The following is a 144179-nucleotide window of genomic DNA, read 5'->3' on the forward strand; positions in this document are numbered from 1 at the left end:
AAAGAGACTCAGCAGACTTGTTTGTAAAGTAACTGAGGACCCACCCTCAGGGACATCGAGGCAGCATTGATCCCTCCAAGTTGCTGTCTGGTGCTGAAAATATTATCTGTCAGCTGACCCCATGACAAAATAATGATAACTGTGGTAGTAACTAAGCGCTATGTGCCGAACACTTTCCTAACCACTGGGGTAGATACAAGATAACCCTGTCCCACAAGGGGCTCACAGTCTAACAGGGAGGGAGAGCAGGTATTGAAGCCCCATTTTGCAGATGAGGGAACTATGACACTGAGAAGTTATGTGCCTTGCCCAAAGTCACCCAGCAGGCAAATAGTAAAAATCAGATCTCTAGTAGAGACGGGAATAATGTCACTCTCCAGAGCTGCAGATTTCAAGTGGTAGATTTGCATTTGCATCAGAAAAATAGTTTAGACAGCCAGGCACTGGGATGGAGTGAATGAGGCAGCAGAAACTGGCCAAGCTCCAGTGTCCTTTGACATACTTTTCCCTCAGATTAAAGGGTTCAGATTTCTGTGACACACACAGGAAGGACCCCATATCCCGGTCTCCCTGGCTGTCTCTGATGCTGCCCCTTTAAGAGACTCCATCCTTGGCTCCCTCCCTCCCTTCCTCTCTCCCTCCTCAGGGAGGGCAGAGCTCTGGGTAGCTTGGCTGGGCTCCACGGGTCAGGCCCAGGACTCTTCTCAACAGCTGCCAGGGCTTCTCAGCTGGCCTCACTGAATCTCTCTGCATGGGAATTTCCCCCAAAATTCTTATGAGTCACGAGTGGGTGGGTTTTTTCCCTTTCCACATGTAAAGGAGGTCTCTTTCCCTAATGGGGCCTGGTCGGGGTTTCAGAGTCACTGAAACTCCCTGTAGAGGATTCAAAAAGGTGGGCAGCTCCCTTCCCTTTCTCCTCCTTCCTTCCGGTCCTTCTTTCCCCTCCCTTCCTCTCCCCTTCCCTTCTCTCCATCTCCCCTCTCATGTCCCCAGGCACCCCCACCCACAAACGGTTTTATTTTACACCTCTTTATTTTCCTGGCTAGGATTCTCTTCTCCCTCCTGGAGGCCTTTCATTTGCGCTCTCGGAGTTCCCTAATAAAAATAATAATAATAATAATGGCATTTGTTAAGCGCTTACTGTGTTCAGAGCACTGTTCTAAGCACTGGGGGAGTTACAAGGTGATCAAGCTGTCCCATGTGGGGCTCACAGTCTTAACCCCCATTTTACAGATGAGGTAATTGAGGCTCAGAGAAGTTAAATGACTTGCCCAAGGTCACACAGCAGACGTGGGGGGAGTCGGCATTCGAACCCATGACATCTGACTCCAAAGCCCGGGCTCTTTCCACTGAGCCACGCTGCTCCTGGATCCTCCTGCTGGCTTACAGTTGCGGGAACAAACGTCCCAGAGAGAAGTTTGTTCTGCAGGCCTCTGCCAGGAGTAAGAATCTGCACAGGAAACTGCTCTATCAATGTGTTCAACTCGTTTTTCCTGAGGTGGACAGGCCTCACAGTAAAGCTAGCGTTGGAAATACTCCAGCTGCTCAGTGACTTCTTAGCTCTTCCGGCGGGGCCAACACCCTGGGCCCAGGACCGCCCGGTATGGTCCAACCGAGGATCACATAGGCCCCTCCAAGTCGCCTGGGACAGCTTCATCCCCCCAGCTCCTTCAGGGTCACATGAGAGCTTCATCTACAAACCCTCCTCACCCCTGCCTGCTCCTTCTGGGCTCCCATTCTAAACAAAGGGCAGGGAGTGGGCCTTAAGCTGGTTATTTAGCTAGCAGAGTCTGAATGGGACAACCTACAGAATCTGGGCTGTCGCCTCCTTCTCCTCCTCTACTTACCCATCTGTGTGTCCTCCTCCTGATCCCCATGTTGCCAGGCCAAGAGAACCCAAGCATCCTCTAAAGCAGAGGTGCCAAGTTACCACTATGAGGGTGGGGAAGGAAAGCAGACAGATGTTTTTGGCTTTTTTTTTTGCAGGGGGATGTTGGAGTCTGGAGGGTAAGGGCTTTGAATAATTCACAGGGAGGAGAAGCATCATTTTGGGTCTTTCCAGCCCTGACTGAACACTCAGATTTTGTCAGAGCCCTGGAGTGAGCCGGACTGGGAGTCTGGCTGAAATACCCAAATGACCCCTCAGACAGGCAGTTGACATTTTAGAAGTGTTCCCTATACAGTCAGATTTGCATGAAAAACAAACCAATGGAAAATGGCAGGTACAAATGGGGGATCAATCAATTAATCAGTCAATGGTCACTTGGTGGGGAACACTGTATTATGTACTTGGGAGAAGGGAAAGCAGTGTGACTTAGTGGCTACAGCATGGGCCTGAGAGTCAAAAGGACCTGGGTTCTAATGCTGGCTCCACCACTTGTCTGCTCTGCGACCTTGGGCAAGTCACTTCACTTCTCTACACTTCAGTTTCCTCATCTGTAAAATGGGAATTAAGATTGTGAGCCCTGTGTGAGACAGGGACCGTGTCCAACCTGATTATCTCGTATCTATCCTAGAGCTTAGAACATCACTAAAATCCGTCCTTTCCTCTCCATCCAAACTGCTACCATGTTAACACAATCACTCATCCTATCCCGCCTAGATGACTGCATCAGCCTCCTTCCTGACCTCCCAACCTCCTGTCTCTCCCCACTCCAGTCCATACTTCACTCCACTGCCCAGATCATCTTTCTACAAAAACGTTCAGGCCATGTCACCCGCCCCTCCTCAAAAAGTCTCCAGTGGTAGCCCATCCACCTCCATATCAAACAAAAACTCCTTCCCATTGGTTTTAAAGCACTCCATCACCTTGCCCCCTCCCACCTCACCTTGCTTCTCTCCTTCTACAACCCAGCCCAATCCATATCAAACAAAAACTCCTCACCATTGGCTTTAAAGCACTCCATCACCTTGTTCCCTCTTACCTCACCTCCTCTCCTTCTACAACCCAGCCCTCATACTTCATTCCTCTAGTGCTAACCTTCTCACTGTGCCTCAATCTCACCTGTCTCACTGCCAGCCCTACACCACATCCTGCCTCTGGTCTGGAATTCCCTCCCTCCTCAAATCTGACAGACAATTACTTTCCCCTCACTTCAGAGCCTCCTTGAAGGCACACCTCCTCCAAGAGGCCTTCCCAGACTAAGCCCCACTTTTCCTCATCTCCCACTCCCTTCTACATTGCCCTTACATGCTCCTTTTGCTCTCCCTCTCCTCCAGCCCACAGCACTTATGAATATATCTGTAATTTTATTTATTTGCATGACTGACGTGCTCCTTTTGCTCTCCCTCTCCTCCAGCCCCACAGCACTTATGAATATATCTGTAATTTTATTTATTTGTATTGATGTCTGCCTCCCCAGCTCTAGTCTGTTAGCTCACTGTGACAATAATCATTGTCACTATTATTGTTGTATTGTACTTTCCCAAGAGCCTAGTACAGTGCTCTGCACACAGTAAGTGCTAAATAAATGCAACTGAATGAATAAATGAATGAACAGTGCCTGGCACATAGTAGGCACTTAACAAATACCAATTATTATTATTATTACAATACAGTTGGCAGGCATGATTTCTGGTCTCAAGGAGGAATGTGGCATTTCTCTAGGACCTTCTCACTTGATTTTCATTGGGTCCACCCTGATTTCTTTTCAACTTGGGATTCATTTCTCAGCAAATAGGTATGCTATGTCCTATGCAAAATACAGTTGGTAAAGACAGACAATTCACCATTCCATAAAACCCACGAAAGTCAGCGATAGCTACATTTACATATCTATGAGCCACATACAATCTGCTGTACCACTGAGTCCCTTTAGTTACATAAAGTTCGATGTTCGTGTGCTTTAATATATTCATTAGCACCTGACAATCTGTGACTATCTTAAACCATCATGGTTTCACACTGCAAATTTAGAGAGCAGTGCGGTTTGTCACAGACAAAGGAGATAATGATGGCATTTCTACTGTTTTCTTTAAAACTGGACTTACCAGCCCAATCTTCTAGGACATCTGGGATTATCTGAAAAAGGAAAATGAAAATGGATTTCAGGATTGTTGTTCTTTTTCTTAGTTGACTGGGGTTGCTTTTTTAACTCTTACTTATTGATCAAGCAGTGGTATTTGTTGAGTGCCCGGGTGTGAAACACTTCTAAGTGCTTAGGAGAGTGAAATAGTAGCAAGACACACTTTTTAGCCTGTGTTCAGGGAGCTTATGATTTAATCGATCAATCAAACGTATTCATTGAGCACTTACTATGTGCAGAGCACTGTACTAAGCACTTGGAAGAGTACACTATAACAGAGTTGGTAGACAGTCTAGAGGGCAAGAGAGACATTAAAATAAATTAAGGATTTGTTCACATGTGCTATGGGGCTGAGGGTGGAGTGAATAAAGGATACAAATCCAAGTGCAAGGATGATGCAGAAGGGAGTGAGAAGGGGAGGGCAAATCATTTAACTTCTCTGTGCCTCAGTTACCTCACCAGTAAAATGGGGATTAAGATTGTGAGCCCTGTGTGGGACAGGGATTGTGTCCAACCTGATTACTTTGTATCTACCTCAGTGCTTAGTACAGTGCCTGACACATAGTAGTGCTTAACAAATACCATTAAAAAAATCTGTCCCCCATGAGATTGTATGCTCCTTGAGGGCAGGGATCATAACTACTAATTCTTGTACTCTCCCAAGCATTGTGTTCAGCACTCTGCCCACAGAAGGTCCTCTGAAAATACCTTTGATTTGATCTGGCTTCAGGTTAATCAGGGCTGTATTAGCCTGAAAAGAAACCCAAAACCCAACCTGCATCTTACTCCGGAGAAGGTGTTCAGCACTCTGCCCACAGAAGGCCCTCTGAAAATACCTTTGATTTGATCTGGCTTCAGGTTAATCAGGCCTGTATTAGCCTGAAAAGAAACCCAAAACCCAACTTGCATCTTACTCCGGAGAAGGTGTTCAGCACTCTGCCCACAGAAGGCCCTCTGAAAATACCTTTGATTTGATCTGGCTTCAGGTTAATCAGGCCTGTGTTAGCCTGAAAAGAAACCCAAAACCCAACCTGCATCTTACTCCGGAGAAGCTGTTCAGCACTCTACCTAAAGAATGTCCTCTGAAAATACCTTTGATTTGATCTGGCTTCAGGTTAATCAGGCCTGTATTAGCCTGAAGAGAAACCCAACTTGCACCTTACTCCACGGAAGGGTAGATCAATTCCACTCTGACTCCGACAGGTCCTTCCCCTAAGACCGTCGAAATGCCTGTTTATATGAGCAGGGAGAAGAAGGAAGGGGCTCTATAAATACCATTGCTTGATTGACTGATTGATTGATAGGGATCCCAGAATGTTTTCCGACCTAGTGGAAAGAACATGGGCTGGGAGTCAGCCTCAGCTCTCCCACTGGCCCGCTGTACGACCTTGGGCACGTCATCTCACCTCTGTGGGTCTGATACAGAGAGGTGAGTCCATCTAGAAATAGGGGAGAAGATGCCTGCTTTTCGCTTAGCTGGTGAGCCCCTTGTGAGACACAGTCTGTGCCTGATCTATCTGGTATCTACCTCGGAGTTTAACACAGTGCTTGGCACTAGTAAGCATTTACTAAATACCATCGTTATCATTTTTCATGGAATTTGCAAGCTCCTCAAACAGCTCTGGGGGCTTCGAAAGATTCACAGCTCACCAAAGGGAGACTCAGGCAACCACAACTTTGCCGAGGCCTGCCTTTAGGAATTGTGGCTAAAGTGAGAGTGGATCCGATTTCTGGCCCCTCCCTTGATCCTGAGCAAGGCAGCTGCTTGGCATGAGCTTGATAGGAAGGGACTGGGAATGGGGGTGGGGGGAAAATAGTCCTTAAAACCCTCCAAGTCCCACCTACCCCAGATTCATTCATTCATTCAATCGTATTTATTGAGCGCTTACTGTGTGCAGAGCACTGTACTAAGCGCTTGGGAAGTAGAAGTTGGCAACATATAGAGACAGTCCCTACCCAACAGTGGGCTCACAGTCTAGAAGGGGGAGACAGAGAACAAAGCAAAACATATTAACAGAATAAAATAAATAGAATAAATATGCACAAATAAAATAGAGTAATAAATACATACATAATTGACATAATAATAATAATGGCATTTATTCATTCAATCATATTTATTGAGCACTTACTATGTGCAGAGCACTGTACTAAGCACTTGGGAAGTACAAGCGACTTGCCCAAAGTCACACAGTCACAGTCACACAGTCACAAAGTCACACAGCTGACAGCAAGCCAGATCTTGCCTCCATTCATTCATTCAATCGTATTTATTGAGTGCTTACTGTGTGCAGAGCACTGTACTAAGCGCCTGGGAAGTACAAGTTGGAAACATATAGAGACGGTCCTTACCCAACAACGGGCTCACAGTCTAGAAGACTGTTTCATTGACTCTTCCACATTCCGATCAAAAATTATTATTGTCCCCCCCAAAACATCTTCTATTTGATCATATTTCTATTCAATTGTATTTATTGAATGCTTCCTGTTTGCAAAGTACTGTACTAAGTGCTTGGGAGAGTACAATATAACAAGAAACAGACAAATTCCCTACTCACAATGCACAGTCTAGAGGGAAAGACATTAATAGAAATAATTACATTTACATAATATAAATATTTTAGTCTACCTCTAGACTGCAAGCTCATTGTGGGCAGGGAATGTGTCTGTTTATTGTTGCATTGTACTTTCCCAAGCACCTAGTACAGTGTTCTGCACACCGAAAGCATGAGAAGGGAAGCTTGGTCTAGTGTCAAGAGCCCAGACCTGGAAGTCTGAGGTTGTGGGTTCTAATCCCGGCTCCCCCACTCGTCTGCTGCATGACCTTGGGCAAGTCACTTCATTTCTCTGTGTCTCAGTTACCCCACCTGTAAAATGGGAATTAAGAATGTGAGCCCCAAGTGTCACAGGGACTGCGTACAAGCTTGAATCTACCAAAGCGTTCAATACAGTGCCTGGCACATAGTAAGTGCTTAATGCAAACACTCAAAAATAAAAGGTTGTTGGACTGGAAAGAAAAAACAGAAAAACTCTAACAGAGGTTTGATGCTAATCCCCAAATCAAATTTGTTGACATTAACTGTGGGCACGGCATCGGATTAAGCCCTTGGGAGAGTAAAATACAGTAGAGCTGGTAGAACAGATCCCTGCCATCAAGGAGTTTACAGACTAGTGGAGAGTTACCATCTCACCCTTTCTTTCACTAGTTAACATATATAAAATAGGGTTTGGACTTTGTTCACCCTATAGGCCCTAGTTTGCCAATTTCCCAGTCTGGGGAGACAGGGCCAGACCGAGTGGCACCATGCATCCTCTCAGGATGCCCTGCTACTCCGATAGTCCAGGGAGTGCTGCGGGGCTTAGGGACCAGAGCGCCCAATGCCCAGGGGCTGGTTGCCGGGTGACCAGTTGCCTGGTGACAGGCCCGGGTGATGGGGCCAGGTCCCCGGCTGACCTGCTGAGGGCCAGGCTTTCAGGGCAGTCTGAGCTTCTTCCTGGAACAGAGGGGTTTTTCCTGCCCTCCAGTTCCCGGCCAATGGCGTTCCCACCCCGCGTAAACAGCGGCAGCCTAAGTAAACTTGTATTTTCCAGAAAGAAACCTTTTAACTTTATCTTTTTGCTAGGAACAGAGGAAGCCTAGCAGGCCTCAGCGTTGTTCTTTCTTTCCCCCCGGCCCCACCCAGCACATTCTTCGGGAGCAGGGGCTGCGGGAGGTGACGTCTGTTTACTGAGGGCTGCTTTGAACCGCTGACCCCAGGAACTGCCCGTCACCTGGGGGTTGCTGGACCGCTCCAGGCCGCCTTGGCGTGGACAGCCCTTCTCAATGTGGACATTATCCTCTTCCGCACATTCCATTCCCTCTACGGAGGACTGGTGGAAGGTAGGGGCACTGCCCAAACCCAACGATGCCGGTTCTACCTTCCCCAGATCGAACACCTGTCCCGTCACAAGGATTTTAAAAATAGTCGATCAATCATACTTTTTGAGCGGCTTACTGGGTACCGAACACTGTACTAAGTGCTTGTGAGAGTACAATATAACAGACATATTCCCTGCCCTCAACGACCTTACAGTCTAGACTTAAAATTAGATATAAATACTGGCCATCGGCAGCCTTTCCTGATTGAAGAGGGAAGCAGACATAGTTCTAATATTTACTGAGCGCCCAGGATGCCATATGAGAAGCAGCGCGGCTCAGTGGAAAGAGCCCGGGCTTTGGAGTCAGAGGTCATGGGTTCAAATCGCAGCTCCGCCACTTGTCAGCTGTGCGACTTTGGGCAAATCACTTTACTTCCCTGTGCCTCAGTTCATTCATTCATTCATTCATTCAATCGTATTTATTGAGCGCTTACTGTGTGCACAGCACTGTACTAAGCGCTTGGGAAGTACAAGTTGGCAACATATAGAGACGGTCCCTACCCACCAGTGGGCTCACAGTCTAGGAGGGGGAGACAGAGAACAAAACAAAACATATTAACAAAATAAAATAAATAGAATAAACATGTACAAATAAAATAAATAAATTAATAGAGTAATAAATACGTACAAACATATATACATATATACAGGTGCTGTGGGGAGGGGAAGGAGGTAAGGCGGGGGCGATGGGGAGGGGGAGGAGGGAGAGAGGGAGGAGGGGGTCTGTAAAATGGGGATGAAGACTGTGAGCCCCATGTGGGACAACCTGATCACACGGTAACCTCCCCAGCGCTCAGAACAGTGCTTTACACATAGTAAGTGCTTAATAGGTGCCATTATTATTCTTATTATTATATACTGTATTAAGCACTCAGGAAAATACAACAGAAGCAAGAATGGTGCTTTCTGCGCACAGAGAGCTGACACTCTAACAAGGACTGCCTGGCCCTGGAATAACTGCCTTTGACTATTCATTGTAACACAGTAAGCGCTCAATAAATACAATTGAATGAATGAATGAATGTAACCTCCCCAGCGCTTAGAACGGTGCTTTGCACATAGTAAGTGCTTAACAAATACCATCATTATTATTATTATTATTGTTATTACTACCTCAGCCCTAGCATCTGCTGGGTGCTCGCCTAGGCTTGGGAGCTCACCTGGGTGTCGGAGCACTCTCTGGGTATAGAGAGTTACATGCCCACGGGCTGGGCACTGGGCAGCCCAGGAGGCCACGACGTAGAAGGCCAGAGCCCTCACACTACCTAGCAGCATGGCCTAGTGGATAAAGTACAGGCCTGCGAGTCAGAGGGACCTGGGTTCTAATCCCGGCTCTGCCTCTTCTCTGCTGTGTGACCTTGGGCAAGTCACTTTGCTTCTCTGTGCCTCAGTTACCTCATCTCTAAAATGGGGATGAAGACTGTGAGCCCCATGTGGGACAGGGACTATGCCAAACTGATGGTCTTGTATAAGCCCCAGCGCTTAGAACAGTGCTCGACACATAGTAAGTGTGTAATAAATACCATTATTATTATTATTATTATTATTGTTACTACCAGGGCTGCAGGGAGCCTCCTGATGCCTTTACCCCCATCCCCCCAAACTGCTGATCACCCGGAGAGTGAAGCTTGCCTTCTTGATGTCTCAAATGGGGGATAAGTGGTGGTCTCGAATAATCAAGGACCGACTGCCGGCAGCAATGGGGTCACCAAGGACTCCCCTCCCAGGGGTGTTCAGTCGATATGTTCATTTCCATCGATATATTCACTGCTTTATGTCGACCTGCCTTCCTTCCATTTAGATGTTGTCTTCCCCTACTTAGATTTGGGACCAAAGCCCCTTCCTTCCTCTCCCCCTCGTCCCCCTCTCCATCCCCCCATCTTACCTCCTTCCCTTCCCCACAGCACCTGTATATATGTATATATGTTTGTACATATTTATTACTCTATTTATTTTAGCTGTACATATCTATTCTATTTATTTTATTTTGCTAGTATGTTTGGTTTTGTTTTCTGGTCTCCCCCTTTTAGACTGTGAGCCAACTGTTGGGTAGGGACTGTATTTCCCAAGCCCTTAGTACAGTGCTCTGCACACAGTAAGTGCTCAATAAATACGATTGATTGATTGATTGATTGATTGACCAAAGGTCAACTCGCTCTTTCTGCATTTACCCTGATGCCCACAACATTTACCAAATGCAGTAAATTTTCCTTTCCAGAGGGGGTGAGGTTCCCGATCAACCTCATGTGAAGGAAAATGGATGCTAGGGTTCACGCGCTCTGTCTGACATTGTGTTTATGTGTACAACCACTTCTGAGATCGCATCACGTTCTGTCCGGAGAGATGCGCACTGTTGGAGAAACGTTCCCCAGTACTCAAACAGCTTTCTGTCGGAAACAGGTAAGGAAAACATATTTGTGGAAGAACTGATGTAATGATGACAATTAAGCAGATACTCTGTCTGGTCTATAATAATAATAATAATAATAATAATAATAGCATTTATTAAGTGCTTACTATGTACAAAGCACTGTTCTAAGCACTGGGGAGGTTACAATCAATCAATCAACCAATCATTCATATTTATTGAGCACTTACTGTGTGCAGAGCACTGTACTAAGCGCTTGGGAAGTACAAGTTGGCAACATATAGAGACGGTCCCTACCCAACAGTGGAAACAGGTAAGGAAAACATATATATGGAAGAACTGATGTAATGATGACAATTAAGCAGATACTCTGGTCTATAATAATAATGATAATGGCACTTATTAAGTGCTTACTATGTGCAAAGCACTGTTCTAAGCACTGGGGAGGTTACAATCAATCAATCAACCAATCAATCATATTTATTGAGCACTTACTGTGTGTAGAGCACTGTACTACTACTACTACTAATAATAATGATGGCATTTATTAAGCACTTACTACATGCAAAGCACTGTTCTAAGCACTGGGGAGGTTACAATCAATCAATCAACCAATCAATCGTATTTATTGAGCACTTACTGTGTGCAGAGCACTGTACTGAGCGCTTGGGAAGTCCAAGTTGGCAACATGTAGAGACGGTCCCTACCTAACAGTGGGCTCACAGTCTAGAAGGGGGAGACAGAGAACAAAACAAAACATATTAACAAAATAAAATAAATAGAATAGATATGTACAAGTAAAATAAATAAATAAATAGAGTAATAAATATGTACAAACATATATACAGGGGCCGTGGGGAAGGGAAGGAGGTAAGGTGTGGGGGGATGGAGAGGGGGAGGGTTGTCCCATGGGGGGCTCACAGTCTTAATCCCCATTTTACAGATGAGGGAACTGAAGCACAGAGAAGTGAAGTGACTTGCCCAGAGTCACACAGTTGACAATTGGAGGAGCCGGGATTTGAACCCATGACCTCTGACTCCATAGCCCGGGCTCTTTCCACTGAGCCATGCTGCTTCTCTGCTTCTATAGAAATTATTACCTAAGACACAAAAATGGGAATCATCACACAGACAATTGTGCTGAAGCTAGCAAATAAAAATTGGTTTTAAACTTCCATCACTCAATCAGTGGTATTTATTGGGTGCTTACTGGGTCCCTAAGCTCTTGGGAGAGTACAACCCAATTGGTAGACATGTTCCTTCCTCACAACAAGCTACTCTTAATATTCCACAGAAAGTCTTCTCTGTTTGCACCCCTCCACACAAAACACATGCACACATACCTTGTTTTCTCCCTTTAATTTTCCCCCCTTTTCCTTCCCTAATTTGCCCCCTACCCCACAATCAACCATTTGTCTCTCACAAGTGTGAGAGGTGGAAGGGAAAAGTCATAGCGTTGATGTGTTCCTGGATAGAGCATGGGCCTCCAAATCGGAAGGACCTGGGTTCTAATCCTGGCTCCGCCACGAGTCTCTTTACAGGGGAGTCCCTTCACTTTTCTGTGCCTCAGTTATCTCATCTATAAAATGGGGATTAAGTCTGTGAGCCCCACGTAGGACAGGGACTGTGTCCAGTTTGATTGGCTTATATCTACCCCAGCACTTAGTACAGTGCCTGGCACATAGTGAGCGCTTAACAAATGCCACCACCAACAAGAACACCATTACCCCCATCGTCATCACCATCTTCATTATCATAATGGCATTTACTACGTGCTTACTAGAGGCCAAGCACTGCATTAGATACAATAGTAATCATCATCAATATCATCATCATGGTATTTGTTAAGCGCTTACTGTGTGCCAGGCACTGTACTAAACGCTTGGGTGGATATAAGCTAATTGGGTTGGACACAGTCCCTATCCCACATGAGACTCACCGTATCGATCCCCATTTTATAGATGAGGTAACTGAGGTTCAGAGAAGTGAAGTGACTTGCCCAAAGTCACACAGGACACAAGCGAGAAGCATCGTGGCTCAGTGAAAAGAGCCCGGGCTTTGGAGTCAGAGGTCATGGGTTTGAATCCCGACTCCGCCACATGTCTGCTGTGTGACCTTGGGCAAGTCACTTAACTGCTCTGAGCCTCAGTTACCTCATCTGTAAAATGGGGATTAAGACTGTGAGCCCCACATGGGACAACTTGATCACCTTGTATCTCCCCAGCGCTTAGAACAGTGCTCTGCATATAGAAAGCGCTTAACAAATGCCATTATTATTATTATTGTTGTTAAGCGGCAGCGGTGGGATTAGAACCCATGACCTTCTGACTCCCAGGTTCCTGCTCTATCCACTAGGCCATGCTGCTTTTTCAGATCAGACACAGTCCCTGTCTCACACAGAGTTCACTGTCAAAGCAAGGAGGGAGAACACGTGTTAAATTCTCATTTTACAGATGAGGTAACTGAGACCCGCAAAGTTAAGTGACTCGACTAAGCTCACACTTAGGTCTTCTGACATCCAGGTCCTTGCTCTTTCCTCTAGGTTAGCTGCTTCCCAATTCCAATCCCAAACCTTGAGGGGAGAAGTCACGGAAGATTTCACGGGCTTGATAAATTACACAAACCCTGTGCCTAGAGAAGGAGATAGAAGCAAGTCCCTTTGATTGTCAGGGACCCAAGTGTTCATTTCCTTTGTTTCCAGTCAAAATGTTTCCAATTCCAATCCCAAACCTTGAGGGGAGGGGTCCTGGAAAATTTCTCAGACTCGTAAAAATACACAAACCTAGTGCCTAGAGAAGGAGATAGAAGCAAGTCCCTTTGATTGTCAGGGACCCAAATGTTCATTTCCCTTGTCTCCAGTTAAAATGGAAATTAGAGTCTCCTCTGGGCTAGATAGTAAGCTCCCTGAGAGCACAGATCATGTCTGCTCATTCCACTGTATTCTCCCAAATGCAGAGTAGTAGTGCACAGGGTTGCTGCACAATAAATACTGTTGATTAATCCTGAAAACACCGGCAGACCCAGTTAGAGATTATTCCTATGACAGACTCAGAGAGCCCACGCTACCAGGGTGCCCATTCCTGGTTCTGCCTGCATTCAGACAGGAAGATAATTATCTGGAATACTGCAAGGAGGGGGAGATTTGAATGGACTTTCAATGGACTCCATCAGGGCATATTAATTTAATACTCCACAGAGTTCCAGGATATCCCTAATAAAATAAATACAGACAGGCTTAGGGCTGGGTCCTGAAGGCTCTTCTCTGGAAAGCATTGACGGATTGTGAGAAAATAGGCTTCCATCTGACTAATCCAGATCCCTCGTCTCCTGCCCTGACACGCTGCTCCCTTCACTTCCTGGACTCTCCCATGTCTTTTGGTTATTATCTTATGGTATTTGTTAAGCGCTTACAATGTGCCAGACACTGTCCTGAGTGCTGGGGTAGATGCAAGGTAATGAGATTGGACACAATCCAGGTCCCACAGGGGCCTCCCAATCTTAATCCCCATTTTACAGGTGAGGTAACTGAGGCCCCGAGAAGGGTAGTGACTTGCCCAAGGTCACACGGCAGACACGTGGTGGAACAGGGATTAGAACTCAGGTCCTGACTTCCAGGAGGTGCTCTAACCACTAGGCAATGCTGCTTCACGTGCAATGGCCTCTAAGAGCTGCATCTCCACCCAGTGCTGTTTTGGAATTTTAAGTTTCAGCTCAATGTCACCTGACCCAGGCAGTATCCCCCAAACTCCTGACTTTCCTGCCCTCTTCACTTTCAAGGGAAATGAGGTGGACTCCAGTCCTGATTTATTCCGTGGCCATGGACAAGGTTTAGGGTACCTCTGGACCTCGGTTTCCTCATCTACAAAATGGGGACGATTCCACCTGCCTCACCATATCCTACAAGCCTTCATGGAGGCCTAGACAGGTTAGGGGCATTGGTTTATCCTCCCTCCTCCTCTGGAAGGAAAATGCTCATTCATTCATTCAGTCGGATTTATTGAGCACTTACTGTGTGCAGAACACTGTACTAAGCACTTAGGAAAGTACAGCACAACAATAAACAAACACATTCCCTGCACACAGTGAGCTTACAGTCTGAAGCGGGGAGACAGAATCAATACAAATAAATAAATTACAGATATGTACATAAGTGCTTCAAGTCAGTGGATTCTCTGCTGGTCCCAGAGACCCCAACGGGTATCCTAAAAGGCAGTCAGACTTGGGGGAACCCACCCAACTCTTCAGGCAATACATAATGCCACAAACTCAAAAGGGTCTTTATCCTAAGCAACTTTTCACTCTATGTTTTCAGATGGAACGGCTTCCTTCCTACTCCTCCCCAACCCTCCTCCAATCTGCCATCACCAATTCTTCACGACTTCCCTATGTAAAAGCAGTGTGGCTCAGTGGAAAGAGCCCAGGCCTTGGAGTCAGACGTTATGGGTTCAAATCCCGGCTCTGCCAATTGTCAGCTGTGTGATTTTGGGCAAGTCACTTCACTTCTCTGGGCCTCAGTTCCCTCATCTGTAAAATGGGGATTAAGACTGTGAGCCCCCTGTGGGACAACCTGATCACCTTGTAACCTCCCCAGTGCTTAGAACAGTGCTTTGCACATAGTAAGTGCTTAATACATACCATTATTATTATTATTATTATTATTATTATTATTAAAAGGGGAAGGCCCACTGGGGCTGAGCCACCAGAGATGAATATTTCTAATAGCAATAAAAATAATAATTTTGTTATGTGCTAAGTGCTTAGTACGTGCCAAACAATGTACTAAGGGGAGACAAGATAATCAGGTTGGACCCAGTCCCCATCTCACATGGGGTTCACAGTCTAAGGGGGAGGGAGAACAGTATTAAATCCCTATTTTACAGATGAGGAACTTGAGGCCCAAAGCAGTTCAGTGACTTGCCCAAAGCCACGTAGCTAAGAGAAGCAGCGTGCCCTAGTGGATAATAATAACAATAATCGTATTTGTTAAGCACTTACTATGTGCCAAGCACTATTCTAAGCACTGGGGGGATACAAGGTAAACAGGTTGTCCCACGTGGGGCTCACAGTCTCAATCCCCATTTTACAGATGAGGTAACTAAGGCCCAGAGAAGTGAAGTGACTTGCCCAAAGTCACACAGCTGACAAGTGCAGGAGTCAGGATTAGAACCCATGACCTCTGACTCCCAAGCCTGTGTTCTTTCCACTGAGCCTAAGCTCTTTCCAAAACGCCACTCTGCTTAGCTTTCTAACCGAGGAACCACCTAGTGTGCCCCATAAGCGCTTAGTACAGTGTTTTGCACACAGTAAGTGCTCAATAAATACGCCTGAATGAATGAGGTGGAAAGATACTGCAGGAATCCTGAAAAATAGCAAGCTAACATGGCCGCAGCAGTTTCCAAGGATAATGTGCTACAGCAACGCATTGGCTCTGTCTATTCGGTGGTCACTTTGGCCATGAATGGGCTCTCCCTATAAAATCTTTGCAACCAATCGATCAATCAATCATTAGCAATTATCGGGCACTTATTGTGTCCCAAGCCCTGTACTGAGCGCTTACAACAACAGAGTTGGTAGACACTATCCATGTCCACACGAGCTTCCCATTTAGAAGAGGAGCATTTAGTCTCTGCGGGTACTTCGGAGCGCTCTGCACTCCTGCTCACCGTCTCAACTTCCGTGCTCCAGGTACCATCGGGAAGGCAGCTGGCAGGGATGAGAAAGGGCAAACCGCTAGAACGATTAGCAGCGTGGCCTAGTCGATAGAGCATGGGCTCGGGAGTCAGAAGGACCTGGGTTCCAATCCCAGCTCCGCCCACTGCCTCCTGTTTGACCTTGGGTAAGTCACTTCACTTCTCTGTACCTCAGTGACCTCATCTGTAAAACGGGGATTAAGACTGTGAGCCCCATGTGGGACAGGGACTCTGTCCAACTTTATTAGCTTGTCTCTACCCCAGAGCAGAGAATATTGCTCGACACATTGTAAGCACTTAACAAATACCATTATTCTTATTATTATCACCATCGTCGATATTTCTGCCTGGGTCCTCAATCAATTAATCAACAGGAGTTAGCGAGGGCCTACTCTGTAGTAAGCACTTGGGAGAGTACAATAGAGTCAGATGACGGATTCCTGCCCTCAAGGAGCCAAAAGACTGCCGAGTGAGACGGGGAAGCAAAATCAGCACAGGTACGAGGAGGAAGAGAATGAGAAAGTGCTTTAAAGAGTAGAGTACGTAAGTTGGTATGTACAATTGTGCTATGGGATGAGGTCATCCATAGTTCCCGATGGGAGATTCCAACATCCACATCATCATCACCATCGTCAAATAATAAAGGTTTTCAAAGCCTCCCTGGAAGCCTGGACCTACCCCCGACCCTGGATGACTGGACATCGTGACGGCTGCTTCCCCTCCCCTCCATCTCCAGAGGACTCCTTGCATGGAGTCAAAATGATGCCATCTGTTCCCCTCGGGCTGAGGGGCGCCTGCCAATCCATCAGTCAGCAGCATCTACCGCTACCCTGGGCAAAGCATTGTGCTACAGTTTCGGGAGAGGACAGTAGAAGCAGCAGGAGGTCAGCGGCGTCTGAGCCTCACCGTGCATCCGGGGAGTTGCTAGCCGCCTGCCTCGAGGCAGCGGTGCAGATCTGATTCTCAGGAATTCCTTTTGGGGTCCCCCCTCCCCCTCCCTTTAGCATTATGTTTAAGAGAAAACGAGATGTCTATCTGCTGTTTCCTTATTTTTTTTCAGGAAAGCAAAGGGTTGTTGACTTCCTCTCCCCTCCCTTCCTTCCTTCTTCCCGAAGGTACTCATCTGAGAAAAAGAGAACGAAGTAATTGTTCCTGTTCTCTTTCTTAAGTCATTCGAAACACTGTCCCTGCTAGATCTTTAAGTTCACTGCAATCTGTACCCAGGAGAGAGAGAGAGAGGGAGAGGGAGAGAGAGAAAGAAAAAGAGAGAGAGGGAAAGAGAGAATTGGATGAGAAAGCAGGTAAAGAGCGGGAGGCTACTGCAGCCATTCAGATCTCAGCACTTGGTAAGTTTCTCGTACAATCCATTTTTCTTCTATTTGTTATCGAACTAGAATGTCCCCTGAACTTCTTTACGGAGAGATGCTCTGACCGATGACACCCCTTAGTCAGAAAGTTCAAATAAGAATTTGAACTTATTTTTAATTTTGAAAAGAAACTGGTGTGGAGAAGCAGCGGGTTGGTAGCGATGGAAAGTGATCTTGTTCTGTGAAAAGGCGGTGGGCAGTATTAAATCTCCTGGAGTTTTGCATTGAGAAGTGGATGGGCTAGCTGGCCTGTCACTGGGAACTGTCACTTGGCTTCTTACCTCTCTCGGTGCTAAGGATTGAGAGAAGGGTCTGATCGCCAACTGGGTGCCACAGTTTGCCCGATGGGACCGGATGGCATTTGTCTGGTGCCTTCCCTCCTCCCGTGTCCAGCCCCCTCCCAGAAATGAGGAATAAGAGAAATGAGGGGAGGGAGTGGTACTTCTGGGGACTGAGAGAAGCTAGAACGGGATGGGGTGGGTGCGGGTTGAGAGTGTGTAATTGTCCCCTAGCATGTGGACGCTTGAGGCTGCACTACCAGCCAAGGGGCACTGTTTGTACAGATGACCTGGTTAACGGGATCCGAGTAGCGTGATCAAGAAGAAACATGCTGCTTACTCACTTAAAGCCATTCTCCTCCGTGACTTGGAGTTTCCAAGCACCAGATATAACCTAGCCGACCAGCCCAGTTTAAAAGTCCAGGCGGAAGACTGAAGGTCCGGGGGTTGTTCAGAGTTTGAGTCCTGTTCGGGAAGATGTCGTCAAGAGATCTTGATGGGATGTAGAGAAGAGGTGGTCCTCACTAAAGTTACCTGACATGATTATATGCTCTCGTGTACACTTATCAACTCAATGAAAAGCGAGCAAAGGGGCCTAGATCTCTATCTTGTCTATGTTAGTTTGGGGGGAAGTTATTGACTGGCAAAATCAATCAATTGATCAATGGTATTTACTGAGGGCTTACTATGTGCAGAACACTATATTAAGCACTCAGGAGAGTACAGTACAAAAGAATTAGCAGACACATTCCCTGTCCATGATCAGTTTACAGTCTAGAGGACTGTAAAAGTCACTTTGATGCCAGTGAAAAAGAAATTCTACAGTCCTTTGAGTTCACGAAGGCAGTCTAGGTCTGAAACAAAGTCTTCTAAGTACTGATGAAATTTTAAAATAGGGCTGTGGGATTTCTGGTCTGCATCTATCCGAGAATTTATTTGGTTTCTCTTCCTTTTTTCTTCATTCCCTTCTGTGGAGACTTTTTCTTAAGGGCTCAGTACAGTAAGCAATTGAAAGCGTCCTTAAGTTTGTGAACTCACCGATGCAAGGTATTAACACTTTTTTCTCAACCTAACCTTGGGATGGAACAAAAATTCGTGAAGATGGACTCCCCTTGGAATCTAGGCTTCAACGACACTTGTAAACAAAAGCCATGGGTGCGATCCTAGCTTCGCTCCTTTCGGTTTCATTTCTCTGATTAAATAATGCTGCTATTTGCCAGATAAAATTAAGCTAAATCATGAAAATCCCCAAATGCAGAGACTTGGAAGATAAAAAGCGTCAGTGTCAAACTTCTAGGGGTGATGAGTGAGGTCGCAGGGGCCATAACAGTATCAGTGACTCCACAGGATGGTAGGGTTACACAGAAGAGGATCCCGATCAAACCAATAGTCCTGAATCTCAGCTTTGTCATCATTCTCACTCCGTGGTCCCTAATTAATGTGCCAAGCATGACCATTTAAGGTTTTTTTTTGGTTTTTAAAATGGTATTTGTTAAGCACTTACTACGTGCCAGGCACTGTACTAAGTGCAGGGCTAGATGCAAGCTAATCTCTTAATCAATCAATCAATCAATCGTATTTATTGAGTGCTTACTGTGTGCAGACCACTGTACTAAGCGCTTGGGAAGTACAAGTACAAGTCTTAACCCACATGGGGCTCACGGTCTTAAAACCCATTTTACAGATGAGGTAACTGAGGCACAGAGATGTAAAGTGACTTGCCCAAGGTCACACAGCAGACAAGTGGAGGAACTGGGATTAGAACCTAGGTCCTTCTGACTCCCAAGCCTGTGCTCTATCCACCAGGCCATGTTGCCTCTCTCTAAAGTTTCCCTATGTTAAATATTTTCATTTGATGCATGACACTCCTCAGGTGAGAGTATCTGTCTTTGGAGTAAAAATTCCCTAAAAATCTATGGAGAAAACATAGCCAGAATTTGGATGTAGCCTGGCGCCTGGTCCTCACATCTCTGTCCTACAATCTGAATGTCTCCAACTCTAAGGAACGGGAGAATTGGATGGCAGGTTGGAAGCTCTGGAAATGGAGAGGATTTCTCTCTGATTCCAGACACTCTGTCCCGGAGTCGGGGCTGGAACTTTAGTCTGGAATCACCCATGGTTGGACACAAGCTAGGAAGGATTAATTAACCTCTGTCAAATGGATCCTGAGGCAGCCTGGGCACTGTTATCCACATGTAAAATGTAGGCCGACAGTACGAATGTGAAAACATCTGGGGCTTCTACCTAATACCAACGAAAGCTGGGATATATATGAGATCTGAGACATTTAATGCTTTTCATCGTGCATACTTTACTGCACTTTTTGAAATGCACATACATACTTTCAAACTCAATTTAGAGTCCACAATTATCAACTGGTCTGTTGGTGCGCAAATGTACTACACATTATATATTGAACACAAATGGGGGAGAGACTTTTGGTACTGCAAATCTTTGTGATTGAGCGGGCGGCAGGTCACATTTCAAATACTGATGCTCGAGGGCCATTTATATTTAGAAAAACTAAACGTTCTCTCAGAAATGAACTGTACTGTGGTGTGGGGTGGAGATTAGCCATGGAGTAAAGGTTGCCTGAAAATGAAATCTTTCAAGTTTGGAGAATGTGGTGAGAAACTGTTAAATTCTATTTCAGGATCTTGAGTCTCTCCCCTTAGTTCTCCCCTCATCGCCCCGCACAGTTCACTTCCCCATCCTCCCCAGCTCTGAGTTTTTGGCAACCTTTCCTCTGGCGAAAGGGGGCTCAAATGCAGTTTTCTCTGAAGCCCTTCCACTCTGTTCTGACTCAGCCAGAAAGAATAGTTGAAGAGGGATTTGGCCTCTCCCCTGAGGCCCCGAACATTCACCGACTAACCCTCAGCCTCCAGCCACCTCGTTAAGGGGGAGAAGAGATAGAGGGAGAAAGACAGAGACAAAGAGAGAGAGAGATTACAGACTTGAACTCTGACCTCACCACATTCTGATAGGGGGAGGAAGGGAAAGGGGGTGTCCAGCTTCCGTTTCTCTTGCCACCACTGTCAGTCATGTTGATTCATTTGTCAGGTTCGGTAAAAACCTCAACCTGGGCCTGATTCTCACCTGACCAGAGCCACTTTCATTGTCCTGGAAACCTTCGGCTGCCCTTTGGTTTGGACAGATCTCCCTCTCTCAGTGCTTGTGCTTATCTGTCTATTCGTGGGAACCCTCAGTTTAATGCCTTCTGATTCCACTGATGTCCTGTGGGGAGTCAGGCCCATTGCTTTGCAGGTGTAATGCTGTGTTCTTTGCGTGTGCTAGATCCTGGGAAATCTAAAGAAGGGAGTCTCTTTTTCTTTCAGCAAAACATGTGTGAGGCACAGATTGAACTTTCACTGGATTTACACCACCTCCATTGAAACTTTAGGTGGGTTGGGGGAAGACCCCCAAGTGGAAAGGCCGGCAGGAGGGGTGTGGGGCTAGAAAGAGGGGGACTGAGGGAGAGGAAGAAAAGGCCTTCCCAGATTGAGCCCCCTTTTTCCTCTCCCCGTCCCCATCCCCCCCACCTCCTTACCCTCCCCACAGCACCTGAATATGTTTGTACAGATTTATTACTCTATTTATTTTACTTGTACATATTTACTATTCTACTTACTTTGTTAATGATGTGCATCTAGCTTTACTTCTATTTATTCTGATGCCTTGACACCTGTCCACATGTTTTGTTTTGTTGTCTGTCTCCCCCTTCTAGACTGTGAGCCCGTTGTTGGGTAGGGACCATCTCTATATGTTGCCAACTTGTATTTCCCAAGCACAGTAAGTGCTCAATAAATATGACTGAATGAATGAATGAATGAAGATGGAGAAAGGAGAAAGAAGACAGGGAGGGGATGGGGTAAAAGGAGAGAAAACAGGAAAAAGAGTAGGGAGAGAGGTGATGAGGGAGGGAGGGAGAGAGAGAGAGAGAGAGAGAGAGAAATAGGCAGCTGAACAGGTTATTTTGAGGAGAGGTAGCAACAGCAGCAGCAGGGTCCAGAGAGGACACAATTAGCTGGGGCCCTTGCCAACCTCACCACCACTGCCCAACTCTATGCAGAGATGAGGACTGCCCAGGCAGTTGTTCTGGATCAACAGAGCCTCCCTGGACCGGTTTATGACTGGGAGCCCCTTCCAGCTGTCAATCGACCCATAGTTCTTATGAAGCATCGACTTTGGGTGCAGAGCACTGTACAAAGCACTTTGAAGAGTTCAAAGGCTAGTAGGCATAATTCCTGCCCTGAAAGAACCGACACTCTAGGGCCAGAAATTCCCATGCCTGGCCCCAGGATGGGCTAAAATGGCTGCACTGCCCCTGGGCCAAGGAGGAGGTGGAGCTAGCTAGTTGTCCGCTCTTTCTCCTCCTCGCCCTCCTCCTCCTCACCAGTATGGTGCTGGTTGTTGCGCCTCTGGACCCAGAGCTGGGGTCTGGGCCCTGCTTCCCTCGTCTAAAGTGGAATCCTACTGGGCCCTGGCCTGGGCCTTCCAGGCGGCAGGCCAGAACCCTTCAGGACATCCTGTCACATTAGCCCCCGCCTGTTGACAGGAGCGCTTGAGGAAACACACCCGGGTTACCCTGGCCAGCGTGGTCTCTGCCAGGGGGACACAAATTCCCTCCCCCCACTCCTCAGCCAGCTAAGAAAAAAGGGCTGCATTTCACAACGCCGCCTTCCCAAGCCCTTGTTAAGGTTTTCTGCTGAGAAACGATCATGAGCTCTTCCTAAGGGATTTCATTTAGAAAAAGAGGACTTGTTCATCTGTTTCCAGCCCCCCGTTGGCCCAGTCGTTCTTGATGTCTCCTTGCATGCTTTATAAGCACGCATTGGAACGTAAATATATCACTGATCTGAAAGGAAGAAGCAAAGGGCTCTAAGGCATTTCCTTGCCAGCATTGTAGGAAAGGTAAATCCATTCTGTTCACTCACGGCAAAATAGCCAGTTACCAAACCTTCTTGATACACTACCTTCTGTGCCACTCTTGCACTTGAATTTACACCCTCTATTGACCCCTCCGTCAGCCCCACAGCACTCATATCCCTAACCAAAATTTATTTATTTATTTATATTAATGTCTTTCTCCCCCTCTAGACTGTAACCTTGTCGTGGGCAGGGAACACGTCTATCAACTCTGTTACAGTGTACTCTCCGAAGCGCTTAGTAGAGAAGCAGCATGGCTCAGTGGAAAGCGCATGGGCTCTGGAGTCAGAGGTCATGGCTTCAAATCCCGGCTCCGCCAGTTGTCAGCTGTGTGACTTTGGGCAAGTCACTTAACTTCTCTGGGCCTCAGTTCCCTCATCTGTAAAATGGGGATTAAGACCGTGAGCCCCACGTGGGACAACCTGATCACCTTGTATCTCCCCAGTGCTTAGAACAGAGCTTGGCACATAGTAAGCGCTTAACAAATACCATCATCATTATTATTATTACAGTGCTTGGCACACAGTAAGCACTCAATAAATGTGATTGATACGAACTCATTAACGGCCCATGCACTAAAGCAATGCAGACAGAATTGACTAAACTCCTAAGAGCAACCATTGCACAAGGAGATTCTGAACAAATGGGCAGATGATAAAAAAGGATTAAGACTGTTTGAAAGAGGAGGCCAATAAGGAGCCTTCCTCCAGCTCACCTCTGGAGAACAGCAATATCTAGCAGGCAAGTGGGAAAGAAGGGTGATCTCTAGTCCGCGAGCTCACTGTGGGCAAGGAATGGGTCTACCAAGTCTGTTATACTGTACTCTCCCAAGCGCTTAGTACAGTGCTTTGCATGCATCAAGGGAGCAGTAAATACGAATGATTGATTGATTGACTGATTGACTGACTGACTGATTCCACAGTGGGCTGGAAATACCTTTTCTTATTTGCCAGGCTGATTTAGGGGAAGTTTCAAGGTGCACCCAAGGGCGCAGGGAACAAATCTGAAGGGGAAGGGATGTTGCTTGGGGATGAATTTACACATGCTGTGGGATGAATTTGTTAGGGAAGCCCGATTCCTTGCTTTTTGTTTTTTAATAGTATTTGTTAAGCACTTGTTAGGTACCATACTAAGCGCTCGGATAGATACCAGCTAATCAGTTTGGACACGGTGCACGTCCACGTGAGCCTCAGTTACAGATAGAGTAACTGAGGCACAGAGAAGTGAAGTAACATCCCCAGTGTCACACAGCAGAGAAGTGGAGAAGCCGGGATTAGAACCCAGGTCCTTCTGACTCTCAGACCCCTGCTCTATCCACTAGGCCACCCTGCTTCTCCAATGAAATTTGCCTCTTGAAAATTGTGCTGTGCCTAATCCCCCTCCTTTTGTTCCGTGAGACAAGCAAGACAGAGCTGAAATCTAAAATGAGCTAGAAAAGTCTCACAGCAACCTAACAACATTCCTGGCGAGTCTGAAGAGCTAAATATAAAAGTTAAGTACCGGAGCTGGGATCTGAGATGATAATTATGCAGGACGATAAACACTGAAATCAGAGTGAATTCAGTCAGTGTGGAGATTCATATTGTTTGTGCAAACCTGACTTTCCAGAGTCTTCCCTTCCTCACACGAGCGGGGGCCCCTCGCTCTGTCAGTCGCCGTTGACGTGCAAAGGCAATTAGAACCACCAACGTCCTTCGGCAGCAATTTGGGACTCCCAGTAATACTCTCTGCTTCCTGTGTCTGCTTCCTCTGCCCTTTGTCCTTTTCCTAGGCCAATTAGCGCTCGCCCCCATCCCGAGCCAGGAGCACTCTCCAGGATGGTGCTTCCAACGGGACACATCGGGTGATTGCCTCCCAGTAAGGATTTCTGGACAGTAAATATAGGAGAGACAAGCTAGTACTGCCAGCTCTTTTAAGGCCAGGTTTATTTAGGAGTCAGACTACAATAATAAAAGATAATGGCATTTGTTAAGGGCTTACTATTGGTCAAGCACTGTACTAAGCTCTGGGGAAGATAGAGGATAATCAGGTCGTACACAGTCTGTCCCACGTGAGGCTCTCAGTCCAGGGGAGGGAGAACAGGTATTTTATCCCCATTCTACAGAGGAGGAAACTGAGGCACAGGGAAGTTAAGTGACTTGCATAAGGTCACATGGCAGACAAGTGGTGGAGCTCCCAGGCCTGCGCTCCTTCCGCTAGGTCACACTGCTTCCCAAGTGTCCTCCGCTATATCTTTACTTGAAAAAAAAAATGAAGCCAGGGAGGAATCAAGGAGCTACGATCTTCCTTACCTTTGCCAGTTAAAGAGGAGAATGTTCTCTTGTGGCGTTATCTAACCGATGTTTTAAACATTCCTAAGTGCTGAAATTACACCTATTGGGAAAACATAAAGTCACTTACTGGGGTCCTGAATTACTCCCTCTCCTTTCCACAGGACTCACGAAGGGACTACTTCTACCCTAAGCCTCGAGTGTTAGGTTTCACTGATGCATAGATGTCCCTAGCATCTTCTGATGGACAGCCTAGACTGTTAGTTCATCATGGCCAGGGACTGTACCTACCACCTCTGGTGGACTTTACTCTCCCAAGCACTTAGTACAGTGCTCTTCACACAGCAAGCGCTGAAAAAATACCATTGATGACGAACTTAACTAACTTGACTCAAGCTCTCCATATTTTTTTTTTTACTAATCTCCCATCTTCTCAACGTATTTCACTCCTTACTTCATCCCCTGTTCACTTGAGGCCTCACCACCTTGAGTCCTCCCTTCCCCCAACCCCAGCACAGACGTACAAATTTTTAAGCTCTTTTGCATCCCCCCCAACCTGTAACATTTTAGCATCTGCCATCCCCCTACCCGTTAGATATTAAGCTCCTTGAGGGTAGGGATCACACCTATCATTTCTAATGCAAGCATTGTTCTGCACAGAGTAAGTGTTCAAGAAATACCACTGATCGGTTAAACTCACATAATAATAATAATAATAATTGTGGTATTTGTCAAGTGCTTACTATGTGCCAGGCACCATAATAAGTGCTGGGGTGGAAACAAGCAAATCAGGTTGGACACAGTCCCTGCCCCATGTGGGGCTCACAATCTCAATCCACATTTTACAGCTGAGGAAACTGAGGCACAAAGAAGTAAAGTGACTTGCCCAAGGCCACACAGCAGACAAGTGGCAGAGCTGGGATTAGAACCCATGACCTTCTGATTCCCAGGCCCGTGATCTATCCACTATTCATTCATTCATTCAATCGTATTTATTGAACGCTTACTGTGTGCAGAGCACTGTACTAAGCGCTTGGGAAGTACAAGTTGGACTATGCCATGCTGCTGCTCTGTCTGTGTAGAAGAGAGAAGGAAGAGGAGAATGGGGCTGGCAGACAGGGAGACAAAAAACAACCGCGAATTCATTAGCTCTTCCTTCTGTGAGCAGGACAGTGGCTCCTCGATAGTGGGGCAGAGGGATCTTCTCCTCTGCTCTTTTAGACTGTGAGCCCACTGTTGGGTAGGGACTGTCTCTATATGTTGCCAAGTTGTACTTCCCAAGCGCTTAGTACAGTGCTCTGCACACAGTACGCGCTCAATAAATACGATTGATTGATTGATTGCTCTGGCTCCGGCAGGGATGACGAAGGTGTTGGGGAGGGGAGGGAGGAAGGGAGGAGGGGGTTCCTGCTACATATTATGTGGGAGGTGGTCAGAGCTGGTTCCACCACCCAGGAGAGTGACTTCCCCACGTGTTCCCCCTGGAGCCGAGACCACCTCTCAGAGTGCCAACTTGACAGTCACTGACTGAGTTCTCACAGGGTACAGGGGTCAAGCACCGGACACACTGCACGGAGATCTTTTCAACACCCTCCAGCCTGAGTTACTGGAGCCCCTTGCTCCAGGGAGGGAGAGAGGAGAGGCTTATGGACTCTCAAGAGAGAGCTAAAATCACCCTTATAGGGACACAGAAATCTCTAAGAAGAATTAACCCCATTAAAGTAAACAGCTAACTAGACCAAACAAACAACAGGCTCCTTTAGAAAAGCCAAAACTACATTAGTGACTTCAGTAGCTTAGGCTGAGTATCACCAAGCGTTCTAAAGGGCCATAAGAAGTACCACGTACTCAGCTGGCATTCTCTGAATGGAACCAAGTGGACCCAAGTACCAACTACGGTTCTGTGAAATTACCACTAGTGGCATCAACAGTAATAATAATGATGATAATTGTTCAGCGCTTACTATGTGCCAAGCACTAGGGGAGAAACAAGATAATCAGGTCAGACACAGTCCCTGTCCCACGTGGAGCTCACACTCTAAGTAGGAGGGATTCGGATTAAATCCCTATTTTACAGATGAGGAAACTGAGGCACAGGGAACTTAAGGCACAAGCGGGCTAGCCTGCACAATGTCACTAAAATCTGTCCTTTTCGCTCCATCCAAACTGCTACTATGTTAACTGCTCCCATGTTAATCCAAGCACTTATCCTAACCCGCCTTGACTACTGTATCAGCCTCCTTGTTGGCCTCCCCGCCTCTCCCCACTCCAGACCATACTTCACTCTGCTGGCCAGATCTTTTTTCTACAAAAACGTTCAGCCTGTATTTTCCTACTCCTCAAGAACCTCCAATGGTTGCCCATTCACCTCCACATCAAACAGAAACTCCTTACCATTGACTTTAAAGCAGTCAATCACCTTGCCCCCGCCTTTCTCACTTCGCTACGCTACTATTACGACCCAGCCCGCACACTTCGCTCCTCTAATGCCAATCTACTCTCTCTACCCCGATATCGTCTACCTCACTACCAGTCTCTCGCCCACTTCATGCCTCTGGCCTGGAACATTTACCCTTTTCAATCCTTCTGACAATTCCTCTCCCCTCCTTCAGAGCTTTATTGAAGGCACATCTCCATGAGACCTTCCCTAAGCCCTCAATTCCTCTCTTCCCACTCTCTTCTTCATCATGCTGACTTATTCCCTACTTCCCAAGTGCTTAGTACAGTGCTCTGCACACAGTAAGTGCTCAATAAATACGATTGATTGATTGGCCACCGCCCGCTCCTTCCCCCGGCCCACCCAGCACTTGCGTACATATCTGTAATTTATTTATTTATACTACTGTCTCCCCCTCAAGACTGTAAGCTCATTGTGTGCAGGGAATGTGCTGGGCTATTGTTGTACTGTACTCTCCCAAGTGCTTCAAACAGTGCTCCACACACAGTAAGCACTCAATAAATACAACTGATTGATTAATTGATATTACCATAGAAGCCTGGGTTGGATGGCACACAAGCAGGGCACTGGAGAGGGCGGTGGCATGGACAGTAGGCCAGTTAATCGATACTACTGACTGAGAATCTAGTGTGTGCAGAGCGCTGTACTAGGTGCTTGGCAGAGGACAAGAGAATCGGTCAACACAATCCCTGACCCCAAGGAGCTGACAATCTAGTGGGAGAGATGGACAGTAAAGTAAATTACAGCTAAGAGGAAGTAACAGAGTACAAAAGCCATGAACCCGAGTGCTCTTGACTCCCCTGATCCCATCAGTGGGAGTGTTTCCTAGTGGCTAGAGCACGGGACTGGGCATCAGAAGGACCTGGGTTTTAATCCTGGCTCTGCCACCTGTCTGCTGTGTGACCTTGGGCAAGTCACTTCACTTCTCTGTGTCTGGGTTACCTCATCTGTAAAATGGGGATCAATCAATAATTCATTCATTCAATTGAATTGACCGAGCACTTACTGTGTGCGGAGCACGGTACTAAGTGCTTGGGAAAGTACAATACAGCAATAAAGAGAGACAATCCCTGCCCACAACGAGCTCACAGTCTAGATGTGGGGAGATTAAGACTGTGCACCCCATGTGGGAAGGGGACTGTGTCCAACCTGATTAGCTTGTATCTACCCCGGAGCCTGGAACAGGGCTTGACATATAGTAAGCGATTAACAAATCCTATCATTATTGTCATTATTATTTTGAGGTGGGGAGATGAAGGACTGTTCAGGAAAGGCCTTCTGGAGAAGGTGGGATTTCAGGAGGGCTCTGAAAATGCAGACAACAGCGTGGAGGCAATCAATCAATCAGGCAACCAATGGTATTTACTGAGTGCTTACTGTGTGCAGAGTATTGTACTAAATGTTTGGGAGACTCATACAATGAGATCCTGGCCCACGAGGTGCTTACAGTCTACAGGAGCACGCTAGGTGGGGGGGGTTCGAGTGGACATCTGTATGACGCCAATATGCTGTGCCCCACGTTGGCCCCCAAGGAACGTAATGATGCCGGGTGGTCGGGAGGAAGCGGCATGTCTTCCCCGCACTGGAGCGGCTTAGAGGTCTGAAGCCGGAGCCGGTAAACATTCCAGCTTCAGAAGGGTTGGTTGTTGGGCCTTGTGTTGGAGAGTCACCACCCAGGAGGATCAGAAGCCGGTGAACGTGGGCACCACTTCTGGGCTGTCCATGGCAGAGGGATGCTGGGTGCTTTAAAAATGAGGCACCGGTGTCATATCCACATTAGACGGGGAGCAGACCAGCTGGAAACCAGACCGTCTGATGCAGAACTGGACAACTGGCCACACTAGCTGCACAGCACATTCTCTTCTTCCTCCTAATGGTAATTTATTTTGTGTCTGCTCCCCTCTTGGATCGGAACTCCTTGGGGGCAGGGAACATATTCTTTTCTTCTGTTGTACTCTTCCAGGTGCTTAGTAAAGTGCTTTGCCTTGAGTAAGTACTCAATAAATATGATTGATTGATTCATTCAATCGTATTTATTGAGCGCTTACTGTGTGCAGAGCACTGTACTAAGCGCTTGGGAAGTACAAGTTGGCAACATATAGAGACAGTCCCTACCCAACAACAGGCTCACAGTCTAGAAGGGGATTGATTGACTGTCACTGATAATAATAATAATGGTACTTAAGGGCTCACTATGTGCCAGGCAATGTACTAAGTGCTAAGATAGATACAAGACAATCAGTTTGGACACAATCCATGTCCCAAATGGGGCTCACCTTCTAGTCCCCATTTTTTAGATGAGGGAACTGAGGCTCAGAGAAGTGAAGTGACCCGCCCGAGGCACACAGCGGACATGTGGCAGTTCCGGGATTAGAACCCTGGTCCTTCTCACTCCCACACCCATGCTCTATCCACTATCCACAGTCAATGCTGAGATCTCCCTGCAGAGGATTTGTGACTCAACCTGGCCTCTTGTCGCTCATTCACTGGGGGCAGCTGAATCCGGTGACAGGGCTGTGGCCACGAAAGGCAGGAGCAGGCCCAAATCATTTCTTCTGGACCTAGTGGGGCTGAGGGAAATGCCTTTCCCTACTCCCTGGGCCGAGGGGGAGATTCGGAGCTGAAAATATGAAAAACGCAGGCTGTAAAGCAGAGAAATGATCCTGCCACTCAGTGCGTTTGAGCCAGTTAAGTTCAACAATGTGGTTTAATCTGCATGATAAATGGGCCTTAAATTATTCCTGGATCCAAATATTATGAAATATTAAAATTAGGAATGTTGCCTCTGGGCTATCTGCCACTGATTTCAAGCCTGCTGTCCGGGATGGAAGAGTGAGGTCCGTTCCTGGCTAAGAGGTGGCTCCGACATGCCCTGTTCTCAGCCCCCCCAATCCTCCCCAGTCAGGGCGGGCAGGTGACCCTTACTCTAAATCCAGAAAAACTCCAGCTTGCAGGCAGGGCAAACAGGCCCTGAGGGCCAAATTTGTAGCTCTTGCCTCCATCCTCAGGAGAGAGGCTGCAGTTCCAACTCCCTTGGGGGGCCAGTGCTCTGATCTGGACCAATCCATCAGTCAGTCCCTCGGGCCATCCATCAGTCATTCGGTCAGTCCTCCCCCCCAGTGTCAATCGACAAGTATTCGCCCTGCTTCCCAGGGTGAGGAGCGCACGCTTGGTCTCTGGGTTCAGGCGGAGAGCCAGAACCACTGCTCTGACTCGAGACGGAGAGGCTGGTGCCTACACTACAAATCTAAGAAGAAGAAAGAGCTAAGCGGGGACCGTCACTGTTGCGGGGGAGTTTTAGGGCTCACTGGCTCTTCTGTTCCAGGATTCTGCTCTCAGACCTTCACTGTTAGCTGCTTAAATAAGGCAGTAGATCTGGGAATAACTGCATATTTTTAGGCCTCGTTCTATTTTGTGTTACTTTTCCAAAGTCTGCTTCTATGTTCAAAAAAGCCTAACTCCAAGGATGAAACAAACGAAATAAGCACACGTTCCTTGGCTGGATTTAAATCCAGAATTCAGTGTTCTTCTGGGGGAGAGGGAGGGATCACTAATGGTCTCACGGGTAGTAGGTCGGCTTCCCCAGGCTGTACAGTGCACTGTACTATGTGCTTGGGAGAGGACAATATAACAGAGTTGACAGAAACGTTCCTTGCCCACAGTAAGCTTACAGTCTAGTGGTCTGCTCAGTTGATTAATGGAGAACAGTGCTTTGCACATAGTAAGAGCTTAATAAATGCCATTTAAAAAATAACGACAACACGGTGTACAGAAAATGGAGGTTGTTACTTGGACCCTCTTGAGGCTGTAACTCTTAAAGAGGGATGGGGGTTCCAAAAGAAGAATTAAAAGTCCCTTCAGGTGACCTTCCTTGCTTGGGAGATGCCAAAGAGCCCTCAAGGAGAGGTCACTGGTCTGAGTTCTGCTCCTGCTTTTACCATTGACTTGTTCTATGCTTCTGTTTAAATCAGCTCCAGACGCCAGTAGTAGTTGTTAATGATATTTGTTAAGTACTTACTATGTGCCAGGCAACATACTAAGTCCTAAGGAACATACAAGATAATCAAGTTGGACACAATCCATGTCCCAAATGGGGCCTACCTTCTTAATCCCCATTTTACAGATGAGGTAACTGAAGCCCAGAGAAGTGAAGTGACTTGTCCTAGGTCACACAGCAGACAAATGGTGGAGCTGGGATTGGAACCCAGGTCCCAGGGCCTTCTGACTTCCAGCACCATTCTGTATGCACCAGACCACGCTGTTTCTCTGTTAGTAGTACCAATAATAATGTTTATTAAGTGCTAACTGTGTGCACAGCACCATACTGAGCAATGGGAAAGAATACACAGGTGAGGATTAGCTAGGATCCCTAGCCCTGAAGAGGCTCATATTCTAAGAGGGGTGTTTAGTGTTTTCACCTGTAAAATGGGGATTTCAGATTGATCTGAAATCAAGGCTACTTTGGCTCATCCATATGGAAAAGTATTGGCTGGGAGTGTAAGGGACGGGATTCTCAGGCCTAAAATCCAAACACAATTCCGTGGACTGATCTAGCCCCTTCCCTCTGCAAACTTTGAGCTGTCTACCTTAGGCCTAATACATGGGTGCCCTTCCTTGCTCCAGGTTAACGTTCAATTAAGGCTTGAAGTTCTTATCTCCCTATTAGACCATAAACTCCTTAAGAGCAGGGATTGGGTCTACCAACTGCACTGTAATCTCCCAAGGGCTTAGTATTGTGAAGTAAGCACTCAACAAATACCACTGATTGAGCAGTTGATTTCTTAGTGATAGATCTGGATTAATGTGATCAGGTATCCCACCCTGGATGGTCCTGACTTTCCCGTAGTCTGAAAGCAATTAGTCAATCAGTACTATTTTTCAATCAGGGGAAGTGAGTATTTCGCCAAGCCAAGCAGGGCTTTTATGGGACAGAAACTGCCAGGAACTTTACATGAGCTTGAAACGGTTACTCTCTGGGGAGTGTGAAAGGTGGAGGCAGAGGTAACAGAGAAGATTACGCTCACGTTAACAGGTACACATTTATGTCCCCCTGGCTTTCTGAGGCAGTTTCAAGGGGGTGGTCCTGCTCAGACATATGCAGTTTAAATACAAAGATCTCAGTTCCCCTTCACCCCACCTGGTTACTGGTTTACACAATTTGGGGCAGCTTCAGTAGCACCTCAAAAATCCCCTCAATGCATTCATCTGTTGGGGCAGCTTCGCTAGCACCTCGAAGTCCTCTCAAAGCATTTTCAAAATTCATCTGTTGATCAATCAAGGCCTCCTATTCTAGCCCAATTTTCCTGTGCTCATCATCTAAAAAGCAGCTCTTTGAAAGCCCTGAGTGGGGACGTTTCTTCTTCCCAAAGTGAAGCTTTTGGAAGGTGACCGATTGATGGAAGTTGCTGAACCAGAGGAGCTGGATGGGGAGGGGGACATGGAAAGGGGGTGGCAGTGAGGAGGGGGAGGCAGAACTAGAAGGTGAGGGAGAGGAGGAAGGAGGCTGCATCCTAGAATCCAATCCAAGGCAGGTAATGGAAAAAAATCGGAGTGATTTCACTCTTCAACCCAGTTGTTAAGCAACCATATTTTTCTATGGTGCCTTTTTCACTCATTTTTCTGCAGGGAGCACAGTCTCAGACAAAATATCTGAGCTTGCCAAGAGTCAGCTCCAAAATATGAACTGTGCTGTCAGTTTCCCTAAGGGGATGGGGAGGTTTGGGAAATACTCAGAAGGCAGAGAGTAACCTAAGCCCTGAGACTGATGAAATGAAACAGCTGTTGAAAATTAAGCTAAGTAAGCCCTCTATAGACGTTTGTCAACATTTGGTGGAGCTGTGGAAATACTGTGAAAAAAGAAATCTCTCAGCCTGACCTGAGCCTACAATGGTGAAAGGAAACAGCAGGTAGTAGCAGAGAAAGGTTCTTAATGAAGAAAACATATACCCTTAGGTAGAGAAGAGGTGAAAATTCTACATTATGTCAGTTCCTTGGAGAAAAAAATGGTCTCCAAATCTTTTCTCTCAGGTATGAAGTCTGGCTCTATCAGATGGCCACTGTTTCTAGACTGTGAGCCCACTGTTGGGTAGGGACTGTCTCTATATGTTGCCAACTTGTACTTCCCAAGCACTTAATATAGTGCTCTGCACACAGTTAGTGCTCAATAAATACGATTGATTGATTGATTGGATGGAGCACGGGCCTCGGAGCTCTGCCACTTGTCTGCTGTGTGGTCTTGGGCAAACTGCTTGATGTCTCTGTGCCTCAGTTACCTAGGAGGCAAGGACGGTGGTGAATCTAACACGCTAAGAAAGCCTGACCCATTTCTTTGCACGTGGTACTGAATGCCAGTCCCCTAAAAGACTGATTTGGGTCCTCTTCAGATAGGGCCTGGGGGCTTCCACAAAGAATTTGAAGGCAAACCATGGGAGTGAAGGTCTAAATTATTTCATTGCCTTTATCGCCTTTCCTTATCTCCAGAACAACCTGCAAAACTAATCAGATGATAGCCAAAAGAGAAACAACTCAATATGCTCAGTAACAATGAGAATGGATTACATCTGTTAGATCCATGAGAGAGAGAAGAAGAAAGATGGATTTAAAACTCCCTTATGAAACTCCCTCCCCCGTGCTTGTTGAAACAGATGGGAAAGCCTGCTTTAATCCAGAGAGGTGTGTGGTTAGCACTGCGATGGCATCTAACCCCACACATCAAAACTCACCCCAATTTAGTTGTCTCTAGTGACATGAGATGGGTCGGGTCTTTCCCTCCTGCCGCCCGTGGACATGGGGTTAAAGGTCAAGAAGAAAAAGAGCAGACTGTACCAAAGTTCCTGTGGAAATCCAGTAAGCACGTGGAATTGGCTTCCCCAGGAAGCTGTGCCTGTGGAGTCTTGCAGTAAATTCAACATGTAAGAGAGAAGCAGCACGGCCTACTGGAAAGAGCACAGGCATGGGAGCCAGAGGACTTGGCTTCCAATCCCAGCTCCACTTTTTGACTGCTGTGTGACCTTGGGCAAGTCGCTTAACTCCTCTGGGCCTCAGTTACCCCATTTGTAAAATGGGAATTAAGACTGTGAGCCCTATGTGCGGCAGGGACGATGTCCAATCTGGCTATCTTGTATCTACTCTTGCGCTTAGTATAGTATCTGGCACACAGTAACGAATACCATAAAAACAAACAAAAAAACCCCAAAACGTGGGTTTGAATACATTTTTGCCCGAGGGAGTCACGACAGATTATTAGAAGGAAAAGTTCGGGATTTTAGAAGGTACATCCCATACTATAGGTTGGTTGCCCAGGTACGACTGAGAGGCAGGAGGCTGAGGTTTTGATCCCACCTTGGCCACTGGCCTCTTGTGTAAACTTGGGCAAGTCATTTAACCTCAATGTGCCTCCATTTCCTGATCTGTAAAATGGGGAAAAAATACCTGCCTTTCCCTTCTTGCTAGATTGTGAGGCCCGTGTGGTACAGAGCCTGTGTCTGACCTGATTATCTGGTACTCGTCCAACGCTTGGGAACGTAGTAAGCACTTAGAAAATGGCATCATTAGTCAGTGCGTACTAAACACCATCGTTATCATCTCATAAAGAGTTCAATAACCACAATTCCTTCCTGAACTGCAACGGAAGTCTATTTGCTAATGACCACAGAGAAGAGCTTAACTTTTTCAAATACATTTTTTGGTATATTTACTTGTGGAGAGAAAAAAGAATATTTAACTTTTGACACCAACAAATGGCAGGACTTTTTGCATTTTATGGAAAACTTGGCACCCAGAATATATTAAATTGAGTTTCTTTTCCCATACGCGCTGCTTAGCTATAAAAGTGTAAATTTAAGGCTGGGTTTGTTTAAATGTCAGCCATTTTCTGAAATGATTTTTCTAAATATAAAGATTGGTGAAAAATAAATGAAAATACCGAGAAAAATCGAACCAGAAACCTCCACGCTTCTGAAAAACGGGAGGATACAGGCCGGGGGTCATAATGGACCCCAGACCGAGCAGTAATGGAGTGCTTTCTTTCAGAGCTGTGTAAAAATGGGGATAATTCTCAGGGACCACAGAACCCCATCATTTGGGGAGTGTAAGAGATGAGAAAGTTAAGAGGACATCTCGTCCAGCCTGCTGTCTTCAAGTAGAGCCTTGTCTAAACCTAGGCAGATGAGAATTATCCCTATATTTCAAGGCCCCCAGAAACGATCACCCCATTTCCCTTGCCAGCTCATTCCACTGTTTAAAGACCCTAATTGTCCGGAGATTTCTTCCTTCTATCAATCAGAGACAGAATGTTACGTGGTGAGCTGGTGGGCGGATGAAGCGGAGGGCTAGGATTGGAAGAAAAGAAGACCTAACAGTGAGGGCCCTCGGGAAGTTGGAATTTCCTGCTAGATTGGAAGATCCTTCTTACAGTCAGTCGACCAACCAATCAGTCAGTCATTCATTCATTCAATCGTATTTATTGAGCGCTTACTATGTGCAGAGCACTGTACTAAGCGCTTGGGAAGTACAAGTTGGCAACATCTAGAGACGGTCCCTACCCAACATTCATTCATTCATTCAATCGTATTTAGTGAGCGCTTACTCTGTGCAGAGCACTGTACTAAGTGCTTGGGAAGTACAAATTGGCAACATCTAGTACGGTCCCTACCCAACATTCATTGATTCATTCAATAGTATTTATTGAGCACTTACTGTGTGCAGAGCACTGGATTAAGCACTTGGAAAGTACAAGTTGGCAACATCGTATTTATTAAAAGCTTACTGTTTGCAGAGCACTATACTAAGCGCTTGGGAGAGTTTGAAACAACAGAGTTAGCAGGACACATTCTCTGGAAACAATGAGCTTACAGTCATGTCTTCCTCACTCTGTGTACTCTCCCAAGTGCTTAGGACAAAGCTTTGCAGTAGCAGTAGCAGCAGCGGTAATAATAACTGTGGTATTTGTAAAGCACTCACTGTGTGCCAGTCACTGTACTAAGCGCTGGGGCGGATACAAGCAAATGGGGTTGGACACAGTCCCTGTCCCATGTGAGGCTCAAAGTCTCAATCTTCATTTTACAAATGAGGTAACTGAAGCCCGGTGAAGTGAAGTGACTTACCCAAGGTCACACAGCAGACAAGAGCCGGGATTAGAACCTATGACCTTCTAACTCCCAGGCCCATGCTCTATCCACTATGTCATGCTGCTACAGTGCTTTGCACATAGTAAGCGCTTAATAAATGCCATTATTATTATTATTGAGAACCCACTTGATATAATGTGCTGTACTAGGTGGTAGGGAAGTACTGAATTACAAAGTGACAAGTTCCCTGCCCACACGGAGCTTACACTCTAATGGGGAAAGAAAATTTAGAAAATATATACAACCATAGTGGTCAAAATAAATAAATGGAGTGCTCAGGAAACACTATTAATTGATTGACTGGAGATGGACTCAGCTCCTTTCCTGATGGCTCCGGGCGAAGGGCTGGGGCAAAAGGATAGGGAGCTTCCAGGACCCAAACTGTGGGGACCCCAACATCTGAGCTCCCCTCTCCCTCTAGGTTTTGGGGTGCCTTGGTACTTACCTGCTTCATTAACTCCTCAAAGCTTCTCCTACAACTCTTCTAGACTGTGAACCCGCTGTTGGGTAGGGCCCGTCTCTATATGTTGCCAACTTGTTCTTCCCAAGCGCTTAGTACAGTGCTCTGCACACAGTAAGCGCTCAATAAATACGATTGAATGAGTGAATGAATGAATTTACAATGATAATAATAATGATGATGGGTATTTGTTAAGCGTTTACTATGTCCCAAGCCCTGTTCTAAGTGCTGGGGTAGATACAAGGTAATCAGGTTGTCCCACGTGGGGCTCACAGTCTTAATCCCCATTTTACAGATGAGGTAACTTAGGCCCAGAGAAGTTAAGCAGCTTGCCCAAGGTCACACGCAGATAAGTGGCGGATTTATTATTATTATTATAATGGCATTTATTAAGCGCTTACTATGTGCAAAGCATTGTTCTAAGCGCTGGGGAGGTTACAAGGAGATCAGGTTGTCCCACGGGGGGCTCACAGTCTTAATCCCCATTTGACAGATGAGGGACCTGAGGCACAGAGAAGTTAAGTGACCTGCCCAAAGTCATACAGCTGATAATTGACAGTGCTGGGATTTGAACCCCTGACCCCTGACTCCAAAGCCCGGGCTCTTTCCACTGAGCCACGCATTTATTGAGCGCTTACTGCCTGTGGATCACTGTTCTAAGTGCTTGGGAAGTACAATACAACAATAAACAGTGACATTCCTTGCCCATAACGAGCTCAGCCCCTAGAGTTGGGGAGATCAACATCAGTACAAATAAATAAAATTACAGATATGTACATAAGTGCTTTAGGAGCTGGGAGGGGGGAAGAGCAAAGAGAGCAAATCAGGGTGACGCAAAAGAGAGTGGGAGATGAGGAAAATTGGGGCTTAGTCTGGGAACATTGGAGGAGATGAGTCTTCAGTAAGGCTTTGAAGTGGGGGAGAGTGGTTATTTTCCATAGAGAGTAGGCTCATTATGGGCAGGGACCATATTGTAGCACGGTCCCAAGCACTTAGTACAGTGCTCTGAACATAGCAAGCACTCAATACATATCACTGATTGATTGATTGATCCCAACCCACTTTGCCTGATCTTAATGACTTGAAACCCACTTTGCCCTTCCAACATTTAAGAAATGCAAAGCACCAGCCCTAGCCACTAAGAGCAGGGAGCAATTCAGAACTCCCCCTTCTATCAATCAATCGTATTTATTGAGCACTTACTGTGTGCAGAGCACTGTACTAAGCGCTTGGGAAGTACAAGTTGGCAACATATAGAGACAGTCCCTACCCAACAGTAGGCTCACAGTCTAAACTTCTTCTAGACTGTAAGCTCACAGTGGGCAGGGAATGTATCTGTTTATTGTTGTATTGTACTCGCCCAAGCACTTAGAGCAGTGCTCTGCACACAGTAAGCACTCAGTAATTATGAAAGGATGAATACGATTGAACGAATTGCTTTGGGGGAGTGGGGAAAACCACATTCCAACTGCCGGTTCCATGTGAAGACTCTCTTTCAGCCGGAATCTTGATTTCTGTTCATTTCCCTACCGACTGTGCTGGGGTTGGCTTTGCTTTACAATCTCTCATTGTACCAGAATAGCAGCCGGAGTGTTAAGACATTTACCCATCTCAGGGGATTTACAGATGGCATTCCTTCCCTGAATATTCCATATGGTCATGCCTCCCCCAAAAATCTTTAACGAAGATATTCATAAGCTGGTTGATCATGTCTTCTTGAAAATGCATAACAAGGGGGAGCCTCAAGCCCATGTTCTTACTTTTTCTACTAATCAATAGTATTTATTGAGTGCTTACTGTGTGCAGAGCACTATCTTAAGTGCTTAAGAGAGGAAAATTGAATTAGTAATCATGATCCCTACCCACAGGGACCATCCAATCTAGTCATTATTTCCTAATAAGAAACTCTAGGGCAGGAGGATTTTCTGAATTTTGTATTTACTCTCTCAAGATGCTTACAGTCTACAGGGGGGGCTTACAGTCTAGACTCCTTCATGCCCACTCCCAGCACTTTTGTATACATCTGTATTCAACTGAGCATTCCTTTTTATTTATACTGACTTGCTTAGGAATATTTTTCTGTTTCCCTCACTGGAGTGTAAGCTCCTTGCTAGTCCAGAGTATGTTTTGTGCTTCTGTTGTCCTACCCCAGTGCTCAGTAAAATAATGAAGGCATTTATTAAGCGCTTACTACGTGCAAAGCACTGTTCTAAGCACTGGGGAGGTTACAAGGTGATCAGGTGTCCCTCGTGGGGCTCACAGTCTTAATCCCCATTTTACAGATGAGGTAACTGAGGCACAGAGAAGTTAAGTGACTTGCCCAAAGTCACACAGCTGACAGTTGGAAGCAGCGTGGCTCAGTGGAAGCAGAGAAGCAGTGTGGCTCAGTGGAAAGAGCCTGGGCTTTGGAGTCAGAGGTCATGGGTTCGAATCCCGACTCCACCACATGTCTGCTGTGAGATCTTGGGCAAGTCACTTAGCTTCTCTGGGCCTCAGTTACCTCATCTGTAAAACGGGGATTAAGACTGTAAGCCCCATGTGGGAAAACCTGATCACCTTGTAACCTCCCCAGCGCTTAGAACAGTGCTTTGCATATAGTAAGCACTTAACAAATGCCAATTATGATTATTATTAATTGGCAGAACCAGTATAGCACGTCACCTTCTCTAGGTGACCAGTAAATTCCATTACTACCTCTAGTTTGCATCCTTTTGTCTTCTTCATGGGCTAAAATTATTTTCCTGTAATTTAAGCTCTGTGAAAGCAGGGATTGTGTCTACCAACTCAATTGTACTGTACTCACTCAGGAGCTCTGTGCACAGTATGATGCTCAATAAATACCACTGATTGATTGATGGAAATAATCAATACATAGGCCCCAAAGTCCCTCTCAGGGTTGCACCTGGAGAGTCTCCAGTACTCTCCCTGTCTCAGCTATGGAAGGGAGAGTCAAGCAGAGGCCTACAAATAAATAAAATTACAGATATATACATAAGTGCTTTAGGAGCTGGGAGGGGGGAAGAGCAAAGACAGCAAGTCAGGGTGATGCAAAAGAGAGTGGGAAATGAGGAAAATTGTGGCTTAGTCTGGGAACATTGGAGGAGATGTGCCTTCAGTAAGGCTTTGACGTGGGGGAGAGTGGTTATTTTCCATAGAGAGTAGGCTCATTATGGGCAGGGACCATATTGTAGCACGGTCCCAAGCATGTAGTACAGTGCTCTGAACATAGCAAGCACTCAATACATATCACTGATTGATTGATTGATCCACTCTTAGTTTGGGCAGTGGCTAGAGAGTGGAAGGCAATCTGCTACAAGTCAAAACTAGCCCACGTTGGGCAGCAGAGGCATGGAAAAGGGTTGAGGGCAGTGACTCGAGTTTACTGCGCAGAAGGCAGCAATGGTAAACCACTTCCGTATTTTTACCAAGAAAACTCTACGGATACACTACCAGAACGATTGAAGAGGGAGAGAAGGGAGTTTGGGAGAGCTGTGTCCGTGGTGTTGCTCTCGGTCAGAAACGACTCGATGGCATCGGACAAGATAAGCCCCAAAGGAGGCTGAAGTGTTGAACTCCAAACACATCTATGTACAAGTTCATGTAGGAGGCCCAGGCATACAACTGGGGTTCTAAGGAAGTAATTTCAATTCCCCTAACCAATGGGATCAATAAAAAATCAGTCCCCTTCCCTTACAGAAAGCCAAGTGCCAAGACATTTGTTTCAGGACAAAGCCCATTGTGAGGCCTTGGCCCTTTCCTCTAGTGAAAGTCTCGAGGTATCTCCGGCATTATGTTGCTTTGCCATCAGTGGCTTTCGAATCTGTTCAGACAACATTTCCTTATATTTCAGAGAAATTTAAACAGAAGGGAAAGGCACAGAGGTGGGAGGGATGTAATTAGTAAGCAAAATCTCCCTCAGATATTCTTATCTTTTAGTATTCCAGGGGTGGGATGCTGTGAACCAGAGGAGAAATAAAGAAGATAAACAGATTACATTCATTCATTCATTCAATCGTATTTATTGAGCGCTTACTGTGTGCAGAGCACTGTACTAAGCGCTTGGGAAGTACAAGTTGGCAACAAAGTCAAGCCTGGAGTAGTAAAAGGCCTTAGTGGGAAGCCCTCACTTTCGCAGGCGACTTTTGAACAAAACCACAGTACTTGATGACCCGGGCTCACGTCAAACTAGTAAACAGTGAGGGGGATTTGCATTCAGTCAGGATGCCAAGTTGAAGTTAGGGTCAATCTAGTTGAAGGGAAAGAAATAGCAAATTAAATATTCATCCATTCATTCAATCATATTTATTGAGCATTTACTGTGTGCAGGGCACTGTACTAAGCGCTTGGGAAGTACAAGTTCATTTATTCATTCATTACTCTACTTATTTATTTATTTTATTTGTGCATATCTATTGTATTTATTTTATTTTGTTAGTATGTTTGGTTTTGTTCTCTGTCTCCCCCTTTTAGACTGTAAGCCCACTGTTGGGTAGGGACTGTCTCTATATGTTGCCAACTTGTACTTCCCAAGCACTTAGTACAGTGCCCTGCACACAGTAAGCGCACAATAAATATGATTGATTGATTGATTGAGCGCTTACTGTGTGCAGGGCACTGTACTAAGTGCTTGGGAAGTACAAGTTCATTCATTCATTCATTCAATTGCATTTATTGAGTGCTTACTGTGTGCAGGGCACTGTACTAAGCGCTTGGGAAGTACAAGGTGGCAACATATAGAGATACACCCCACTCTCCTGCAAAATCCTACGTGTATATTTGCCAGATCAATGTGGGGAACAGTGAATCAGTGAAGAATATTCACTAAGCACCGACTGCATGCAGAGCACTGCACTAAGTGTTCTGTACTAGGAGAGTACAGTGACCGTAGAAGAGCCGAAGGAATTGGGGCAGGAGCCTCTTTGGGAGACCCTAAGTCTATGCAGGGCTACTTTTTTCTTTTCAAAGGCAGGATTAAGGGCTAGTGCTTGCCCTTTCCCCCATCGGGCCACCTCTGATGCCGCTTCTTGCCCCCTCCTACCTCACCTCACTAGTCTTCCACTACAACTGAGCCCACACACTTGGGTCCTCTAATGCGAACCTTCGCACTGTCTCTATATGTTGCCAACTTGGACTTCCCAAGCGCTTAGTATAGTGTTCTTCACACAGTAAGTGCTCAATAAATACAATTGATTGATTCCCCACAGCACCTGTATATATGTATATATTTTTGTACATATTTATTACTCTATTTATTTATTTATTTATTTTACTTGTACATATCTATTCTATTTATTTTATTTTGTTAGTATGTTTGGTTTTGTTCTCTGTCTCCCCCTTCTAGACTGTGAGCCCACTGTTGGGTAGGGACTGTATATGTTGCCAACTTGTACTTCCCAAGTGCTTAGTACAGTGCTCTGCACACAGTAAGCGCTCAATAAATACGATTGATTGATTGATTGATTGATTGATCGATCTCCATCTCATCTAGCTCGCCGCCGACCTCTCGCCCCCGTCCTGCCGCTGACCTGGGGCTCCCTTGCTCTTCATATCTGACAGACCATTACTCTCTCCCTCTTCAAAGCCTTATCGAAGGTACACCTCCTCTAAGAGGCCTTCCCTGACTCAGCCCTCTTTGCCGCCCCGACATTATACAGGACGATCATGATGATGATGATGATGATGATGATGATGATGGCATTTATTAAGCGCTTACTATGTGCAAAGCACTGTTCTAAGCGCTGAGGAGGTTACAAGGTGGTCAGGTTGTCCCACGGGGGGCTCACAGTCTTAATCCCCATTCTACAGATGAGGTAACTGAGGCCCAGAGAAGTGAAGTCCCCCAGTTCCAGCCCCACAGCAATAATGTACATACCTGTAACTTATTTATTTATAATTAATGCCTGTCTCCCCCTCTAGACTGTAAGCTCGTTGTGGGCAGGGAATGTATCTGGTTACTGTTATGCTGTACTCTCCCAAGCGCTTAGTACAGTGCTCTGCACCCAGTAAGTGCTCAAAAAATATGACTGACTGACTGACTTTGTGTTTATTATTCCTGTTTGATTGTTCTGGGATCCCAAACTCAAGCTGCTGCTAAATCTCTCACTAAAACCCGGATCAGTTGAGAGTCAGCACAGCTTAGCGGAAAGAGCACAGTCCTGGGAGTCGGAGGATCTGGGTTCTAATCCCAACTCTGTAAATTGTTTCCAGTGTGACCCTGGGCATGTCACTTAATAATAATAATAATAATGGCATTTATTAAGTGCTTACTATGTGTTCTAAGTGCTGGGGAGGTTACAAGGTGATCAGGTTGTGTGATCAGGTTGTCCCACGGGGGGCTCACAGTCTTCATCCCCATTTTACAGATGAGGTAACTGAGGCCCAGAGAAGTGAAGTGACTTGCCCAAAGTCACACAGCTGACAATTGGCAGAGCCGGATTTGAACCCGTGACCTCTGACTCCAAAGCCCGTGCCCTTTACACTGAGCCACGCTGCTTCTAACTTAACTTCTCTGTGCCTCAGTTTCCTCAACTGTAAAATGGGATTCAATACCTGTTCTTGCTCCTATTTAGACTGTGAGCCCCATATCAATCAATCAATCGTATTTATTGAGCACTTACTGTGTGCAGAGCACTGGACTAAGCGCTTGGGAATTACAAGTTGGCAACACATAGAGATGGTCCCTACCCAACAGTGGGCTCACAGTCTAGAAGGGGGTGACAGAGAACAAAACAAAACATATTAACAAAATAAAATAAATATAATAGATATGTACAAGTAAAATAGAGTAATAAATACGCACAAACATATATACATATATACAGGTGCTGCGGGGAAGGGAAGGAGGTAAGGCAGGAGGGATGGAGAGGGGGAGGAGGGGGCTCAGCCTGGGAAGGCCTCCTGGAGGAGGTGAGCTCTCAGTAGGGCCTTGAAGGGAGGAAGAGAGCTAGCTTGGCGGATGTGGGGAGGGAGGGCATTCCGGGCCAGGGGGTGTACGGCGGGTGTGTAGCGGGCCAAAAGCGAGTCAAATTGAGGAGCTGGATGTTCCCAAATACTGCAGGTGCGAGGTCCAATTTTTCTTCATCAAACCGAGTAACTAAGCAGAATAATAATAATAATAATGATGGCATTTGTTAAGCGCTTACTATGTGCGAAGCACTGTTCTAAGCGCTGGAGCACTGTTCTAAGCACTGGGAGCCACCATGAGGCCAAAATGAAAGGGTTCTGCTGCAGCGGTAGCAAGCCGAGACTAGACGGCTCTACCTTCACGCCTCCAAAAGACGATTTCTTCCTTTGTCATCGGCAGGCATCGACTTCAAACGTTCGTCCGTGGGGTGTGACGAAACCCATCCAATAATCTGTTTTGAACGCCCAACTCCTCCTCTAAACTCCTTGTGGGCAGGGGTCCCATCGACCGACTCCGTTGGAGTGTACCCTCCCGAGCGTTTCGTACGGGGCTCTCCACAAAGCGAGCGAGCGCTCAGTACATAGCAGAGGTCAATCGATAACCATCGACAGAGAAGCAGTACGGCATGGGGTTAGGGCCTGGGAGTCACGAGGTTTGCTGCCATTCGTCTGCTGAATGGGGTCAGGGTACGGGCCTGGGAGTCACAAGGTTTGCTGCCATTTGTCTGCTGCATAGGGTTAGGACACGGGCCTGGGAGTCACGAGGTTTGATGCCATTTGTCTGCTGCATCGGGTTAGGACACGGGCCTGGGAGTCACTAGGTTTGCTGCCATTTGTCTGCTGCATGGGGTCAGGGTACGGGCCTGGGAGTCACAAGGTTTGCTGCCATTTGTCTGCTACATGGGGACAGGGCACGGGTCTGGGAGTCATGAGGTTTGCTGCCATTTGTCTGCTACATGCGGACAGGGCACGGGTCTGGGAGTCATGAGGTTTGCTGCCATTTGTCTGCTGCATGGGGTCAGGGCACGGGCCTGGGAGTCACAAGGTTTGCTGCCATTTGTCTGCTGCATAGGGTTAGGGCATGGGCCTGGGAATCACAAGGTTTGCTGCCATTCATCTGCTGCATGGGGCCAGGGTACGGGCCTGGGAGTCACAAGGTTTGCTGCCATTTGTCTGCTGCATGGGGACAGAGCACGGGCCTGGGAGTCACAAGGTTTGCTGCCATTTGCCTGCTGCATGGGGACAGGGCACGGGCCTGGGAGTCACAGGGTTTGCTGCCATTTGTCTGCTGCATGGGGTCAGGGTACGGGCCTGGGAGTCACGAGGTTTGCCGCCATTTGTCTGCTGCATGGGGTCAGGGTACAGGCCTGGGAGTCACAAGGTTTGCTGCCATTTGTCTGCTGCATGGGGTCAGGGTACGGGCCTGGGAGTCACAAGGTTTGCTGCCATTTGTCTGCTGCATAGGGTTAGGGCACAGGCCTGGAAGTCACAAGGTTTGCTGCCATTTGTCGGCTACATGGGGACAGGGCACGGGTCTGGGAGTCATGAGGTTTGCTGCCATTTGTCTGCTGCATGGGGTCAGGGTACGGGCCAGGGAGTCACAAGGTTTGCTGCCATTTGTCTGCTGCATGGGGTCAGGGTACGGGCCTGGGAGTCACAAGGTTTACTGCCATTTGTCTGCTGCATGGGGACAGGGCACGGGCCTGGGAGTCACAAGGTTTGCTGCCATTTGTCTGCTGCATGGGGACAAGGCACGGGCCTGGGAGTCACAAGGTTTGCTGCCATTTGTCTGCTGCATAGGGTTAGGGCATGGGCCTGGGAGTCACGAGGTTTGCCGCCATTTGTCTGCTGCATGGGGTCAGGGTACGGGCCAGGGAGTCACAAGGTTTGCTGCCATTTGTCTGCTGCATGGGGTCAGGGTACGGGCCTGGGAGTCACAAGGTTTACTGCCATTTGTCTGCTGCATGGGGACAGGGCACGGGCCTGGGAGTCACAAGGTTTGCTGCCATTTGTCTGCTACATGGGGACAGGGCACGGGTCTGGGAGTCACGAGGTTTGCTGCCATTTGTCTGCTGCATGGGGTCAGGGTACGGGCCTGGGAGTCACAAGGTTTGCTGCCATTTGTCTGCTGCATGGGGACAGGGCACGGGTCTGGGAGTCACGAGGTTTGCTGCCATTTGTCTGCTGCATGGGGTCAGGGTATGGGCCTGGGAGTCACAAGGTTTGCTGCCATTTGTCTGCTGCATGGGGTCAGGGTACGGGCCTGGGAGTCACAAGGTTTGCTGCCATTTGTCTGCTGCACAGGGTTAGGGCATGGGCCTGGGAGTCACAAGGTTTGCTGCCATTCATCTGCTGCATGGGGCCAGGGTACGGGCCTGGGAGTCACAAGGTTTGCTGCCATTTGTCTGCTGCATGGGGACAAAGCACGGGCCTGGGAGTCACAAGGTTTGCTGCCATTTGCCTGCTGCATGGGGACAGGGCACGGGCCTGGGAGTCACAGGGTTTGCTGCCATTTGTCTGCTGCATGGGGTCAGGGTACGGGCCTGGGAGTCACAAGGTTTGCTGCCATTTGTCTGCTGCATGGGGTCAGGGTAAGGGCCTGGGAGTCACAAGGTTTGCTGCCATTTGTCTGCTGCATGGGGACAGGGCACGGGCCTGGGAGTCACAAGGTTTGCTGCCATTTGTCTGCTGCATGGGGACAAGGCACGGGCCTGGGAGTCACAAGGTTTGCTGCCATTTGTCTGCTGCATAGGGTTACGGAACAGGCCTGGAAGTCACAAGGTTTGCTGCCATTTGTCTGCTACATGGGGACAGGGCACGGGTCTGGGAGTCACGAGGTTTGCTGCCATTTGTCTGCTGCATGGGGTCAGGGTACGGGCCTGGGAGTCACAAGGTTTGCTGCCATTTGTCTGCTGCATAGGGTTAGGGCATGGGCCTGGGAGTCACAAGGTTTGCTGCCATTCATCTGCTGCATGGGGCCAGGGTATGGGCCTGGGAGTCACAAGGTTTGCTGCCATTTGTCTGCTGCATGGGGACAGGGCACAGGTCTGGGAGTCACAAGGTTTGCTGCCATTTGTCTGCTGCATGGGGTCAGGGCACGGGCCTGGGAGTCACAAGGTTTGCTGCCATTTGTCTGCTGCATTGGGTCAGGGTACGGACCTGGGAGTCACAAGGTTTACTGCCATTTGTCTGCTGCATGGGGACAGGGCACGGGCCTGGGAGTCACAAGGTTTGCTGCCATTTGTCTGCTGCATGGGGTCAGGGTACGGGCCTGGGAGTCACAAGGTTTGCTGCCATTTGTCTGCTGCATGGGGACAGGGCACAGGCCTGGGAGTCACAAGGTTTGCTGCCATTTGTCTGCTGCATAGGGTTAGGACACGGGCCTGGGAGTCACGAGGTTTGATGCCATTTGTCTGCTGCATGGGGTTAGGACACGGGCCTGGGAGTCACAAGGTTTGCTGCCATTTGTCTGCTGCATGGGGTCAGGGTACGGGCCTGGGAGTCACAAGGTTTGCTGCCATTTGTCTGCTGCATAGGGTTAGGGCATGGGCCTGGGAGTCACAAGGTTTGCTGCCATTCATCTGCTGCATGGGGCCAGGGTATGGGCCTGGGAGTCACAAGGTTTGCTGCCATTTGTCTGCTGCATGGGGACAGGGCACGGGCCTGGGAGCCACAAGGTTTGCTGCCATTTGTCTGCTGCATGGGGTCAGGGCACGGGCCTGGGAGTCACAAGGTTTGCTGCCATTTGTCTGCTGCATGGGGACAGGGCACAGGTCTGGGAGTCACAAGGTTTGCTGCCATTTGTCTGCTGCATGGGGTCAGGGCACGGGCCTGGGAGTCACAAGGTTTGCTGCCATTTGTCTGCTGCATTGGGTCAGGGTACGGACCTGGGAGTCACAAGGTTTACTGCCATTTGTCTGCTGCATGGGGACAGGGCACGGGCCTGGGAGTCACAAGGTTTGCTGCCATTTGTCTGCTGCATGGGGTCAGGGTACGGGCCTGGGAGTCACAAGGTTTGCTGCCATTTGTCTGCTGCATGGGGACAGGGCACAGGCCTGGGAGTCACAAGGTTTGCTGCCATTTGTCTGCTGCATAGGGTTAGGACACGGGCCTGGGAGTCACGAGGTTTGATGCCATTTGTCTGCTGCATGGGGTTAGGACACGGGCCTGGGAGTCACAAGGTTTGCTGCCATTTGTCTGCTGCATGGGGTCAGGGTACGGGCCTGGGAGTCACAAGGTTTGCTGCCATTTGTCTGCTACATGGGGACAGGGCACGGGTCTGGGAGTCATGAGGTTTGCTGCCATTTGTCTGCTACATGCGGACAGGGCACGGGTCTGGGAGTCATGAGGTTTGCTGCCATTTGTCTGCTGCATGGGGTCAGGGCACGGGCCTGGGAGTCACAAGGTTTGCTGCCATTTGTCTGCTGCATTGGGTCAGGGTACGGACCTGGGAGTCACAAGGTTTACTGCCATTTGTCTGCTGCATGGGGACAGGGCACGGGCCTGGGAGTCACAAGGTTTGCTGCCATTTGTCTGCTGCATGGGGTCAGGGTACGGGCCTGGGAGTCACAAGGTTTGCTGCCATTTGTCTGCTGCATGGGGACAGGGCACGGGCCTGGGAGTCACAAGGTTTGCTGCCATTTGTCTGCTGCATAGGGTTAGGGCACGGGCCTGGGAGTCACGAGGTTTGATGCCATTTGTCTGCTGCATGGGGTTAGGACACGGGCCTGGGAGTCACAAGGTTTGCTGCCATTTGTCTGCTGCATGGGGTCAGGGTACGGGCCTGGGAGTCACAAGGTTTGCTGCCATTTGTCTGCTACATGGGGACAGGGCACGGGTCTGGGAGTCATGAGGTTTGCTGCCATTTGTCTGCTACATGCGGACAGGGCACGGGTCTGGGAGTCATGAGGTTTGCTGCCATTTGTCTGCTGCATGGGGTCAGGGCACGGGCCTGGGAGTCACAAGGTTTGCTGCCATTTGTCTGCTGCATAGGGTTAGGGCATGGGCCTGGGAATCACAAGGTTTGCTGCCATTCATCTGCTGCATGGGGCCAGGGTACGGGCCTGGGAGTCACAAGGTTTGCTGCCATTTGTCTGCTGCATGGGGACAGAGCACGGGCCTGGGAGTCACAAGGTTTGCTGCTATTTGCCTGCTGCATGGGGACAGGGCACGGGCCTGGGAGTCACAGGGTTTGCTGCCATTTGTCTGCTGCATGGGGTCAGGGTACGGGCCTGGGAGTCACGAGGTTTGCCGCCATTTGTCTGCTGCATGGGGTCAGGGTACGGGCCTGGGAGTCACAAGGTTTGCTGCCATTTGTCTGCTGCATGGGGTCAGGGTACGGGCCTGGGAGTCACAAGGTTTGCTGCCATTTGTCTGCTGCATAGGGTTAGGGCACAGGCCTGGAAGTCACAAGGTTTGCTGCCATTTGTCGGCTACATGGGGACAGGGCACGGGTCTGGGAGTCATGAGGTTTGCTGCCATTTGTCTGCTGCATGGGGTCAGGGTACGGGCCTGGGAGTCACAAGGTTTGCTGCCATTTGTCTGCTGCATAGGGTTAGGGCACGGGCCTGGGAGTCACAAGGTTTGCTGCCATTTGTCTGCTGCATGGGGACAGGGCACGGGCCTGGGAGTCACAAGGTTTGCTGCCATTTGTCTGCTGCATGGGGACAAGGCACGGGCCTGGGAGTCACAAGGTTTGCTGCCACTTGTCTGCTGCATAGAGTTAGGGCATGGGCCTGGGAGTCACAAGGTTTGCTGCCATTCATCTGCTGCATGGGGCCAGGGTACGGGCCTGGGAGTCACAAGGTTTGCTGCCATTTGTCTGCTGCATGGGGACAGAGCACGGGCCTGGGAGTCACAAGGTTTGCTGCCATTTGCCTGCTGCATGGGCACAGGGCACGGGCCTGGGAGTCACGAGGTTTGCCGCCATTTGTCTGCTGCATGGGGTCAGGGTACGGGCCTGGGAGTCACAAGGTTTGCTGCCATTTGTCTGCTGCATGGGGTCAGGGTACGGGCCTGGGAGTCACAAGGTTTACTGCCATTTGTCTGCTGCATGGGGACAGGGCACGGGCCTGGGAGTCACAAGGTTTGCTGCCATTTGTCTGCTACATGGGGACAGGGCACGGGTCTGGGAGTCACGAGGTTTGCTGCCATTTGTCTGCTGCATGGGGTCAGGGTATGGGCCTGGGAGTCACAAGGTTTGCTGCCATTTGTCTGCTGCATGGGGTCAGGGTACGGGCCTGGGAGTCACAAGGTTTGCTGCCATTTGTCTGCTGCATAGGGTTAGGGCATGGGCCTGGGAGTCACAAGGTTTGCTGCCATTCATCTGCTGCATGGGGCCAGGGTACGGGCCTGGGAGTCACAAGGTTTGCTGCCATTTGTCTGCTGCATGGGGACAGGGCACGGGCCTGGGAGCCACAAGGTTTGCTGCCATTTGTCTGCTGCATGGGGTCAGGGCACGGGCCTGGGAGTCACAAGGTTTGCTGCCATTTGTCTGCTGCATGGGGACAGGGCACAGGTCTGGGAGTCACAAGGTTTGCTGCCATTTGTCTGCTGCATGGGGTCAGGGCACGGGCCTGGGAGTCACAAGGTTTGCTGCCATTTGTCTGCTGCATTGGGTCAGGGTACGGACCTGGGAGTCACAAGGTTTACTGCCATTTGTCTGCTGCATGGGGACAGGGCACGGGCCTGGGAGTCACAAGGTTTGCTGCCATTTGTCTGCTGCATGGGGTCAGGGTACGGGCCTGGGAGTCACAAGGTTTGCTGCCATTTGTCTGCTGCATGGGGACAGGGCACAGGCCTGGGAGTCACAAGGTTTGCTGCCATTTGTCTGCTGCATGGGGACAGGGTACGGGCCTGGGAGTCACGAGGTTTGCTGCCATTTGTCTGCAGCATGGGGTTAGGGCACGGGCCTGGGAGTCACAAGGTTTGCTGCCATTTGTCTGCTGCATGGGGACAGGGCACGGGTCTGGGAGTCACGAGGTTTGCTGCCATTTGTCTGCTGCATGGGGTCAGGGTACGGGCCTGGGAGTCACAAGGTTTGCTGCCATTTGTCTGCTGCATGGGGACAGGGCACGGGCCTGGGAGTCACAAGGTTTGCTGCCATTTGTCTGCTGCATAGGGTTAGGGCATGGGCCTGGGAGTCACAAGGTTTGCTGCCATTCATCTGCTGCATGGGGCCAGGGTACGGGCCTGGGAGTCACAAGGTTTGCTGCCATTTGTCTGCTGCATGGGGACAGAGCGCGGGCCTGGGAGTCACAAGGTTTGCTGCCATTTGCCTGCTGCATGGGGACAGGGCACGGGCCTGGGAGTCACAGGGTTTGCTGCCATTTGCCTGCTGCATGGGGACAGGGCACGGGCCTGGGAGTCACAGGGTTTGCCGCCATTTGTCTGCTGCATGGGGTCAGGGTACGGGCCTGGGAGTCACAAGGTTTGCCGCCATTTGTCTGCTTCATGGGGTCAGGGTACGGGCCTGGGAGTCACAAGGTTTGCTGCCATTTGTCTGCTGCATGGGGTCAGGGTACGGGCCTGGGAGTCACAAGGTTTGCTGCCATTTGTCTGCTGCATGGGGACAGGGCACGGGCCTGGGAGTCACAAGGTTTGCTGCCATTTGTCTACTGCATGGGGTCAGGGCACGGGCCTGGGAGTCACAGGGTTTGCCGCCATTGTCTGCTGCATAGGGTTAGGGCACAGGCCTGGGAGTCACAAGGTTTGCTGCCATTTGTCTGCTGCATAGGGTTAGGGCACAGGCCTGGGAGTCACAAGGTTTACTGCCATTTGTCTGCTGCATGGGGACAGGGCACGGGCCTGGGAGTCACAGGGTTTGCTGCCATTTGTCTGCAGCATGGGGACAGGGCACGGGCCTGGGAGTCACAAGGTTTGCTGCCATTTGTCTGCTGCAAGGGGACAGGGCACGGGCCTGGGAGTCACAAGGTTTGATGCCATTTGTCTGCTGCATGGGGTTAGGGCACGGGCCTGGGAGTCACAAGGTTTGATGCCATTTGTCTGCTGCATGGGGTCAGGGTACGGGCCTGGGGGGTCACAAGGTTTGCTGCCATTTGTCTGCTGCATGGGGACAGGGCACGGGCCTGGGAGCCACAAGGTTTGCTGCCATTTGTCTGCCGCATGGGGACAGGGCACAGGCCTGGGAGTCACAAGGTTGCTGCCATTCATCTGCCGCATGGGGAGAGGGTACGGGCCTGGGAGTCACAAGGTTTGCTGCCATTTGTCTGCTGCATAGGGTCAGGGTACGGGCCTGGGAGTCACAAGGTTTGCTGCCATTTGTCTGCTGCATAGGGTCAGGGCACGGGCCTGGGAGTCACAAGGTTTGCTGCCATTCTTCTGCCGCATGGGGTCAGGATACAGGCCTGGGGGGTCACAAGGTTTGCTGCCATTTGTCTGCTGCATGGGGACAGGGTATGGGCCTGGGAGTCACAAGGTTTGCTGCCATTTGTCTGCTGCATGGGGACAGGGTACGGGCCTGGGAGTCACAAGGTTTGCTGCCATGTGTCTGCTGCATGGGGTCAGGGTACGGGCCTGGGAGTCACAAGGTTTGCTGCCATTTGTCTGCTGCATGGGGACAGGGCACGGGCCTGGGAGTCACAAGGTTTGCTGCCATTTGTCTGCTGCATGGGGTTAGGGCACGGGCCTGGGAGTCACAAGGTTTGCTGCCATTCTTCTGCCGCATGGGGTCAGGGTACGGGCCTGGGGGGTCACAAGGTTTGCTGCCATTTGTCTGATGCATGGGGACAGAGCACGGGCCTGGGAGTCACAAGGTTTGCTGCCATTTGTCTGCCACATGGGGACAGGGCATGGGCCTGGGAGTCACAAGGTTTGGTGCCATTTGTCTGCTGCAGGGGGTCAGGGCACGGGCCTGGGAGTCACAAGGTTTGCTGCCATTTGCCTGCTGCATGGGGACAGGGCACGGGCCTGGGAGTCACAAGGTTTGCTGCCATTTGTCTGCTGCATGGGGTCAGGGCACGGGCCTGGGAGTCACAAGGTGTGCTGCCATTTGTCTGCTGCATGGGGTCAGGGCACGGGCCTGGGAGTCACAAGGTGTGCTGCCATTTGTCTGCTGCATAGGGTCAGGGCACGGGCCTGGGAGTCACAAGGTTTGCTGCCATTTGTCTGCTGCATGGGGTCAGGGCACGGGCCTGGGAGTCGCAAGGTTTGCCGCCGTTTGTCTGCTGCAAGTCACTTAACTCCTCTCTGCCTCAGCTCCCTCATCTGCAAAATGGGGATGGAGCCTGTGAGCCCCACGTGGTATTTGTTAAGCGCTTACTAGGTGCCAAGCGCTGTTTTAAGTGCTGGGGTAGGTACAAACGAAGCAGGTTGGGCACGGTCCCTGGGCAAGAGAGGGCTCACAGTCTTAATCGCCATTTTACAGATGAAGTTGCACAGAGAAGTTAGGACTCGCTCAAGATCACACAGCAGACCAGTGGTGGAGCCAGAATTAGAACCCAGGGCCTTCGGACTCCCAGGCCTGGGCTCAATCCACTAGGCTGCAGCGTGGCTCACTGGAAAGAGCCCAGGCTTTGGAGTCAGAGTTCATGGGTTCCCAGACTGAGCCCCTTCCTTCCTCTCCCCCTCGTCCCCCTCTCCATCCCCCCCATCTTACCTCCTTCCCTTCCCCACATCACCTGTATATATGTATATATGTTTGTACATATTTATTACTCTATTTATTTATTTATTTATTTATTTATTCTACTTGTACATATCTATTCTATTTATTTTATTTTGTTAGTATGTTTGGTTTTGTGCTCTGTCTCCCCCTTTTAGACTGTGAGCCCACTGTTGGGTACGGACTGTCTCTATATGTTGCCAATTTGTACTTCCCAAGTGCTTAGTACAGTGCTCTGCACATAGTAAGCGCTCAATAAATACGATTGATGATGACTGATGAAATCCCGGCTCCGCCAACTGTCAGCTGTGTGACTTTGGGCAAGTCACTTCACTTCTCTGGGCCTCAGTTCCCTCATCTGGAAAATGGGGATTAAGACTGTGAGCCTCCCATGGGACAACCTGATCACCTTGTAACCTCCCCAGCGCTTAGAACAGTGCTTTGCACATAGTAATCGCTTAATAAATGCCATTATTATTATTCCCCTTATATCGTCATATCATACTAACCCAAGCGCTTAGTACAGTGCTCTGCACACAGTAAGCACTCAGATTTATTCATTCAGTCGTATTTATTGAGCGCTTACTGTGTGCAGAGCGCTGCAGTAAGTGCTTGGAAAGTACAATTCAGCAGTAGAGACGATCCCTGCCCACAGGAGGCTTACAGTCTAGAAGGGGGGAGACTGACATCAAAACAAGGAGACAGGCATCAATATAAATAAACGCAATTATAGAAATGTACATACACACACAAGTGCTGCGGGGTGGGGAGAGGGGGAGAGCAAAGGGAGCAAGGGAAGGGAGGGAGAGCTGAGGAAAAGGGGGATTTAGTATGGTGAAAAGGGGGGCTTAGTCTGGGAAAAGGGGGGCTTAGTTTGGAATTAATCCCAGCCCACACTCTTTGCTATTCCCAGGGCACTGTAGTTTGTAAACTTGTTCTAGGCAGGGAACATGTCTGCTGTGTTGTATCCTCCCAAGCGCTCAGTACAGTGCTCTGCACAGTGCAAAACAAATACCATTGATTGGCTAATTTATTCCTGATTTTGCCTGTTTCTCAATACACACCCTGGTGCGAATAACGTTCACTTAGAGAGACCCCTTCCTCAGCTCTTACCAGTTTTCTCTGAGCTCCAAAGCACTTTCAGACCTCCCCAAAACTTCATTTCATTACAAGAGGCAGCCTGACCTAGTGGAAGGATTGGGGCCTGGGACTCAGTAGGACCTGGGTTCTGATCCCGGCTCCGTCACTCGTCTACTGTGTGGCCCTGGGCAAGTCACTTCACTTCTCTGGGCCCCAGTTACCCCACCTGTAAAATTGGGATGAGGATTGTGAGCCCCATGAGGGTCAGGGAATGTGTCGGTTGTTAAATTGTATTCTCCCAAGCCCTTAGTACAGTGCTCTGCACACAGTTAGTGCACAATAAATATGGATGAATGAGGGACATGGCTTATGCCCATCCAGATTAGTTTGCATCATTCATTCATTCGACCACATTTATTGAGCGCTCCCTGTGTGCAAAGCACTGTACTAAGGGCTTGGGAGAGTACTTAGAGAAGCAGCGTGGCTCAGTGGAAAGAGCGCGGGCTTTGGAATCAGAGGTCATGGGCTCAAATCCCGGCTCCGCCAATTGTCAGCTGTGTGACCTTGGGCAAGTCACTTAACTTCTCTGGGCCTCAGTTACCTCATCTATAAAATGGGGATTAAGACTGTGAGCCCCCAGTGGGGCAACCTGACCACCTTGTAACCTCCCCAGCGCTTAGAACGGTGCTTTGCACATAGTAAGCGCTTAATAAATGCCATTATCATTATTATTACAATATAACAACAAACAGATCTCCAAACGTATCTACCCCTGGCACACTGTAAGCACTAAAGAAAACAAAAATACAATTGTGATTCTATTTCGATTCTCCCCAAAGAGCCCGACTAACTCCCCCAGTTTCAAACCAGAGACTCTGGCCCCTGACAATTCCTAAATGACAAGATCACTTAAATAGGACATTTCCAGCAGGAGGCAAGCTTCAAGCAAGCCTCAGGATCAGAGAGGGGTGAAACTTGGATAGTAATACTGATGGCATTTGTTAAGCGCTTATTATGTGCAAAGCACCATTCTAAGCACTGGATAATGCCTAGAGGATAGTTCTTAAGAGAGTCTCTCTCTTTCCCAGGTCCCTTGAGCACTATCTTCTCCTATTCCTTCTGCCTCTTTTTTTTTAATGGTATTTGTTAAGCACTTACTGTGTGACAGGCACTGTACTAAGTGCTGGGACAGATACAAGCTAATCAGAATGGACACAGTCCCTGTCTCACAAGGGGCTCGCGGTCTTAATCCCCATTTTTCAGTCATTCAATCGTATTCATTGAGTCCTTACTGTGTGCACAGCACTGTACTAAGCACCTGGGAGAGAACAATGTAACAGTAAAACAGACACATTCCCTGCCCACAAGGAGCTGACAGTCTAGAGGGGGAGACAGACATTAATAGAAATAAATAAATTACAGATGAGGGAACTGAGGCCCAGAGAAGTGAAGCGACATGCCATATGGGATGGGGACTGTGTCTGACCTAATTAACTTGTACCTATCCCAAGGTTTAGAACACTGTTTGACACATAGTATGCACTTAACAAATGCTGTTTTTTTAAAAAAAAATCAGTTCAGGATGAAATAAAAAACGAACATTTTAAAATAATGAGTGAACATGATTGAGTGTAAAATTCACTGGACTAAACTTCATCAAGTCACTTTACCTCTTTGGGTCTTGGTTTCCTAATCTGCAAAATGGGGATAAGATGCCTGCTCTCCCTATTTCTCAGAATGTGAGCCCTGTGTGGAACAGAGACTGTGTCTGATCTTGTGATCTTATTATATCTATTCCTCTAGTACTTAAAACAATGCTCTGTCACCTACTCCACACTTAACAAATACTATTATGATTACAGTAGTTGCAGTGGTAGTAGTTGCCGACTTGTACTTCCCAAGCGCTTATTACAGTGCTCTGCACACAGTAGGCACTCAGTAAATACGATTGAATGAATGACTGAATAGTAGTAGTGGTAGTAGTAATATCATATTCATTCATTCAATCATATTTATTGAGCGCTTACTGTGTGCAGAGCACTGTACCATATCATAATAATAATAATGGTATTTGTTAAGTACTTACTATGTGCCAAACACTGTTCTAAACACTGGGGTAGATACAAGGTAATCAGGTTGTCTCACGTGGGGCTCAAAGTCATAATCCCCATTTTACAGATGAGGTAACTTGAGGCCCAGAGAAGCTAAGTGACTTGCCCAAGGTCACACAGCTGACAGGTGGCGGAGCCGGGATCAGAACCCACGACCTCTGACGCCCAAGCCCGGGCTCTTCCCACTAAGCCACGCTGCTCTGAGTACCTACATGGTATGACACACTGAATTAGGCCCTCAGAAAGTACAAAACAACAAAGTGACATCTTGACAAGCAAGGGAGAACTGTGTTCTGGCCGATGTTGGGAGGGAGGGATATTGAGACGGTCCCTACCCAACAGCGGGCTCACAGTCTAGAAGGGGGAGACAGACAACAAAACAAAACATATTAACAAAATAAAATAAATACAATAAATATGTACAAATAAAATAAATGGAGTAATAAATATGTACAAAGTAAGCGCTTAACAAATACCATCATCATCATCATCACCACCAGTGCTTTTTCCAGGGTGGCTAGGAAGGTGGAGAACAGAATTAGTGTATGTGATCCCTGCCCTCAAAGAGTTTACAATCTAGTGATTCAATTTTAGTGGCTGCTTCTCCAGGATCCCTAGCAGGGCACATATCTATCAACTCTGTTACACTGTACTCTCCCGAGTGCTTAGCACAGTGTTCTGTACACAGTAAGCACTCAATACATTCTGTTGATTGATTCCTTTATCATAACTGAGTCGTTCATTAGGAAAACCCTCATTACCATGGCAGAAATTCGGCTGTGAGGTAAAAATAAATAAATATATCTCCCCCCTCTCCATTTTCACCAAATCAGTTGAGATGGATGTTCTCCAATCATATTTTATAATAATAATAATAATAATAATGGCATTTATTAAGCGCTTACTATATGCAAAGCACTGTTCTAAGCGCTGGGGAGGTTACAAGGGGATCAGGTTGTCCCACGGGGGGCTCCCAGTCTTAATCCCCATTTTACAGATGAGGTAACTGAGGGCCCAGAGAAGTTAAGTGACTTGCCCAAGGTCACACAGCAGACATGTGACAGAGCCGGGACTCGAACCCCTGACCTCTGACTCCAAAGCCCGGGCTCTTTCCACTCACCAGAAAAAAAAGTGGTAAAGTTTTGTTGGAGCGAAATGTCAAGAAGACCAGCTGCTTCTTCCTAAATGTATGCGATAAATATTCCAAAGGTGTGAAATGCCAATCAAAGCCCAAAGGAAGATATTTTTGATAACTGTTTGTTGCTGCAAAGACAAATGCAGAACCAACCTTGTGACGAATTACAGGGAAAACCATTAAGAGAGCTGCCAAAACATCAGTTCCACTTTGTAGCAGAGATACTGAGGGGAAACGCTTCTCACTGGAAAGAAGAAGTTTTTTCCTGCAGCCTAATCAGCACATCAAGGTAATTTCCCAGGGAGAAGTGAAAAAACAGCCCAACCTTTCAGCAGCACAGGGTCCGTGCAGGGGAGAGAGCCTGCTTCTCTCCACTTCCTGCTTTTCAATCACTCCGGATCAGTCAAGAGTTTATGTGCTTCCAATTCTAATTCAGCGAGTAACCCCGGTCAGAGAAGGTGAGACGCGGAGGGATGGCTGTGGAGTGGGACTAAGTGGATGAAGAGGAGGGAAGGGGATAAACACAATCCTTGCCACCAACATATCCCACGATCTTTGCATTCACTAGGGAGGTAGCGTGGCCCAGTGGAAAGAGTCTGGGGCTGGGAGTCATTGCCAACTTGTACTTCCCAAGCGCTTAGTACAGTGTTCTGCACACAGTAAGTGCTCAATAAATATGATTGATTGATTGATTGATTGACTGATTGAATGGGGCTCCAATCCCTGCTCCACTACTTGCCTGCTGTGTGACTTTGGGCATGATGCCTCAGTTTCCTCATCTGTAAAATGGGGACCCGATTTCCATTTTCCATCCCTCCTAAATCAGAGGCCCATGGCAGCCAAGGAGTGTGTTCACGCCCGTTGTTGGGTAGGGATTGTCTCTATGTGACGCCGAACTGTACTTTCCAAGTGCTTAGTACAGTGCTCTGCACACAGTAAGCTCTCAATAAAGAAGCAGCGTGGCTCAGTGGAACGAGCACGGGCTTTGGAGTCAGAAGCCATGGGTTCAAATCCCAGCTCTGCCAATTGTCAGCTGTGTGACTTTGGGCAAGTCACTTAACTTCTCTGTGCCTCAGTTCCCTCATCTGTCAAATGGGGATTAAGACTGTGAGCCCCCCGTGGGACAACCTGATCACCTTGTAACCTCCCCAGCGCCTAGAACAGTGCTTTGCACATAGTAAGCGCTTAATAAATGCCATTAAAAAAAAATAAATAAATACAACTGAGTGAATGAATGAATCTTATATCTACCTAAGCATTTAGCACAGTGCTGGGGATGTAGTGAATGATTAATAAATTCCATTGTTATTATTATTCATTCCATTGAGTCATTGTGCTGATTGAGCATTACTATGTGCAAAGCCCTGCCCTAGGAGCTTGGGAGAATCCAATAAAAGTAGAAGATATGGCTCCTGCCCTCTAGGAGCTTCCAATCTAATGGAGGAATCTGACAGTCAGAAATTTTATTCCTAAAGGCGGGGGCAGGAGGAACAAATCCAGGCGAAGCTCAGTCACACTTTGTCCCTAACAAATACTCTTCTAGCTCATCATCATCATCATCAATCGTATTTATTGAGCGCTTACTATGTGCAGAGCACTGTACTAAGTGCTTGGGAAGTACAAATTGGCAACATATAGAGACAGTCCCTACCCAACAGTGGGCTCACAGTCTAAAAGGGGGAGACAGAGAACAAAACCAAATGTACTAACAAAATAAAATAAATAGAATAGATATGTACAAATAAAATAAATAAATAGAGTTATAAATATGTACAAACATATATACATATATACAGGTGCTGTGGGGAAGGGAAGGAGGTAAGATGGGGGGGGATGGAGAGGGGGACGCGGGGGGAGAGGAAGGAAGGGGCTCAGTCTGGGAAGGCCTCCTGTAGGAGGTGAGCTCTCAGCAGGGCCTTGAAGGGAAGCTCATCCAGAGTTGCAAAAAAAGCCGCAACCCTGATGTGTTGGTTAGCTGGTGGGGTGCTCCTGGCAGGCTCACTTCACTTCTTGGGGCCCGCTTCCTCCATCCTGGGAGACAAGAACAGGGGTACTATTGCTACTCTCCTACTACAACCCAGCCTGCCCACTTCTCTCTAATGTCAACCTTCTCACTGCCCCTCAATCTCATCTATTGTGCATTTGACCTCTCGCCCACATCCTGCCTCTGGTCTGCAACACCCTCCCTCCTCATATCCGACAGACAATTTTTCACCCCACCTTGAAAGCCTTATTGAAGGCACATCTCCTCCAAGAAGCCTTCCCAGACTAAGCCCTCTTTTCCTTTTTCCCCACTATCTTCTGCATTGCCCTGGCTTGCTCCCTTTATTCATCCCTGCTCCCAGCCCCACAGCACTTATGTATGTATCTGTAATTTATTTATATTAATGTCTGTCTCCCCGTCTAGACTGTAAGCTCATTGTGGGCTGGGAATGTGTCTGTTTTATTAATAATGATGGCATTTATTAAGCGCTTACTATGTGCAAAGCACTGTTCTAAGCGCTATGGAGGTTACAAGGTGATCAGGTTGTCCCACGGGGGGCTCACATTTTACAGATCACCATTTTACAGATCCCCATTTTACAGATTTTACAAAATCCCCATTTTACAGATGAGGTGACTGAAGCATAGAGAAGTTAAGTGACTTGCCCAAAGTCACACAGCTGACAACTGGCGGAGCTGGGATTTGAATCCATGACCTCTGACTCCAAAGCCTGTGCTCTTTCTACTGAGCCATGCTGCTTCTCTGTTATATTGTTGTATTGTACTCTTCCTAGTGCTCAGTACAGTGCTCTGCACACAGTAAGCACTCAATAAATATGACGGACAGACTGACTGGCCCATGCGGTCCTGAGTCCTCTAGAGCCTGAAATGAGCCACTTGTTCCCCGCTGCAGGTTCCAATACTGCTGCCTGTGGGGCTCGGGTGATGGAGATTTCACTCTTTCCTCTTCGGGATAAGCCAGAGGTGTAGTTGAGTATTTCACAATGAGATGGAGGAGTGTCTTGGGGGCATTCATTCATTCATTCAGTCGTATTTATTGAGCGCTTACTGTGTGCAGAGCACTGTACTAAGCCCTTGTGAAGTACAAGATGGCAACATCTAGAGACGGTCCCTACCCAACAGCGGGCTCACAGTCTAGAAGGGGGAGACAGACAACAAAGCAAAACATATTATAGAGTAATAAATACGGACAAACATATACACAGGTGCTGTGGGAAGGAGGTAAGGCGGGGGGGATGGGGAGGGGGATAAATACAATTGAATGAATGAATGCACACAGTAAGCGCTCAATAAGTACGACTGAATGGATGAATGAACGAACTCATGACCTCTGGCTCCCAAGCCCGGCCTCTTTCCACTGGGCCACATGGCTTCTTTGCCCAAGGGTAAGTACACCGTACGCTCCTCAAAGGCAGGGACCATGTCTACCAACTTCCTCAGACGCTTAGTATAGCACTCTGCATACAGTGAGTGTTTGATAAATACCATTGATTGTTCGATTGATTGAGCTGAAATATTCACGATCATTTCCCACCGGTCCCCTTGGCGCTAGCTCGGAGCACATTGATCCGGTCCCGACATGAAGGAACTTGGGAACTTCAAGCTTCATTGAGGGAGGCTGCTGAGTGGCCTCCTTCTCAGTTCCCAAAGTTCCCAAAGTCCTGTCCAAGCCACGGTGGAAAGACACATCCAGGAGAGCAGCTGTCGGGGGGAATCTGTTGGAGGTGGCTGGGTGGGAAGAGGATGCCCCAACTGGATAATCGTCAGGAGAGGGGAGAGGGTGGAGATGGCTCTAGAGAGTTAAAAGCAGAGCTGGCAGCTTATTGCTTTTCTTTTTAAGGTATTTGTTAGGTGCTTACTATGTGCCAGGCACTGTACTAAGCACAGGGGTGGGTTATTTTGTTAATAAAGTGCTTATAGCTATAATTATATTTATTCTGACGGTTTTGACACCTGTCTACATGTTTTGTTTTGTTGTCTGTCTCCCCCTTCTAGACTGTGAGCCCGTTGTTGGGCAGGGACCGTCTCTAGATGTTGCCGACTTGTACTTCCCAGGTGCTTAGTACAGTGCTCTGCAGCCAGTAAGCGCTCAATAAATACGATTGAATAAATGAATGAATACAAGTTAATCAGGTTGGACGTAGTCCATGTCCCACAAGGGGCTCACAAGCTTAATCCCCATTTTACAGATGAGGTAACTGAGGCACAGAGAAGTGAAGTGACTTGTCCAAGGTAACACAGCCGAGGAGTGATGGAGCCTTCTGACTCCCGGGCCCACTAGGAGTCCACTAGGCCACACTGCTTTTCAGGGGATGACAAGCCGTCAGGCATGGTAAGCCTGCTTGGCAGGTGAAGGGGCCAAAAGTTCTGGCTTTAACTGGGCAGCCACAAGGGTCCGGTCAGTCCGGGCCAGTGGTCCAAGTCCATCCCCTGTGGGGCCCTGCCCACTTGGCAAGCAGGTCATTGGAAGGGGGGAGGGATAAAGGTGGGAGTAGTCGTGATTCTGAATCATCCTCACCCCTACCAGATGCCCTTGACCATCCAGTCAAGTGCTCTGCACATAGTAAGCGCTCAATAAATACGATTGATGATGATGATGATCCAGTCAATCAATCACATTTGCTGAGTGCCTGTTATGTCCTGAGCGCTTGGGTGGCCTAGCGGAGGCCTGTTTGTTGGTAGAACTGCATCCTGATCCTGGCTCCACCACTTGTGTGACCTTGGGCAAGTCACTTCTCTGTGACTTCTCTCTGCTCAGTTTCCTCATCTGTAAAACAGGGCTAAGATACCTGTTTTCCCTCTTACTTAGACTGCGCCCCACTGAGCGAGGGACTGCATCTCATCTGTTTGCACTGTATCTATCCCAGCCCTCAGCACAGTGCTTACCACATAGTAAGTGCTTAACACAATCCACAAATATTATTTCTAGACTTGGAGCCCACTGTTGGGTAGGGACCGTCTCTATATGTTACCAACTTGGACTTCCCAAGCGCCTAGCACAGTGCTCTGCACACAGTAAGCGCTCAATAAATTGGGAAGCAGCGTGGCTCAGTGGAAAGAGCCCAGGCTTTGGAGTCAGAGGCCGTGGGTTCAAATCCCGGCTCCACCACTTGTCAGCTGTGTGACTTTGGGCAAGTAGCTTCACTTCTCTCGGCCTCAGTTCCCTCATCTGTAAAATGGGGATGAAAACTGTGAGCCCCTCGTGGGACAACCTGATTACCTTGTATCTACCCCAGCGCTTAGAACAGTGCTTTGCACATAGTAAGCGCTTAACAAATACCAACATTAGTATTAATAAATACGATTGAATGAATGAATGCTCAGTTTCCTCATCTGTAAAACAGGGCTAAGATACCTGTTTTCCCTCTTACTTAGACTGAGCCCCACTGCATCTCATCTGTTAGCACTGTATCTATCCCAGCCCTCAGCACAGTGCTTAGCACATAGTAAGCACTTAACACATTCCACAAATATTATTTCTAGACTGTGAGCCCAATGTTGGGTAGGGACCGTCTCTATATGTTGCCAACTTCCCAAGCGCTTAGTACAGTGCTCTGCACACAGTAAGCGCTCAATAAATACGATTGAATGAGTGAATGAATTATCATTACAATGGACCTAATAGGCCCAATCCTAATAGGCTACAATCTAGTCAGAGAGACAGACACTAAAATAATTGACTGATAAGAGCAAAAGGACTTCTCAGGGTCGCACCTGGAGAGTTTCCAGTCCTCTACTACGGGAGGGAGAGTCAAGCAGAGGCCTATCCATTCCATTCCTGCCTTGGGCAGTGGCTAGCGAGGGGAAGGCAATCTGCTACAAGTCAAAACTCACCCATGCTGGGCAGTAGCGGCACGGGACAGTCGAGGGCGGAGACTCAAGTTTACTGTACAGAAGGAGGCAATGGTAAACCACTTCTGTATTTTTACCAAGAGAACTCTCCGGATCCACTACCAGCATAATTGCTGATGGAGGTGGGGCGTTCTGGGAGAGATGGGTCCGTGGCGTCGCTATGGGTCGGAGACGACTCGACAGAATAAGACAAGGGCGAGAAGGAAAACGGATCTGTGGTGAGTGAATGCTTAGGCAGTGGGTTATGTTGGCTGATTATGTCACTGAGGAACAGCTTGGCCAAATAGAAAGAGCACAGGCCTGAGTGTCAGAGGCCCTGAGTTCAGCTGTGTGACTATCGGCAAGTCACTTAACTTCTCTGTGCCTCAGTTCCCTCATCTGCAAAATGGGGATTAAGACTGTGAGCCCCCCCGTGGGACAACCTTCTAGACTGTGAGCCCACTGTTGGGTAGGGACCGTCTCTATATGTTGCCAACTTGTACTTCCCAAGCGCTTAGTACAGTGCTCTGCACAGAGTAAGCACTCAATAAATACGATTGAATGAATTAAATGAACAACCTGATCACCTTGTAACCTCTCCAGTGCTTAGAACAGTGCTTTGCACATAGTAAGCGCTTAATAAATGCCATTATTATTATTATTCTACTAGTTACTTAAGTGACCTTGGGCAAGTCACTTAACTTCTCTGTGCCCCAGTCCCTTCATCTGCAAAGTGGGGACTCAATACCTGTTCTCCCTCCTATTTGGACTATGAGTCTCATGTGAGACCTGATTTTTTTGCATCTACCTCAGTGCTTAGTACAGCGCTTGGCAGAGTGAGTGCTTAAAGAATACCACAATTATTCTGTAAGGAAGTGCTACAGGTAGATGTGAGCCCAGGACGGCGTGGTTGGCACAAAGTGTTGGGGTTGGGGGATCGAGCTGGGGTACTGGAGACATTAACAACTGTCGGGAGCCCGGCTCCAGAGGAAGCCATCTGCGGTCAGTCCAAGAGGGGTGACGGGGGTGGGAGCAGCCTGTGAGCGGAGGAGGAGAGACAGAGTGGGGGAGTTAAGTTAGGGAGGAATGTCCACTCCAAACCCCAGACTGGCTGATGGGGGCCACACACCAGGCTAATTGCTATGGACCTGCGCCCCTCCTAGGGAGGCCCTTGCCCTTTTTTCATCCCCCGACCAAGAGAAGCAGTGTAGCCTAGCAGAAAGAGCACGGGCCTGGGAGTGAGAGGACCCGGCTTCTAATCCTGGCTCCACCGCTTGACTGCTGTAAGACCTGGGGCAAGTCATTTACTTTCTCTGGGACTCGGTTTTCTCATCTGTAAAATGCAAATTTAATACTTTGTCTCTGTCCCGCTTAGACTGCGAGCCCGGTGTGGGACAGGGACTGTGCCAACTTCATTATCTTGTATGTACCTCAGCTCTCAGTAGAGTATTTGATTTGGCACATAGTAAGCGGTTAACAAATAGTACAATTGCTACTATATCATTTTTATTATTATTTATTATTCCACTCTTGAAGAATGGAAAGGGGCTTCTTTAAGCTGGAGTCCTTGGGGATACACAATGTCCTCAGGCTCCCCCCGCAGCCTGACCTGCTGCTGCACAAAGCAGACATAATAATAATAATAATAATAATAATAATAATAATAATAATAATAATAATAATATTGATGGTATTTGTTAAGCACTTACTATGTTGCAAACACTGTTCTAAGTGCTGGGGTAGTACAAGTTAATCAGATTGGACACAGTCCCTGTCCCACATTGGGCTCACACTCTTAATCCCCACTTTTTTACAGATGAGATAACTGAGGCACAGAGAAGTTAAGTGACTTGCCCAAGGTCGGCAGACGTGTGGCAGAACCGGGATTAGAACCCATGACCTTCTGATCTTTGCCCTCTCTTCCATTCATGTAAACCGCCTGACCTGGAGTTGGGGAGGAGAAAGGAACAATTGAGAAATCAATCAATCCATCAATCAATCAACAGTATTGACTGAGTGCTTACTTTGTGGAACGTACAATATAACAGAACTGGTAGACACGTTCCCTACCCATAAGGAGCTTACAGTCTAAGGTAGGAAACAGACATTAAAAGCAGCGTGGCTCAGTGGAAAGAGCCCGGGCTTTGGAGTCAGAGGTCATGGGTTCAAATCCCATCTCCACCAATTGTCAGCTGTGTGACTTTGGGCAAGTCACTTCACTTCTCTGGGCCTCAGTTCCCTCATCTGTAAAATGGGGATAAAGACTGTGAGCCCTCCGTGGGACAACCTGATCACCCTGTAACCTCCCCAGCGCTTAGAACGGTGCTTTGCACATAGTAAGCGCTTAATAAATGCCATCATTATTATTATTAAAATAAATTACGGATACATACAGAACTGCTGCAGGGCTGAGGGTGGGGTGAATATCAAGTGTTTAATGGGCCCACATCCAAGCACAAGGATGATGCATTAGGCACTGGCAGTGAGAGAGACAAGAATGAGGTACAGTGAGTAGGTTGGCCTTTAAAGTGTGTGGGCTCAGATTTAGTAGGAAAACAGCGAGGTAAGACAGGAGAGGGAAAGCTGATTGAGTGCTTTAAAGCCGATGTAAGGAATTTCTCTGTAATGTGGAGGTGGGTGGGCAACCACTGGAGGTTCTCGAGGGCTGGGAAGACATGGACTGAATGTTTTTATGGACAAATAATCTGGGCAGCAGAGTGAAGTATGGACTACAGTGGGGAGAGACAGAAGGCAGGGAGGTCAGCAGGAGGCTGATTCAGTAGTCAAGGCTTGTATCACCTTGGTGGCAGTTTGGATGGAGAGGAAAGAGCAGATTTCAGCGGCGCTGTGAAGGTTGAACTGACAGGATTTGGTGACAGCCTGACTAGGTGGGTTGAAGGAGAGAGATTAATTGCGTTCAACACCAAGATTACAGGCTCGTGCAGCAGGGAGGATAGTGGTGCTGTCCACAATGACGAGAAAGTCCAGGGCAAGACAGGGGTTGGGTGGGAAGATGAAGAAAGAGAGAAAAGGAAAAGGAGAGGGTTCTGGAGTGTGCTCAAATGCCCCAAATGGGGCCAGAAACTAATAATTAATAATAATTATGGTATTTGTTAAGTGCTTACTATGTGCCAGGCACTGTTCTGAGCACTGGAGTGGATACAAGCAAATTGTATTGGACCCAGTCCCTGTCCCAAATGGAGCTCACAATCTTAATCCCCATTTACAGATGAGGGAACTGAGGCACAGAAAAGTGAAGTGACTTACCCAAAGTCACCCAGCAGACACATGGCAGAGCCAGTATTAGAACCCAGGTCCTTCTGACTCGCAGGTTCAAGCTCTATCCGTTAAGCCATGCTGCTTCCCCTGATGTCCAGCTGGAGGGACGGGGTCAGAACCCACAGCTCAGCACCCGAACTTGGCAAAACTGAGTACTTAATCCGTCAGTAATGCTAACTGAGCGTCTACAGGAACAGGGCACTGAATGAGTCTCCCAATCCTTTCCCACCCTCAAGGAGCCCACTAAAGGGAAGCAGAGATAGAGGCTCCACAGGTGCCCACAAGGGTAATTATAATTATTATAATTACAATATGTATGGTATTTGTTAAGCACTTACTAGATGCCAAGCACTGCTGTAAGCGCTGGGGTAGAGACAAGGTAATAATAATAATGGCATTTATTAAGCACTTACTATGTGCAAAGCACTGTTCTAAGCGCTGGGGAGGTTACAAGGTGATCAGGTTGTCCCACAGGGGGCTCACAGTCTTCATCCCCATTTTCCAGAAGAGGGAACTGAGGCACCGAGAAGTTAAGTGACTTGCCCAAAGTCACACAGCTGACAATTGGCAGAGCGGATATTTTAACCCATGACCTCTGACTCCAAAGCCCAGGCTCTTTTCCACTGAGCCAAGCTGCTTCTCTAATCAGGTAATCAGGTTGAACACAGTCCCCATCCACATGGGGATCGCAGTCTAAGCAGGATGGGGTAGAATTAATCTCCATTTTACAGGTGGAGGTGACTGAGGTGCAGAGAGGTTGTGTGAGGGTCCCAGAGGTGTTCACAAGGGTAAGCAGAGATGGATACCTCACAGGAACCTTGTGAACATCCTCCAGAGAAGCAGCGTGGCTCAGTGGAAAGAGCACGGGCTTGGGAGTCAGAGGTCATGGGTTCAAATCCCAGCTTCGCCAATTGTCAGCTGTGTAACTTTGGGCAAGTCAATTCACTTCTCTGTGCCTCAGTCACTTCATCTGTAAAATGGGGATTAAGACTGTGAGCCCCCCGTGGGACAACCTGATCCCCTTGTAACCTCCCCAGGGCTTAGAACAGTGCTTTGCACATAGTAAGTGCTTAATAAATGCCATTATTATTATTATTATTATCCAGGAGAATAAGAGGTCAGTGGCCATTACGGTGGTCTGAGTGGCCTGACACTCCCTGGGAGTTTCCAACTGGGGTTGAAAAGCTCCCAGATGGTGGTTTTCTGGCCTGCAACCTGTGTGATGTCTGTCTCCTCCCAGTACTCATCCCCTCTAAATCTTCTTCAGAGTGACAAATGGCCCTTCCCATGGGCCCTCACCTCTCTGGGATTCAAATCTGGGGGAGAAAGGCTTGAGCTCGGAAATGGTTTTTCTCCTTTTACCCACCAGGCTAAGTCCAAGGAGCAGAATTTGTAATGTAAAGCACTAAACTTTAAATAAACATCTCAAACTCCATGGGGGAGGACTGATATAATGATACTCCAAGTGCTAAGTTCTCTCTAGACCCCCACCCGAGCACTCACGTACATATCTTCTCTACGGACTTCCTTCTAGCTGTTGTTGTGTTGTTGTTTATGGTATTTGTTCATAATAATGATGATGATGGTATTTGTTAAGCGCTTACTATGTCCCAAGCACTAGCCCTTCCTGTGTGCCAGGTACTCTACTAAGTGCTGGGGTTAATTAGTTAATTACTTTGGACACAGTCCCTGTCCCGCATAGGACTCACAGCCTTAATCCCCATTGTACAGATGAGATAACTGACGCAGAGAGAAGTGAACTGACTTGTCCCCTGACCCTCAAGCCAGCAGATGAGTGGCAGAGTTGGGATTAGAACCCAGGTCCTTCTGACTCCCAGCCCCATGCTCTATCCATTAGGCCATGCTGCTTCTTTCTTTAGTGTCAGTCTCCCCAGCTATATTGCATGCTCCTTGACGGCAGGACTGATGTCAACTCATTCGATGGTATTCTCCCAAGGACCTCAGAGACTGTTCCACACACAGTCAGCTCCTAATAAATACTACCGATGGATTGATACAAATCTAGAATCCACAATGTGGCTGAGAGCTGATGGAAAAATGTGGAAACCGCTCAGGCCTCGGGGGAAATGCAGCCCAGAAATGAAAATGATGTCGGGGGAATTAAAAATGAGATGGCAGCTCCTTGGGAAGGGAGAGACTGCTCGTTCCATGCCGCTCACAAGCCATTGGGGCGAAGGTGAGTTCAGTGACATCTGAAAGGAGAATGCTAAGCGGAGGAAACGAGAGGGGTGCAAAAAGACAAATTATGAATTACGGCAAACTCGCCTGTCGCTTTGGATGTCCTTTTTAATCTCCACAGCTTTACGTAGAGAGAAAAGGATCGCAAAACTTAAAACTCACAAGTCCTGAGAGCACTTCACTTGTACGGAAAAGTAATTAAAATGACAGAAACATAATTATCGAAGGTACTTTTCTCCACTGCTCCCTTCATCTTAACTCTGAGGATGAAGTCCCAGAAAGTCATGTAATGGGACTGGCCTGGCACTCCATAAAGGTCCCGTTTTCCCCTAGCTTAACTCAGCCCAAGCACATTCTCTCTCCTGACCAACCTAAGTCCCCTGGGCCATACTGACTCTTCAGATCCTCCCAGAGCTAGGGTCTTAGCCCGGAGCCCAAACCATGTGTTGACTCTGTGCTGCAGCAAAACTAGGGATAATAATAATGAGGACATTTATTAAGCGCTTACTATGTGCCAAGCACTGTTCTAAGCACTGGAGAGGTTACAAGGTGATCAGCTTGTCCCACGGGGGGCTCACAGTCTTCCTCCCCATTTTACAGATGAGGGAACTGAGGCCCAGAGAAGTTAAGTGACTTGCCCAAGGTCACACAGCTGACAAGTGGTGGAGCTGGGATTTGAACCCATGACCCCTGCCTCCAAAGCCCGGGCTCTTTCCACTGAGCCACGCTGCTTCCAAAGCCTACTGGTCCACGGATTCTATTGAGCGTCTATGCGTGTAGCACACTTTACTAAGCTCCTGAGGGGGTGCAACAGAAAAACTCTCAGTTCTCCAGCGTTTTAATAATAATAATAATGATGGCATTTATTAAACGCTTACTATGTGCAAAGCACTATTCTAAGCACTGGGGCGGATGCAAGGTGATTAGGTTGTCCCACATGGGGCTCACAGTCTTCATCCCCATTTTACAGATGAGGTAACTGAGGCATAGAGAAGTTAAGTGACTTGCCCAAAGTCACACAGCTGACAATTGGCGGAGCTGGGATTTGAACCCATGACCTCTGACTCCAAAGCCCGTGCTCTTTTCCACTGAGCCACGCTGCTTCTCTATTTGTTTTATTTGTTCTTAGAGCCTCTCTCCTTTGCCGGTTGCCAAACCAACTGTCTCCTAGCTGGGGTGCTTGATCAGGGGAAGGTTTTAAAGAACGGGCGTCTTCTCTGTCAGGGGTGAGGGCTGGAAGCATGGCAGCTCTTTCCCCCCAAACCTATAATTTCCCTTCAAATAATCCTAATGATAATTGTGTTATTTTATTAAGAGTTTACTATGTGCCGAGCACTGTACTAAGTACAAGGGTAGATACAAGACAATCAAGTCAGACACAACCCCTGTCCCAAATAGGGCTCACAGTCTAAGCAAGAAGGGAGAACAGGTACTGAATCCCCATTTTATAGATGAAGAAACTGAGGCATAAGGAAGTGAAGTGACTTGTCTAAGTTTCCAGAGCATGTAAGTGGTGGAGCCGGGATTCATTCATTCATTCAATTGTATGTATTGAGCGCTTACTGTGTGCAGAGCACTGTACTAAGCGCTTGGGAAGTACAAGTTGGCAACATATAGAGATGGTCCCTACCCAACTTTGGGCTCACAGTCTAGAAGTGGGGAGACAGAGAACAAAACAAAACATATTAACAAAATAAGATAAATAGAATAAATATGTACAAATAAAATAGAGTAATAAATACGTACAAACATATATACATCTATACAAGTGCTGTGGGGAGGGGAAGGAGGTAAGGTGGGGGGGGATGGGGAGGGGGAGGAGGGGGAGAGGAAGGAGGGGGCTCAGTCTGGGAAGGCCTCCTGGAGGAGGTGAGCTCTCAATAGGGCTTTGAAGGGAGGAAGAGAGCTAGCTTGGCGGATGTGCGGAGGGAGGGCATTCCAGGCCAGGGGGAGGACGTGGGCCAGGGGTCGATGGCGGGACAGGCGAGAACGAGGCACGGTGAGGAGATTAGCAGCAGAGGAGTGGAGTGTGCGGGCTGGGCTGGAGAAGGAGAGAAGGGAGGTGAGGGAGGAGGGGGCGAGATGATGGACAGCCTTGAAGCCGAGGGTGAGATTAGAAACCCAGGTCTTTTCACTTCCAGGCCCGGGCTCTTTCCACCAATTCATGGCGCTTCAAAGCCTTATAGAGGTTCTGGGGCTCAAGCTCAGATGCCAGGGTTCTGCCCAGGGAACACTGGGCTTCCAGCCCCACCCAGCTCAGGCCCTGCCAAGCTCACATTCACTGAGGACAAAATGTGGGTAAGGCCAGACCCAAGGGCTGGATGCCATCCCCTGGAGATGGAAATTATATCTGAGGGCTAGGGAAATGCACCATAAGACACTGCATACTAATAGCTAGAATTCTATTTATTCTGACAGTTTTGACACCTGTCTACAGGTTTTGTTGTCTGTCTCCCCCTTCTAGACTGTGAGCCAGTCGTTGGGTAGGGACCATCTCTATAGGTTGCCGACTTGTACTCCCAAGCGCTCAGTACAGTGCTCTGCACACAATAAGTGCTCAATAAATACGATTGAATAAATGAACTCTTCATGGAGTTCCCTGCAGCCAAGCCATTCACCTTTGGCCCAAATTGGCAGCCGACGGCACTATTTACTCCCCAGATGGAGATGCTACACAAATTCGTATATTTAATTAAAGAGGAAGATCATTCTGCCTTGAAAGTCAGATCCAATCAAGTGCATTTGACTGTTCTGCGGGTCTTAGGAGATGGACAGGGCAACTTTTTGGTCTTCCACGTCTGGGGACAGGGTTGTGTTGCGGAGGGGGGAAGAGGAGCATAAACCGGAGAAGGTAGAAGAAGGAAGATCTCTGAAGTAGAAATATTCTGGGGCAGTTGAAACTCTTAGAGAGGGGCCCCTACCAGCAGTGAACTCCGACACTCGAACTGAGCAGGTTTCGATGTCAAAGATCATCACTAGTATTTCCGGAGAGCCTATTTAAAGTCAGGTTCCATTCCAGAGTAACACAAAGAGTCCCAAGCCCAGAGGGAGCCCCCAAAACTGCAAAGTGGCTCCCCTCCCCACGGCAATGGAGGCAGGTAAGTCATCAGAGAAAAGCAGAGAGAAGCAGCGTGGCTCAGTGGAAAGGGCACGGGCTTTGGAGTCAGAGGTCATGTGAGTTCAAATCTCGGCTCTGCCGATTGTCAGCTGTGTGACTTTGGGCATGTCACTTAACTTCTCTGTGCCTCAGTGACCTCATCTGTAAAATGGGGATTAAGACTGTGAGCCCCCATGGGACAACCTGATCACCTTGTAACCTCCCCAGCACTTAGAACAGTGCAAAGCACATAGCACTTAACAAATGCCATCATTATTATTATCAACCTGACCTCACCACCACTTGAGGTTCCTGAGGTGTGGGGAAACATGTACTGAACATTTTTGTAGAAAAATGATCCAGAAAGCAGAGTGAAGAATAATCTGGAGTGGGGAGAGGCAGGAAGCAAGGAGACCCAATAAGGAGGTTAATACAGAAATCAAGGAGGAATAGGACTTCTAGACTATGAGCTCGTTGTGGGCAGGAAATGTGTTTGATGTTTATAATGTACTCTCCCAAGTGCTTCGTACAGTGTTTTGCACACAGTAAGCACTTAATAAATAAGATTAATAACAACAATTAATAATAAGCACTTGTATTAAAGTGTAGCAGTTTGGAAGGAGAGTAAAAACAGAGTTTAGCAATGTTGTGAAAGTTGAACTGACAAGATTTAGTGATAGATTAAATATGTGGGTTGGATGAGAAAGAAAAGTCAAAGATAACAACAAGGTTACGGGCTTGTGAGACAGGAAGTATGGTGGTGCTGTCTATAATGATGGGAAAGTCACGGGGAGGACAGGTTTTGGGTGGGAAGATAGGAGTTCTGTTTTGAACATGTAAAGTTTGAGGTGATGACAGGACTTCCAAGTAGAGAGGTCTTGAAGGCATGAGGAAATGTGAAGCTGCAGAGAGGGATGAGAGATCAGGGCTGGAGATGTAGATTTGGGAATCATATGCATAGAGGTGGTCGTTGAAGCCATGCGAGAGAATGATTTCTTCAAGGGAGTGAGTGTAGCTGGAAAATAGAATGGGACCCAGAACTGAACTTTGAGGGATGCCCACAGTTAGGGAGTGGAGGCAGAGGAGAAGCCCACGAAAGAGACTGAGAAGGAGTGACCAGGGAGATAGGAGGAGAACCAGGAGAGGACAGTGACAGTGAAGCCGAGGTTGGATAATGTTTCCAGGAGAAGGGAGTGGTGAACAGTGACATCAAAACCTGCTCAGTTTGAAAGTTTCATATCACTGCTGTAGGGAGCCCTGTCTGGGGGTTTCAACTGTCTCAGAATACTTCTGATTCTGAGACTTTCCATTTTTCTACCTTCTCTGATAATGCCCCCTTTCACCCCTCCACAACATAACCCTTATCCCCAGAGCAGAGCAACCAGAGGGTAAGCAGTTTGGTGAGTGGAAAGTCCCAAAGATGAATATGACACTTACGGTAGATTTGTGGGGAAAAAGGATGAGCTTACTTTGAGATGGTCTAATTTCCTGGGTAAACAGGGTGAAGAAATAGGGGAATGAGGAAGCCACTCATCTCAATTCCCCTGAAGGGAGGGTTGGGTGAAGTGAAGCCAGTGAGCGGCACCATTCTCTCCTTTGGCTTGCCTCTTGGGTGGGAGGAAGGCACTGGACTGCAATTCCCTAGAAGGTCTCAATCAACCAATCAATGGATAGTGTTTATTGAACACTTACTGATGATCTCAAAGCCCAGTTCTAAGAGTTTGGAGGAGTACAATGAAAGCAATTTATTAAGTGGCATTTATTAAGTGTTCGCTATTTGCCTGGCACTAAGCCCTGGGGGTTGATACAAGACAATCAGGTTGGATGTGGACCCTGTATCACCCAGGGCTCCCAGGCTAAGTAGGAGGGAGAACAGTATTGAACTACTATTTTACAGATAAGGAAACTGAGGCACAGAGAAATTAACTGATTTACCTAAGGTCAACCAGCAGGCCTTTAGCAAAGTTGGGATTAAGCTGTGACTTAAAGTTGGGATTAAGCTTCTAGACTGTGAGCCCACTGTTGGACAGGGACCGTCTCTCTATGTTGCCAACTTGTACTTCCCAAGCGCTTAGTACAGTGCTCTGCAAACAGTAAGTGCTCAATAAATACAATTGAATTAATTAATTAATTAATTAAGCCCACTGGCTTTCACATGGGCTCTTAGGCCGGTGCTCTTTCCACAAGGTCACGCTATGAGGAGGAAACACTCAAACTGGGGAGACTGACTGATAAAAGCCTACTTACAGATACCGAGAGAGGAAGGAGAACAAAGATCTAACAGAAAGGTGTATAAATACATCAGCTGACTAACCCATCGGATACACAAATAAACGATATACCTGTGGACATAAGGGCTGAGGATAGGGATAAAATACCAACATATTAAGGGCCATTTTGGGTTGGTGCAAGTGGGGTGCTGTGAATAATTCAGGGGAGACTCCCTGGAGGAGGTGGCACTCTGGGAGGCACTCAATCAATCCCGCCGATAGTGATGATGCTGAGGACTCTGGTGACTCTATCAATTGAGTCAGGCCACTCAGGCTTCTCGAGGAAAGGAAGCAACCCCATAAGGCCAACGTTGACACGATGGATGAGACTGGCAGAGGGAGCCAGAAAGCCATCGGTGGAACAGTGAGCAGGATTTATTTTTTATGTGCTTTTTTTCCAGTCCTAACCCTAGTATAGGGGTCGCTGAGGACCGAATCCCCGAATCGTGAAGCTTTCCCTTTGGAGAGGGTGCTGCAATTGCACAGCCAGGGAAGTGGCACATACTGATGTCCTGGGTGAAAGTCTGATTAAAGAGCGGGACCAAAATGCTGTCTCCATTCCAGGTTGTTCTACAACTGCAACATTGTCTCTCCAAGGATTTGTTGAGAAAACGTCCCCTTTACTAACTGTCCTTGATGATGATAGGACTAAACATAACTACAGCCTCTGATCCTGGGGAGTTCGACAAGTTTCACATGTTCCTTTGAACAGGCAGAACCTGTCGTTCCGACATCCACAGTGGAAGGGAAGAGGCTTTCACTTAGCTCAAGGATTAGAATCTGAGACAAAGAGGCATAGTTTTAGGTAAAACCGAAAAAAACCCCAAACCTGTGGAATAAGGAATGATTCAAATTTTCTCAAGATTTTACCTTTGATTTTCATCTACGAATAGCAAGGCATATACTTCTGATTTATTTTAATGTTTGGTATGAAGTGCCAGAACACTGGGCTGAGCACTGGGGTAGAAACAAGATATTGAGACTGGACACAATCCCCGCCCCATACAAGGCTCACAATCAAAGAGGTGGGGAGAGTGGATACTTCTCCCTGTTTTATTCATTCATTCATTCAATCGTATTTATTGAGTGCTTACTGTGTGCACAGCACTGTACTAAGCGCTTGAGAAGTACAAGCTGGCAACATATAGAGATAGGTACTACCCAACAGTGGGCTCACAGTCTAGAAGGGGGAGACAGAGAACAAAACAAAACATATTAACAGAATAAAATAAATAGAATAAATATGTACAAGTAAAATAAATAGAGTAATAAATACGTACAAACATATATACATATATACAGGTGCTGTGGGGAAGGGAAGGAGGTAAGGTGGGGGGGATGGAGAGGGAGAGGAGGGGGAGAGGAAGGAGGGGGCTCAGTCTGGCAAGGCCTCCTGGAGGAGGTGAGCTCTCAGTAGGGCCTTGAAGGGAGGAAGAGGGCTAGCTTGGCGGGTGTGCGGAGGGAGGGCATTCCAGGCCAGGGGGATGACGTGGGCCGGGGGTCAACAGTGGGCCAGGCGAGAACGAGGCACGGTGAGGAGATTAGCGGCCAAGGAGCGGAGGGTGCGGGCTGGGCTGGAGAAGGGGAGAAGGGAGGTGAGGTAGGAGGGGGCGAGGTGATGGACAGCCTTGAAGCCCAGGGTGAGGAGTTTCTGCCTGATTTACAGATAACGGAACAGGCCCATAGAGTTTTAAGTGGCTTTTCCAAGGTCACACAGCAGATTGGTGGTGGAGCTGGGATTAGAACTCAGACCTCCTGCCTCCCAGTCTCAAACTCTTTCCCCTAGGTTGGACGAACTGAGTGACCTGTCAATCTACCTGCGGTCGTTGTCTTCTTGGGTCTCCTCCAGGGATGCTCACCCATGCTTCCTGGACTCTTGTTGAAACCGGGCCAAGTCTTATAGTGGAAAATGGGAAAGCGCAAGGCCACCTAATCAACCCCACATTCCGCCGAGCCCCACGGCAGGCATCTTCCTCTTTCCCAAATCAAGAAGTGACACCTTGATCTCTAACCGCAGGTTGCACGGCACCCCTTCAGTTTCTCTCTCCTCTGGGTTTCAACTGCCTCATTACCCTCGCCCCCTGCTCTCCTCTCTCTCAGGTTCCGCAGCTTTTTCCCGCTCTTTCGGTAGCAGAGCCCCACTGGGAAAGAGTGACCCCCCCAAACCACCCCAACCTTGGATCCCTGGTGGAAGGGAGGGAGCAAGAATTTCAGGGATTCCTCCCATCTACAAGAAAGGGCCTTATCTGCCTTTCGCTGGACAGGTCATCCAAGAGACACCAGAAGACTCAAGGACTGAGGAATCGGTTAATTCCTTGATAATAATAATGGCATTTGTTAAGCGCTTACTATGTGCAAAGCACTGTTCTAAGTGCTGGAGAGGATACAAGGTGATCAGGTTGTCCCACTTGGGGCTCACAGTCTTAATACCCATTTTACAGATGAGGTAACTGAAGCCCAGATAAGTTAAGTGGCTTGCCCAAAGTCACACAGCTGACAATTGGAGGAGTTAGGATTTGAACCCATGACCTCTGACTCCAAGGCCCGGGCTCTTTCCACTGAGCCACGCTGCTTCCTTGGGTCCCAGAGATAGCGTCGACACATAACTCTTGCTGACTCTCTGTGGCTTCTCTAAGAGCATTTTCCAGAATGGCCTCGGATTTATAATAATAATAATGATGGCATTTATTAAGCGCTTACTATGTGCAAAGCACCATTCTAAGTGCTGGAGAGGTTACAAGGTGATCAGGTTGTCCCATGGGGGGTTCACAGTCTTAATCCCCATTTTACAGATGAGGTAACCGAGGCACAGAGAAGTTAAGTGACTTGCCCAAAGTCACACAGCTGACAAGTGGCGGAGCCAGGATTTGAACCCATGACCTCTGACTCCAAAGCCCGGGCTTTTTCCACTGAGCCACGCGGATTTGAATGGGAACCACAAAACATTATTTCACCGAGGGAGCAATTACCTTTTGGTGCAGTGGATGAGTTCCTACTTAAGGTACAGAATGTTTTCTTCTGGACATAGAGTGAATTTACAACTTGGCCAGCTCCCAAATATATATAATTAGCCCCCACACTCTAAACAGCCACTAGTCCCGTGAATAGTTTGGAACCCCTCCAGTTTGGGGATTAGGGAGCAGGAGCCAGGCAGCTCAGTGACCCTGTGGGATGAACGGGGGGTTCAGTTTCCTGGGGAAGAGGAAATCGCCAGTTCCCAGATGACGCGTCTGCCGGGTGAGTTGCCGTTGTGGATCTGGTGGAAGGAACTGCAGTATTACAACACTGTCTTTCTCAGCCCAGGTTCAATCAATCAATCAATCAATCGTATTTATTGAGCGCTTACTACGTGCAGAGCACTGTACTAAGCGCTTGGGAAGTACAAATTGGCAACATATAGAGACAGTCCCTACCCAACAGTGGGTTCAATCAATCAATCAATCAATCCGTCAATCAACGGTATTTACGGCAGAGCACTGTACAAAGAGTTTGGAAGAGTTTACCAGGTCTGCTGCTCACCCCAAATCCCCCCAAAGTGAACATGTGCCCCATCCCTGCCCGGATGCAGTCTTACACCCCCGAGGATGTCTCTGCTCCCCAGAAGGAGGGAGAGGAGGGTCTTAAGAGTGTCTTACGAGAAGCAGCGTGGCTCAGTGGAAAGAGCCCAGGCTTCGGAGTCAGAGGTCATGGGTTCAAATTCCGCCTCTGCCAATTGTCAGCTGTGTGACTTTGGGCAAGTCACTTCACTTCTCTGTGCCTCAGTTACCTCATCTGTAAAATGAGGATGAAGACTGTGAGCCCCCCGTGGGACAACCTGATCACCTTGTAACCTCCCCAGCGCTTAGAACGGTGCTTTGCACATAGTAAGTGCTTAATAAATGCCATCATTAAGAGTGAGAACTGACGGGGAGGGTCCTAGAGGGATTCCCCAGAGAGAATGCAGTGCTGCTGGGAGGTGAGCCACCAGCAAAGCTTGACCTCTCTGCCTTCAAAGGCTGAGCCCCAGACCCCTGCCCTGCCTGGCTCCACTGGGCCAGCCAGAGGGGAGTCGGGGGCTCCTGCTTGGAAATGAGGAGCCTGGCAGAAAAACTGAAGGCCAAGGCCCACACACACGACCGCCAACATTTCAGAGCCGCCGATTTGTCTGTTAGCCGAGATGGCACAGACGGGAAGCGTGGACACGTGCACACAAGGTGATAGAGAAGCACTCTCGGAAAACTTCGGTCCAGACCTCCTGCTTCTGACCAGAGGCAGAAGTGTGTCTCTGTGGCCTAATAGGGGGGTGGTTGAGAGGGGATCCCCAAGGGCCCGGTCGCGGAGTTGACGTCTAATATAATAATAATACTAATGACAGCATTTAAGTGCTTACTATGTGCAAAGCACTGTTCTAAGCGCCGGGGAGGTTACAAGGTGATGAGGTTGTCCCACGGGGGGCTCACAGTCTTCATCCCCATTTTACAGATGAGGGAACTGAGGCCCAGAGAAGTGAAGCGACTTACCCAAAGCCACACAGCTGCTAAGTGGCGGAGCCGGGATTTGAACCCATGACATCTGACTCCAAAGCCCGGGCTCTTTCCACTGAGCCACTCTGCTTCTCTTGCCGAGCTGCCAAGCGGCTTCTTTTGGAGCATCTTATTTGGGTGCCCTCTCTGTGTGGGTTCCCAGGGGAAGCCCAAGCACGTTGGTGGCTGAGCAGTGAAAGAGTAAGTTGGATTGAAAATTTTCAGAGGGATCACCTGGCGAACCCCCGCAGAGTGATTGCCGGCCCAGACCTTCGGGCTGCGGCCACCACCAGACCTAGGTGACCACTGACGGCACCCGACGGCCTCAGGCACCCCTTTGCCAGGGAGAACCAGATGGGGGTCCGGCCGGCTGAAAGCCTGACCGTTCGGTACAAACCCTGGTAAATCAATCAATCAATCGTATTTATTGAGCGCTTACTGTATGCAGAGCACTGTACTAAGCACTTGGGAAGTACAAGATGGCAACATATAGAGACAGTCCCTACCCAACAGTGGGCTCACAGTCTAAAATGGCCTGGCACCTCTAACCTTCGGCATCTTAGAGAAGCAGCAGCACCTGTATACATGTATATATGATTGTACATATTTATTACTCTATTTATTTATTTATTTTACTTGTAAATATCTATTCTATTTATTTTATTTTGTTAATCTGTTTGGTTTTGTTCTCTGTCTCCCCCTTCTATCATCATCATCATCAATCGTATTTATTGAGCGCTTACTATGTGCAGAGCACTGAACTAAGCGCTTGGGAAGTACAGATTGGCAACATATAGAGACAGTCCCTACCCAACAGTGGGCTCACAGTCTAGAAGGGGGAGACAGAGAACAAAACCAAACATAGTAACAAAATAAAATAAATAGAATGGATATGTACAAATAAAATAAATAAATAGAGTAATAAATATGTACAAACATATATACATATATACAGGTGCTGTGGGGAAGGGAAGGAGGTAAGATGGAGGGGATGGAGAGGGGGATGAGGGGGAGAGGAAGGAAGGGGCTCAGTCTGGGAAGGCCTCCTGGAGGAGGTGAGCTCTCAGCAGGGCCTTGAAGGGAGGAAGAGAGCTAGCTTGGCGGATGGGCAGAGGGAGGGCATTCCAGGCCCGGGGGATGACGTGGGCCGGGGGTCGATGGCGGGACAGGCGAGAGCGAGGTACGGTGAGGAGATCAGCGGTGGAGGAGCGGAGGGTGCGGACTGGGCTGGAGAAGGAGAGAAGGGAGGTGAGGTAGGAGGGGGCGAGGGGATGGACAGCCTTGAAGCCCAGGGTGAGGAGTTTCTGCCTGATGCGCAGATTGATTGGTAGCCACTGGAGATTTCTAGACTGTGAGCCCACTGTTGGGTAGGGACCGTCTCTATTTGTTGCCAACTTGGACTTCCCAAGCGCTTAGTCCAGTGCTCTGCACACAGTAAGCGCTCGATAAATACGATTGATTGATTGATTGATTGAAAGAGCCCGGGCTGGGGAGTCAGAGGTCATGGGTTCTAATCCCGGCTCCGCCACTTGTCAGCTGAGGGACGTTGGGCAAGTCACTTCACTTCTCTGGGCCTCAGTTCCCTCAGCTGTAAAATGGGGATGAAGACTGTGAGCCCCACGTGGGACAACCTGATCACCTTGTATCTTCCCCAGCGCTTAGAATAGTGCTTTGCACATAGTAAGCGCTTAACAAATGCCATCATTATTATTATTATTACAAGCATCATCCCCCACTGGCAAAAGGACAAAGGCAAGCAATGAGAAAACAGATGAAGAAAGGGATGAGAACAAGAGCGTGCTACCTTCACTGATGATCAAACAGCCATTGCCCCTTTCCTAAAACAACAAACAGCTTATTTGTTTGATTAAACTACGAACAACATCTCTCTCCTGCTCCCTTGAGCTACTTCCTGCTGCCTCTGCAGGCACTTCCTATCCGCCTCAAAGGTGTTTTATCTTAACAGAACTGAAAGCAGAAAGCTCTCAAATGTTTTACTTAGGAAATTCGTCCTTCCAGCCAAGGACGCGAAACGTGGAAGATCTGTCATCCCTCTTTTACCGAGAGGAACCGTCTCCCATCTCCTCCTGGCCACTGTCCCCCCGAGAGCAAGACCCTGACTCGGAAAGTGTTCCCCTGTTCTGACTGGAGTGGCAAATCATCTGATTTTTACAGTAGTCTGGGTTTTGTATTCACCCCAGTGCTACTGTACTTATTATTATACAGTGCTACTGTATGGACGGGGAGATCGCATAGCCTAATGGAATCAATTCTAACGTCTGTCTCCCCCTAGTAGACTACACACTGCTTGTGGGCAGGAGTCATGCTTCTGTTTGTACATATTTATTACTCTATTTATTTATTTATTTTACTTGTACATATCTATTCTATTTATTTTATTTTGTTAGTATGTTTGGTGTTCTCTGTCTCCCCCTTTTAGACTGTGAGCCCACTGTTGGGTAGGGACTGTCTCTATATGTTGCCAACTTGTACTACCCAAGCGCTTAGTACAGTGCTCTGCACACAGTAAGTGCTCAATAAATCCGATTGATTGATTGATTGATTGATCAACTTCTTATCAGCTTCCCCCTTCTAAACTGTGAGCCCACTGTTGGGTAGGGACCGTCTCTATATGTTGCCAACTTGGACATCCCAAGCGCTTAGTCCAGTGCTCTGCACATAGTAAGCGCTCAATAAATACGATTGAATGAATGAATCAACTCTATTCGTGGCTCAGTGGAAAGAGCACAGGCTTGGGAGTCAGAGGTCATGGGTTCTAATCCCGCCTCTGCCACGTCTGCTGTGTGACCTTGGGCAAATCACTTAACTTCTCTGAACCTCGGTTACCTCATCTGTAAAATGGGGATTAAGACTGTGAGACCCACGTGGGACAACCTGATCACCTTGTATCCCTCCCCAGTGCTTAGAATAGTGCTTCGCACAAAGTAAGCGCTTAACAAATGCCATCATTATTATTATAATATACTTTCCCAAGAAATTAGTACATTGCTCTGCACATAGTAAATATCTTCTAGACTGTGAGCCCGCTGTTGGGTAGGGACCGTCTCTATACGTTGCCAACTTGTACTTCCCATGCGCTTAGTACAGTGCTCTGCACGCAGGAAGCACTCAATAAATACGATTGAATGAATCACAAGCCTGGGAAGCAGGAGGCCAACTACGTGACCCTGGAAAAGTCACATGACCTCCTTCGGCTCAGTTTCATCCTCTGTAAAATGGGGATGAGAGAGTGATTGTGAGCCCTGTTGGGGACAGGGACTAGCAGCGTGGCTCAGTGGAAAGAGCCCGGGCTTTGGAGTCAGTGGCCATGGCTTCAATCCCGGCTCCACCAATTGTCAACTGTGTTACTTTGGGCAAGTCACTTCACTTCTCTGTGCCTCAGTTACCTCATCTGTAAAATGGCGATGAAGACTATGAGCCCCCTGTGGGACAACCTGATCACCTTGTCCCCAGGCTTAGAAAAGTGCCTTGCACAGAGTCAGCGCTTAATAAATGCCATCATTATTATTACACCTACCCCAGTGCTCAGCAGACAGTACAAATCTAATAAATGTCCTCATCTTTATTGTTAATTCAGTGGCACAGGGTGCTTGCTTTAATGTTCAGTTCTTCATTTTCAACTCTGAGCCTCCCTCCGCTGTGGTTTCTGCAGTCAGGTTCTGCGGCTCAGATGCGGTGCAGAGAGTTTACATGAACTTGGGAGGATCTGTGGAGACCCTAGAGCAAGTGAAATCGGGAGTCTCCATGTCAAAGTGCTCTGGGGTGACACGAAACGGGCAAACCTCCACAAAGTGGCAAAGGGGACGCCATCACGTTGTACTGCATGCCCAAGGTAACACACATGATGTTGTGTATAGCTCATTGACCGGTCTGCTCCTGTGCCATCAGTGATGCCCCCTACCCACCCCTCCCACCCAATTTCTGGCCCTCCATCACCATGGGTGGGATGCTGAGTAGTTTTTCCTGGACATTAGATCTTAGGGTTACCGCTCCCCAGAAATGTGGATTCATTCTCTCAGTGAGAGCAAAAGATCGGGACATCCATAAGGCGGAGAGGCAACAACCCGAACTGAGGTGGAACACCTTCCCAACCCTGGATTTTTCAGCCCTCCCAGAGCAACACGGAGAGCTCAAGAAATCTGACGGTCTTTCTGCCAGACTGCACAAAACCAAAAATGAAAAAGTTTTGGAGCTTTATTAAGTCTCCAAAATTTTTTCTGGGCTTTTCTTTCCATTTTTGGTTGAACAGTCAGGGTTACGGCAGGTCTCCGGGTGCCGCAGATGGCTGAGAATAGCCTCCGTGGCTGGTGGGCATTGTTGAGTGCAGACTGGGATGGTGTCTGGTCTGATTATCTTGTACCTACCCCAGGGCTTAGCTCCTAGTAAACTCTTCATAAATATCATTATTATTATGATCATTATTATTATTCATTGAATGTGTTATGGGGCTGAGGCAAAGAAATAATAATAAAATTATAATTATGGTATCTGTTCAGCACATTCTATGTGCCAGGAACTGAACTATGTTCTGGGGTGGATACAAACAAATCGGGTTGGACGCAGTCCCTTGATCCATGTGGAGCTCAAAGTCTCAATCCCCGTTTTAATAATAATAATAATGATAGCATTTATTAAGCTCTTACTATGTGCAAAGCACTGTTCTAAGCGCTGGGGTGGTTAACAAGGTGATCAGGTTGTCCCACGGGGGGCTCACAGTCTTCATCCCCATTTTACAGATGAGGTAACTGAGGCCCAGAGAAGTTAAGTGACTTGCCCAAAGTCACACAGCTGATAAGTGGTGGAGCCGGGATTTGAACCCATGACCGTCTTTCTCCCAGGCCCATGGTCTATCCACTCTGCTATGCTGCTTCTCTAAGACCTGGCCCTTGTGTATTAACTCTTTCATGGGCTGATGGCGCCAACCAAAGCCATTGTGCAGAATCAGCATCATATACAGGTCCAGAAATACTCAAGAAATGAAGAGGATCTAACAATGGTATATATCGCACGCTTACTATGTACAGAGCACTATACAGAAGAATTAGCGGGCACATTCCCTGCCCATAACGAGCTTACAGTCTAGAGAAACTAATGGGCAGTGAGTGCAAAGCCAGAAGTTCAACGGCTTCCATTCTAGGCCCGCTATTTTGAGAGCTGGTGGGGAGAAGGCACAGGAGAAGGAGAAAAAGGAGGAGGAGGGAAAAGGAGGAAGGATGGGATCTAACAGGAAATGGAGGAAAAGGAAGAGAGAATGCCAGCTGCTTTCCTTCGGACACCACGATCCCATGACAGAGAGCCTCGGTGGACGGCAATAAAGGAGGAGTCCTGGGAGGGGAGGAGAGGAGAGGGTTCGAAGGACAGGGGATAGATTACATTCACAACAGTGAAAGTGAAAATTGACTTAGAGCAAATCAGATGCGACTACCACCCTGTGAGCTCAGGGTGCAGAACTAGTTTAAGGGAAACAAATGACTCAGCTCAGTACAGTGCTCTGCACACAGTCAGCGTTCAATAAATAAGATTGATTGATTGATCTCGACATGGCCAGTCACTTCATGGTTTGGATGTCACAAAGGGCAACCATCCCACCGTTCCTCCGAGCAACCCCCTCCACCCTTGGGGTGCCACTGACCCGATCCAGAAATGGCCTGGCTCTTGGCTGTCCATGCTCTCCAATTTAAATAAAGATTTGACGGCAAGCTCCTTGAGGTCAGCCTGTTCCACTCTCCTAAGCACTGACCTCAGCACCGAGCCCTCGGAAGACGCTCATCAGATGCCACTGGTGATGATGAAATAATGACGTGTTGTGGCCCAGACTGAGACGGGCCAACTTGACCGACCCTCCTCGTTTAACCAGAGGGTCTACGGGGGCACTTAGCTAAAAGCCATGTGAGACTAGAACTTTATTTATTTATTTTTTTGGCCACAGTTTAATCATTCTTTTCTGTGTGCCCCTCTCCCCCCACCATCGTCTGTTTGATAGATGAGTGTGCCAGGGCCGGCCAACTGGTCAAGGATCAGAGGGAAGATTCAGATTCAGAGCTCGGGAATTTTGGAGCCTGACCAAGGTGAGTAATGGTCTTGCTCCAGGTTTCCCTGTCTCCCTGGCCCTACCTCCAATGAGCCCTAAGGAGAAGGCGGGGGGAACCACAGTCAGCTCCGAAGATGAGTGGAGCCACTATCTTCCCCACTTTCTTCTCCCCTGCCTTTGTCGTTCACGGCCAGGGCAAGCCTTCTCACTGTGCCTCCACCTTGCCTATCTCACCTCCGACTCCTAGCCCACGTCCTGCCTCCCTCCTCAAATGCGATAGATGACTTCTCTCCCCGCTTCAAAGCCTTATTAAAGGCACATCTCCTCCAAGAGGCCTTCCCACACTAAGCCCCCCTTTCCTCTTCTCCCACTCCCTTCTCCATCTCCCTGCCTTGCTCCCTTTGTTCTTCCCCCTTCCCAGACCCAAAGCACATATCTGTAATTTATTTATTTGTACTGATATCTGTCTCCCCCCATCTGGACTGTAAGCTCATTCTGGGCAGGGAATGTGTCGTTTATTGTCGTACTGTACTCTCCCAAGTGCTTAGTACAGTGCTCTGCCCTTGGTAAGCGCTCAATAAATGCGATTGAATGAATGAACGAAAGCCCAATCTAGGCCTTTCTCACCCTGGACTGCCCTCAGTCTCTAGGGTTGTCCATCACAGTGTTCGGCACAGGCAGATGCCACTGTGCCATCCAAAGTTCAGGCTTTGCCAAAGCTACACAAAACTGGGCTTGTATCTGCCAGGTTGGGCAACCCAACTGGAGGAGGGCCTGGGAATCAGAAGGACCTGGGTTCTAATCCTCACTCCATCACTCGCTTGCTGTGGGAACTTGGGCAAGTCATCTAACTTTTCTGGGCCTCTGCTTTCTCATTTGTAAAACAGGGTCTAAGTACCCATTCTTCCTGCCTCTTAGACCAAGAACTCAATGTGGGCCAAGGACTGCGTCCACCCTGATTATCTTGTATCTACCCCAGCGTTTAGTCCAGTGTTTGGCACATACTAGGTGCCTAACAAAGACAATGATTATTAGCATTATTGGTAGTATTATTATCGGAGGAAGAGGATGAGCGGTGCCTCGGGAAGTTTTCTAGCTTGAGACATTTGACTCGCCACCTTGTGCCCCGTTGGTACGTGGAAATAGACTTGGAACTTGCCCAGTAAATACTATCCGCCGAACTATTGGCTGTCTCGGCGGCCAGGTGAAGACTGGCTGCTAAGGAATGCCCTCGGGACTCCCGCCCTGGGCCTGGGGATCCTTCTGGCATTCATTCAGCCCTTCTGTAGCGTGACACTTTATTCTCCTCCCGAGTTAGAGAGATGGGTCGGGGGGTAGGGGGATGCTGCTCAGGGCCGGTGCTGCCTACGGGGCCCACGGGCGCAGCCCGGAATGAGTCTCTCTCTCTCTCTGAAGGGAAACTGCCCAAGATGCAGGAGGAAATCCAAACGGTCAAGGAAGAGGTGTGTTTCAACATGAGCACGAGGCTGCCGCCGCCCGCCGCCTTCCCTCCCGGCCCGCCGTCGGGGAGTCCCAGGACGAAGCCCCCACCGAGGGAGGCCTTCCCAGAAAGCTTGGGAGCCCCCTTCTCCCAATTCCGGTACGATGCTCCGCCGGGGGATCCCGGCGGGTCCCGGAAACGGAAGAGTGTGCCCAGCAAGATGCCATCCGGGGGCCCCGCGGCCGAGGCCCCACCTGTCCACCCGCCCCCGCTGCGCCCACCACCTGCCCCGGCCTTTCTGGCCCCGCTGGCCCGACCCCAGCCCCCCAAACCCCCATCCCAGATGATCGACCTGTGTAATGTTGGCTTCCAGTTCTACCGCACCCTGGAGCGCTTCGGGGGCCAGCCGGTCAAACGGGAGCCGGTCCAGCCCGGGGCCCCGTGGCCCCCGCCTCCCTTCCTGCCCGTCCTCCCCTTCCCCTACTACCCCCAGGCCCCCCGCGGCCTGGTGCTCCCCTTCCCGGCTCCCAACCGCCCCGCGGGCCGGCCCCCGCAGCCGCCCCAGGGCCCGGCCCGGCCGGGGCCCCCGAGGGCCGGGGCCGAGGGCGGGCCCCAGGTGGAGCGGGTGGACGTCAACGTCCGGATCGACGACAGCTACTACGTGGACGTGGGCGGCGAGCAGAAGCGCTGGCAGTGCCCCACGTGCGCCAAGTCCTACACCTCCAAGTACAACCTGGTGACCCACATCCTGGGCCACAGCGGGGTGAAGCCCCACGCCTGCGCCCGCTGCGGCAAGCTCTTCAAGCAGCTCAGCCACCTGCACACGCACCTGCTGACCCACCAGGGCACGCGGCCCCACAAGTGCCAGGTGTGCCTCAAGGCCTTCACGCAGACCAGCCACCTCAAGCGGCACATGATGCAGCACAGCGACGTCAAGCCGCACAGCTGCCGCGTCTGCGGCCGCGGCTTCGCCTACCCCAGCGAGCTCCGGGCCCACGAGGCCAAGCACGAGGCCGGGCGCTGCCACGTCTGCGTCGAGTGCGGGCTGGACTTCCCCACGCTGGCCCAGCTGAAGCGCCACCTGACCGCGCACCGCGGGCCCGTCCAGTACCGCTGCGGTGAGTGCCCCAAGGCCTTCCAGTACCCCAGCCAGCTGCAGAACCACATGATGAAGCACAAGGACATCCGCCCGCACATCTGCTCAGAGTGCGGCATGGAGTTCGTCCAGCCGCACCACCTCAAGCAGCACTCCCTCACCCACAAGGTAGGGCTGGCCGGGGCCGGGGCGGAACCGGAACCGGGGACCGAAAGGCGGGGAGAAGGCGGCAGGGCCGCAGGGAGAGAGGCCAGCGCAGATAATAATAATAATAATGGCATGTGTTAAGCGCTTTCTATGGTTCTAAGCGCTGGGGGGATACAAGGTGATCAGGTTGTCCCACGTGGGGCTCACAGTCTTAATCCTCATTCTACAGATGAGGTAACTGAGGCTCAGAAAAGTTAAGTGACTTGCCCAAGGTCACACAGCAGATGTGCGGCGGAGCTGGGATTCGAACCCATGAACTCTGGCTCCAAAGCCCGTGCTCTTTCCGCTGAGCCACGCTGCTTCTAATGGAGCAGATGGAGCAGCCTGGCTCTGCAGGAAGAGTTGGGGGTCGGGGTTCAAATCCTGGCTCTGCCACTTCATTCATTCATTCAATTGTATTTATTGAGCGCTTACTGTGTGTAGAGCACTGGACTAAGAGCTTGGGAAGGACAAGTCGGAAACATATAGAGACGGTCCCTGCCCAACAACGGGCCCACGGTCTAGAAGGGGGAGACAGACAACAAAACAAAACATGGAGACAGGTGTGAAAATCGTCAGAACAAATAGAATTATAGCTATATGTAGCTATAGTCATTCATTCATTCAATCAGTCATATTTATTGAGCACTTGCTGTGTGCAGAGCACTGTATTAAGTGCTTGGGAAGTACAAGTCAGCAACAGATAGAGACAATCCCTACCCAACAATGGGCTCACAGTCTAGAAGGGGGAGATGGACGACCAAACAAGTAGATAGACATCAACAGCATCATTCATTCATTTAATCATATTTATTGAGCACTTCCTGTGTGCAGAGCACTGTACTAAGTGCTTCCCAAGCACAAATTGGCAACAGATAGAGATAATTCCTACCCAACAACAGGCTCACGGTCTAGAAGGGGGAGACGGACGACTAAACAAAACAAGTACAAAACAAAACGAGAAGCAGCGTGGCTCAGTGGAAAGAGCCCGGGCTTTGGAGTCAGAGGTCATCGGTTCAAATCCCAGCTCCGCCACTTGTCAGCTGTGTGACTTTGGGCAAGTCACTTAACTCCTCTGGGCCTCAGTTACCTCATCTGTAAAATGGGGATTAAGACTGTGAGCCCCCGTGGGACAACCTGATCACCTTGTAAACTCCCCAGTGCTTAGAACATAGTAAGCGCTTAATAAATCCCATCATTAAGTAGACAGGCGTCCAGAGCATCATTCATTCAGTCATATTTATTGAGCGCAGCCCACACACTTTTCTCCACTAATGCTAACCTTCTCACTGCGCCTCAATCTCATTTATTTTGCCACCGACCTCTCGCCCATATCCTGTCTCTGGCCTAAAATGCCCTCACTTGTCAGCTGTGGGATTTTGGGCAAGTCACTTCACTTCTCTGGGCCTCAGTGACCTCATCTGGAAAATAGGGATTAAGACTGCAAGCCCCACGTGGGACAACCTGATCACCTTGTATCTCCCCCAGAGCTCAGAACAGTGCTTCGCACATAGTAAGCGCTTAACAAATACCATCATCATCATTATTATTCTCTGTGCCTCAGTTCCCTTGTCTGTAAAATGGGGATTAATACTGTGGGCCCCACGTGGGACAATCTGATCACCTTGCATCTAACCCAGTGCTTAGAAGAGTGCCCGCCACATAGTAAATGCTTAACAAAAACCATAATTGTTATTACTATTACAACACAACAATCCGACACATTCTCTGCCCACAAGCGTACACCCCAGCTCTTTTATAGCGTAGAGTAAGCCCTTAACAAATACCACAGTGAATATTAATTAGAAAAGGCCCCAGCAGGTGATAAAGAGTTTTCATCGTTGAGGTTTTCCTGTTGGCTGTTGGCTAAAAGAGAGAGCGAGGGTCTCGACCCCTCCGTCTCTTCCCTCTCTCCTCCCTGCAGGGTGTGAAGGAGCACAAATGTGGGATCTGTGGCCGGGAGTTCACGCTGCTCGCCAATATGAAGAGACACGTCCTGATCCACACCAATATCCGAGCCTACCAGTGTCACCTCTGCTTCAAGAGCTTCGTGCAGAAGCAGACCCTGAAGGCCCACATGATCGTCCACTCCGACGTCAAGCCTTTCAAGTGCAAGGTGAGCGGCCTGGGTGCCCTTCCGAGTCCAACCGGGCAGGCCAGATCCCACGCACAGGGAGGGGGATGCTACGGGAGGGCAGGGGCCCGGGAGGGGCGACAGTCACGGCCCCAATCGATCGATCCATCCGTCCTAGCTATTGAGCGCTTACTGTGAGGACAGCACCGGCCCAAGTGCTCGGTAGAGTACGACAGAACAGAGTTGGTAGATACGTTCCCTGCCCACAATGGGAATGTGTCTCTTTGTTGTTATACTGCACTCTCCCCAGCGCTTAGTTGCAGTGCTCTGCACACAGTGAGCACTCAATAAATACAACTCAACGAACAACGCGTTTACAGTCTAGACAAGTTCTAGTCAAAGTAGGGTGTTGAGGGGTAAAGGAGAGAATGAATCCATCCATCCGTAGTACTTATTGAGTGCTTACTGGATGCAGAAAACTGAACTGAGAACTTGGGATAGTATAAGAGAGTTAGGTGCGATTCCTGCCATCCAAGAGCTGTCAATCTCGTGCGGGAGACAAACAGGGAGTGAAAAATAGGAATAACGGAGAGAAATGAGGGAGGGGGGCAAGAGCAGAATGGTGAGAAAAGCAGCGAATTGGGGCCACCGTTCACTTCTTCGTCCACCCCACATCGCTGTCATAGCTCTGAGCTGGATGGCTCAGTTGGCCTGTTTGCCCAGAGTGAGCCCTAACCTTTCCAATGAACGGAAAGCTCCAGACCCATCGGGTTGGGGTTTGGTGTTGGGATCTGCCCTTTCCTGGCTTCTTCCCCAGCCTCCTCTTCCCTTCCGCCTCCCCTCCATGACCTCTCCCAGTGGCAGGTACAGTTCAGCGGACTCTTCATTTTCCGCCTTGGGATCACGTTCGTTCGTGTTCCAGGGAACACAGTGGGAGAGGTAGGGCCCGGCCCTCCGGTTTGCGGCTGCCTGGCTTAAACTGGGCTCTTTGGTCAGCTTGGTGCCAGCACCGAGAATTTGGTGGGAGGAAAGGAGGAAGGGAGAGTAGTAACTTGTACTTGTACTTCCCAAGTGCTTAGTACACTGCTCTGCACACAGTAAGTGCCCAATAAATACGATTGATTGATTGATTGATTAGTAAGGATTGACTGTGTTTGCGCCCTTTGACCGAAGAGTGCTCCTGCAGGTATAATTACCAACAGAAGTGGCAGGAGGAAGAGGAAAATGAGATGGTCCGAATTGTTTTCCAGGGTTCCTTTCCTTAAGTGCATTTTCCTGGAAGGCCAGGGCCCTTCTTTGTGACTACGTAAATTGTCTTTGAAGGACCTGGTAAGAATAACTTCAACCTTGAAAACAGGACTACAAGGGGCAGGCCCTGACTTCCACCCCAGCAGGAGCCTAGTTGGCGGGAATAATAATAATAATGATGGCATTTATTAAGCGCTTACTATGTGCAAAGCACTGTTCTAAGCACTGGGGAGGTTACAAGGTGATCAGGTTGTCCCATGGGGGACTCACAGTCTTAATCCCCATTTTACAGATGAGGGAACTGAGGCACAGAGAGGTGCTGTGACTTGCCCAAAGCCACACAGCTGACAATTGGCAGAGGCGGGATTTGAACCCATGACCTCTGACTCCAAAGCCTGTGCTCTTGCCACTGAGCCATGCTGCTTTTCTTGAGGGTGGGGAGACTGGCTCCATTAGCCATTAGCTTCACCCTTTTCTCTGATCCAAACTTAACCTAGAACTGCTCACTAAAGGGACAACTGACCATCTGTGTTTCGTTCGTTTGATTTCCCGGCTCCCTGTTTCCATCGAGAGTGTGGAAAGGGGAATGCAGCAATGGCAGGGTTTTCGTCTACCGGCTCCATTGTGTTGTCCTCTCCCGAGTGTTTAGTACAGTGCTCTGCACACAGTAAGCATTCAGTAAATACTAATGATTGGTTGACTGAGGAAAGGGGGGGGGATCCAGTAATCCACAGACTGGGTAAACCGACAGCCACAGAGAATAAAGAGTCGGCTGGGTACTTCCTGTAGATGAAGTCCAGGGTGATGGGCTCCAGCCTCCGCCCTATGTGCCCCCCAGGTCCCTCAGGAATAAGAGGGGGAACGATTGCTCCGGCAACAGGGGGATGCCACTTAGGAAGCTAATCCAGGTGTATATCTTCTCTTGGCATGAGCCTGGCTTCTCTGCTTGAGACACGGGCCCGGCCAAGAGCTTGTATACCACAGCCTTTGCTGCACGCAAGTGCGGAAGCTGCCCCAGTCCTGCTGGACTGATTCAGTCCCGGTTTGCTTTGTTAAAGGCCGGGTATTTAAAATAAAAAGACTGGACATAAAGATGTCCAGAATGTCTCCATGCCAGGCAGTGGACTGATTACCTGAAAACCAGACTGACTGCCCAGAACCAACCTGGATAATTGACCTCCCTACCACAGTCCTATTGCAGAAACACTCTGGGCATGTCACTCCCCTTTCTCAAAAATCTCCGGTGGTTGCCTATCAACCTTCACATGAAGCAAAAACTCCTCACTATTGGCTTCAAAGCTCTCCATCACCTCGCCCCCTGCTACCTCACCTCCCTTCTCTCCTTCTCCAGCCCAGCCCGCACACTCCGCTCCTCTGCTGCCACTAACCTCCTCACTGGGCCTCGTTCTCACCCATCCTGCCATCCACCCCTGGGCCACATCCTACCTCTGGCTTGGAATGCCCTCCCTCCACAGATCCGCCAAACTAGCTCTCTTCCTCCCTTCAAAGCCCTACTGAGAGCTCATCTCCTCCAGGAGGCCTTCCCAGACTGAGCCCCCGCCTCCACATATCCTTCCCTCCTCCCCTCCCCAGGGCCCCCACTCCCTCCCTCTGCCTTACCGCTTTCCCCTCCCCACAGCACTTGTGTATATTTGTACATATTTATTACTCCATTTATTTTATTGATGATGTGCATATATCTATAATTCTGTTCATTTTGGTGCTATTGACACCTGTCTACTTGTTCTGTTTTGCTGTTTGCCTCCCCCTTATAGACTGGGAGGAGCCTGTTGTTGGGCAGGGACTGTCTCTATATGTTGCCGAACTGTACTTTCCAAGCACTTAGTACAGTGCTCTGCACACAGTTAGCGCTCAATAAATATGACTGAATGAAGGAAGGAAGGAAAGAGGAGAACCAGACACGAAGGAGGGTCCCCGGGGAGCTGGAGGGCAGAAGAGAAGGGGTTAAATGTGGAGGCAGAGAGTTAGTTGGCCTGCTCTCTCACCCTGAAAGACCACCCTGATGAGGAGCTGACTTGCACGGCTAAGCCAGGGTCCTGAGAGAAGCCAATTCGTCCAGCTGGGCCCTGTCGCCTAAGCAAAATTAATTCACCTCATGAGGAAACTGAGAATCCAGTGGTCACGAATTCCATTCCCCCGCCTCCAGGCGGGCCTGCTCTTTCACCACCCCAGATAATCAGCTGCCTGTGCTTAGCTAAGACAAGACCACAATCTCGCTTAGTGACGCATCACCAAGTCCTTCCTTCAGGAAGTTCTTGCTTCAGTCTAACCTAAATCCCTTCTGCTGCAGCTCCAGGCCATTCCCTCCACAGGGGAAACATCTGGTCAGGGAGCCATTTATTCCCCACGGGACCACTCGCGAACAATGGGATGGAAAGTTATGGATGGGAAAGAGCCGCGAGGCGGTCACTCTTGTTGTTTCCGCAAAAGGGTTCCTGGCTCCTCTGGTCCTTGGGCCGTCGGCTCCGGCTCTGGGTCCCAGTCCCTGGGGCTGGCTAACCAGTCACCGAGCAAGGGGCCCGGGCATGTGATCCGGGCTTCCAGGGCCCGGAATGGGCTCCCCAGATCCCGGGCCAGCCCGGCAGGAGCTGCAGCTGCCTTCCCAATAGCAGAGAGCCAGCTGCCACCATGGAGGGGCCATCCAGAGTTTCCGGGACACGGCCTCCTTCGAGATGGGTAAAGCCGGGAGCTGCCAAAGCCATGAGTCATGGGTCATCTGTGGCCCGGCGTGGTCCGGCGTGGACCGACTAGGGCCGGCTCCGCTCCTGGGAGCATGCGATGCCAGCCCAGGGTGCGGCTGGGCAGGCGGGGGTGTTGGTAGCCTCACGCCCGCATCCCCGGGGACGGTGTGGACCGGTCAGGCTGCCCCGGCGGACGGCCGGGGGTTAAAGCGGTGACCAGATAGCCGCCTTCTGGCAGCCAGCGCCTCCTGAACAGAAGGAAGGATATAGCCGGAGGAACGGCCGGCTGAACAATGCTTCCCGCGTCCCAGGGGGCCCGCCTGCAAATAGATTCCATCTTGCTTTCTCTTGTACTTTTCAAAGCTTCCTGTTTTCTCACGGTCCTTTTGGACAGTTTACAGTCCCTCTCTGTCCCTCCCTCCCTCTCTCCCCCTCGGAGGAAAGGAACACCCTTTTTATTAAAAAAAAAAAAAAGGGAAAGAAAAGAATGCGAGGGAAGGAGAGTACAGCACCGGACTCTTCTCCCCACCCTGCAGGATGCAATTCTCCTAGCCCTTTTTCTCCTAGCCAAGAAGACTGGGGGCTGGCTTCTTTGGGAAATCTCTGCCTCACCCGGGCACTCTGGAGCTGGTAATAATTAAGTAATTACTACTCGCTCGGTGCCAGGATAGATCCGAACTGACCTGCTTCAACAGCCCCTGACCCCCACAGGGAGGGAGAATTGGTATTTCAGTCTCTTTTTCCAGGGAGATAACAGAGTCCCAGAGACCAACTTGCTCAGGGGCCCAGAGCGGCAGCAATCTGGGTGCTCCGACTCTTTCCGCTAGGCCCCGCTGCCTCCTTTCCCCTTCCTGCATCCCCTACATTTCCAAATCATCCCTCATGGCCCTCCTCCTTCCAGGGCAGCCGGTCCCAAGTCTTTCAGGGGTTGCTGGGTGCTGTCAGCACCTGCCTGAGCCGGCGTAAAATCCGGGAGACAAGGGGCCGGGGCTCCCTTAGGCCTGGGCGAAGCAATCAATCAATCAATCGTATTTATTGAGTGCTTACTGTCTGCAGAGCACTGTACTAATCACTTGGGAAGTACAAGTTGGCAACATAGAGAGACGGTCCCTACCCAACAGTGGGCTCACAGTCTGGAAGACTAGAGCACTGTGTCCCTAGACTGTGTGGCCAGCCCATGCCCACGGAGATGAGTAATTCTGGGGTGTGGGGAGATTGGCACCCTCAAGGCAATTGTCCCCAGGAGAATGTCCCCACCCCATGGCCAGTTCTGTCTGCAGATTCCCATTATTATATTATTATTATTATTGTGGTATCCGTTGAGCACTTATTATGTGCCATAGACTGTACTGAGTGCTGGGGTGGATACAAGCAAAGCCACTTATTATGTGCCATAGACCGTACTGAGTGCTGGGGTGGATACAAGCAAAGCCACTTATTATGTGCCATAGACTGTACTAAGTGCTGGGGTGGATACAAGCAAAGCCAGTTGGATGCAGTCCCTGTCCCATGCGGGGCTCACAGTCTCAATCCCCATTTTACAGATGAGGTAATTGAGGGATAGAGAAGTGAAGTGACTTGCCCAAGGTCACACAACAGACAAGTGGCAGAGCCAGGATTAGAACTCGGGCCCTTCTGACTCCCAGCCCCGTGCTCCACCCACTAGGCTATGCTGCATTCCAAGGGCCGGGGCCAAATGATCCGCACAAACCTAATGCAGGGAGAAGATGGGCTTGGAGATGAATGTCTGAGAGAGCGAAACCCCTAGGTGCCAAAGAGAAGTAGTAATAGTACTAGCTGAGCGCCTTCTGAGTAGAATGTGCTGTTCTAAGCACCTGGAAGGGGACAACAGAAGCAAATCACCCATTCCCTGCCCACAGGGAGCACACATTCTAGATTTGGCCTAGTAGATAGAGCACAGGCCCGAGAATCAGAGGCCCTGGGTTCAAATCCCAGCTCCGCCACTGGTCTGCTCCATGACCATGGGCAGATCACTTCACTGTTCTGTGCCTCAGTTTCCTCATCTATAAAATGGGGATTAAATCGTACTTCTTCCTACCCAGACTGTGAGCCCTACATGAGACAGGGACTGTGTCCAACCTGATAATCTTGTATCCATCCCAGCACTTAGAATAGCGGTTGGCACATAGCAAGCACTTAAGTAGGACCAAGCAGCGTGGCTGAGAAGCAGCGTGGCTCAGTGGAAAGAGCACGGGCTTGGGAGTCAGAGGTCACGGGTTCTAATCCCGGCTTCCCCACGTGTCTGCTGCGTGACCTTGGGCAAGTCACTTAACTCCTCTGAGCCTCAGTTCCCTCATCTGTAAAATGGGGATTAAGACTGTGAGCCCCACGTGGGACAACGTGATCACCTTGTATTCCCCCAGCGCTTAGAACGGTGCTTTGCACATAGTAAGCGCTTACCAAATGCCATCATTATTATTATTGTTATTTTTATCTGATTATCTTGTACCTACCCCAGGATTGATAGACAGCACTGAATTCATACCATCCATATTAATGACAGAGTTGAGCTCGGCGGAGCTGGGCACAAGGAACTCTGTTCCCCTTGGACTCTAGAAGAAACCAGAGCAGATCACTTCCCTGAGGGGGTAGATTCTCATTCTTCTTCCTAATCCTTTGGCCTTTGTTCCCCAAAGAGTGTAAGCTCCTTGTCCACTGGGGCTGTGCCTTGTGCGTCCCTTTCCTAACCGCTCAGTGCAATAAGCCGCACTCTGAAGGTGCCCGATAAATATCATCTCTGCCACTTCATTCACCTTGGCTTTCTGGCCTCAGAAAAGCATGGCCATAATTTCCAAGTCACTTTGATAACTATTTTTCAAATGATATACTTGTAGATCAATTAATTGTATTTATTGAGCACTCACTGTATGAAGACCAGTCGATTGTATTGTATTGAGCACTTCCTGTGTGCAGAACACCATACTAAGACCTTCAGATTTTACAATATACACGTTCCCTGCCCACAACGAGCGAACAGCCTAAAGAGGGAGACAGACATTAATATTATTAAATAAAATCACAGATACGCAGATAAGTGCCGTGGGGATGGGATGGGAGAAGAATTAAGGGAGCAAGTCAAGGCAGCGCGGAAGGGAGTGAAAGAAGAAGAAGGAGGGCTTAGTCAGGGAAGACCTCTTAAAGGAGATGTGCCTTCAATAACGTTTTGAAGGTGGGGAGAGTAACTGTCTGTTGGATATGAAGAAGGAGGGCATTCCCGGCCAGAAGCAGGACATGGGGGAGAGGTCAGCGGTGACATGGATGAGATCGAGGTATGGTGAGAAGTTTGGCATTAGAGGAGGGAAGTGTAAGGGCTAAGTTGGAGAGGAGAGTAGGTACAGGCCACTGTACTAAGTGCATGGGAGAATACACTACAAACAAATTGGCAGCCATTATCCCTGCCCAAAATGAGCTTCCAGTCTAGCTGTGCCTGTGCAAGGGAGGTGTTCAGAATGAGCCCCAGTCCGGAGGAGGGCAAAACACCACCCGCTACCGGGCGAACACAGTGGTGGGGCCAACTAACCCTGCTCAGAGCCCAGTCTCGGGCACCAGGATTCCAGTTCTAGTTCAGACGAAGGGTCTCCCTCTGGCCACTAGATTGGAAGCTTTTTGAGGGCTAGCAGGATCTAGAATGAAAACCACCAGAGCTTATTGCTTTCGGTTACTGTAGAGCTGCTGCACTTGAAGCAGAACTGACAGGGGGTGGGGAAAGGCGAGTGGGAGGGCGGGGAATGGCACCTTCAAGGCAGCTGCTTGGGTCGCCTTGATTTTAGGCAAATCTGAACTGTAATGGAGAAGTCGGGCTGGGGAAAAGCTTCAATTCATTTCTCCCATTCAATGCATGTACTCAGTCCGTCAGTTATAGCTTCACATCGCTAAAATCAGCTTTCTGCTCCATCCAAAACCGATCCAAACATTCATTCATTCATTGTCGTATTTATTGAGCACTTACTGTGCACAGAGCACTGTACTAAACACTTATCCTATCCCACCTTGACTAATGCAGCAGCCTCCTCGCCAGTGTCCCCGCATCCCGTCTTTCCCTGCTCCCATACTTCACTCTGCTTCCCGGATAATTTTTTTAAATAAACATTAATTCTACATCCCTCATTCATTCATTCAGTTGCATTTACTGAGCGCTTACTGTGTGCAGAGCACTGTACTAAGGGCTTGGGAGAGTACATTTCAACAATAAGCCAACAAAGAGCTGTGCTGGGGGGGGGGGGGGGGATGGGGACTACAAGGGACCCTCCAGTCCTCAAGACCCTCCAGTGGTTTCCCATCCATATCTTCATCAGACAGAAACGACTCCCCCACTGGCTGTAAAGCCCTCAATCAGTCCACCCCCTCCTACCTTACCTTGCTGATTTAATTTTAGCTTCCCCACCATACTCGGCTTAGGGAGAAGTAGAGCCAGCCCTCTTCAGAATGGAGCCAGGGGACGTAGCGTGGCATGATGGCCGTGGCAGGTGGTTTAGTGGAAAGATTTGGAGACTGGGAGTCAGGAGACCCAAGTTCTAATCCCAGATCTGCCACTGGTCTTGGGTAAAATGGGGACCATGTCTGATCTATTTTGCACCTATTCTAGTGCTTAGCATAGTTCTTGGCCCATAATAAACACTTAATATATATCACGAACCCATACTCCCAACTTCCGCCTCCAAAAGTTCTCCTAGTTCCACCTCAGAACAAAATCTCCCCTCTCCACCCTCACCTCATTCTGCTGTGAATCTTGCCACTTTGACGCAGTTTAAAGTGACCAGATTCAACAAGTCAAAGTCGTTCGGGTGACAACTCTCACCGCAAACTGAGCTGGGGTTGTGTTTCCCTTTCCTGACCTTCCCCGGGCCGAGGGTGCACTTTGTGCCCCGCGCGCAGACACACAAAAGCTACTTAGGCATACACCTTTAAACTCTTCCATTTCTCCCCCTACCTGTACTTTATTTTAGTGTCCGTGTCCCCTACTAGATTGCAAGTTCCTTAAGGGCAGGGATGGTGTCTCCTGACTCAGTTGGACTCTCCCAAATGTTGAGCGGTGCAGCGCTCTGCCCACAGTAGGCCCTGGAGAAATCCGCCAGATGGGTTGATTGATACACCATGTTTTTTCCCTGTGTGTGTCTCTGGCAGTTGTGCGGAAAGGAGTTCAACCGAATGCACAACCTGATGGGCCACATGCATCTGCACTCGGACAGCAAACCATTCAAGTGCCTCTACTGCCCGAGCAAATTCACCCTCAAGGGTAACCTGACGCGCCACATGAAGGTCAAGCATGGTGTCCTGGACAAAGTGTTTCATTCTCCAGGTGAGATCACAGTACCCCACAGCGGGAGGGAGACGGATCCCTCCAAGGGCCCGCCACCATTTTCTACGCGGCTTTCTCCATGCCCCAAGTAAGGGGTTGACCAGTCCATTCCAGACTGTAAGCTTGCTGTGGGCAGGGAACGTGACTCTAGTTGACTGAACCCCCTCCTTCCTCTCCCCCTCCTCCCGCCTTACCTCCTTCCCCTCCCCACAGCACCTGTATATATGTACATATGTTTGTACGTATTTATTACTCTATTTATTTATTTTATCTGTACATATTTATTCTATTTATTTTATTTTGTTAATATGTTTTGTTTTGTTGTCCGTCTCCCCCTTCTAGACTGTGAGCCCACTGTCGGGTAGGGACCGTCTCTATATGTTGCCAACTTGGACTTCCCAAGCGCTTAGTACAGTGCTCTGCACACAGTAAGCACTCAATAAATACGATTGAATGAATGAATGAATGAATGACTCTCCCAAGCACTTTGTACAGTGCTCTGCACATTGTAAGTGATCGGGAAATGCCACCGATTGACTGACTGGGGGGAGGAGGTCCAAAGCTCAAGCAGCTTGAGCCAGTGGCGAGAGAGATGGGGAAAAAACAAGTCTGGTAAAGCTGTATCAGGCTGGATGAGTCCCGGGACCCTGGGTGACTATGGGAGAGGCAGGATGATGGAGTCTCCCAACAGGAGCTATGGAGGAGTGTCAGGCCCGAGGATCCATGTGGAGGAATCGATTATAGTGCCCGCGGCTCGTATGGTGCCACTCGCACCTCGCTTCCTCTCCGGGCATAGTCCTGCTCGGGCATGGAGTGCCACGAATGAGTAGGCGGGCAGGGGCACCGCCCCTTTTCACACCTTTACTTGCTTTGGCGAGCTACAGGTAGAGGCGGAACTAGAACTCGGGTCTTCCGATTCCCAGAGCGGTGTTCTTTCCACTGGCTCCACAGAAAGGGCTGGAGGGATCTAGGCTGATGACGGATTGATTAGGCTTGACTTGGAGGACTGGGCATGGAGAGGGAGCCCAAACAGGAGGTTCAGGAGGTCTCTAGTTTGGGGATCGGCCAATCCCCACCCCCGCCCAGCCCCCGGCCCGAGAAGGCCTGCAAATCCTGACCGCCCTCAGTCCTGTGTCGTGAGTGCCAAGAGCAGTTGGAGCCCGTGGGGTGACCCACAGTGCAGACAATCCCACTCTCTTTCCAACAAGCCACTTCCTCCGCCACCACACAGTGGGAGAGGCGGGAGGTCCACGTCTCTGAGAAAAATCGGACGAGCTCACCCTCGCTCCTCTCAAATCTCCCAGCTCTCCTCTGAGGCCGGCCAACCTCACAAACACGATTTCCTCCATACTGTGGACCTGAGTTATTGCCCAGTCACAGAGCCCCTGTCCTTGGGCTCGCTCGGCCTGAGAGGAGAGGAAAACGTCCATCATGACTCTCCCCACTTGTTATCCAGCAATGCCGGGGAGCTCAAACAGGTGATCATTGAGGGAGCCATGCAGGCCACTTCCAAGAAAATGTGGACTGCCCCTCTATTGATAATAATAATAACGATGAGGGCATTTGTTAAGTGCTTACTATATGCCAGGCACTGTACTATGTGCTGGGGGGGTCTGCTTTGTGACCTTGGGCAGTCATTTCACTCCCTCTGTGACTCGGTTGACTCCTGTAAAATGGGGATTAAGACTGTGAGCCCCATGTGCGACATGGACTGTGTCCAATCTTATTATCTTATATCTCCTCCAGCGCTTAGAACAATGCCTGGCACAGGGTAAGCACTTAACAAACACCAAAAAAACCCAACAAAAACTAGCACCTCTGCCAGATCCCTGGAGGGGCAATTTGCCTTAAGAGGGTTTTGCCTATTTTAATGATGCTACAGGTTAGCCTGTGTGTTGGCGGTTCCCCACTCCGTGGACAGAATCGCCCACATCAGAACCCAACTGAGGGGGAGATCTTGGCTAGGAACGAGAAAGAGACCCTGTGGCACCCGTCCCCAATTCAGTCCACCTCTCTAGGGAGGCATCCCTCTCCCTCCGGTCTGTGGGAACGGCCTGGAGGGCCGACTTCTGGACCCGAACTCTGTGTTGGCTGTTTCAGGTCTCGGAAGGGGAAGGGGGGCCCCGACCCAGACCGCAGGAGCCCTGAGGAGCTTGGAGCAGGAGGAGCCCTTCGACCTCTCCCAGAAAACCCGCACCAAGGGGGTCGCGTTTCATTCCGACGGAGAGAGCGCCAAGGGCAGCTCATGCCCCGAGGAGGACGAGGACCACTGCTCCGAGAGCGAGCGGTACAGTCCGGGCCCGTTGGCCCCCGACCATCACCACCTCCTTTCCAGGCGCCGCGGCCTGCTGAGGAAAGGCGCGAGGCGAGCTCGCCGAGATGCCCCCTCCCTTCAGGAGAGGGAGCAGGGGCTGAGCCACGGCTTCGAGCAGAAGGAGAAAGAGAGTCAGAGGGCCGAGGGAAGCCAGGAGAGAAACTGTGCCCACAAAGACGACTGTCTGGGCTTCAGACCGTTTCCAGACCCCAGACTTGGCCACTCTCTGTCTGATTACCTTTACTTCAAGCACAGGAATGAGAGTCTGAAAGAATTGCTGGAGAGGAAAATGGAAAAACAAGCTGTGCTTCTGGGCCTCTAAATGGACAGTTTTCATATCTCGACCGGAAAATGAGAACTAGGAGATTCAGATTCTGCTTTCAGCAAAAGTTCTCGTTTGCTAGAGACGGGGAGTTTGTAAGAAGGCCTTCAAGATGAACCCCAATAAACAATTAAAGACAAAAATTAAGGTAAAGTGAATGCCCATCCATTTCTCCATTGGCTCACTACTGCCAGTGCTGGCCTATATCTGGGGGAAAAGCCTCTTTGGGAAAAGCCTCTTCGCTTTCTTCCATTATTATTCAAACATCCTAAGCTGTATACATTCCCCTGGATATATAATTGTAAGCTGACTCTGAAGGGGTTACAGAAGCTTTTATTTTTCTCTTTCTGGTCACACACACACACACACACAAACACACGCACCCTTTCCCTCCCACCCCCCTTTGTCTAAATGCATTAGCAGTTGAGGTGTGTGATTGCTAATGGACATTAAACAGCAGCAAGATGCTAGAGGTTTCATGAGGGTGGTGGGCGATTTTTCAACTAGAGCAGAATATCGCTAGGGACTTTATTATTCTGATGATGATGTTGGCTAAAGCTACGTGTTAAGCACTGTTCTAAGTTCTGGGGTAGATACAACTTAATAGGATCAGACTCGGTCCCTGTTCCCCGTAGGGTCCGCAATCTAAGCAGGAGGGAGGACAGACATTGAATCCCCACTTTAGAGATTAGGAAACTGAGGCCCAGAGACACGAAGTGAGTTGTCCAAGGTGGCACAAGGCCTGGAAATGAGGGAGATGAATTCCCGCAAGTCCTCTGTGCGCTTTAAGGCTCAGTTTGAGGGCCAGCAAGCCTCTCCAGAGGGAAAGCGTTGAACAACTCTGGTGTATTGTCCTCACCCAAGCATTTAGTACAGTGCTTCGCATGCAATAAGTGCTCAATAAATATCATTGACCTACCACATACCTCTTTGGAGGCCCCCCCATGTTGGTTTCCAAACTTCCCAGCCCAAGCCTCATCCAGGAATCCAACCTGAGTTCACCTGTAGCATTATCCAAAGTCTCTCCCCACCACCGATGGAGCTGAAAGACCTTGCTAGCTGCATCTGCGGCACTGGCATTCATTCATTCGTTCATTCAATCATACTTATTGAGCACCTACTGTGTGCAGAACACTGTACTAAGTGTGTGGGAAGTACAAATCGGCAACATATAGGGATGGTTCCTACCCAACAATGGGCTCGCAGTCTAGAAGGGGGAGACAGACAACAAAACAAAACAAGTAGACAGGTGTTAATACCATCAGAATAAATAGAATTATAGCTATATACACAATATAGCTATATAAACCGGCAGGTAGGAGCCTGCAAAGTTGATCTCTTCTAGTTGGAGTCCAAGCTAGGAGCAGTGCTCCTCTTCCTGAGGAGCAGCGGGGTCTACCGGGAGTTAGAAGCCCTGGGTTCTAGTCCTGACTCTGTCCACCCGGCTCCTGGGTGACTCTGCACAAGTCATTTAATTTTTCTAGGCCTCAGTCTTCTCATCTGTAAAACGGGGACTGTGAGTCTCTTAGCCTTAGAGCCCCACGTGTGAAAGGGACTGTGTTCGGTCTGATTATCTGGTATGTCTGACCTGATTATCTGGTATTGACCCCAGTGCTGGGCACACAATAAGTGCTTAATAAATACCATTGCTGGAGTTTTTAAGGCCTGGCATGAAAAGACAATTGTGCCTTGAAATCCAAACTCCAGCTTGTCTTCGGTCACTAGCACTTGGGAAGAAGAATTAACATCAAGGCTTTTAGAAGTCTTTACTGTATGTCAAAACACTGTGTTGAGCGACTGGGGTAGATATACAATCATCAAATCAGACTTAGTCCTCTTTCCACATGGGGCTGACCACCCAAGAGGCAGGAAAGGCAGGACCTTATCCCTTTAACAGATGAGGAAACTGAGGCCCAGTAAGATGACGTGACCTGCCCAAGGTCCCAAAGCAGGCCTGCGGCAGAGCCCAAATTAGAACTAAGATCTCCTGATTCCCAGAAGCCCGAGGATTGCTCTCAGTGGGCCCAGTACTCTCCCTTTGGTTCAGGTTCCATGACTCCAAGTCGGGAGATGAGTTGGGCTATAGTCCCAGAGAGAGGCCCAAGATTTCTACCCTGGGCTCCGGGACTAGCTTGGCCCAGGAGCTGGCAAGGGAACAGTGAGTGGTTGGAGGGAGGGAGAGTGGTAAATTTTCCTCATTTCCACCCAGTCTGGGACTCATGGCCTTGGGGCAGCAACTATACCTTGCGGGCGGGGGGAAGGACCAGCAGACCAGAGACACACTGCCTTCGTTAGCGAAAATCATTGTTTTATAGCCTCCTGTTATCTTCCTTCCATGCTCAGTTGCCAATCAGTCAGTCAGTGGCATTTGTGGAGCGCTTACATTGTGCAGAGCATCATACTAAGCATTCTACAATACAGTCGACAGACACAATCCTTGCCCTCAAAGCGCTTACAAGTCTAATAGGGGAGAATAAGAGACTTTAGTTCTATTTAGTGTTTTTATTGCCACAGCATTTGACATTACTCTTCTCCATCTCCTCTTCTCCTGAGAGGGATGAGTGGGAAGGGGCGCAGGTATTATTATCCCCATATTACAGATGGAGAAACTGAGGCATGTGGTGATTAACACTTGCCCAAGGTCACACAGCAAGTGGCAAGCAGAGACTGGAACACTGGTCCTCCACATTTAGTACCACGCTTTTGACACTACACCACAATGCCTTCCCTAAATCCTAGACCTGAACACCTGTTCTTCTTTGCTTGCCTCCCGAGTCCTAACTGGAAAGCTCCGTGATATCGTGGACTTGTCCACAGCTAAAAAAAAAAAAAATCTATGTACAATGGGGATAAAACTCCTGCTCTCCCTTTCTCTCAGAAGGGGATCCCAGGATGCGACAGGGACTGTGTCTGATAGGATCATCTTGTATCTTCCCCAGGACTTAGCACACAGTACGCACTTAACATATACCCTAATTCTTCCTCTTATGAGGTGGTAGTGGTGGGCTCAAGATCTTGGCTGATCCTGAGCTTGGGACTCTTGGCAGACATCCTCCTGATTTATCAGGGGACGACGGGAACAGAATGGGTTCAACAGAAGAGCAGTCAACAGAGATGCTCCCCGGTTCCAAGGAACTTTCTGTTCGCCTCCAACATCTAAAATCTGGTCCAATGTGCCAGAAGCCATCTGCCACGGGTCAGGATTCTCCACCCTCGGTTCTCACAGAGCCTGAACCACTGCCCCACCGCTCTTGGTGTTTGAGCAACAGACCACAGGCCTGGGGCCCGGATTCTTGGGGAACTTCGATAACTGCCACTCGGAAACACGACCCAAAAGTGGCCCGGGTCCAGAAACTTTCAGGCAGAGCTGACCCGGGGTCTGACCATGGATGTCTGGCTATTGCAGCCTCTACGGGGCTGGAGGGCTCACAGAGTTCCTTCTCTGCTTAGAGGAAGGGTGGAGAGAGAAGCCTCAGAGAGACTGGGCCTATTCTGATCCACTACCTCTCACTGGCACAGTCGAAGGCATTTTTCAGGGCAGGTGGGCGGGGGGGAGGAGAATTCAGCTTCTATTTCCAGCTTCACTTTACTCAGCCTTACAAGAGGGAGGTGTCAGGTAACTGTCCGTATCATGGGATTCGTCAAGTCTTGGGAACACCAAGGGTTTCCACCTTCGGGATCCCAGGAGGCTCATCCTCTCTGTTGGCTTGCTCCTTCCCCAGTTTGTCGGGCAGGTTAGGACTCATCCAGGAGCACCAGTGAGGGTCCCGGCCCTGGTTACACAGCTAAAGGTGGATTTTTGAGCGATGGGTTGGGGAGCCAAGACTCCTCAAGGCTGCTTCCACCTCTGCCCCCCACCTGCTGCCCAAGCTCTACTTCACAGAGGCTGAGGTTGCCTCAGGCCTCTGGTGGCCCCCTGGATGGATGAGGGGTGGGCCTAAAGCTGTTCTTTGGTGAAACCCACATCGGTAGCTCCACCATTCATTCATTCATTTATTCAATCGTATTTATTGAGCACTTACTGTGTGCAGGGCACTGTACTAAGCGCTTTCACCACTCACCTGCCCAAGAGCCAGCCAGGCGCAGGAGGGCATGGAAGGCCGGGCCGCGGGAGGCCGCGGACGGCCAGGTGGCAAGAGACCACAGAGGACCGGGACGAGGGAGCCCGATGCCGGAACTGGCTAAAGACAATGAGGGAATGAACCAGAGGATGAACAAAGAGTTGGGGTGAAAGGTATCTCCTATGTAACCCAAGATCCCGAGTTTCCTGGCCACTGCTGACTGGGCTTCAAGCCCCACAGGCTGCAATATTCTGAAATCCAGTCACTCGCGCACACGCCGCCTTCCCTCCCTCCCACCCCTGCTCCGTCTTCAACCTTAGGTCATTCATTCATTCATTCAATCATATTTATTAAGCGCTTACTGTGTGCACAGCACTGCACTAAGCGCTTGGGAAGTACAAGTCGGCAACATATAGAGACGGTCCCTTCCCAACAACGGGCTCACAGTCTAGAAGACGGGCTCACATCAACACCAACTTGCTGGGCCTCTGATCAATTCACCACCATCACTTAAAGTGGCCACTCAATTCTCCTTGAATAACCTGATTCTCTACTGGTCCTGAATACTTGGTTCCTTCAAAATGGGACGGGCACTTAGGTGTAGCCGATATATATACACGCATATATGTATATACATATTTGTGTGTATATACACCCATGTATGAAAAATGTGCAACAGTTGTACTCTATTTATTAAGCCAAGAAAATATTTAATAAAATATTAACATGGTGTTGTGGATGGTAAACTGTGTCTGCTTAGCTGGAACAAAATGTAACAGAGCTAACATTTTATGTTCTTAACATATTTGGAAATTCTCTCACTGAACGTTTATTTCACACAGAAGCCTGGTTTGCTGCGGGGGAAAACTAAGGCTCCAAGAGTGTAGCAGTCTGAGGTGGGAATATTCAGCTTTCGGCTTCGTTGCAAAAGCAGTTTACTTGAAAATGACATGTAGGCTGTATTTTGTTTATCTAAGCAAATAAAGACATCCTGAGAAGACTGGTGTAGTCATTGAAAAGGAGCTCCTCTGCCTGCAGCTCTCTGCACAAACTAACCCCAAACCATCCCCTTCTCTCTCAAGGGGGCTTGAGTGCCAATGACAGCCAAAAGGGGTCAATTTGTGGAGGAGTCGGGGGTGGAGAAGTTCAGCTACTCGGGCTACAAGAAGCTGTGCCCCCGGCCCAGATGTTGATTGGCCACAGCCCCCAAGAGTGGCGGAAATGTAAAAACGCAGAGGGGCTCGGTGGGGGTGGGAGGCGGCAGCTGGAAATGTTCCACGAGGGATCGGCGATATCGGCAACTTGTAGAAAAACAATTATGGGAAAGGGGTAAATCTCACTTAGACTGGGAGCCCCATGTGGGACCTGACGGTCTTGTATCTACCCCAGCGCTTAGTCTAGTGCTTGGCACGTAGTAAGTGCTTAACAAACACCAAAATAAGAATTATCATGGTTATCATCATCATTATTATTATCATTTTTAACTCCAGCGCCTACTGGATGATAAAGAGCCCTGGCTATGGGGGGTCGGAGGTGGGGTTGTCACCAGGTCCATCGTCAGTGAAAGGTGTGGACCTTTGGTAGTAGCAAGACCTTTTGGGAGCAATACCACAGCTCCACAACCTAACTCCCAACAGGCCTGCAAATGGGTGTGGTCCTCGGGCTGAGAACCCAAAAGAGGAGACCACAACGAAAGGGAAGACAACTCCATTGGCGGGCAGAATCTTCATCCCTTCAGTCCCGGGAATTGTGCGGATAAAGGCCGGCTTTCTTTCCCTCCCTTCTCCCTCTCTCTATCACCTCAGTCTTTTCCCCAAATTAGCATCTTTCTGACTACCAACCAACAGCATCCGAGCCCATCGCCCTCCCACTCGTCGACCCCAAAGAGGCCAGATTGGCTTGGACAGGTGCAACTGACCAGCCCAATTCCCCTGGCTACTGCCCCGGACTACCCAGGTGTGACACAATGAGCACGGCAGGACCCTGTTCAGAGCCTATGGTCCATTAGACTCAATCAATAGAACTTGCTGAACGCTATTCCCAGCAGATCACTGTACTATGGGCTTAGGAGAGCATAAGAGGTATAGGAGACACGATCCTTGCCCATAAGGAGTTTACACTCTAAATGGGGAAACGGATTCATGACAATTTATAGCTAAGAGGAAGAAGTGTCGAAACTTAGAAACAACTCCTTTTCCCCCTCCTTCCTATCTGTAAATTTAGTGACCCTCTTCCTGCTACATTGAGGGCTCCCTGAGGGCAGGGATCGTGTCTGCTGATTCTACTGTACTTTCCAACTGATTAGTGCAGTGCTCCTCACATATGTCAATCAATCTGTTGATTGATTGAAATAGAGTGGGTCACTTGATAAGTGTAAAAGTGCAACAAGTTGCGAGTGCAATTTGCTATAAAGAGTGTAGGCGGCACAGACCTGGACGTGGCTTATCTCCCAATCCAAAAATGGTAGCAGTAACGAGACAAACTCTCCACTATTGCAACTCTCCCTTCTTCTTTGGCCAATAACCCCTACATGCTGCCTTCCCACTCAAACACCAGACCCCCTTTCCGTCCGAGTAACCCGTCTGTCCCTTTGAAGCACAAGGGATTTGTTTCATGATCCAGAGAAGAGCCAAAGTTCACGTGCACTGGCAAACCAGTCCCGCACATGGACAAAGACGTGCTCGTCTGGGGGCTGGGGAGTGGCCAGCTCCTGTCCCAGGCGCCTCAGTATCAGGAACTCTCACCGCTTCCTCTCCACTAGAGGAAACAATATATTTTGGAAAAAAAAAAAAAGAGCGATGGCTGGCCCTTTTCATGATTTTCCTTTTAATTTTTGTTGAAAATGGGGCTGTGTTCTCTTGATCCTTCAAACAAATCCAGGGGAAGTGGATGTGAACAAGCTTCTCTAAGCATCCCCCAGGGGACCGCTATGTTTGGAGCGTGATGTGGGAAAACACTGGGCACATCCATGGCTTTGTCAGGCTGCCTCAGCGCGTTCTGCAGCAGGAAGTGGGGCGTGAACATGAGCTTATGTAAGAGAAAGTGATGGAGTCACAGCCTTTGAACGTGAGGATTTCACTTGCTCCCTGCTTTCAACAGACGATAAAAGAGTTGGGAGAGTACACTCTGATCCGGAACCAAACAAGACCTTCGGCCAGCATCCTTGCTGGTTGGAAATACCCAAGGTCCGGCCCCTGGGAAGGGTGGTGGGGAGATGACTGGGCCAATGAGAACAGGACACTAAAGATAAGGTATTTTGTCAATTAACAATCAGTTAATCAACAGAATTTACTGGCTGCATACTATCAATCAATCATATTTATTGGGTGCTTATTGTGGGCAGAGCACTATACTAAGCATCTGGGAGAGTACGCTATAACAGAGGTGGTAGACACATTCCCTGCCCACAACAAGCTTACAGTCTAGAGGGGGAGACCGACATTAATATAAATAAATTATAAATATGCACATAAGTGCTGTGAGGCTGAAGAAGGGGTGAATAAATGGTGCAATTCCAAGTGACACTAAAGGGAGTAGGAGAAGGGAAATGAGGGTTTCGTCAAGGAAGGCCTCTTGACCTTCTTTTAATAGGTAACATTAAAGATGTGCTTTTAATAAGGCTACTCTACTGTGTGCAGAGACCCCGTACTAAGCGCTTGGATAGGTACAACTGTATTACTAGACAAAATACCTGCCTAGAGGAACTTACAGTCTAGCAGGAGACACAGACACTGAAATAAATCACGGATACAGAAGAGGGAAAAGGAAATATGTATATACTAGACAAAATACCTGCCTAGAGGAGCTTACAGTCCAGCAGGAGACACAGACACTGAAATAAATTATGGATACAGAAGAGGGAAAAGGAAAGATGTATATGAATCTAGGTTTAAGCGATAGGGGTACTTAAGATATTTACAGAAGAGCTATGGGAGGTTGGAGACTCTCAGTTCTGAAGAAACATTTTCTACTGGGGTACGTAAGGTATTTACAGAACAGCTATGGGAGGTTGGAGACTATCAGCCCTGAAGAAACGTTTTCTACCAACAGTAGGAAACAGTCTTTCATGGAGCACACCTAAGACATTTTGCAAGTGAAAGTTCTATAAAATTTGGCAAAATGCTGGTAAGCAAATGGTTGCCAGGTAAGTTATCTCCCCCTAAGGCAAGTTGCCTTTTGGTTAATGACTTTGTTTCACCACCTAGAGAAGGGGACTATTCACACTGTCTGTTCCCTCTGAGATGAGAGAATTAATGAGGTAAATCTGCTAAGAAGCCTGAGTTCCTCGGAGGCAGGAACAGTATTATTTCTCATTGCTGACAGCTTTATCCTCACTTGGTTGTGCATAATTGGGTGAAGAGAGCAGCTTATCTAAAGCAGCATGTTTACTAATTCAGAATAATAATGTAGAACTGCGATGGGGGGTGTGTTGCCATCTTGTACTTCCGAAGCGCTTAGTACAGTGCTCTGCACACAGTAAGCACTCAATAAATACGACTGAATGAATGAATGAATGTTTCTTGAGAGCCAGAAAAAAAGCCTGCCCACCTCCATCGCCATCTATAACAGATCATTAAAAACGTTCAACAACAATGACCAGGTCCTTTTGTGAAGAGAATTTTAAAAACAGTAACAAGGTTGCCTAGAGGATTAAGTGCTACCAATTATGGAACCAGAAACCTAGTACCTAGAGGTTCACCTACACAAAGGGATTGTTTGTGGCCCCGCAGCAGTAATTTACTAAGGGTTAATCTAGAGGCTAGAAAAATTTCACACAGATTCCAAATGTATTTAACTTACTCCTAGGGAATAGCTTAATGATTAAGACTGCATGGGGAGAAAGGAGTGTCAATTTTTTTAAAATGGTAGACTCCACATTTGTCTTCATGACCTTATTTTATTATCATTTCTCTTGCTTTACTCTGGGTCCAGTGAGTAGTTATTTTTTTCCTCAAGCTGGAGGTAATTTATCTCCCCATTAGTGGGGATATTTAGCTTCTGCTTTTTAGTCCACATCAGGAAGAGGCTTATTACAATAAAGTTGTAAACCAAACATCTCCGCTGTAACCCTGTTCTCCCCCACATGCAGTGCTATTAATTTGTTGGGTTCTTTTTTTTTTCTTTTCATTGATTGCCCTACTTTTACATGTAATTAATAACACAGAGCATGTAGGTGGTTGGCTGTTTCCTAGCAGAGCTGAGATTGTTACAGATCCGGGAGTAACTAACATATGCTGTTTAGTTATGGAGTGCACTCCATTTTACAGATGAGGTAACTGAGGCCCAGAGAAGTGACTTGCCCAAGGTCACACAGCAGGCAAGGTGGTGGAGCAGGGATCAGAACCCAGGTTCTGTCTCCCAGGCCCGTGCTCTATCCACTAGGCCACACTGCATCATGGAGAAGCAGCGTGGCTCAGTGGAAAGACCACGGACTTTGGAGTCAGAGGTCATGGGTTTAAATCCCAGCTCCACCACTTGTCAGCTGTGTGACTTTGGGCAAGTCACTTCACTTCTCTGGGCCTCAGTTCCCTCATCTGTAAAATGGGGATGAAGACTGTGAGCCCCACGTGGGACAACCTGATTACCTTGTATCCCCCCAGCGCTTAGAACAGTGTTTTGCACATAGTAAGCGCTTAATAAATGCCATTATTATTATTATTATTATTATTATCTATTCACCCAAGAAAGCCCATTACCCACTTATCTCTATTAGCAGCCTTTTAATCCACACCTACAAATATTCCTTCGAAGACCCCCTTCCAGAGTTACATAACATAATCACTTTAGTCCAGCTATCCTGTAGTTAAAAAAACAAACAAAAAAACCCAACTCTACCCCCACCTCACCCCACACAAACCCACACTGAAATTCACCCAGGACCAAATCTGAAACGTAGTAAGGGGTGAGGAGAGGAAAAAAGGAACAGGAGATTTTGGCTTTTCCCAGTCACTTTCAGTCCCAAGAGAGAGTCTCCATCCCTCTACTCTTTGGGGATTTCAAACATGCAGAGGCTCTTGTATTTCTGCAATAGTTCATTTTTGGTTCGGACTTGCTCCCTTAAACTCTGTAGTTGCTGCTGTTGCTGCTCTGGACTCAAGTTGATGCCAGGCACCTGGTATACTCAGCCCAGACTAGATAGCCTCCCAGAGGGTGTTCAGTACAGAGTCCTGCGTACAAACGATGCTCATAAATTGCCTGACCGATGCTTCCTCTCATTTCCACAACCAATTAGCACACTCCATGACTTACCCACCAAGTGCTGTCATTCACAGCCCAGCCCCCAGCCCCTAGCCGGGGCACCATCTCACCATTGCCCCGTGATGGGCAGCTACTCCAACGCATCCATCCCCCAGGAGATGGGACTGTAATTAGTATTATCATTATCATCCCCGCTGCCAGGTAGCAAGGAGGAAAGTTTATTTTGTTGTCAGGGTATTGAGTAGCTTCGGCAAAAACAGGCGAACATGAGGATTCGAATAAGCAAGTTTCAAGTTCCCTACTGAACGCTGCCCAAACGTGAAAAAGCAGCAGCGGAACAGGCCACAGCCAGAATGGGCAGAGGAAGGCCTCAGTAATAATAATAATAATAATGATGGCATTTGTTCAGTACAGTGCTCTACACACTGTAAGTGCTCAATAAATACGATTGAATGAATGAATTTGTTAAGCGCTTACTATGTGCAAAGCACTGTTCTTAGCGCTGGGGGGGATACAAGGTGATCAGCTTGTCCCAAGTGGGGCTCACAGTCTTAATCCCCATTTTACAGATGAGGGAACTGAGGCTCAGAGAATCAATCAATCAATCAATCAATCGTATTTATTGAGCGCTTACTATGTGCAGAGCACTGTACTAAGCGCTTGGGAAGTACAAATTGGCATCACATAGAGACAGTCCCTACCCAACAGTGGGCTCACAGTCTAAAAGGGGGAGACAGAGAACAGAACCAAACATACCAACAAAATAAAATAAGTAGGATAGAAATGTACAAGTAAAATAAATAAATAAATAAATAAATAGAGTAATAAATATGTACAACCACACATACAGAGAAGTTAAGTGACTTGCCCAAGATCACACAGCACACATGTAGCAGAGCCGGGATGAGAACTGTGAGTCCACTGTTGGGTAGGGACCATCTCTATATGTTGCCAACTTGTACTTCCTAAGCGCTTAGTACAGTGTTCTGCACACAGTAAGTGCTCAATAAATATGATTGAATGAATGAATGAGAACTATGACTCCCAAGCCCGTGCTCTTTCCACTGAGCCACGCTGCTTCCCAAGTTGCCACCAGTTGATGGCTCGGGGTTGGCCTCAACCACTCTCATCTACGGGACTCTGGACTGAGCGGTCTGACTCGACTGACTCGAGAACGATCGTGTCGGTAATAATAATGATATTCGTTAATCACTTTCTCTGTGCCAAGGTCTGTGCTAAGCATCGGGTTTGACACCAGATAACCAGAAGGCACAGTTCCCATCACACACTGGGTTTCCAATCTAAGAGGAATTGAGAACAGGTATTTTTCTTCTCATTTAACAGATGAGGAAACTGAGGTTCAGAGAGGTTATGGGACTAGCCCAAGGTCACAGCAGAGCTGAGATTAGTAGCAGTAAAGATATTTCTTGAGCACATGGATCTTGGGGCTCCTGACTCCCAACCCCAGACTTCTGCTACTAGGCCCCCCTGCCCACCTCTGACATAAGGAGCTTACAATCTAGCAGACACTGAAATAGAAGGAAAAGCGGTTATGTGGCTGAGATAGGGTAAATGAGTCAATATAGAAAGGCTTTGGGAGGCAATACTGAGGAACTGGGAGGCAATACTGAGGAACTGGGTGAGTGCACAGGGCAGGAAGAAGGCCCGGGAATGGGGAGGTCAAAGGAAATCTCAGCTGGATCTCCCCATGCTCTCATTCCTCCTTACGCTTCTCGGGCCCACTGTCCACGGCCCTGCGTGTGCAAGAGCTCCTGATAAATAGCCACGTCCATCCTGGCACGTCCGGGCGTTAGTCTCCCAGTCTGTGGACCCCCTGCAGGGTGAGGGGAAGCCCACCACCTCCAGGCCCACGCTTAAAAACTTCTCTGAGAGCGAGGAGGACACAGACCTTGTCCGGTCTGAGGCCTAGCGAAGCCAGCTGCTGGAAGAAACTGGAGAAGATGGATTTTGCCTTCTTCTGGAACAGACAGGATAGCAAGATCCCGCCCATCCAGCTGCAACCGTCCCTTCCCCAACCTCTCCTCGAAGATGGGGGGAGGGTGGCTCTGCCCTCCCCTCTGCTCCCCTTCCCCTTTCACATCCCACCTCCTTGATTTAAATGGAGATCAGGCTCCAGACCAGCAGTCTTCTGCAGACCTGCAGGATGAGTGCCTGAGCCCTGAGGTTATGGCCAAAGGAGGCATGGCTCCAAGCCTCGTCAGTCCCCGGGGTTATGCATGCTGATTCCTCGAGGCCCAGAGCACCCCAGGAAAACACGCTCCTCGGTTGAGCACAACGAACACATCTTCAGGCTATTATACCCTAGAAGCCACCTCCTCTAGGAAGCTTTCCTTAATTAACTCCTTCCACCCTGAGCCTTGCCAAGCTGACGGCCTCCAAGAGCACTGGAGTCTCTATGTCCACCTCCAGCACTAATGCAGGGATTTTGGATGATAAAGTCAATGACCCGTTATGACATTTCATTCCTATCCTTCCTGCTCCCACTCCCGATAAATCTTTTTTCTACCTCTGTCTCCCCCATTAGACTGTAACCTCCTGGTGGGCAGGAAACGTGTTTTGCTCCCGTTGTACTTTCCCCAGCTTTAATACAGTTCTTTGTACTCAGTGGGCACTCAATCACTACTCAACCCTTAGAAGAGAAGCAGCGTGGCTCAGTGGAAAGAGCACAGGCTTTGGAGTCAGAGGTCATGGGTTCAAATCCCAGCTCTGCCACATGTCTGCTGTGTGACCATGGGCAAGTCACTTAACTTCTCTGAGCCTCAGTTACCTCATCTGTAAAATAGGGATTAAGACTGTGAGCCCCCTGTGGGACAACCTGATCACCTTGTAACCTCCCCAGCACTTAGAACAGTGCTTTGCACATAGTAAGCACTTAATAAATGCCATTATTATTATTATTATTATTATTGAGAGCAGGTTACTATTTCTTCATCCATAAACTCGTCTACTTCCCATCAGATGATCTGTCAGTCATTCATTCATTCAATCTTATTTATTCAGCACTTACTGTGTGCAGAGCACTGTTGGCCAGTGACAAGCACAGGAATAAAAGAAAATAATATTCAATATCCATTGTGTACTGAGGAGGCTGATGATATAACATAACCAGGAAGGTGGGAGAGTCACCTGTGTACAATGGGACAGGCCCCACTTCCCCCAAGAAGCGTTCCCCAAGACCCCAAGCCAGATCAACACAACCTTCACTCTGAGTTTTACACCTCAATAGCATCCTCTGCCCTCATGCACACATGTATACTCAATGATTTATTCAGCCATTCCATCCTACAATAGCCATGCTACTTAATTAATGATAGTAATTATGGTATTTATTAAGTGCTTACTGTATATAATAATAATAATTTTGGTATTTGTTAAGCGCTTAGTATGTGCAAAGCACTGTTCTAAGCACTGGGGAGGATACAAGGTGATCAGGTTGTCCCATGTGGGGCTCACAGTCTTAATCCCCATTTTACAGATGAGGTAACTGAGGTACAGAGAAGTTAAGTGGCTCGCCTAAAGTCACACAGCTGACAATTGGCGGAGCTGGGATTTGAACCCATTATGTTGCCAACTTGTACTTCCCAAGCGCTTAGTACAGTGCTCTGCACACAGTAAGCACTCAATAAATACGATTGATTGATTGATTGATTGATTGACCTCTGACTCCCAAGCCGGGGCTCTTTCCAGTGAACCACGCTGCTTCTCTTTGTATGTGTCAAGCACTGTTCTAAGCCCTGGGGTCAATGCCTAGTGAATAAAGCTCAGTCTTGGGAACCAGAAGACCTGGGTTCTAATCCCAGCTCACCACATGCCTGCTGTGTGACCTTGGGCAAGTCACTTAACGTCTCTGGGCCTCAGTTTCCTCAACAGCAAAATGGGGATTCCAAACCTGTTCTCCTGCCTACTTAGACTGTGAGCCTCATGTGGGGCAGGGACTGTGTGTGACTTGATTAACCTCTATCTATCCCAGCACTTAAAACAGTGCTTGACAAATAGTAAGCATCTAACGAATACCATAAAAAATGAATCGGGTTGGATGCAGTCCCCATCCTACAGTTCTCCTGCTCCCACTATATTTGTACATTTTATATTTTGGCCTGTCTCCGTTAGACTGAAAGTCCTCTGATAGCAGGGACTGTGTCTTTTGTCCCTGGTATTCTCTCCTCAGTGCTCAGTAAAATTCTCTGCCTATAGGAGCTTCTCAGTAAAAAATCATGGATTGATTAGTTAGAAAACTCTGAAAAGACTAGGCAATCATCCATCCTCAGTGATTTAGTTTTTCCACTAGATAACCCTTCCAGCTCTCGGATGCTGGGACTCTCACACCTGGGGAGAACAAGAACAAGCCCACAGGGGCAGCAAGAGTCGTTATTATTAATAATAATATTATACTTATTAATAATATTAACACTTATTAATGATGCTGCTATTATTATTGATAATAATAGTGATATTTATAAAGCTCTTACCATGTGCCAAGCACTGTACTCAGCGCTGGAATAAGTATAAAATAATCATGTCCTACATGGGGCTCACAGCCTAAGAGGGAGAACAGGTATTTAATCTCTACTTTGCTGATGAGGGAACTGAGGCACAGAGAAGTTAAGTGACTTGCCCAAGGTCACACAGCAGACAAGTAACAGGGCTGGGAGCTCAGGTCCTCTGATTCTCAGTCCTGTACTCTTTCCCTGAAGCCACTTTCCATTTTGTTTGGAGCCAGACCCCGGGAGAGTGGCGGGAGGCGGGCAGGGGAGGTCGAATGAGGCATCTGCTTAATCAGAACTGATATATGTGTTAATAAACATAATCAAACTGTTTCTTCAGTTTCCTCTTCAGAGGATTCCAAGATGCTTTAACTAAGAAATAGAATATTGACTTGGTGCCTCAATAGTGGCAGCTCTAACCAATAGCTTTATTTCGGGACTGCCAAGTGGCCTAGCTGAGTAAGCCAGACATTCATTCATTCATTCATTCAATCGTATTTATTGAGCGCTTACTGTGTGCAGAGCACTGTACTAAGTGCTTGGGAAGTACAAGTTGGCAACACATAGAGACGGTCCCTACCCAACAGTGGGCTCACAGTCTAGAAGGGGGAGACAGAGAACAAAACAAAACATATTAACAAAATAAAATAAATAGAATAAGTATGTACAAGTAAAATAAATAAATAAATAGAGTAATAAATACATACAAACATATATACAGGTGCTGTGGGGAAGGGAAGGAGGTAAGGCGGTGGGGATGGAGGGGGCTCAGTCTAGGACATAATAATAATAATAATAATAATAATAATAATAATGTTGGTATTTGTTAAGCGCTTACTATGTGCAAAACACTGTTCTAAGTGCTGGGGTATGAGTCTTTGGATAGATTGGTGTGTGTCAGGGACAGGCACAGTCTGAATCCTGAACAGGTCCAGTCCCCAGAGACCCCAGCAGTATCCCCCACTCTCCTCTCATCCCTCCAGTCTCTCCACTGGCTCCTGCTGGGCCTTCCCGGACAAATATCAACTCCCCATTTTCCTTTACAGGCCCCCGCCGCTCTTCTTCTACAGCCGCCTAGTCAGTCATCCCCTCTCACTTATTTCCCTTCAGTCAAAAACACTTCTTACTTGTTTCCTTCTTGTATGTGGCCCTTATTCCTGAGGAAAAACCAACAACTGCCAAAGTCATATGCCACCATCCCTGCCATCTAAAACTCCCTTTTCAGGGTTCATTTCTTCTTCGAAGCCCAAGAACCACCACAATCCCTGCCCTTCTTCACTAGCTTCTGCCCAGGCCTCTCCCTTGGCCACTAAGGGGGCATTTTCCTTCTTCCAAAAAATTTTTTGTTGTTGTTGTTTGGTTTGGCTTTTCTGCTATGTCTTAAGTGCTTACTACGTTTTAGGAACTTTACTAAGCGCTGGGGTGGAGACAAGGTTGTCAGTTTAGACACAGTCCCTGTCCCGCATGGGACTCCCAGTCTTAATTCCCATTTTACAGATGAGGGAACTGAGGCAGAGAAAACTGAAGTGCCTTGCCCTTCACCCAGAAGGGCAAATGGTGGAGCCGGGTTTAAAACTGGGTCAAATTGTCCAGGTGGTAAAATCCCGGCTCCGCCCCTTGTCAGCTGTGTGACTTTGGGCAAATCACTTAACTTCTCTGTACTTCCCAAGCACTTAGTACAGTGCTCTGCACACAGTAAGTGCTCAATAAATACGATTGATTGATTGATTCTCTGTGCCTCAATTCCCTCATCTGCAAAATGGGGATTAAGCCTATGAGCCCCACATGGAACAACCTGATCACCTTGTATCCTCCCCAGTGCTTAGAAAAGTGCTCTGTACATGGTAGGCGATTAACAAATACCTTCACTATTATTATAAGTCACTAAAATCATGGCAATTCCTCTCAGGTGGAAGACTCACACTGGGCCTCCCTCACTCAATCAACAGCATTTGCTGAGCGCTTCCTATGTGCAGAACACTGGACTAAACGCTTGGGGGAATACAATAGAACCGACTTGTACTTCCCAAGCGCTTAGTCCAGTGCTCAGCACACAGTAAGCACTCAATAAATACGACTGAATGAATGAATAGAACAGAGTTAACAGAATTTAAAGGACTACAACCGAGTCCTTCCTTCCAGCTGCCATTACTCCCGCCCTCCTCCTCAGTTACTGGACTTCCTTAATTCATTCAATCGTATTTATTGAGCGCTTACTGTGTGCTGAGCACTGGACTAAGCGCTTGGGAAGTACAACGGCAACATATAGAGATGGTCCCTACCCAACAACAGGCTCACAGTCTAGAAGGGGGAGACAGACAACACAACAAAACGTGTGGACAGGTGTCAAGTCATCAGAACAAGTAGAATTAAAGCTGAATGCACATCACTAACAAAGTAAATAGAATAGTAAATATGTACAAGTAAAATAGAGTAATAAACGTGTACAAACATATATACAGGTGTTGTGGGGAGGGGAAGGAGGTAGGGCGGGAGGGATGGGGAGGAGTAGAGGAAAAGGGGGGCTCAGTGTGGGAAGGCCTCCTGGAGGAGGTGAGCTCTCAGAAGGGCTTTGAAGGGAAGAAGAGGACTAGCTTGGAGGATGTTTGGAGGGAGGGAGGGCATTCCAGGCCAGGGGAAGGATGTGGGCCGGGCGTCGATGGTGGGACAGGCGAGAACGAGGCCCAGTGAGGAGGTTGGCGGCAGAGGAGTGGAGGATGCGGGCTGCGCTGGAGAAGGACAGAAGGGAGGTGAGGTTGGAGGGGGTAAGGGGATGGCCAGCCTTGAGGGCCAGAGTGAGGAGTTGGGTTGGGAGACCACCCTCCAACCACTTCTAACAGAAGGGCTTCGGGCCACAAAACTCGAGGCTTTTCTTTTATTTTGTTAATATGTTTTGTTTTGTTCTCTGTCTCCCCCTTCTAAACTGTGAGCCCACTGTTGGGTAGGGACCGCCTCTATATGTTGCCAACTTGGACTTCCCAAGCGCTTAGTACAGTGCTCTGCACACAGTAAGCGCTCAATAAATACGACTGAATGAATGAATGAGGCCTCACTGAAGTCAGGCCTGTGAACCCCGAGCACCTTTTCGGTATTGACAAGGGTGGCAACTGGCCCCCCTCTAACAGCATCGCCTGAGGTGTTAACGCATGAAGTCACAATCCGGGCCTGCCCCAGAGGGGCTCGACCCCCAGAGAAAGCTGGAATAATAATAATAATAATCATCATCATCATAATAATGGAATTTGTTAAGCTCTTACTATGTGCGAAGCACTGTTCTAAGCGCTGGAAGCTCCCGGCCGCTCCTGGGGGAAGGGAAGCCAGGCTCCTCCACGTGCAATCCGCCTGAGGGGGCCTGGCCTCCTTTTCCTCATCTCCCGCCCCTTTGGGCGGGATTTGCTCCTCCCCCTTCTCCCCGCCCCACGGCACTCATGGCGAGAGTCTCTCATTTTATTGATAATAATAATGAGAGCATTTATTAAGCGCTTACTCTGTACAAAGCACTGTTCTAAGCGCTGGGGAGGTTACAAGGTTGTCCCACTGGGGGCCCACAGTCTTCATCTCCGTTGTACAGATAAGGTAACTGAGGCACAGAGAATGACAATAATAATGGTATTTGTTAAGCCCCAGCTCTTAGAACAGTGCTTTGCACATAGTAAGCGCTTAATAAATGCCATTATTATTATTATTATGTGCAAAGCACTGTTCTAAGAGCTGGGGAGGTTACAAGGTTGTCCCCCTGGGGGCTCACGGTCTTCATCTCCGCTTTACTGATGAGGTAACTGAGGCACAGAGAATGATAATAATAATGGTATTTGTTAAGCCCCAGCGCTTAGAACAGTGCTTTGCACATAGTAAGCAGTTAATAAATGCCATTATTATTATTATTATGTGCAACGCACTGTTCTAAGCGCTGGGGAGGTTACAAAGTTGTCCCACTGGGGGCTCACAGTCTTCATCTCCATTTTACAGATGAGGTAACTGAGGCACAGAGAATAATAATAATGGTATTTGTTAAGCCCCAGCGCTAAGAACAGTGCTTTGCACATAGTAAGCGCTTAATAAATGCCATTATTATTATTATGTGCAAAGCACTGTTCTAAGCGCTGGGGAGGTTACAAGGTTGTCCCACTGTGAGCTCACAGTCTTCATCTCCATTTTACAGATGAGGTAACTGAGGGACAGAGAATAATAATTATAATGGTATTTGTTAAGCCCCAGCTCTTAGAACAGTGCTTTGCACATAGTAAGCGCTTAATAAATGCCATTATTATTATTATTATTATGTGCAAAGCACTGTTCTAAGCGCTGGGTAGGTTACAAGGTTGTTCCACGGGGGCTCACAATCTTCATCTCCATTTTACAGATGAGGTAACTGAGACATAGAGAATAATAATAATAATGGTATTTATTAAGCCCCAGCGCTTAGAACAGTGCTTTGCACATAGTAAGCTTTTAATAAATGTCATTATTATTATTATTATTATTATGTGCAAAGCACTGTTCTAAGTGCTGGGGAGGTTACAAGGTTGTTCCACGGGGGCTCACAATCTTCATTTCCGTTTTACAGAAGAGGTAACTGAGGCACAGAGAATAATGATAATAATAATAATGGTATTGGTTAAACGCTTACTATGTGCAAAGCACTGTTCTAAGCGCTGGGGAGGTTACAAGGTTGTCCCACTGGGGGCTCACGGTCTTCATCTCCGTTTTACAGATGAGGTAACTGAGTCACAGAGAATAATAATAATAATGGTATTTATTAAGCCCCAGCGCTTACAACAGTGCTTTGTGCATAGTAAGTGCTTAATAAATGCCATTATTATTATTATGTGCAAAGCACTGTTCTAAGCGCTGAGGAGGTTACAAGGTTGTCCCACTGGGGGCTCACTGTCTTCATCTCCGTTTTAGAGATGAGGTAACTGAGGCACAGAGAATAATAATAATAATAATGGTATTTGTTAAGCCCCAGCGCTTAGAACAGTGCTTTGCAAATAGTAAGCGCTTAATAAATGCCATTATTATTATTATTATTATGTGGAAAGCACTGTTATAAGCGCTGGGGAGGTTACAAGGTTATCCCACGGGGGCTCACAATCTTCATCTCTGTTTTACAGATGAGGTAACTGAGGCACAGAGAATAATAATAATAATAATGGTATTGGCTAAGCGCTCACTATGTGCAAAGCACTGTTCTAAGCGCTGGGGAGGTTACAAGGTTGTCCCACTGGGGGCTCACAGTCTTCATCTCCGTTTTAGAGATGAGGAAACTGAGGCACAGAGAATAATAACAATAATGGTATTTGTTAAGCCCCAGCGCTTACAACAGTGCTTTGCACATAGTAAGCACTTAATAAATGCCATTATTATTATTATTGTTATCATTATTATGTGCAAAGCACTGTTCTAAGGCGCTGGGGGGGGTGTTACAAGGTTGTCCCACAGGGGGCTCACAGTCTTCACCCCCATTTGACAGATGAGGTAACTGAGGCACAGAGAATAATAATAATAATGGTATTTGTTAAGCCTCAGGGCTTAGAACAGTGCTTTGCACATAGTAAGCGCTTAATAAATGCCATTATTATTATTATTATGTGCAAAGCACTGTTCTAAGCGCTGGGGAGGTTACAAGGTTGTCCCACAGGGGACTCACAGTCTTCACCCCCATTTTACAGATGAGGTAACTGAGGCACAGAGAATAATAATAATAATGGTATTTGTTAAGCCCCAGCGCTTACAACAGTGCTTTGCACATAGCAAGCGCTTAATAAATGCCATTATTATTATTATTATTATGTGCAAAGCACTGTTGTAAGCGCTGGGAAGGTTACAAGGTTGTCCTACAGGGGGCTCACAGTCTTTAGCCCCACTTTACAGATGAGGTAACTGAGGCACAGAGAATAATAATAATAATAATGGTATTTGTTAAGCCCCAGCGCTTACAACAGTGCTTTGCACATAGTAAGTGCTTAATAAATGCCATTATTATTATTATTATGTGCAAAGCACTGTTCTAAGCGCTGGGGAGGTTACAAGGTTGTCCTACAGGGGGCTCACAGTCTTTACCCCCATTTTACAGATGAGGTAACTGAGGCACAGAGAATAATAATAATAATGGTATTTGTTAAGCCCCAGCGCTTACAACAGTGCTTTGCACATAGTAAGCGCTTAATAAATGCTATTATTATTATTATTATTATTATTATTATTATTATTATGTGCAAAGCACTGTTCTAAGCGCTGGGGAGGTTACAAGGTTGTCCCACGGGGGCTCACAATCTTCATCTCCATTTTACGGATGAGGTAACTGAGGCACAGAGAATAATAATAATAATGGTATTTGTTAAGCCCCAGCACTTACAACAGTGCTTTGCACATAGTAAGCGCTTAATAAATGCCATTATTATTATTATGTGCAAAACACTGTTCTAAGAGCTGGGGAGGTTACAAGGTTGTCCCACGGGGGCTCACAATCTTCATCTTTGTTTTACGGATGAGGTAACTGAGGCACAGAGAATAATAATAATAATAATAATAATAATAATAATGGTATTGGTTAAGTGCTTACTATGTGCAAAGCACTGTTCTAAGCGCTGGGGAGGTTACAAGGCTGTCCCACAGGGGGCTCACAGTCTTCATCCCCATTTTACAGATGAGGTAACTGAGACATAGAGAATAATAATAATAATGGTATTTGATAGGCCCTTACTATGTGCAAAGCACTGTTCTAAGCACTGGGGAGGTTACAAGGTTGTCCCACCGGGGCTCATAGTCTTCATCTCCGTTTTACAGATGAAGTAACTGAGGCACAGAGAATAATAATAATAATAATAGTATTGGTTAAGCGCTTACTATGTGCAAAGCACTGTTCTAAGCACTGGGGAGGTTACAAGGTTGTCCCACAGCGGGCTCACAGTCTTCATCTCTGTTTTACAGATGAGGTAACTGAGGCACAGAGAATAATAATAATAATAATAATAATAATAATAATGGTATTTGTTAAGCCCTTACTATGTGCAAAGCACTGTTCTAATCGCTGGGGAGGTTATATGGTTGTCCCACAGGGGGCTCACGGTCTTCATCCCCATTTTACAGATGAGGTAACTGAGGCACAGAGAATAATAATAATAATAATGGTATTTGTTAATTGCTTACTATGTGCAAAGCACTGTTTTAAGCGCTGGGGAGGTTACAAGGTGATCAGGTTGTCCCACAGGGGGCTCACAGGCTTCATCCCCATTTTACAGATGAGGTAACTGAGGCACAGAGAATAATAATAATGGTATTTGTTAAGTGCTTACTATGTGCAAAGCACTGTTTTAAGCACTGGGGAGGTTACAAGATGATCAGGTTGTCCCACAGGGGACTCACAGGCTTCACCCCCATTTTACAGATGATGTAACTGAGGCACAAAGAATAATAATAATAATAATAATAATGGTATTTGCTAAGCGCTTACTATTTGCAAAGCACTGTTTTAAGCGCTGGGGAGGTTACAAGGTAATCAGGTTGTCCCACAGGGGACTCACAGGCTTCATCCCCATTTTACAGATGAGGTAACTGAGGCACAGAGAATAATAATAATATTAATAATGATGGTAGTTGTTAAGCGCTTACTCTGTGCAAAGCACTGTTCTAAGCGCTGGGGAGGTTACAAGGTGATCAGGTTGCCCCACAGGGGGCTCACAGGCTTCATCCCCATTTTACAGATGAGGTACCTGAGGCACAGAGAATAAATAATAATATTAATAATGATGGTATTTGTTAAGCGTTTATTCATTCAATCGTATTTATTGAGCGCTTACTGTGTACAGAGCACTGTACTAAGCTCTTGGGAAGTCCAAGTTGGCAACATATAGAGGCAGTCCCTACCCACCAGTGGGCTCACAGTCTAGAAGGGGGAGACAGAGAACAAAACAAAACATATTAACAAAATAAAATAAGTAGAATAAAAATGTGCAAGTAAAATAAATAAATAAACAGCAATAAATACGTTCAAACATATATACATATTTACAGGTGCTGTGGGGAAGGGAAGGAGGTAAGGCAGGGGGGATGGAGAGGGAGAGGAGGGGGAGAGGAAGGAGGGGGCTCAGTGTGGGAAGGCCTCCTGGAGGAGGTGAGCTCTCAGTAGGGCCTTGAAGGGAGGAAGAGAGCTAGCTTGGCAGATGTGGGGAGGGAGTTTACTCTGTGCAAAGCACTGTTCTAAGCGCTAGGGAGGTTACAAGGTGATCAGGTTGCCCCACAGGGTGCCCACAGGCTTCATCCCCATTTTACAGATGAGGTAACTGAGCCACAGAGAATAATAATAATATTAATAATGATGGCATTCGTTAAGTGCTTACTCTGTGCAAAGCGCTGTTCTAAGCACTGGGGAGGTTACAAGGTGATCAGGTTGTCCCACAGGGGGCTCACAGTCTTCATCCCCATTTTCCAGATGAGGTAACCGAGGCCCAGAGAAGTGAAGTGACTTGCCCAAAGTCACACAGCCGGTAAGTGGCGGAGCCGGGATTAGAACCCTCGACCTCTGACTCCAAAGCCCAGGCTCTTTTCCACTGAGCCATGCTACTTTTATATGGATGGCTCTTTATTTGTATTGATGTCTGTCTTTCCCCCCCACCCTCACCCGGCCCCAGACTGTGAGCTCGTTGTGGGCAGGGATTGTCCCTCTTTGTTGCTGTATTGTACTTTCCAAGCGCTTAGTATAGTGCTCTGCACACAGTAAGTGCTCAATAAATACGATTGAATGAGTGAATGAATGAATGCTCGGCACACTAATCAATAAATACGACTGGATGAATGAATAAATGCTCTGCACATGGAGAAGCAGCGTAGCTCAGTGGAAAGAACATTGGCTTGGGAGTCAAACGACATGGGTTCTAATCCCGGCTCCGCCACTTGTCTGCTGTGTGACCTTAGGCAAGTCACTTCACTTCTCTGGGCCTCAGTTACCTCATCTGTAAAGTGGGGATTAAAGTGTGAGCCCCACACTAGACAACCTGATTACCCTGCATCCATCCCAGCAGCTTGGCTCAAAGGGAAGAGCCCGAGTTTGGGAGTAGGAGGTCTGGGGTTCTAATCTCGGCTCTGCTCCTTGTCAGCTGTGTGACTTTGGGCAAGTCACTTCACTTCTCTGGGCCTCAGTTATCTCATCTGTAAAATGGGGATTAAGATTGTGAGCCCCACGTGGGACAACCTGATCACCTTGTATCCCCCCAGCGTTTAGAACAGTGCTCGGCACATAGTAAGCACTTAACAAATGTCATTATTATTATTATTATTATTATTATTATTATTATTCCAGTGCTTAGAATAGTGCTTGGCATATAGTAAGTGCTTAATACCATTATTATTATTATTATTATTATTAATCAATAAATACGATTGACTGTGAGCTCACTGTTGGGTAGGGACTGTCTCTATATGTTGCCAACTTGTACTTCCCAAGCACTTAGTACAGTGCTCTGCACACAGTAAGCGCTCAATAAATGCGATTGATTGATTGATTGATTGACTGACAATGAATGACCTTCCCTTACCTCATCTCATCTGCAGCCTCCAGAGGCCCCACTGATGCCAAAGAACAACTAGCCCTTCACTGCAGGCAGGAACCCCAGGTGAAAAGGGGGTGCAAAAAATGGGGCGAAGGGGGTAGCTGAGGGAAGGAGGGAGAGAAAGGGTGGGAGAGAGAAGGGGAAATGGAGGAAAGAAAGGGAAGGAAAGGAAGAAAAGGAAGGGGGAAGGCTGAGGAAAGGGAGCAAGTGGAAAGGGGATTGAGACTGGGGTGCGAAAGATGGGGTGAAGCGGGTAGCCGAAGGAAGGAGGGAGGGAAAGGGCAGTGGAGAGAAGGGGAAATGGCCAGGGAGAAGGGAAAGAGAAACCAGGAAAGGGGAAAGCCTGAGGGAAAGCATTCTAAATGTGAAACTGTGGGCTGCTTTGAAATACGGTATTCCTGAGATGAGGGGCCAGATAAGAGAGATTGTCCTTTTTTTTTTTTTTGAAAAACATTTGTGAACATGAAATGTTACCAGAAGTGAATACTAGACTGAAAGATCGTTATGGGCAGGGAACACATCTGCTAATTCTGTTTATTGTATTCATTCATTCAGTCATATTTATTGAGTTCTTACTGTGTACAGAGCACTGTAACAAGCGCTTGGGAAAGTACTCTCTCCAGGGCTTAGTACAGTGCTTGGCACATTCATTCATTCATTCATTCATTCAATCGTATTTATTGAGCACTTACTGTGTGCAGAGCACTGTACTAAGCGTTTGGGAAGTACAAGTTGGCACATAATAAGCACTCAGTAAATATCACTGATTGATATGGAAACTTTGAAATCTGTTCTTTAAGGTAAACAGGAGTACTGTGGCTCAGTGAAAAGAGCACAGGCTTTGGAGTCAGTAGTCATGGGTTCGGATTCTAGCTCCGCCAATTGTCAGCTGTGTGATTTTGGGTAAGTCACTTAATTTCTCTGGGCCTCAGTTACCTCATCTGTCAAATGGGGATTAAGACTGTGAGCCCCCCGTGGGACAATCTGATCACCTTGTAACCTCCCCAGCGCTTGGAACAGTGCTTTGCACATAGTAAGCTCTTAATTAATGCCATTTTATTATTATTATTATTACTTAACTTCTCTGTGCCTCAGTTACCTCGTCTGTAAAATGGGGATTGACAGTGAGCCCCACCCATGGGACAACCTGATCACCTTGTAACCTCCTCAGCACTTAGAACAGTGCTTTGCACATAGTAAGCGCTTTATTATTACTGTGCAATCTCAATGCAGATAACAGAAATACGGAGGCTGTGAAAATCTAGAATCGTTTCCTTATTCCCTCCTTCCTTTCTCTTTTCTCAGCCTCCCACCCTTGGCTGCAGCTACTTGCCCCCCCTCGCCCCTTGCCTAGTCTTCAAAGCCCTAGCCCAAGTCTGGTTCCTGCCTCGTGCTTTCCTCCTGCTGCCTTTCTGTTTGCGTCACTGCTTCTCTTCTTCCTGCCCCCATCCCCTGCCCTTCCCGTAAAAAAAAATATATGATTCAGAAATCCAAAAAAATGATTATGATCTCAAGCAATCTGGACTTGGAGGATTGTTGTTTCTGTTGTGCTCCCCCAAGCAGCATGTTGGCTGGGTGATCCCACCCAGGGTAAACTTTTCAGCGTTCTCCTGGATCAGTGCTAGTGCTTTTCCCACCCTAATAGCATGATGGATTAAGATTGTACATCTTGATAATAATAAGAACAAGAGAAGCAGCGCGGCCTTACGGAAAGAGCACGGCCCTGGGAGTCGGACAACCTGGGTTCTAATCCTGACTGTGAGCCTTATGTGGACAGGGACTGTGTCCAATCTAATTATTTTGTATCTACCCCAGCATTTAGTATAGTGCCTGCCACATAGTTTAGTGCTTAACAAATACCAATAAAAATAAAATAAAAATTGAGAAGAAGTATGGTATTGAGGAGGGACTTAATGTGTGCCAAGCATTTTGCCAAGGGTTGGGGTAGATAATAATAATAATAATAATAATGGCATTTATTGAGTGCTTACTATGTGCAACACACTGTTCTAAGCGCTGGGGAGGTTACAAGGTGATCAGGTTGTCCCACGTTGGGGGGAAGTCACAGTCTTCATCCCCATTTTACAGATGAGGGAACTGAGGCACAGAGAAGTGAAGTGACTTACCCAAAGTCACACAGCTGACAATTGGCGGAGCCAGGATTTGAACCCATGACCCCTGGCTCCAAAGCCCGGGCTCTTTCCACTGAGCCACGCTAAGGTGATAAGTCCCTATTCTACTCAGGACTCACAGTGGGTAGAGGAGTCATCTTAGTGCCATTTCCAGGTGAGGAAACGGGCCCAGGGAGGTTTAGTGATTGCCCCAGGTCACACCACAGGCCAGGGTTAGAGTGGTGAGTAGAATCATCATCATCATCATCAATCGTATTTATTGAGTGCTTACTATGTGCAGAGCACTGTACTAAGTGCTTGGGAAGTACAAGTTGGCAACATATAGAGACAGTCCCTACCCAACAGTGGGCTCACAGTCTAAAAGGGGGAGACAGAGAACAAAACCAAACATGCTAACAAAATAAAATAAATAGAATAGATAAATACAAGTAAAATAAATAAATAAATAGAGTAATAAATATGTACAAACATATATACATATATACAGGTATACATATATACAGAATCCAGTTCTCCTGACTGCCATTCCATGAAGTCACACTGCTTTCCAGCATAAACACGCTGGAAAGAGCCCATATCCAACTCCATATTCTGTTCAGGGCTCCCAGATAGGTTGTTACTGCCTAAGCACAGTTAAGCCACAACGGCAAATAGTGAAAGGAAGGCCCAGAGCAGAGCTGGAGCTGGGCACAAATACAAGGCATTATTCACCCCTCAAGACTCCAGGAGGATGTAGCAGGAGTGTGGAAATTGCTGCTCACTGGAGCTCACCTCCTCCAGGAGGCCTTCCCAGACTGAGACCCTTCCTTCCTCTCCCCCCCGTCCCCCTCTCCATCCCCACCTCTTACTTCCTTCCCTTCCCCACAGCCCCTGTATATATGTATATATGTTTGTACATATTTATTACTCTATTTATTTTACTTGTACATATCTATTCTATTTATTTTATTTTGTTAGTATGTTTGGTTTTGTTCTCTGTCTCCCCCTTTTAGACTGTGAGCCCACTGTTGGGTAGGGACTGTCTCTATATGTTGCCAATTTGTACTTCCCAAGCGCTTAGTACAGTGCTCTGCACATAGTAAGCGCTCAATAAATACGATTGATGATAATGATAATGATCTGCTTGGTAGGTCTGAGATCATGGTTGGCCTAGTAGGTTGATTTTACCTCCTCCTGATTAGAACGTGAGGTATTGAAGCTGCTTCATGAATGGAAGTAATTCCGATCAACCTGCAACGCTGAACCCGCCAATTCTTTCAAATTTGCAAGGCTCCTACTATTGTGACGTCTTATTTTTCATTTTCTACACACCGTGACTCATTTGAACAATTACCAAAAATCCAACCTTTCCATCCACTTCAGTTGTTAAAATCGAGACAGTAGATGCCTGATCTGGAATTAGGTTTAGAAGGAGGAGGATTGGATTTTTTAGTTAGTGAAAAAAATTCTAGGTGCCAATGCAACTTAATTTCATGAAAGTAATGCCATTGAACATTAGCTATTGAGTCCATCATATTAACATTAGAATTTGCATCCTAGTGACTGTACTGTAAATGGTATATCAGTAGGCCCTATAGCTATAATTCTATTTGTTCTGATGATTTTGACACCTGTCTACGTGTTTTGTTGTCTGTCTCCCCCTTCTAGACTGTGAGCCCATTGTTGGGTAGGGACCGTCTCTATATGTTGCTAACTTGTACTTCCCAAGCGCTTAGTACAGTGCTCTGCACACAGTAAGCGCTCAATAAATACGATTGAATGAATGAATGGAGTACAGACCTGGAAGTCAGAAGGTCGTGGGTTCTAAACCCGGCTCTGCCACTGGTCTGCTGTGTGACCTTGGGCAAGTCACTTCACTTCTCTGGGCCTCAGATACCTCATCTGTAAAACAGGGATTAAGGCTTGTGAGCCCCATGTGGGACAGGGACTGGTGTCCGAACCGATTATAAAAATGATGGTATGTGTAGTGATGGTATTTGATTACGTTGTATTTACCCCAGCACTAAGAACAGTGCCTAACACAGAGTAAGCACTTAACAAATGCTATCATTATTATTATTATTATTATTGAGCGCCTAGTACAGTGCTCTGCACACAGTAAGCACTCAATAAATACAACTGAATGAATGAATGGTCCTTTGGTTACAATATCCCAACAGCCATGAAGGATTTCAATTCAGGGTGGGTTTTGGTGGGAGACAAAGAAGTTGCTCTGCACACAGTAAGTGCTCAATAAATACGATTGAATGAATGACAGACAAGAAGACTGCATTACTGCAACCAACACCTATATGGGCCTGCCAGTTTACCAGTTTTTGAATCTAAACCTGCTAACTGAACGCAGCAGGAACAAGGAAGTTATTCTCAGGCATCACTGTCAGGCCCTAACCACCCCGCCTCCTCCCCACCCCCAATCTCCTTATTTTTTTCTCTCATTCTGTGTTTTTATTGTTTCTGACTCTGAAAATCTGTGGCCCTCTGTTTCTTCTGAATGTGCAGCCACACTTAGAGCTTCCAGAAACCTGCTCACCTTAACACTCATCCTCGCACTTGAAAGGAAACTGGTCCTGGCAGTTTTTACCCCATTTGGGAACAGTCACCAATGAATTAATGGTATTTATTGAGCACTTACTCTGTGCAGAGCACTGAGCTGAGCACTTGAAGGAGCTTACAGAGCTCAGCGGGTTACAGTCTAGTATAGTAAAAAGAATAGAAAGATGCATATGGGGATGAGTAATAGTAGAGTTGGCAAGTTTATTTGTACAAAAGTGCTACGGAGGGCCGTGTGTCAATAAGTATGGAGGTGGTGCAAAAGGGCCACAGCGCTTTTGTACTTGTCTTTACATAATTTATTACAAATCACTTGTGTGTTCATATTAAGTCTGTCTCCCCCTCTAGACTGTGAGCTCATTATTGGCAGGGAACGTGTCTGCTAATGCTGTTATATTGTACTCTCCCAAGTGCTCAGAACAGTGTTCTGCACATTATAAGCACTCAATAAATGCCACTGATTGACTGATTGATTGATTAAGAGATAGTTGGAGGAGAAGAATTAATCAAGGAAGGCCTCCTGGCTGAGGTGGGGATGAAATCGTTCAGAAGTTGCTGTTCTGCATAGTGTATCTTTCAGTAGAATAGTTCCAAGGCGGGATGAGGAGGACAGGGAGGAAGGGCCAGCAGAAGAGCAGAGGAACTCAGTGGAGAGAGCTATAAATGTACACAGTTAACTTTTATAAATGAACAAGTTATTTGTTGGTTCATAAAACCTGCAGTTTCGGGAACACAACACTGGGGAAGAGGCTTAAGTCCCTCCTGGAGCCGGTGCCCCAGAGGCTTGGTTTTTCCGAAGCAGTATTGTACATGAAAAACAGACTTTTCTTTGAGCTTTTCTTTTCTGACAATAGCAAGAAAAATAAATAGCAAATGCCTCCTGTTTCCTGCAGCTCCTTGGATCTCCCAGGGCAAGGCCAGCTGGCTAGATCTAAGCTCCCGAAAATGGGAACCGCCACTGTGATCCTTTGCCCGGAAGCCAAAGCGACTTTCCAATGCCACTCGGGTGGCTAAACGGGGTGGGATGGCAGCGGCTGCTGGGAGCTGCCGACCCATTATAATAATAATAATATAATGTTGGTATTTGTTAAGCGCTTACTATGTGCAAAGCACTGTTCTAAGCGCTGGGGAGGTTACATGGTGATCAGGTTGTCCCATGTGGGGCTCACAGTCTTAATCCCCATTTTACAGATGAGGAAACTGAGGCCCAGAGAAGTTAAGTGATTTGCCCCAAGTCACACAGCTGACAAGTGGCGGAGTTGGGATTTGAACCCACTCTGACTCCAAAGCCCGTGCTCCTTCCACTGAGCCACCCTGCTTCCAGCCCCATTGCCTGGTGAGTGATGTAGAAGGGGATCCAGGGGAGCTCACTGGTCGACTCACAGCGCTGTCTCAACCTCAGGCAGTCGCCCAGCCCAGGCGGGGCCCTTCCTGTGGACTCCAGAGAGGGATACACCTGGCGTAGGAGTCCTAAGGACGTTTCAACCTTGAATGCCTGAAAAGGTGCCAGTTGGCTCCGAGGAAAGGAAGAGAAAGCCAGCACCAATTTACCCTTTTCCATCTCTTCTTGGGAGGTCTTTTCATCATGAAAGGGTAAAGGGTAAATGGAGCAGGACTGAGAAGAAGGCCTAAGAGAAACTACGTGCCCCTGTCAACCCCGGGAATGTTTTGTCTCTTCTAGGTCTCAGAATGCTCCAGTCCAGCTATTTCATCAGAGCTGGTCCCCAGAGAGCCTCAGGTCTCACACCCTTGTTCCGTGATTTGGCTTGGCGATACTGGCCGCCAAGCCTGGGACCAGGCTCATTCCTCTGGACGGACTGCTTACGTGCAGGTATATTCCTCAAAAATCTCCAGTGGCTACCAATCAGCCTACACATCAGGGAAAAACTCCTCACTCTCGGCTTCAAGGCTGTCCATCACCTCGCCCCCTCCTACCTCTCCTCCCTTCTTTCCTTCTCCAGCCCAGCCCACACCCTCCGCTCCTCTGCCGCTAACCTCCTCACTGGGCCTCATTCTCACCTGTGCCGCAGTCGACCCCTGGCCCACGTCCTCCCCCTGGCCCGGAATGGCCTTCCTCCTCACATCCGCCAAGCTAGCTCTCTTCCTCCCTTCAAAGCCCTACTGAGAGCTCACCTCCTCCAGGAGGCCTTCCCACACTGAGCCCCCTCCTTCCTCTTCCCCTCCTCCCCCTCCCCATCCCCCCCGCCTTACCTCCTTCCCCTCCCCACAGCACCTGTATATATATATATATATTTACATGTTTGTACATATTTATTACTCTATTTATTTTACTTGTACATATTTATTCTATTTATTTTATTTTGTTAATATGTTCTGTTTTGTTCTCTGTTTCCCCCTTCTAGACTGTGAGCCCGCTGTTGGGTAGGGACCATCTCTATATGTTGCCAACTTGTATTTCCCAAGCGCTTAGTACAGTGCTCTACACACAGTAAGCGCTCAATAAATACAATTGAATGAATGAATGAATAGTCAGCTGCTGGCCGTTCTGAAATAATGGCTGATTATTAATCGACTCTTTGCAAAATGGTGAGCAACCAAATACACCGTTTATAAATGAAACAAGAGGAAATGAAATTGGTAACTTTAACCGTCTTCATTTCTTTCTCAGAGATACTGTATTAGTGGGTGGAGACTAGTTCATTCATTCATTCTTTCAATCGTATTGATTGAGCGCTTACTGTGTGCACAGCACTGTACTAAGCGCTTGGAAAGTACAATTCGGCAACTGTTAGAGACAATCCCTATCCAACAACGGGCTCACAGTCTAGAAGGGGGAGACAGACAACAAAACCAAACAATAACATCGATAACATCAAAATAGATAAATAGAATTATGGATATATACACAGCATTAATAAAATAAATAGAATAATAAATATGTACAAATATACACAAATGCTGTGGGGCAGAGAAGGGGATAGAGCAGAGAGAGGGAGTAGAGGCGATGGGGAGGGTGTGATTAGTGTGGCGGAAAGGGAGACAGGTAGAGAGACAGGGATTGAGAGGGACAGACATACACATTCCTTGCAAAAACTCAGATGGCTTCTGCTCCCAAAACACACAAACACCCATCATTCATTCATTCATTCATTCATCCAATCGTATTCATTTAACGCTTACTGTGTGCAGAGCACTGTAGTAAGCGCTTGGGAGAGTACAGTGCAACCATAAACGGACACATTCCCTGCCGTTTATGCTCTCTCCACACATATATAGCCTTCTCTTTCTCTCCCAGACATGATCATGCTCACCCAGGTAATTGTCCCTTTTTCTTGGGATAGCAAGGTTATTTTCTTTTTCTACAATGCTTTTACATCAGTGAACTTATTTCATCCTCACAACATTCCTATGAGAAAGGAAGAGGCAGGTATAATTATACCCATTTCACTGATGAAGCTCCCCCTGTCTCCCCCTTCTAGACTGTGAGCCCACTGTTGGGTAGGGACTGTCTCTATATGTTGCCAACTTGTACTTCCCAAGCGCTTAGTACAGTGCTCTGCACACAGTGAGCGCTCAATAAATACGGTTGAATGAATGAATGAATGAAGCTGAGGCCCAGAGAGATTGTTACTTGCCCAAAAGTCACACAGCTGGCCAGTGACAGAGCTGGGACTAGAAGCTGGGTCTCCTGATTCCTAGCCCTGTGCTCTTTCCACTAGATCACACTACCGCTTGTGTCCCTGATGCTTTTATCCTGTAACCCCTAGAATTCTGAGGCTCGCTTCCACTAGATAAATAGAATTATGGATATATACACAGCATTAATAAAATAAATAGAATAATAAATATGTACAAATATACACAAATGCTGTGGGGCAGAGAAGGGGGTAGAGCAGAGGGAGGGAGTAGGGGAGATGGGGATGCAGGCCGGGTTACCCTTTGGCCCCCTAAACCCCGAAACTCTGGATTTCCTTTCACTAGTCCTGCCCCTTGTGAGGCAAAACCACATTCCATTGTTACTTCTCTCTGGCAGTTTCAAGTTCTTAAAAATTATGTACTAGGTCTCTTGCAGTTTTTTTTCTCCAAAGTCTTCTGAGCTCCACTTTTATGTGTGCTTTTCTCAGAGGACTTCCTCAATGATGTTTATTCCTGCGAGTGTTCAGCTCCCCTGCCACGGATCCTCCCTCCCTCGTTATTTTTCCTTTGCTAATCCTGATCTTTCTTCCTTTCTTTATGAAAGGGGACTGGGCTACTGGGGAAACTCAGCCTTGCCGTATTTCTTTATTAATCTAGGCCCGAAAATTTACTGGGAAAAAGTCTGTGTTCATCATTTGCAGCTCTCTCTCCTGAGGGTGGAATCACGGTGACTGCTTTAACCCTGAGGGCCATATTTAATGCCAATGCCATTTCTCCCAAATCTCCCATTTTTTCTCACGCTTTGCCATTTCCTCTAGACTGTAAGCTTGCTGTGGGCAGGAATTGTATCTACCAACTCTATTGTATGGTACTCTCCCAACCGCTTAGTACAGTACTCTGCACACAGTAAACACCCAATAAATACCACTGATTGATTTTCCTTTGCTCCCTGATCACAGTGATGCCTCTGCCCCCACTTCCTGAAAGCCAATTCCATCAGGTGTCCTTTACTGCTTCTGGGTGCAGAGCACTGTACTAAGCACTTGGGAGAGTATATTAGAGTTGGTAGACATGTTCCCTGCCCACAACAAGGAACATGCACTCTTCCTACAGGTTTAATTGTATTTTCTTCCCGTCAGGAAGCAGTATGCCCCAGTGGAGAGAGCACAGGTCCAGGAATCAGAGGACCTGGGTTCTAATCCCAGCTCTGCCACTTACCTGCTGTGTGACCCTTGACAAATCACTTTAACTTCTCTGTGCCTGGATGGGGATGAAATGCCTGGTCTCTCTCCATCTTAGACTGGAAGCACTATGAAGGACGGAGACTGTGTCCTATTTGATTATCCTGTATCTACTCCAGAGCTTAGTCCAGTGCATGGAAAATAGTAAAGGAAGCAATATAGGGCCCGGGAGTCAGAGGACCTGGGTTCTAATCCTGGCTCCGCCACTTACCTGCTCTGTGACCTTGGGCAAATCACTTAACTTCTCTGTGCCCCAGTTCCCTCATTTGCAGAATGGGGATTCTTACATTCATTCTCCAAATTCTTTGCCTCCTATAAGCTTTTTCGCGGTGGGTGGAATGGGGGTGGGCGGGGAAGAGGGGGAGGACATCTTTTCTTGTCATGAGCTTTCATTGCTACATTATTAAAATTTCCTCTGGAAAATGCTGTTCTTGGAGAATCCAGAAAGGGACCCACACTGAGTAAGACAGTTTCTTCTTCCAGATTTTGCTTTTCTATGTGCAGGGCTCAGACCTCAATTCATCTCATGTACTTCAGCCAGAAGCCTGATCATCTTGCTATGGCATTTGGCTATGAGTCCAGAACAGAAAAGGCCACACCTTGGGGGGCCAGGTGGGAAGGGAGGCCTCTTCTCTTTGGGACCCCAAGACATCCCTCAACATTGAATCACTAATAGATATGAAAACCTCTCCCTGTCAATGGCTCGCTTAGCCAGAGGAGTCAATCAACCGTATTCACTGAGTGCTTACTATGTGCAGAGCACCTTACTAAGTGCTCAGGAGAGTACAATACAACAGAGTTGGTAAACACGCTCCCTACCCACAAGGAGCTTGCCGTCTAGAGAGCTTACAGTCTAGAAAGCTGAATATTTAGCCTGTTTTCTTTCCAATCCAGTAAGCAGATCCCTAGATTGTAAGCTCCTTAAGGGCAGGGATCATATGTAATAACTCTATCTTACTCTCCTGAATGATTAGTTCAGTGCACTGCAGAGTAAAGGCTCAATAAATACCGCAGCTTGATTGAATGCTGTTAGTGTCGTTCCCTATTCCTAATTAACTCACCACTACTGCTTTTACTCTGCACCAATTAGCGACCTGATGCAGAGCATCTCTGAAAGGATTCTTCCTCTCCCACTTCGATGCCGTGCTTTCTTTGTCTCTCCCACTGATTTATTTTTTCTTCCTGCAGTCAGTTCTGTTCTAGCACAGGTTTCCATCATGCAATTTGGGTAAAACATAATGGAGATAATCAATCAACGTTATTAATTGAGCACGCACTGTACTAAGGACTTGGGGAAGTACAATACAGCAGTGTTGGTAGACGTGCTTTCTTTGTCTCTCCCACCGATTTATTTTTTTCTTTCTGCAGTCAGTTCTGTTCTAGCACAGGTTTCCATCATGCAATTTGGGTAAAACATAATGGAGATAATCAATCAATCACTGTTATTGAGCATGCACTGTACTGAGCGCTTGGGGAAGTACAACAGTGTAGGTAGATGTGAGCCCTGCCCACAGAGAGCTTATTGTCCACAGAGGGGATGGACATTATTATAAATTACAGAAAGGGGAAATAGAGTAAATGGATATTTACATAAGTGCTGTGGGGCTGGGTTGACTATTAAAGTGTTGCTTAAGGGGATAAACAGCAACGTGCATAGTCAGCAGTGAAGGGAGGGCAGAGAAGAGGAAATTAGGGTTTCATCAGGAAGACTTCTTGGAGGAGTTGTGATTTTTTCAGAAGCATTCTGAAGGTAGGGAAGAGGGGTGATCTTTCAGATATGAAAGGGAAGGGCATTCCAGGCCAGAGGGGGAACATAGGCAAGAGATCAACAGTGAAATAGATGAGATTGAGGTACAGAGATTAGGTTGGCATTAGAGTGGACTGGGTGTGGACTGGGTTGTAGTAGGAGATCAGCGAGATACGGTAGAAGGGAACGAGCTGATTGCCTTGAAGCTAATGGCAAGGAGTTTCTGCTTGATGCAGAGGTGGTTGGGCAACCGTTAGAGACTTTTAAGGAGAGGGGAGACATAGACTGAGCAGTTTTTCAGAAAAGTGATTTGGGCAGCAGAGTGAAGTGTGGACTGGAGAGAGGAGAGACAGAAAGCAGGGAGGTCAGTGAGGAGGCTGATGCGGTCGTCAGGGTGGAAGTTGATAACTACTTGGATCAGCATGATATCGGTTTTGATGGAAAGGAATGGGTGGAATTCTAGAATAATAATTATGGTACTTGTTAAGCACTTCCTATGTGCCAAGCACTGGTCTAAGCACTGGGGTAGATACAAGGTCATCAGGTTGTCCCAAGTGGGGCTCACAGTCTTAATCCCCATTTTAGAGGTGAGGTAACTGAGGCACAGAGAAGTGAAGTCACTGGCCCAAGGTTACACAGCAGACAAGTGGCAGAGTCGGAATTAGCCATTCAAAGGTGTTCATGAGATTAAAAGATGTCTTCATTTTATATTAGCTACAAGCAAAAAGGTAAAGCCTAAGTGGATTGAAAAATAAGCATCCAAGCCCATTTAGTTGGAAAAGATTGGCTGAAACACCCCATCAGCTATGAAGCTGGGGATAACAATAATAATAATAGTAAAGCACTGATCTAAGCACTGGGGTGGAGACAAGATAATCAGGTCAGACACAATCCCTGTCCCGCATGAGGCTCACACTCTTAACCCCCATTTTACAGATGAGGTAACTGAGGATCAGAGAAGCTAGGTGACTTGCTCAAGGTGACACAGCAGGATTAGAACCCAAGTCCTTCTGACTCCCAGGGCCATGCTCCATACATTAAGCAATGCTGCTTCTCCAATCGTGGAGGTAGAACCAACAGATTTCATGATAAATTAAATGCGTGCTTTGAATGAGAGAGATGAGTCAAGGATAATGCCAAGGTTACAGACTTGTGAAACAGGGAGGATGGTGGTACTGGCTACAGAAATGGGAAAGTCATTGGGAGGATAGGATTTGGGTGGGAAGATGAGGACTACTGTTTTTGGACATGTTTAAGTTTGTGTCAGCAGGACATCCAAGTAGAGATGTCCTGAAAGGAAGAGGAAATGTGAGACTGCGCAGAAGGAGAGAATCAGGACTGGAGAGGTAGATTTGGGAATCATCCACATAGAGTTGGTAGCTGAAGTCATGGAAGAAAATGAGTTCTCCAAGGGAGTAAATACAGATGAAGAATAGAAGGGGACGCAGAGTTGTGCCTTGAGAGGCCTTCACCATCAGAGGGTGGGAGGCGGAAGAGGAGCCAGCAAAAGAAATTGAGAAGGAGCAGTCAGAGAGATAGGAGAACCAAGAGAGGATGTTGTCAGTGAAGCCAAGGATAATGATTTCAGGTGAAGAGGGGTGGGTTACAATATCAAATACAGCAGAAAGGTTGAGGAGGATTGGGATGAAGTAGAGGCCATTGGATTTGATAAGAAAGGGGTCATTGGTGATCTTTCAGAGGACTGTTTCTCTGGAGCAAAGGGGTGGAAATCTGATTGAAAGAGGCTCCAGGAGAGAGTTGGAGGAGAGGAAGTGGAGACAGTGGGTGTAGACAACTTGTTCAAGGAGTTTGGAGAGGAATGGTGGGGTGATAACTGAAGGATGCTGTGAGGTCAAGGGAGAGTTAAAAGCAGCGGGAAAAAAAAACATTGGAAAGTGAGAGTTTGAAGAAGAAGGTCAGGGAGGGTAGAAGAGAGGGGGCAATTGTTTTGATAAGAATGGATGGGTCAGAGTCACAAGTGGAGGAGGTAGAATTTGAGATGAGGCAGGAGATCTCTTGAGATATCCTGGGAAAGATGGAAGACTCAAAGAGGGGCAGAAGAAAGAAGAAACTGGAGAGGAGCAGGGGAGATTTAAGTGAGATTATGCATAATCGTTTCAATTTTTATCGATGAGAATGGGGAATGAGAGGCAAGGGAGTTTGAGGAGGGAGTTAAAGGTCTGAAGCAGCTGTAATGGGCAGTGGGCATGGAAATCAGTAAGGATTAAGAATTGTTGCTGGGTAGAAAAGAGGACACGGAGGATGAATTTGAGATGGACGAGGTTGGTCTGGTGTCCAGATTTCCTCCAGCAGTGCTTCACAGCACTTTCACAAAAGTGGAGAAAGCGTAGTGTGGAGGTGATCCGGGACTGCGCGTTGGTACGAGACTGGAAGAGGGACAGCGGAGCGAGGGAATTAAGTTGAAAGGGCAATGTTGAGGACATGGATTTGTGTGTTAGTAGGTTGTATTTGGAGGCCAGGTGATGCATGATGACTTTAGAAAACTGGAGGGAATCAGAAGATCAGAGGTCCTTTTGGGGAAGCAGGACAGATATGGGGAAGAGAAAATAGTTCAGGAGGTTGTGGTCGGAGAGTGGAATTTCAGACTTGGTGAGGTTGGGAATTGTGCAGAGTGAGTAGAGATGAAGAAATTAAACATATGCCCAAGTTGGTGAGAGGGTGAAATGAAGTGGAGCAGGAGTTGATGGGTGAGAGAAAAGAGGCAGTGGAAAGGTTGTCGGGAATATTCATGTAAATATTGAAGTCCCCAAAGATCGGTATATGGACAGAGAAAGAAGGAAAGTGAGAAAGAGGTTGAAATGGTTCAGAAAGTTGGGAGTGGGGCCCGGTGTTGGTATGTAATGGCAATGGGTAATTCATTCATTCATTCAATTGTATTTATTGAGCACTTACTGTGTGCAGAGCACTGTACTAAGCGCTTGGGAAGTACAAGTTAACAACATATAGAGACGGTCCCTACCCAAACAATGGGCTTACAGTCTAGAAGGGGGAGACAGACAACAAAACAAAACATGTGGTTAGGTGTCAAGTCGTCAAAACAAAATTAGAATTGGAATTGGTAATCGGAATGAATGGTAGAGACGGATGGTGTATGAGCTTCAAAGGAAGGGAAATAGGGTGGGGGGAGATTATACAAAAGCGGCATTGGGGATCAAGAAGGAAGCCAATTTTTCCCCCTAATTAGTGTCTTGCCATCATCATCATCATCATCAATCGTATTTATTGAGCGCTTACTGTGTGCAGAGCACTGTACTAAGCGCTTGGGAAGTACAAGTTGGCAACATGTAGAGACAGTCCCTACCCAACAGTGGGCTCACAGTCTAAAAGGGGGAGACAGAGACAAAACCAAACATACTAACAAAATAAAATAAATAGAATAGATATGTACAAGTAAAATAAATAAATAAATAGAGTAATAAATATGTACAAACATATATACATATATACAGGTGCTGTGGGGAAGGGAAGGAGGTAAGGCTTGCCATGACACCACTCCCACTACAGTGGTGTTCCCTTGGGGTCAGGGAGCATGAGTGAGTAGGAGGGCAATAACGCAGTACGTGTGCCATCTTTGTCCACATTAGCCAGCTACTGTGGAAATTGGAGAGTGGGCGAGGAGTGGCTTTCTTTACTCTGCAGGAGGCTCTCCAAACTCTCTCTGGCTTTAGGATTAATCAGTGTCAAGCACTGAGGAGTAGATTCTGTTAATTATCACTAAGAGGGGTTTCTGAAGTTCTTGGAATGAGTAGCTTAATTAGGGGCCCACTCGGCTGGATAACAGCTCACCGTGGCTATTGAGTCATCTGGGGGCCCACTCGGCTCCAGGACTGGCTGGTTGGCTTGGGCCCTTGTTAAGGACCAACAACAACCTTGTTGTTCTCCCCCTTCTAGACCGTGAGCCCGTTGTTGGGTAGGGACCGTCTCTATATGTTGCCGACTTGTACTTCCCAAGCGCTCAATATAGTGCTCTGCACACTGTAAGCACCCAATAAATACGATTGAATGAATGAATGAATGACCCCTCCATGTCCAGGCTGGAATCCCGGCACGTCGTGGGCTGGAAGGATGGGGAGTTGGCAGGAGAGGTCAGTGTGAGACATCTCACTCTGACTCTTCTCACCCTCTGCTCTGCCTGAGAGAAACTGCTTCTCACCGGAGTCCTAGATTAGTGTTACTTTCCTCTTCCGGTTACAACTTCTGCGGATGAAAGGCAAAGCAGAAATGATGCCTTCTTTGGATGCAGATTGACGTAGTCAGCATGGGAAGCGGTGCGGCCTAGTGGAAGGAGAACGAGGCAGGGAATCGGGCGACCCAGTTCCTAGTAGCCCCAGTTCTGCCACTGACCTGCTGTGTGAACCTGGGCGAGTCACTTGACCACATTGTGCTTCTCAGGTTCCTCATCTGAAAATGGGGATATGATACCTGTTCTCCTTGCCTCTTTGATGGGACTGTGCATGGTCTGTTTATCTTATGTCTCTCCCACCTCTGTACTGTAAGCTCACTGTGGACAGGGAATGTGTCTGTTTATTGTTATCTTTTAATAATAATAGTGATATTTGTTAAGCGTTTACTATGTGCCAAGCACTGGAGTGGATACCATTCATTCATTCAGTCAATCGTATTTATTGAGCGCTTACTGTGTGCAGAGCACTGTACTAAGCGCTTGGGAAGTACAAGTTGGCAACACATAGAGACGGTCCCTACCCAACAGCGGGGTCATCTGCAGACTGCCCCCGGTCTGGAGCATTTAGTACATTAAATAGCTTTAGTTCTATTTGTTCTGATGGCTTGACACTTGTCTACATGTTTTGTTTTGTTTTGTCTGTCTCCCCCTTCTAGACTGCGAGCCCATTGTTGGGTAGGGACCGTCTCTATATGTTGCCAACTTGTACTTCCCAAGTGCTTAGTACAGTGCTCTGCACACAGTAAGCGCTCAATAAATAAGATTGAATGAATTTAGTATGGTGCTCTGCACACAGTAAACACTCAATAAATTCAGTTGACTGATCATATCTGTTCTGATCAATCATTCATATTTCCTGAACACCTGCTCTGTGCAGAGCACTGTACTAAGGACTTGGAGGAGTACAAAAGAGTTAGGAAACCAAATTCCTGCCCTCAGAGAGCTTACAGTTTGACAGGGACTCTCAGCACTGTGCTTGGCACAGAAGTGCTTACTAAACACTGTAATTAAAGCAGGGTGGCATTGTGGAAAGAGTACAGGCTTGGGAATCAGAAGAACTGGGTTGTAATCCTGGCTCTACCAAATAATAGTAATAATAATAATAATAATGGTATTTCTTAAGTGCTTACTATGTTCCAGGCAGTGTGGCTCAGTGGAAAGAGCCCAGGCTTTGGAGTCAGAGGTCAGGGGTTCAAATCCTGGCTCCGCCACTTGTCAGCTGTGTGACTTTGGGCAAGTCACTTCTTCTCTGTGCCTCAGTTACCTCATCTGTAAAATGGGGATTGACTGGGAGCCCCTTGTGGGACAACCTGATCACCTTGTAACCTCCCCAGCGCTTAGAACAGTGCTTTGCACATAGTAAGCGCTTAATAAATGCCATTATTATTATTATTATTATTATTATTACTAAGCACTAGGGTAGATACAAGCAAATCGGGTTGGACAGAGTCCCTGTCCCACAGGCGGCTCACAGTCTCAATCCCCATTTTACAGATAAGGTAACTGAGGTACAGAGAAGTGAAGTGATGTGCCCAAGGTCACACAGCAGCCATATGGTGGAGCTGGGATTAGAACCCATGACTTTCTAGCTCCCAGGCCTGTAGTCTATCCACTACGCCACTCTTGGGCAAATCACTTAACTTCTCTATGCCTCAGTTATCTCATCTGTAAAATGGGGATTAAATCCTACTCCCTCTTAGTTAGACTATGCACTCCACATAGGGCAGGGACTGGGTCCAACCGGATTATCTTGCTCCAGCATTTAGTACAGTGCCCAGCACATGGAAAGTGCTTAAGAATTACCATAATTATCATTAAAGGTAATAATTAGTCTCATTAGTCACACCAGTTTTCCCTCAACAGGCTTTGGCCACACGAAGGATGTGAAGTTCCGTCTCTCTTGGCCCCTGTGATGGAGCAGCTGCTGGCTGGATCAGTTTGAGCCAATGAAAGGATCAAGAAGGGCCATGGAGGCCGACAGTAAGAGCAGACCTCAGGCCTCATCTCTGGTTTCTAATAATAATAGCATTTGTTAAGCGCTTACTATGTGCCCAGCACTGTTCTAAGCACTGGGGTAGATACATGGTAATCAGGTTGGACACCGTCCCTGTCCTACACGGGGCTCAAGGTCTTAATTCCCATTTTACAGATGATGTAACTGAGGCCCAGAGAAGTGAAGTGACTTGCCCAAGTTCAACAGCGGACTAGTGGCGGAACCAGGATTAGAACCCATGACCTTCTGACTCCGAACCCACCAGGCCCCACTGCTTCTCCAGTCAACACCCACCCATGAAGTTTCCCGTCCAAGCCGAGTGTGCTTTGATTCTTTTGTTGGTTTAATTACCCAGCTAATTCAAGCCAAAAAAACCCCAAAAACAGTTTGGTCTCGTTGGCTATTTTTGTTAAAAGCATTTGGAATCTGACTTTTACCTCGATAATTGCCTCAATTCTCCATTTTCCTATCTAGATTGGATTTGGATTCAGAGCCCACATTCGGGCACGAGAAGTATCGTTTGGCTTCATAGCTGTCGAGAGTCACTTGCCTGCTGAAATTGAGAAAGGTTGAGATTAATCAATCAATCAGTGGCATTTATTGAGTGCTGTGCTAAATGCTTGGCAAAGTACAACAGAGTTGATAGGCACGCTCCCTGTCCAATCAATCAATCAATGGTAATTTATTGAGCGCTTACTATCCACAGAGCACTGTTCTAAGTGCT

The 144179-nt window shown here is 47.9% G+C and overlaps 1 protein-coding gene across 1 annotated transcript; it reads left to right on the top strand.

Annotated features, from left to right (window-relative positions):
• The first annotated feature begins 17273 nt into the window (after positions 1–17273).
• Positions 17274–102768, top strand: ZNF366 (zinc finger protein 366). The gene is made up of 6 exons (XM_038765805.1): positions 17274–17347; positions 84926–85010; positions 86390–87678; positions 89621–89812; positions 98866–99040; positions 101141–102768. The coding sequence occupies exons 1-6, from the start codon at positions 17291–17293 to the stop codon at positions 101674–101676; spliced, it is 2334 nt and encodes a 777-aa protein (XP_038621733.1). The 5' UTR covers positions 17274–17290; the 3' UTR covers positions 101677–102768.
• The last annotated feature ends 41411 nt before the right edge of the window (positions 102769–144179 follow it).

Source organism: Tachyglossus aculeatus, chromosome 23 (assembly GCF_015852505.1).
Source record: "Tachyglossus aculeatus isolate mTacAcu1 chromosome 23, mTacAcu1.pri, whole genome shotgun sequence".
In the NCBI taxonomy this organism is placed as follows: Eukaryota; Metazoa; Chordata; class Mammalia; order Monotremata; family Tachyglossidae; genus Tachyglossus; species Tachyglossus aculeatus.

Bases quoted from the DNA above. Each gene is read 5' to 3' on its own strand.
- ZNF366 (XM_038765805.1), top strand. From the start codon at position 17,291: ATGAGAAAGCAGGTAAAGAGCGGGAGGCTACTGCAGCCATTCAGATCT. The intron at 89,813-98,865 runs GTGAGCGGCCTG...TGTCTCTGGCAG, and splicing joins TCAAGCCTTTCAAGTGCAAG to TTGTGCGGAAAGGAGTTCAA. The intron at 99,041-101,140 runs GTGAGATCACAG...TGGCTGTTTCAG, and splicing joins CAAAGTGTTTCATTCTCCAG to GTCTCGGAAGGGGAAGGGGG.